Source organism: Antechinus flavipes, chromosome 2 (assembly GCF_016432865.1).
Source record: "Antechinus flavipes isolate AdamAnt ecotype Samford, QLD, Australia chromosome 2, AdamAnt_v2, whole genome shotgun sequence".
Lineage (NCBI taxonomy): Eukaryota > Metazoa > Chordata > Mammalia > Dasyuromorphia > Dasyuridae > Antechinus > Antechinus flavipes.
In genome coordinates, this window is record NC_067399.1 from 641,174,210 (window position 1) to 641,296,105 (window position 121,896).

General features: G+C 42.0%; 3 protein-coding genes across 6 annotated transcripts in view; 2 read left to right on the forward strand and 1 right to left on the reverse strand.

The window, feature by feature from the left end:
• LOC127551979 (cytochrome P450 1A1) overlaps positions 1 to 2,805 on the forward strand; it is a 12,361-nt gene extending 9,556 nt beyond the window's left edge. The window contains exons 4-7 of the mRNA XM_051982241.1: positions 99 to 188; positions 311 to 434; positions 786 to 872; positions 1,188 to 2,805. Coding sequence (XP_051838201.1) covers positions 99 to 188; positions 311 to 434; positions 786 to 872; positions 1,188 to 1,473 — 587 coding nt within the window. The 3' untranslated portion in view covers positions 1,474 to 2,805. The remainder of the gene's footprint in view (positions 1 to 98; positions 189 to 310; positions 435 to 785; positions 873 to 1,187) is intronic.
• Positions 2,806 to 31,595: 28,790 nt separating this feature from the next.
• Positions 31,596 to 94,536, forward strand: EDC3 (enhancer of mRNA decapping 3). 2 transcript variants are annotated; one of them, XM_051982243.1, is made up of 7 exons: positions 31,596 to 31,667; positions 38,566 to 38,747; positions 47,165 to 47,478; positions 62,572 to 62,907; positions 86,025 to 86,178; positions 88,539 to 88,756; positions 91,264 to 94,536. In XM_051982243.1, exons 2-7 carry the CDS (start codon positions 38,584 to 38,586, stop codon positions 91,596 to 91,598), a joined length of 1,521 nt encoding a protein of 506 aa, XP_051838203.1. In that variant the 5' UTR covers positions 31,596 to 31,667; positions 38,566 to 38,583; the 3' UTR covers positions 91,599 to 94,536. The 2 variants fall into 2 exon arrangements, with proteins under 2 accessions (XP_051838203.1, XP_051838202.1); XM_051982242.1 differs by lacking the exon at positions 31,596 to 31,667 and adding an exon at positions 31,943 to 32,245.
• A 925-nt stretch (positions 94,537 to 95,461) lies between these two features.
• CLK3 (CDC like kinase 3) lies at positions 95,462 to 120,950 on the reverse strand. Of its 3 annotated transcripts, XM_051982247.1 has the most exons (14): positions 120,317 to 120,420; positions 114,447 to 114,601; positions 107,960 to 108,173; positions 105,595 to 105,691; positions 105,247 to 105,313; positions 102,310 to 102,426; positions 101,496 to 101,662; positions 100,808 to 100,902; positions 100,568 to 100,697; positions 99,478 to 99,560; positions 97,341 to 97,420; positions 96,200 to 96,290; positions 95,686 to 95,865; positions 95,462 to 95,565 (listed from the first exon to the last, which is right to left on the reverse strand). In XM_051982247.1, exons 2-13 carry the CDS (start codon positions 114,599 to 114,601, stop codon positions 95,689 to 95,691), a joined length of 1,473 nt encoding a protein of 490 aa, XP_051838207.1. In that variant the 5' UTR covers positions 120,317 to 120,420; the 3' UTR covers positions 95,462 to 95,565; positions 95,686 to 95,688. The 3 variants fall into 3 exon arrangements, with proteins under 3 accessions (XP_051838207.1, XP_051838205.1, XP_051838204.1); XM_051982245.1 differs by lacking the exon at positions 120,317 to 120,420 and adding an exon at positions 120,784 to 120,950 and having other exon boundaries at positions 95,462 to 95,865; XM_051982244.1 differs by having other exon boundaries at positions 95,462 to 95,865.
• Between the last annotated feature and the right edge of the window lie 946 nt (positions 120,951 to 121,896).

Consider the following 121,896-nt stretch of genomic DNA (forward strand, 5'->3'; position numbering starts at 1 on the left):
TTGTCTATAAAATGGAGATGATAATAGCACCTCCCTCGTGAGGTTGAAAGCCCTACAAATGGTGGCTATAATTATTGTTTTTATTCTCCTCTCTCCAGGCTTTGACACCATCACCACAGGCATTTCCTGGAGTCTCATGTACCTTGTGGCAAAGCCTGAGATCCAGAAGAAGGTCCACGAGGAGCTGGGTAGGTGGACGGAGTGGCAAGACCCTCCCTGACTCTATCCAGGGTGACAGGGACGGGAAGGGACAGCGTGCGAAGGAGAGGTGGCTTTCTTCTGAATGCTTTGATCCTTCTTTGTCCTGCAGACACAGTGATCGGCAGAGAGCGCTGGCCCATGCTCTCAGACAAACCTCAGCTCCCCTACCTGGAGGCCTTCATCCTGGAAACCTTCAGGCATTCTTCCTTCCTCCCCTTTACCATCCCCCACAGGTGAGACCTTGTAAACAAGAGGACCAGGTGTCCATACCTGAGCGTCACTGTCCCCCTTAGTACCCAGAAGTCATTAGGAACAAGACAAGATGAGGCCATTGTGGGAAGAGGGAAATCAAGGGAAGAGAATCATTCCCCATCCACAAGTCTCTGGGACAGAATGAGGAAGGTCAGAAAAGTGGATTCAGTCCCTCATGACTTTTGTCCCCTTGGTCTCTATTGAGGGAAGAGAGCAGTGGTAACGGGAGCCAGGGGTGTCTGCAAAGAGAGGGAGCAGGGAGCTATGGGGGACATACCCACCTCTGGCCCCCATTCTTCCTGAGCCTGACAGAGGTTTCTTGCCCCACTCAGCACAATCAGAGCCACTACCTTGAACAACTTCTACATTCCCAAGGGACGCTGTGTCTTTGTGAACCAATGGCAGATTAACCATGACCAGTAAGTCAAATCTGGGACCTGGCAGGGATCTTGTTGGGGAGAGCCTTGGATGTGTCTTATAATGCTTGTCAGCCCGGTGGAAGGCTGGGGACCTCCTCTGTGCAGAGCCTTCTGGGCCATCCTCTAGAGGCTAGGCCTTGGCCTGAGGTCTGGGCCAGTCTGAGGACCTTGCAGGGCAGGGTACCCATTCACATGCTACATTGCCCTTGTCCCTAATCCTCAGTTCTCAGTCTGGTTCTAGGGCTCTGACTCCTGTAGGGAAATCCTTGTCAACCTCCCAAACTCCCATCTCATCTGTTGTTCCTCCTGTGACAGGAAAATATGGGGGGACCCATCAGAGTTCCGGCCAGAGCGATTTCTCAGTGCAGATGGAACTATCAACAAGTCCCTGAGTGAGAAGGTGATTATGTTTGGCCTGGGGAAAAGGAAGTGCCTTGGGGAGACAATTGCCCGGTGGGAAGTCTTCCTCTTCCTGGCCATCCTCCTGCATCAGATGGAGTTCAGCGTCCCCTCTGGAGTGAAGGTGGACTTGACCCCAATTTATGGACTGACCATGAAGCATGCCAGCTGTGAGCACTTCCAGGCTAAGCTGCGCTCTTAGAAGAACTAAAGGCTCCAAGATAGGATGCTGCTGTTTTCTCTAGCCTGCTCCAACGGTCTGGAGAGAGGCTTCAGACTGAAGCTGATGAACGCTTGCCCACCTCTAGTGCTCTGACTTCTGACATCCTGAGGTTATCCCCTCAAGAGGGGCTACTTCATCCTCCAACCCTTGACTTTCCTCTTGGCTCCCAGGAGCCTTCCCCTTCTTGGCACGAGGGTTAAAGGGACAAGGCTCCCCACTAAAAGAATGTTTGTATGCTGTTCTTGGGTTTAAGAGGCTTGGCTGGGGAGGAGAGCCCTGGACCTTGGAAAACTTCAGGCAAAGTGTTTGAGAACTCTAAGAAAGAGGACATGGGACCAGCTGTTTATATTGGCCCTTTCCATTAAGGTATGAGATTTGTTCTTCTTTGCAGAAAGGAGCAAGATCAAGATGGATTCAGAGAAGAGAGTTGTTAGGTGGAAAATCAGTAAATAGAGCTTGCCTACACGATTGACATTGGACCAATCTCAGTTTCACAAAAATGCTCCAGATCCCAAGAGTGAGCAAGTCATGGACCAGCACCTTTCGTATAGTAGCATGAGTCCAGCAAGGTCCTATAAGTTCAATATAGGTCTAATTGGTCCAGTGAGCTCCACAGTGAGGACCAACTTCCTTCCACCTTCACCACGAGCCTTTGTGTTCTGATGCCTCTTTTTAGTCATTTTTCTGATGAGCCAGTGACTGAGTGGCATCTAATAAGAGTTTAGAGGAGTAGGAATATAGGGTCCAGGGCCCCATGACCATGCAACAGAGAATGGAATAAATTATACAAGATGCTGCCCTCCTTTCTTCGATCCATCCCTTAAGCTCGTCTGCTTGGAACAAGCCTTTGTATTTAAGTCTTCAGCATATTAGTATTTAGTGTATTATTACACTAGTAATGTGTATACACATACACATACATAATTGTGTATTGTTTGGAAAAGGACTATTGATACAATTGAAGGATTTGGCTTTTCCTGCTTGGCCCCAGAAGGAAAATTACAGGGAGGTGAATTTCAGTTTAATATAAGAAAGAGCTTCCTAATGATCAGGACTATCCCCAAGGAGAATGTCCTGCTTCAGGAAATTAGGTTCACCCCATCACCGATGGTCTTCAAGCAGAGGTTAGGTCACCAACTGTTAGAAATGTTGAGCTGGGGATTCTTGTTCAAGCATGCACTGGACTGGATGACCTCAATGTCTCTTCCAGCCCTGAGAATCTGTGGTGGAGTAAAAAAGTAACTCAAACATTGGAAACATTTATGTTTATGTTTCATTTACTTGTGAAATAATAAACATGTATCCCCCAAACCCTGTGGCTGATGTTTGTGAACTTCAATGTGTAGTCCTTTGTAGTGTCATTGTGTTTCAGTTGCTACATCACCAGTATAGGGTTTGAAATAAGGAAGGAATTCCCAGACCCTGTCCTCAGGGAACTTGCAATCTTTATAATGAACAAAAGACACATGCATGTGAAACAGTAATGAGAATAGTCTGATATTTGGAGCACAGTGCACACAGTCTCATAGAGAGAACAATGCAAGACAATATAATATGTTGCTATCTTATAAACAAGCTATGTTCCTCAAGTTCCAATTCATAATAATAACCAACACTTTATGGTTTGCAAAGCACTCTTCCCACCATCTTCTAAGGTAGGCAATATGAATTCAAAGTGCTCTCTTGCCTGTGATCTTGCAGTGTCTTTGGCAGGATTCAAGCCCAGATTTTCCAATGTCTCATACAATACTGACTTTTGGAAGACATCTTTTCCATATAAACAATCTGAAATATGGTGGTTAGGTGCCCAATCCTCATAAATCCATTTAGCCCATAATATACCAGAAGTAATAAGACCTAGAAAGACCTTTTAGTCTAACTCTGTCATTTTACAGATGTAGAAATAGGCCCAGGAAGGGGCAGGGGCAGGGGAGGCCCTGTCCACAGGTATACAAAGTTAGTCACAGAACCGAGCTCTCTCACTGGTGTTATTTCTATCACATGCAACCAAGTGTATCCAATTTGGGGGAAATGCATTAAATTGCCCAAGCTTATTTGTCACAAGAAAGGGCTCTATTGGGCAGGGGAGTTACTGAAAGTAATACTAACATTACCAAAAAAGATGAAAGTATCAGTAAAGTATATTTTTTAAAAAGGAAATGTGCAGAATTCCAACATGGGCTCCAGGGACCTCTTCATGCTGTTTCTGGTAGTAATCCTGAGGATCAGGAAAGCAAAGGAGCGGGGCAAAGAGAGAGAAGGATGAAGGAAACTGTGGAGGGAAGGACTGAACTACAACGGAGAAAGGACTTGGGAGAGGAGGGCAGAGAGAAACTAATCTTAAACATTTCAAGCCCTTCTTCATTCTCTTCACTCCTGCTACTTTCCCAGTCTTGGAACTGGTTTCACTGGCACCATTGGCACCAATCCCATTCTATCCCATTTCCTCATTGTCCTATCCTTCTCCCACAATTGCAGCTCCTAGAATGGAAGCTCAAATTAGACTCAATGTATTTTCCCTCTTAAATGCTGGTAAATAATATTTCCGTTCTTTGTCTACTTCTAGAGTCAGCATTAAACCCTATTTATAACTTCCCCTTTCCCTTTCCCTTGAGTGTTTGAGTGAAAAGGAAGAGGGCATAGGAGAAAACCCTTTAACTTTTATCCTATTCCTACCATTGCTACTAGCATTGAAAACACTCAGGAAACCTCCAATGGACCACGTGAGTTCTTCAAGGAGGAAAGGGGGTTTGGGGTTTGAAGGGGAGGACACTTCATTTCAACAAAGGGGAAATAAAGCAAAAATCATCAAAACTATTTGGGACTGGCTAAAAAAAATCATACAAGTGAACCACCTAGTTCCCTTTTTGCTGCTACTACCGGTGACTGTTAACCCCACTTTCCATCCTCTCTGTTTTACCACATAAATAGAATAAAACCACATATTTACAAATGTCAGAAGTGAAATTCTTTTATATTTAAGAATGTCTTAAATATAATGTGTTGTATTTAAGAATGTATTTAAGAATGGTGGAGATCTGGGGTTAGTAATAGAGTAAGCAATGGGATGAGATTGGGGATACTGTTGATGAAACCAGTATTGGGCTGGAGAACCAGCATCACTGGAAGTAGGGGTGAGGGTGGCAGGGATGGCAAATTCATGAGATTTAAAGATAGAAGGAATCTTAGGAATCATTTATTTCCAGAGGGTTTGAATCAAATTTGGGTCCTAGACCTCTTGGGAAGTCTGATAAAGCAATTGGGCACCTCAGAATAATGCTTGTTGGTGTGTAACCTAAAATACATAGAAATTACAAAGAAAATTAGCTATATTGAAACATAGTTATCAGTATATTTTAAAAATAAGCATAAATTCCCACATTCATTGAAATCTACTCACAGACCCCATAGCGTTCATGGAGTCCAGGTTAAGAATCTCTGAGTCATTCCCTTTACTTCATAGATTCAAGTTCACAGATTTAGAGATAGAAGGGACATCTAGTCCAATTGCTCTGTTTTATAAGTGAAGAAACTAATGCTCAGATAAAGAAAGTGACTTGCCTGGTATCACCCTAGCTAGTAATTAGCAGAGCCAGGATTTGAAATGAGGCTTTCTGAAACAAGATCTAGTACTCTTTCTACTACTGATGGAATTTTCTTTCCTTCCTTCCTTTTCTTATTACCACTAGATCCCACCCTGGGGTAATGAGAGACACTGATTGGGTTGGAGATGGAGGATGTTATCTTGGGCAAGAACTAAATGAAGCTTGAGAAGAGGATGTCCCCTTCTCCTAAGCCCCTTCTCCCTTCCAGTTCACTCCTTCCCTCCAGAGTTCCCATTCCTCCTTCTCTCCCTTTGCCTCCTTTCTTTTTCCTCCTTCACTTTCCTGAACCACAGAGCTACCACCAGAGAGATAGTGAAGATGGCTTCAGTTCTCCTGCAGTAAAAATAGGAAGAGTCCTGGGAGCCCATATTGGAATTCTGCACAAATTTCCTTTTATACAGTCACCTGTCAATTGGATTGGATGCCCATTCTAGGGAGAAATTCATTGGAAGAAGTGTTCTTAAATTAGAGACTATCTGATTATAATTTTTGACTGGGCTTCTGCAACTAAGGACTACCTTCTCTTTATATAATATTCTTAGAATCCCAGGGTTCAGAGATTTAAAACCAGAAGTGTCTTTTGAGGTCATTGAGTCCAATCCCTTCTTTATAGATGAAACCAGAGAGGTCAAAATTTTTCTTTAAGATAGCCCAGTAGGTAACGTATTTAACATGTATAGGACTCTTTGCCATCTGGGGAGGGGGTGGAGGGGGAAGGGGAAAAATCGGAACAGAAGTGAGTGCAAGGGATAATGTTGTAAAAAATTATCCTGGCATGGGTTCTGTCAATAAAAAGTTATTTTAAAATAAAAATAAAGGTCCACAAAAAAAAACCCAGTAGTAAATTGGTCTTCCTGAATTTAGTTCCAGGGGATTGATTGTATCCCACTTTTAAATCCCCCTTTATCCTACTGACTTTCCCTAAGGGATTCTACTAACTAGGATCCAACCTCTGAATGACATTATATGGCTTACTAGCCATTTTGGATTTTTAGAGGTGAAAGAGACCATGCATATTATCTAGTACAACTTCTCACCAGCACCACTGTAGAGATGAAGAAACCTGAAAGGCCTGAGAGCTTAAGGCTTAGAGTTGCACAATTAAGGGTGAAATAGAAAAGCTGCCAACTCAACTCAAATCCAGGTCTTCTTACCCCACAACTTCTACCATGCTAATGGTAGAGATAAATAGCAAGTCCCCCAGCATTTATAGAGAGTACATATGTTCTCCCCCACCCAAACAACTGACTGAATTGGGAGGGGAGATAATTTGGCCCTATCCTCTGCCTTAGCAAGTAGGTGGCAAAATGGCTAGAGCCCCAGGCCTGAAGTCAGACTCAGACACTTAATAGCCATGTGACCATGGATAAGTCACTTAAATCTTATTTGCCTTGGTATCAGTTGTGGCAATTAAATGGGGACATACTGAAGAAGGAAATAATAAGTCACTCCATTGTCTTTGCTAAGAAAACATCATGGAAAAAAATTCATGGGACACAAAGATTCAGACATGGAGCAATGATTGAATAGCTACAACTGAACATACCTATAGTGATATAAGAAAGACAGTAAGAGCAAGTAGAGCTACTTAACAGTTATTTCATGGCAATTAGGTAGTTTAGTGGAGAGATCCCCAGTCCTGGAATGAAGAGGATCTGATTCAAATCAGGCTTCAGATACTTATTGTAATGCCAGAGAAACTGAAGCAGGAGAGAGATTAGAGAGTTTTAAATATTTCATTAATTAGAGAGCATAATTGACTGGACAGGACTCTCATCTCAAATTATCTAGTCAGACAGAGATAAAGATATACTGGGACCAAGGGATCCATGTTGGTCCCAGGGCTGGAGGAGACTGTCATCTCAAAGAATCCAGCGTCCAGCATTCAGCATCCAGCATCCAGCATCCAGCATCCAGCGTCCAGCAACGAATGGAAGAATCTCAAACCCTTAAATACCTTTTAGAAACAAAGAATAGAGAAAGGGCGTGAAAACTTCTGTCAGGATGGAAGAGGCCATAAATCCTAAAAACCAGAGATAGGAGGTCTGAATACACAGAAATAAAGATGTCAGTGAGGTATCTTGGAATATTTTAGAGAGATATTTTAAATTCTTGAGGACAGAAAAGAATCTGGAAGTCTATTCTCTTGTTTATCTTGTCTGCATTAACAATTTATATCCCCAGAGCAAATGGTCCTCAGTCTTAATGGGCCAGAGGGGGAGTTTTACAGCTTAGGGAATTGAAACAGAACAGTTAAGGAAACTGAGACAAGGGAATCTAATGCACTGAGTCAGGACAGTTAAAGAGAACTGTGGCATAACATTATGAGCTGTGTGGTCCTAAGCAATTCACTTCACTCTGTCTGCCTCAGTTTCCTCATCTATAAAATCAGCTGAAGAAAGAAATGGAAAATCACACGAGTGTCTCTGCCAAGAAAATTCCAAATGGGGTCAAGAAGAGTTATATATGACAACAAAGGGTCAAAACCATGATCTGTAAAATGAGGTTGAATTTGATGACTTCCAATTCTAGCTCTATGATCCTTTTCTGGAACCCTATAATTATTAGATTAAAATTAGTATCTCTGTGATGGTCTACAATGGTCCTGCATGAAGGCAGGAAGTTGGGCAAGATGACTTCTCCAGATACCTTCCAGCCCCTTTAACTGAGGTGAGTTCTAGTCCCAACCCACTGGAAAGATCAAAGTGACCTATTGTAATGGATCTCTTCTGTCTGAACTTGGAAAAGTCCTGGGACCCATTCAATTCAGTCTTCCCCATGTCTAGGAAGCTAATGGTAGAGATAAATAGCAAGTCCCCCAGCATTTATAGAGAGTACATATGTTCTCCCCCACCCAAACAACTGACTGAATTGGGAGGGGAGATAATTTGGCCCTATCCTCTGCCTTAGCAAGTAGGTGGCAAAATGGCTAGAGCCCCAGGCCTGAAGTCAGACTCAGACACTTAATAGCCATGTGACCATGGATAAGTCACTTAAATCTTATTTGCCTTGGTATCAGTTGTGGCAGTTAAATGGGGACATACTGAAGAAGGAAATAATAAGTCACTCCATTGTCTTTGCTAAGAAAACATCATGGAAAAAAATTCATGGGACACAAAGATTCAGACATGGAGCAATGATTGAATAGCTACAACTGAACATACCTATAGTGATATAAGAAAGACAGTAAGAGCAAGTAGAGCTACTTAACAGTTATTTCATGGCAATTAGGTAGTTTAGTGGAGAGATCCCCAGTCCTGGAATGAAGAGGATCTGATTCAAATCAGGCTTCAGATACTTATTGTAATGCCAGAGAAACTGAAGCAGGAGAGAGATTAGAGAGTTTTAAATATTTCATTAATTAGAGAGCATAATTGATTGGACAGGACTCTCATCTCAAATTATCTAGTCAGACAGAGATAAAGATATACTGGGACCAAGGGATCCATGTTGGTCCCAGGGCTGGAGGAGACTGTCATCTCAAAGAATCCAGCGTCCAGCATTCAGCAACCAGCATCCAGCATCCAGCATCCAGCGTCCAGCAACGAATGGAAGAATCTCAAACCCTTAAATACCTTTTAGAAACAAAGAATAGAGAAAGGGCGTGAAAACTTCTGTCAGGATGGAAGAGGCCATAAATCCTAAAAACCAGAGATAGGAGGTCTGAATACACAGAAATAAAGATGTCAGTGAGGTATCTTGGAATATTTTAGAGAGATATTTTAAATTCTTGAGGACAGAAAAGAATCTGGAAGTCTATTCTCTTGTTTATCTTGTCTGCATTAACAATTTATATCCCCAGAGCAAATGGTCCTCAGTCTTAATGGGCCAGAGGGGGAGTTTTACAGCTTAGGGAATTGAAACAGAACAGTTAAGGAAACTGAGACAAGGGAATCTAATGCACTGAGTCAGGACAGTTAAAGAGAACTGTGGCATAACATTATGAGCTGTGTGGTCCTAAGCAATTCACTTCACTCTGTCTGCCTCAGTTTCCTCATCTATAAAATCAGCTGAAGAAAGAAATGGAAAATCACACGAGTGTCTCTGCCAAGAAAATTCCAAATGGGGTCAAGAAGAGTTATATATGACAACAAAGGGTCAAAACCATGATCTGTAAAATGAGGTTGAATTTGATGACTTCCAATTCTAGCTCTATGATCCTTTTCTGGAACCCTATAATTATTAGATTAAAATTAGTATCTCTGTGATGGTCTACAATGGTCCTGCATGAAGGCAGGAAGTTGGGCAAGATAACTTCTCCAGATACCTTCCAGCCCCTTTAACTGAGGTGAGTTCTAGTCCCAACCCACTGGAAAGATCAAAGTGACCTATTGTAATGGATCTCTTCTGTCTGAACTTGGAAAAGTCCTGGGACCCATTCAATTCAGTCTTCCCCATGTCTAGGAAGCTTCAAGTTGGTGAACAGTTGCTGTCATTGTAGAGCAGGAACTACAAAATATGACTTTGATTTTGGCCCTACCCCAGGAACCAATCTGGAGCAAGCCGCCCTTCCCATCAACACCTGGATTGTCTCTTAGGTGGGAACAATAAGCTGCCTACACAGCCACAGGCTCAGACAGCTACGGACACTGGAGCATCATGCACAGGAGCCAGGTTGGCCGGAGATAATTTTACTTCAGGCATTGGTTTACCCAGTTAAATGATAACCATGACCACAGAGATGCAAGTCCCCTCAGTCCCCCACTGCCTGTTTCTCATTATTATACTTTGGACATCTCAATAATATCCCTTATTATATGGCTAAGAAACTAAGAAAGGATAATCTGGGAGTTCAGATTTTTATAAGACTTTTTACAAAATGGTTTCCACCTAACAAGCCCATGAAATAGGCAGTGCAAGTATTGTCTTTGTTTCACAGGAAGGGAAACAAGTTCAAAGAGATTCACTCACAACCAGAGATAGCTATTGGAGGCAGGACTCAAATGAAGTATTTTGACTCTAAGCCTAGTGTTTTCTGCCATCTCCAGCACTAACCACTGATCAACTATCACTAGTGGTCACATAAGCCCAAGAGCCCCAGGAATGCCAATGCATTCCAGCCCATTGCTCTTACTTCCAGCTCAGTGCTCAAAGCCTGACAGCAACTTCATTGGAGATGCAACGTGCAGCTTCAGCATCCATTTCTGCAGCTTCTGAAGAACCCCCAAATAAAGCTCTCACTATCAGAAATCCTTGCCATGATCAGGAAAAGATGTGATTTTTATTCACTGGAAGATAAAGAAGATACACTACCATCTATTTTGCTACAGCACTCTAAGGTCTCTGGGACTTTTCCACTAGACTTGCTGCTGAGACCTAGTGATATTTTCTCCCCATCAGAGGAAAGCTCTTTGAGAATGGAGACCATCTTTCATTTCTTTTTTATATCCCCCCATATAGCCAATACTTAATTGAGTGCTTAATAAAAGCTTTTCCATTCATTTATTCATTCAGTACTTTATCTCATCATTGCCCCCAAAGAGCAGTTGTCCCCTTTCATGCAACCTAGGAGAAAGCTCCCTCATACAGACAACATGAAATGGACATATACAATCTGAAAGATCCTGATTGGAGAGGGAAGGTTGCATGTCAGAACTCTGGAATGAATAATCTGAAATTTAGTCTTCAGGAATCATGTTCCTATATGTCTTAGAACCCAGATGGAAGTGCTGGGTGTGAACTTCTGTCTCACTCTCTGCCCCTAGGCCAGGATAATGTCTTATGTTTATATGGATATGAAGGGCTTTATACATATTATGCCATACAATTCATACAATAACATCCTTAAAACAACACTGTAAAATATGGATAAAGACAAGCTTATTATCTCCATTTTACTGATTAAAAAACTGACCCTCAGAGAAGAAAGATCTGGCCACTACTTGGCTTATTAGCATCTCCTCTCAAGACCTCAATTTTCCTACCACTAAAATGAGGGGGGAATTTTAAATGACCTTTAAAGTCCTTTTGAATGACAATTCAGTTTTCCTTTTCACACTGAGGGGGTTAGGGGCACCATCTCATGAATCTGGAAAATTCACATAAAATTTTTTGGCCATTCTTTCATACCAGAGAAGAGATTTGAATTATTATGGTATTAATGTAATGCTGGAGAAACTGAGGCAGGAGAGAGATTAGAGAGTTTTTAATATTTTATTAATGGGAGAGTAAGATTGACTGGACAGGACTCTCGTCTCAAATTATCCAGTCAGACAGAGATAAAGATATACTGGGACCAAGGGATCCATGTTGGTCCCAGGGCTGGAGGAGATTGTCATCTCAAAGAATCCAATGTCCAGCATCCAGCCTCCAGCTGCCATCCTCCAGCAATGAATGGAGGAACCCCAACTTCTTAAATATCTTTTCTCTGAACAAAGGAAGGGGTGAGAAGCGCGGGAAAACGTCAAGATGGAAGAGGCCATAAGCCCCCAAAACCCCAGAGACAGGATGTCTGAATACACAGAGATAAAGATGTCAGTGAAATATCTTGGAATATTTTAAAGGGATATTGTAAATTCTTGAGGACAGAAAAGAGTCAGGAGGTCTACTCTCTTGTTTATCTTGGTTGGGCTAACAATTTATAACCTTAGAGTAATTGGTCCTCAGTAATGGATCGGGGAGGGGAGGGGTGGGGTGGGGGGGGGGGAGTTACAACTCAGGGGATTGACAAAGAACAGTTAAAAAAACTGAGACAAGGGAAACTATTGCAGGGAAACTGAGTCAGGACAGTTAAAGAGAACTGTGGCATAACATTAAAAGATAAAATATATTGATATTATACAAATACTATACATATATTTTATGCATTTTAGAGTTTCTAAATTTTTTCTGTATCATTTTCAGCTTCCACAAAGCTGCCCCCCAATTTCCCATTTAATTTCTTATGCTGACCTGATATATTGAAATCATGGTGGAAAAACTGCAGTGTGAAAGGGATAACTGTATTCTATGGTTCTATTAATTCAAACCCAACTTTTCTGATAACATATTGAGTGCCCTCTGTATTATATTGTCTTAGAAAAAAATACTAGACATGACATCAGAAAACCTTGATTCAAGCATGATGATACAAAGAGAAAAGAGAAGAAGGCTTAGGAAAGAGTTTTGAGAACAATTGCATGTATTAGTGGGCATGATCTGGATGAAAAACCAGCAAAGGAGAACAGAGAGGAGCAGTTGGAAAGAAATAAGGAAAATCAGGAGAGAGAGATAGAGTTGGGATATAGAAGGAAGGAGGGAAAGAGAAAGAGAAAGAGACAAAGAAAAATGACATGAAATCTTAGGGAAAAGAGAATATCTGAAGGTAATGGTGCTCAACAGTGTCAACAATTGCAGACACGTCAAGAAGGATGATAATTGAGAAAATTATTGAGAAAAGGCCATTAGATTTGGTTAGTTAGTGGTTCAGTTTTGAGAATACAGTTGAAATTTAATATTGAAATCAGAAGGCAGATTGCAGGTGTTTAGAATTGTGTAAGAGAGCAAGTGGAGTCACTGAGTATAAATGGCTTTCTCAAGTACTTCAATTGAGAAAAGAGCTGTAGGATAATAGCACAATAGTGGATCAAGTGAATGTTTGGGGGGTACCTGGGGATGCTTGTAAGCCACAGAGAAAGAGTCAACAGATAAGCAGAAATTAAAGACTAGAAGAGATAAGATAGGTGATTTGTTAGACAATTATGGATGGGATAGGATCAAAGTTGCATTGTTGCAGGGGCTAACTTGCTCAAGGAGATTGGTCATCTCTTCATGTGAGTCACAGGTAAAGAAGATAGTGCAGGAAGATGTCTGAGTGATGTGAGAAGATAAGGGGAGCTCTTGGCAAGTGACCTCAATTTTTTCAGTGAAATATGAACTGAGGTCCTAAGTGAGAGGATGCAGGAAAGGATATTGTGGGAGAGTAGAGGAAGAATGAAAAGGTTTGGAATAATCTCTATAGTTCAGGTCCTAGCTTAGCTATATTTCACTGAAAAAATTTTAACTAATCAAGTATAAGTCAAATACTATATATATATATATACATACATATATATACACACATACATGTCCAAACAGTTATTTTGCTGTACAAAAAGAATCGGACTTTGAAATAGTGTACTATTAACCTGTGAAGGAAATCAAAAATACAGGTGAACAAAAATAGAGGGATTGGGAATTCTATGTAGTGGTTCATAGTCATCTCCCAGAATTCTTTCGCTAGGTGTAGCTGGTTCTCTTCATTATTGAACAAATGGAACTGATTTGGTCCACCTCATTGTTGAAGAGGGTCACATCCATCAGAATTGATCATCAGATAGTATTATTGAAGTATATAATGATCTCCTGGTCCTGCTCATTTCACTCAGCATCAGTTCATGTAAGTCCCTCCAGGCAAAAGATGTGCTTTTGATGAAGATCTTTGCTAAGTCCTTTTCAGGACTAAGACGACTCTCTCTTCCTCATAGTGTCTTCTCTTAAATGACACTTTTCTCCTTACTCTAGCTAACTCTGGTTAGTCTGTTAAATTCTGTGGATTTAACCTGTCAGTCGATGGCAAACTCAGGCCTCATGGCATATTGCTTCAATGGATTCTTCCAAACTTTTTTCCTGGGTAACCCTATCACTTTCCCAAATCTATTTCATATTTTGCACTTCAGGTGCCTATTTTACCTCTTCATTTTATCTGTAACCTAAATAAATGTCCCTTTTGGCAAAAAGAATAGCCATTGTGAATTTGTTACATGTTTATTTCAAATTACTTGGCCTATCAAAGAGAAGGTAACAGAGACAATGGTTGAAGTGGCACCTACATTTCATAAACTGGGTTAGTTTCTATTTAAGGGGTCAGGGAGGCCATCCTGGGGGTTTGGTTGGCCCAGTAGCCTAGGGATTGGTTTATTCATTTGTCTTTTTGCTCTCTGAGGGATAAAATGGCTATTCTATGGAAGTCTTGCAGCCATCTTGACAGATGCTTGATAGAGCAACTTTGATCCTATCCCATCCACAATTGTTTAACAAATCACCTATCTTATCTCTTCTAGAGATCAAGATAGATTCTTGATAGAATCCCAATTGTCCTTTTGGGATAGCTTGCTGATTGCTGTGATAAACAAAGAGTTTTTTTTTTTTTCAAATTTGAATTAGGTATGGTATTCTTTTTAATTGTATCACAAATAAAATTGATTTTTTTTGCATTTTATTGTCCAAGAGTGCATTACATTTTAATCCTGAGCCTGAACATTGAACTGACTTGAATTAGACCTGACCCAGAATAGACATCATCAAGTGTTTAATAAATTCTTCCCCTTTCAGACTTCTGTAAGCAGATTTGAAGGGTGCTGGAAGTGGCCCAATCATACCATTTTTATTTATTTATTTATTTATTTATTTATTTATTTATTTATTTGTTTGTTTGTTTGTTTGTTTGTTTGTTTGTTTGTTTGTTTATTTGTTTGTTTGTTTGTTTGTTTGTTTGTTTATTTGTTTGTTTATTTATTTATTTATTTATTTATTTATTTTTAAAAAATTACTTTTTATTGATAGAACTCATGCCAGGGTAATTTTTTACAACATTATCCCTTGCATTCACTTCTGTTCCGATTTTTCCCCTCCCTCCCTCCACCCCCTCCCCCAGATGGCAAGCAATCCTTTACATGTTGAATAGGTTACAGTATATCCTGGATACAATATATATGTGCAGAACTGAACAGTTTTCTTGTTGCACAGGGAGAATTGAATTCAGAAGGTATAAATAATCTGGGAAGAAAAACAAAAATGCAAGCAGTTTATATTCATCTCCCAGTGTTCTTTCTTTGGGTGTAGCTGCTTCTGCCCATCTTTGATCAATTGAAACTGAATTAGCTCTCTTTAACAAAGAGATCCACTTCCATCAGAATACATCCTCAAACAGTATCATTGTTGAGGTATATAATGATCTCCTGGTTCTGCTCATTTCACTTAGCATCAGTTCATGTAAATCTCTACAAGCCTCTCTGTATTCATCCTGCTGGTCATTCCTTACAGAACAATAATATTCCATAACGCTCGTATACCACAATTTACTCAACCATTCTCCATTGATGGGCATCCATTCATTTTCCAGCTTCTAGCCACTACAAACAGGGCTGCCACAAACATTTTGGCACATACAGGTCCCTTTCTCTTCTTTAGTATCTCTTTGGGGGTATAAGCCCAGTAGAAACACTGCTGGATCAATGGGTATGCACAGTTTGATAACTTTTTGAGCATAGTTCCAAATTGATCTCCAGAATGGCTGGATGTGTTCACAACTCCACCAACAATGTATCAATGTCCTTGTTTTCCCACATCCCCTCCAACATTCCCCATTATCTTTCCCTGTCATTCTAGCCAATCTGACAGGTGTGTAGTGGTAGCTCAGAGTTGTCTTAATTTGCATTTCTCTGATTAATAATGATTTGGAGCATATTTTCATATGTCTATAAATAGTTTCAATTTCTTCGTCTGAGAATTGTCTGTTCATATCCTTTGACCATTTATCAATTGGAGAATGGTTTGATTTCTTATAAATTAGAGTCAACTCTCTATATATTTTGGAAATGAGGCCTTTATCAGAACCTTTGATTGTAAAAATGTTTTCCCAGTTTATTGTTTCCCTGCTAATCTTGTTTGCACGTGTTTTGTTTGTACAAAAACTTTTCAATTTGATATAATCAAAATTTTCTATTTTGTGGTCAATAGTGATCTCTAGTTCTTCTTTGGTCATAAATTCCTTCCTCTTCCACAGGTCTGCGAGGTAAACTATCCTATGCGCTTCCAATTTATTTATAATCCCATTCTTTATGCCCAATTATACCATTTTAGAAGGCAATGTTTTCTTTCCTCCTTTGGGAAAAATGAAGACATCTTTTGATCAACTGCTTGATGGTGTTATGGAGTGACTAACTGAAGGATCAGCCATGTTCATGGTGGTCTCTAAAAGCAAAACATGTTCTCTAAGGAGCCCACTGAGAGGAAAGTCATCTCTCACAGCTGAGGAGAGAGCCAGCCATGGAAGAAGACCCTAGCTCTCAAGGAGCGTTTCACGCTCCTTTTATTTTCCCTCATGCCTTTTGCATTGTACAGTAGAGTAAGGAGGAAGGAGATTCCTCTCTCCTACCTCTCCTCACCCTCCCATTGGTAATGGCAGAGCTACATGGTTAGCAGAACATTGGCACTGAATGTCCAATGGAGCCATGTCCAGCCCAAGTGTGGGGATGCCACAAGAAAGCATTTGGGGACTTGTCATGCCAGAAGTGAGCTTCCTAGGCCATGTCGGTACCCTATGTGTGTGCCTCTCTACTAGTACCTGCCAGCTTTTTCCATTGATACCATTTGTGTTTGTAAAAAAGAACATGCCCCAAGTTTATGGGGAGAATATTTTGTTATGTAGAACCACAGCACCAACCCCTGAGAAAAAACTGGACTTGGGAAACTGGGTTTGAAAAAGACTCTTGTTTTCTTCTCTGTCAGAACCCTTCTTCATGATAATAGCAACTGAAATTCTTTTTAAAAAATATATTTTATTAAAGCTTTTTATTTTCAAAACACATACATGGATAATTTTTCAACATTGAACCTTGCATAGTCTTGTTTCCCAAATTTTTACCTTCTTTCCCTTCCCCATTCTAGATGGCAAGCAATCCAATATGTTATGCATATTAAAATATGTTAAGTCCAATATGTGTAAATATGTTTATACAATTATCTTGCTGCACAAGAAAAATCAGATCAAAAAGGAAAAAAAATGAGAAAGAAAACAATTCAAACAAACAAGAAAAAGAGTGAGAATGTTATGCTGTGATCCACACTCAGTCCCCACAGTCCTCTCACTGGGTGTAGATGTCTCTCTTCATCACAAGATCATCGGAACTGGCATCAGTCATCTCATTGTTGAAAAGAGTCATGTTCATCAGAATTGATCATCTTATACTCTTGTTGTTGCCATGTACAGTGATCTCCTGGTTCTGCTCATTTCACTCAGCATCAGTTCCTGTAAGTCTCTCCAGGTCTCTCCGAAATCATCTTCCTAATCGTTTCTTACAGAACAATAACATTCCATAACATTCATACACCATAACTTATTCAGCCATTCTCCAACTGATGGGCATCCATTCAATTTCCAGTTTTTTGACACTACAAAGAGGACTACCACAAACATTTTTGCACATGTAGGTCCTTTTCCCTCTTTTAAGATCTCTTTGGGATACAGGCCCAGTAGTAACACTTCTAGGTCAAAGGGTATACACAGTTTTATAACTTTTTGAGCATAGTTCCAAATTCCTCTCCAGAATGGCTGGATCCATTCACAATTTTACCAACAATATATCAGTGTCCCAGTTTTCTCACATCTCTTCCAACACTCATCATTATCTTTTCTTGTCATCTTAGCCATATACATCTGACAGGTGCATAGTGATATCTCAGAGTTGTCTTAATTTGCATTTCTCTGATCAATAGTGATTTAGAGCATCTTTTCATATGACAAAGTAGTTTTAATTTCATCTGAGAATTGTCTGTTCATATCCTTTGGCCATTTATCAATTGGAGAATGGCTTGAATTCTTATAAATTTGAGTCAATTCTCTACATATTTTAGAAATGAGGCCTTTATTAGAACCTTTAAATGTAAAAATGTTTTCCCAATTTATTGCTTCCCTTCCATCCTGTCTGCATTAGTTTTATTTGTACAAAAGCTTTTTAACTTAATATAATCAAAATTTTCTATTTTGTGATCAATAATGACCTTTAGTTCTTCTTTGGTCATACATTCCTTCCTTTTCCACAGCTCTGAAAAGTAAACTGTCCTATGTTCTTCTAATAGAAATCTCATGTCTTTCTGCCCTTGTCTTTGATGTATTCCTCTTAACAAACAGTTGCAAATATGTCAGAGAAGGAAGCAGGCTAACCTGTCTGCTGGTTTCTGTCAACCCTATAAAAAGCCCTAGGTCTTTGTGTTCAGGGCCACGGGCTTTGGATATTAATCCCGTGAGGTCAAGTCAACATAATAAATTCTCCAGTTAAAAATTTTTCAACTCATCTCTATATCTTGGCACAACGATCACTATTCATGCCATATGATTTCAGTAAATCCCTGTTGGTTGAGTTTATTCTGTAAACTTTTTAATTTTTAAATTAAAATTTAAAAAAATCCATTTTATTTTTAATATTCATTTTTAAATATCCATTTTATTGATACCTTTAACTTTTACATCACTTTGTTGTTCCAATGTATCCTTTCCTTTTCCTACAGAAAAATTCTTTAGAAGTAATCAGTGTCATAGTCGTAGAGGGCCCACACTCAGGAGGACCAGCATTCAACTCTAGTTTCATATACTTAGTAGCCATGTGATCCCAAGCAAGTTAGTTAACCTTTATTTGCCACCTTCTTAACTGTAAAATGGGAATAACTACAGTATCAACCTCAGAGGATTGTGAAGATCATGTGAGATATTTTTAAAGCATTTAGTAGAGGACCTAGCATATAGTAGGCACTAACATCAAAAGAGCAAAGAGCAAGGAAGATTGTTTCTCTTATTTGCTTATGATAACATGTAAACTTGATTTGTTGTCGTTCCTTACATTGTACACCCATTTTATTGTGTGTTTGTGTGCACACACACATACATATATATTGTTTTATTGTTCTGTTTATTTTGTATCTGTTCAGATAAGGCTTCCTACACTCCTTAGGAACAACTGGGTGATACAAAGGATAGACTATTAAGCTTGGTGTTAAAAAAGACCCAAGTTCAAATTTGACTCCAATACTTAACTTTCTGACCCTGGGCAACTTACTTAAGTTCTGTTTGCCTCAGTTTCCTCATCTGTAAAATGGTGGTAACTACAATACCTATCTCCAAGGGTTATTATGAGGAACAAAGGAGATAACATTTGTAAAAAGTGTTCAGCACAGTGCCTAGCACATAGTGGGTACTATATAAATGCTTATTCCCTTCTTTCACCTTCTCCATATTTATTATATCACTTCTTACAGCAGAATAAGAGTCCACGTGTTCATGTGTTACAAGTTGTTGAGCCATTCCCTAATTATGGGTATCAACTTTATTTTCTAATTGCTCAACTATTAAAAATGAATGCACTATTGAAGGCTCATGAGGCTATAGAAAAATGGTTCTCCAAAAGGAAGTCAAACATGGTGGTTATACTACTGTGGCTATTGGGAAAATAAAGAAATACATATGTTTGTTGTCCTGCTAATTTAGTTCAATTTAATGAACATTTATTAAGCAACTACTATGAAAGACAGTGCTGTACAGTGGGTAGAGAGCTGGCCAATTATAGCTAAGTTCGAGTCCTATTTTTGACTCTGAGGTATATAGGATATTCAGGGAAGACTAGCCCCTCTGATGAAAGGGCTCTTCATCCACGTTTATGGTCTTCCTAATTCACTGAACTCTCATCTGTGGCTTCAAGAAGCAAGCAATAGCCACAGCCTTATAAACTGTTTTGGTAGATGGGCTAAACCAGGCTGAGGGTAACCAATAGGCCTCAAACCTATCAGTGTGTTCAGGAGATGTCTGCCCCATGCATGTAAAGACGTCCTCTGGAGGAATGGACAGATGAGAACAATTTGTCCAAAGGCCATGAAGGCACCTGAAGCAGGCACTATGGAGCACCCACAGCTTGGTCAGATGCTGAAGATGCTAAGGTCATCCACTGCATCCCTGGCCATCATCAGTCACCTTCACTTTTGTCCTGCCACTGGACTTCAATGACTCAGGAAGAGAGGGGGAGACTTTTTGGAAGATTTGTGCAACTCTGTCTCATTTAAATCCAATTCATACACAAGTTAAGCCATCACTGTGATGTCACTGGTTGTCTTTGAAATGAAGGACAAACAACAATACACAACCACCACAATCTCTTGACGCATACTGTCTGGCTGATCGTAGGCAAGATATTTTGGGCTCTTCTCAAACACTATAACTTGTTGACCACTTGCACTGTTTCTTCCATAGGAATTTCCTACATTAATAAAACTAAAGGTCTAGTTAAACACATATAAACATGTGCGGGGAGAGGCAAGTAGGACTTATACAAAGGGATCTTGTAATGTCAGGTGTGAGCAACAGACAGAAGGCTGGTAAGGCTTGATCACAGAGCTGTGGGAGTAATTCAAATAATCTAAGGTAGCTCTTGAAGGAAGTTTTTGATTCTAAGAGGTAGAGATGAGGGGGAAGTAGATTTTAGGCATGCGGGGCAGTCTGTGCAAAGGCAAAAGATACTGGGGGTGGAATGTTGAGTTCAAGGACCTGAATGAGCCAGTTTGGCAAGATAGGGAACATGAAGGGAAGTAATATGAAACAAATCTAGAAAGGTACATGGCCTTTCAAAGTCTATCATGGCCAAAGACTTTGTATTTAATCCTAGGGATGATTAGAGAGCCATTGTCAGGTCTAAAGCATGGGAGTGACATGGTTACTCTTGGAGAAAAAGATTCATGGATCACGAGGCACATGGTCAATTGCACTGTTTCTCTTTTCAAGTGGATATGATGAAAAGGGGAAGTATTTTAGAGAAGAGAATCCCACAATGACACCTCATTCCCATTCCTTTTCCTTTAACCTGGTCCCTGTTTGGTTTTTAATAGTATTTTATTTTTCCTAATTTCACAATAAAACTTGAGTTTCAAATTTTCTCTTTACTTCCTTCTTCCCTAAGCAATTTGATATAGGTTATATGCACAATCATGTAAAATCTAGTTCCATATTAGTTGTACGGTGAAAGAAGAAACAATTTGTAAAACAAATAGTTTATAGGAAAAAAAAACACAAAAAAGGAAAAAGGTAAAAATAGCATGCTTCATTCAATCTGCAACCAACCTCCAGAGTCCTTTACCTGGAAGTGGATAGCATTTTTTTTTGTCATGAGTCTTTTAGAATTGTCTTAGGTCATTGTATTGCCTAGAAGAGCTAAGTCAATCATAGCTGATCATAGCACAATGTTGCTATTACTATGTATAATGTTCTCTTGGTTTTATCTCATTTCATTTTGCATCATTTCATGTTAAGTCTTTCTAGGTTTTTCTGAATTCCACTTGCTCATCATTTCCAAGACCACAATAGTATTCCATTCACATATCAGTTTGTTCAGCCATTCCCCAACTGATGGGCATCCCTTTCATTTTCAACTTTTAGTCACCACAAAAAAGAGGCTTCTATAAACATTTTGTATACATAGGTCCTTCTTATTTTTTTTTTTTTTGATCTCTTTAGGATGAGACTTAGTAGTGCTATCGCTGGATCAAAGGATATGACAATTTGTTATTGGGCATAGTTCCAAATTACTCTCCAGAAAGGTTGAATCAGTTCACAACGCCACCAATGATGCATTAGTGTCTTAATTTTCCTATACCCCCCTCTAACATTTATAATTTTCCTTTTCTGTCATATTAGACAATCTGATAGGTATGAATTAGCACTTCAAGAGTTGTTCTAATTTGCATTTCTCTACTAGAGCATTTTTTCACATGACTATAGATAGCTTTGATTTTTTCCTCTGAAAACTGCCTATTCATATCCTTTGACCATTCATCAATTGAGGAATGACTTACATTTGTATAAATTTGAATTGCTTCTCCATATATTTCAGAAATACCTTTATCAGAGACATTTGCTGAAAAATTGTTTTCCAACTTTTTCTTCTAAATTTGCTTGCATTTGTTTGTGTAAAACTCTTTTAAAAATCAATATTATTCATTTTATATCTTGTAATGACATTTCTTGTTTATTCATAAATGTTTCCCTTCTCTATAAATCTGACAGGTAAACTATTCCTTGCTCTTCTAATTTGCTTATGGTATCACCCTTTATATTTAATTCATGTACCCATTTTGTTTTTCCTTGTTTTTAAAAAGTAAACTATAACTTCACAAGGAACCCATGAAAGCTGATCAGAGGTCAAGTCATCAGGAATGCTTAGATTATAGACAACCAGGCTATTATTTCATCTAGCTGTGGTACTCGGTTAGGGTGAGATCACTGCTGGTACAGGTTTTAGTTTCTAGTTTGTAGGTCACAGGTATGTAAACCAGCAGCAGCAGCATGGGAGATATTTGGTCTGCAACTCTCTTGATCTGCCTGACAACTAGGGACTCAGAATCTTCAGGATTCATGGATCTGTTTAAACCCCAGGACAGGGGCTTTCTGGGAATATTATCTGAAAAGGCCTATTGTCACCTAGTGGTTTAATCTGTCAGGGGAATGGAAATCCCAGGTGGGAAAGGCAGTGGTAAGCTGACCAAAACAGGAATATATCATCACTGCAGGGCAGACATCTAGAATTCCTGGAGATGGGAATCCCAGTCCTGGAAATCAGCCAGCTCAGCTCCTTCCAACTCTCTTGGGAAGTGAATATGGGTCTTAGTGATACATAGATGTTGTCTGAATGCTTCTTGTATGTCTTCAGGGACGGAAACGCCACACCTTTCTGATATTTGCTCAGTCCAGTGTTTGCTCTCTCTCTTGATGAAAACAATCTAACTTCCCCCAGTTTTAAGACACTTTTCTCTTGGTTCAGGCTTCTCTGTATACCAAAAAATGTTCAAAAGACTCCTGAAAATATTAACCAACCAAGTCTTTATTAAGTTCCTTCTGTGTGCCAGGAGAGGCCTCAAAGCCAGAAATAACTGGGTTCAAATTCTAATTCTTATAAATACTAATTGTGTGACCCTGATCTTAAGTAAGTCAGTGCTCTAAGTGGGATCAAACAGGAAAATACTAAACCATACCTGTGGGCTCCATAATTGACTTACTTTTAAATATCATCTACATTTTTATTTTTGTTAACTATTTCTAATTATATTTTAATTTGGTTTGGACCTATTTAAGAGTATGGTGGGCCCTAATGTCGGATAGCTCTACTCTAGGCAATTTTAAGGTGCAGAGAAGGTGCCTTTCTGTTTCACTAAAGGGAGTTTCCTCAGAGAATAAAATAGTGGACTTGGAGTTAGAATAAACTGAGTTCAAATCCAACCTGAAACACTTATTAGCTGTTCAACTTCAGACAAGTCATCTAACCTCTTTGCCTTGTTTTTATCATCTGAAAAATGGGAATAACAGCACCGACCACCCAGGGCCATTGTGAGAATCAAAGGCAGTATTTGTAAAGAATGTTAAACATAGTGTCTGGCACATAGTAGCTGCTTCTATATAAATGTTTCTTCCTCTCACTTCCCTTTACTTCTCCCCATTTCAATTCCTATGTAGCAGGTGCTATTAAGTGATATAGAAACATAAAGGTCATACAGTCCCTGACTTTGAGAAAATTACTTTCTCTTATGAGGAAACACAACATATTACATATTTAGCAATTAACCTAAGAGTATATGGGGAAAGGGAGCACAAAATGCTACATGTAGAATGAGGTGATTGGTCTGAGCTTCGATAGAACTTAGAAATTGTAGAAGGGAGAGGGGCTAGATGTAAGTATATTCATGAAAATAGCTAGGAGACAGGAGATAGGGTGCCCTGTGGGAGGAGCAGCAAGAAGGCAGTTTTTGTTGGACTATGGAGATTGTAAGGAGGAATCATGAGTGACAAGTTTGGAAAAATAGGTTAGAGCCACATTGTGGTTAGGAAGAACTGTGGCTAAGAGGAAGTCATGGGAAAGACAAGAATCTTTCACATGAACATGTCACTTTGTGATTTACATGTTATCTCATCTGCTATAGATGAAAAGTGAAGGAGCCTTAGGTTGTAGGTGAAAGAGTGAATTGAGACCAAAGGGAATACTTTGTTTTGTAATTCTTCAATGCACTTATGTAATGCGATGAATTATGTTTGTATCTCAACACTGTACTAAAAACTAAGTTGTATAAAAGTAGGTACTAAAAGTTATCTAAACTTTGCATCCCAATAAACTGGAAAATCATTTTTACATTTAAGAGTCCTGATAAAGGCTTCATTTCTAAAATATATAGAGAATTGACCAAATTTATAAGAATTCAAGCCATTCTCTAATTGATAAATGGTCAAAGGATATGAACAGACAATTTTCAGAAGAAATTAAAACCAGTTTTAATCATATGAGAAGGTGCTCTAAATCACTATTTGATCAGAAAAATGCAAATTAAGACAATTCTGAGATACCACTATACACCTCTCAGTTTGGCTAAGATGACAGGAAAAGATAATAATGAATGTTGGAGGGAATGTGAGAAAACTAGGACACTGATACATTGTTGGTAGAACTGTGAATGGATCCAGTCATTCCGGAGAGCAATTTGGAACTATGTTCAAAAAATTATCAAACTGTGTATACTCTTTGACCTGGCAGTGTTATTACTGGGCCTGTATCGCAAAGAGATCTTAAAGGAGGGAAAGGGACCTACATGTGCAAAAATGTTTGTGGCAGCCCTCTTTGTAGTGGCCAGAGACTGGAAATTGAATGGCTGCCCATCAATTGGAGAATGGCTGAATAAATTATGGTATATGAATGTCATGGAATATTATTGTCGAAATGATCAGGAGGATAATTTCAAAGAAATAAGCCTGGAGAGACTTACGGGAACTGATGCTGAGTGAAATGAGCAGGACCAGGAGATCATTATACATAGCAATTATATTACATGACAATCAATTCTAATGAATATGACTCTCCAACAATGAGAAGACTGATGTCAGTTCCAATGATCATGTGACAAAGAGAGCTATCTACATCCAGAAAGAGGACTGTGGGAACTGAATATGGATCACAACATAACATTCTCACTCTTTTTCTTATTGTTTGTTTGCATTTTGTTTTCTTTCTCATTTATTTTTTTTATCTGATTTTTTCTTATGCAGCAAGAGAATTATATAAATATGTTTATACCCATTGGATTTAACATATATTGGACCCCTTGCCATCTAGGAGAGGGGATGGGGGAAAGAGGAGAAAATCTGAAACACAAGGCTATGCAAAGGTCAATGCTGTCAAATTATGCATGCATATGTTTTGAAAGGAAAAAACTTTAAAAATTAAGAAAAAACAAACTTTTTATCCTTCCTAGTTCCTGACTAGCTTTGCCCACTTCATAAAGATAGAATAAATGTCGTATTCAGGATGTGATGGGAGAAAGAAGGAGATTGCAGAATGATGAGGCTTCATGTCAAAGCATAGGAGGGATCAAGTAATTTTCATCTCCCTTTCCCTCTGCTTTTCTTTTTAAAAGTTTTATTCTCTTTTCCTTTTTAAAAATGTCATTGCCTCTTCTCAACAACTCCCCATCCATCTAGCCAATAACAAGTAAGTACAACCAAGCAAAGGCAACTAGATAGCTCAATGGGTAGGACACTGGGCCAATCGAGAAGATCTGAGTCCAAATTTGGCCTCACACAATTACTACCTGTGTGGTTCTGGACAAGTCACTTAACCTGTTTATTTCAACTTTCCTTATCTGTAAAACAAGCTGAAGAAGGAATGGCAAATTACTACATTATCTTTGCCAAGAAAACCCCATGGACAGCTGTGAGCTGGTATGATCTTCAGGATCAGACAAAACTGAACCATAACCAACACACTGACCACCACTGAAAATGTAGGTTCTCTTTTGTACCTGTTGTTCCCTTGCTTCTTCTGGAGAGGGGGAACATAGGCTTCACCTCTCAAGATCTGTCCCTGTATCTTCATCACATCCAATATCTTTCTTTTTTTTCCTGAGGCAATTGGGATTAAGTGATTTGCCCAGGGTCATACAGCCAGGAAGTGTTGTGTCTGAGGTCACATTTGAACTCGGGTCCTCCTGACTAAAGGGCTGGTGCTCTATACACTGCACTACCTAGCTGTCCCAGATCCAGTATCTTTTCTTTTATATTATTTTTGATCCCAAAAGAAGGTGTTCTGGTTTGTTGTATGCACTGTTTCTGTTCACATCTCCTTCCTTTTCCAACTTCTTGAATTTGTTGGCTTCTTTCCAGGAACTCAGTCCAACAACCAAGGCACTGCTATTGAAGCTGCTCAACTTTAAGCTTGATGGTGAGCTGATTTCTACCCCCTTATACTCATCCCATCCCAAGGATTCTGCATCTCTTCCTGGCCAAATACTGAAATGACAAACCCAGTTCCTCATCTTCTACTTGCTGCTCCTTTATGGTTATTCACCTCAACCTTGTTTCCCAATATTCTCCTCAGGATCTGCTACCCCTTCCTTCAGAGTTTTCCTGAAATCTTGGCTTCAAAATCATTAAGCTTCTCTTCATTCTAAGCCCTTTGTTCTTCCTTTTACCTTGCTGAAACAAAGTGCTCTTTTGATGACACCATTTTCTTCACTTTCTGTACTGTCTACACTTTCTCTCACACACCTTTCACTCATTGGTGGGGGGAGTTTGTTCGACTACTTCTTGTTAGTCTTTATCATTTCCAGACCTTCCCTTGAAAACTCTCACTAAGCAACCTCTTTTCCTTTCAAATTTATAATATCCAATTGTTACCCAAACCAATTTCTAGTGATTGTTAACTATAGGCCCTCAAGAACACTTTCCTTTATTTGTGAATTCAGAACCTGTTATCTTTCTCTGTTCCTCATCTAGAGGATCTCAACATGTATTTTGACTCTTCCTCTAATTCCCTAATTTTCCAGTTCCTTAGTCTTTCTATTACCATGATCTGCTCCTCTACTCCACCTCAGCTATTCACATAGTCAACCCCTTGAAGCTGCCATCCTCCACAAGAGTTCTACTGCAATGCTCACGAACATGCAAATTCCTTATCTGATTATATTATCATTCCATTTTTCCTCATACTTCACAGCCCTTAACATGTTCTCCATTCTTTCTGCCCTCCAGTTATTTCCAGATAATGAGCTTGAACTCCCCTCATTCATATCTCATTTCCTTAAAGAATCACCTCAATATTACAAATCATCTCTACATTCTTTTCTTGACTCCTTATCCTAACGCTGATTATTGCCTTACCAGGCCTCAGCCCAGGATTATTCCAATTATCTGCCTCCGCAGCTCCTATTTGTTTCCTGCTGAATGGGCTTAAGGAAATCATTGAATCACATTGATTGGGTCTAACACGAAATTTGAATTACTTAATTTCAAATGGGCCTTCATTGCAATAAAATAAATATTCTGTTCCTTAGTGACTGATTGAATATTCCACTTTCCACAATGGTTGCTTCACACCTTCTGGTCTCATCCTCAGCCTCCCACAATTCCCCTTCTTTTACACCTTCAGCTAAATATCTTGCTTCATAATTCAACGAAAAATCCAAGACTGTTGCCGAAAGCTCCCTCTTTTCTGCTTCTCTTTATTTGATATCACTCAAACATTTTCCTCCACTATTTCACCCTTGTTTCAGATAAAAGGGTGATCCTTTTTGCCAAGGAAAACTCTACAAATGTACCTTTGATCCCACCCTCCAGAATTCTCTAAAATATATTATCTATTGATAACCTTCCCTACAACCTGTACAAATACTCTTCAAGTCTCCCACATCCTTAAAAAAATACTGTCATTTGATCCAATCATCCCTGTGAGCTGTCTTATTTCTTCCTTTTCATCCAACAATAGCCGCCTTCCCTTTGCAATCTCTATTTCCACCTCAGCATTCAGCCGAAACTATTACCCATCTCCAAAAGTCAACAATGATTTCTCAACTACCTTTCCTCACTTTTGTCCTTCAGTGGGTGGCCTCTCAGCTTCATGTTCTTGGCTCTTTTTTCACTGGAAGGCAATATAAATTTTTGCTAGCACGAAGACTCTACAGATAGGATCAAGAGAGGTTTCTTCCATCAGAACTTTGGACAAGAAATAAAAAGCTTGGTTTTCCTATTAACCAATTATTTCTTGGACCTCTTGAGTCACACATATTTTAGGCAACTCAAATTCAACATGTTCAAAACAGAACTCATTCTCTTAATTCTACAAAAGTTCACACCTTTTCATCACTTCTAGCTTGGATTACTTTGATAGCTTGCTAACTGGTCTCACTGATTCACTCCTAAGCAACTTCCACCTGACTGCCAATGGAGGGAAGATCACAACATCTTCTTGTTTAATGAGCTCCATTTGCTTCCTGTTCCCTTCAGGATCAAATAAAAAGCCCCTTATTTGCCATTAAAGCTTTTTATAAGCTGGCTGTTTCCTGCCTTCAGATTCCACATTTTCTAGATCCGGCTAAATTGGCCTACTTGCAGGTCTTCAAATTATCTGCTGCCTCGGTGAGTTTGCACTTGTGGCAGGTGAAAGATGAAATGAGGAAACAAAGGTTCAAGCTTTTGAATACACTGATTTATTATGCAAGTGCATAACAAATTAGAACCAGTTGCATTAGATCCTGTGATGGGAAAAGACAGACTTTTATGCATTAAAAACAACTGATCAAATAAGACCAGCTAATTAAAACAATCAGAATTACAAAATTCAGTAATCTGATTTCTAACTGGAGGAAAGATTAGTGAGTTTTCAAGTTGGGAGGGGAAGAGTGAACACATGCATTTTCCAGATATCAGAAAAAGAAGAGTTCCATTCCCACATTATCTCTGTGAACAATCAAGGAAATGTGCAAACAATAACTTATTGAATAGTACTGATTCAGTTTTCAGATAAGATATATGAATTTCTAGAGTTGTATCCCAGGACGTAATAGTGCCTAACATACTCAAGAAATGCTTGCTGAATTGAATTGCAAGTTTTAAATTGCCATGTGAAATTTTAGCAACAGAGACATGTGCACACAAACTTTACAAGAGTATCCCTGTAGCACAAAGCAAGAAGGATGGATGGTGTACATCTAGTCTTTGGAGGAACTAATCAGAGAAGGGTTTGGGGAGCAGCTGTGCTAGGAACATAAGAGTTGTAAGTGACCACAGAGACTTCTCTACTTATACAAAGGAGAACATTTGAGTCTTGGAAAGAGACATGATTTTCCTATGGTCACAAAGGTAGTGTCAGAAAGAGAACTCAAACCCAGGTCCTCTGACTCCAGTCAGAGTTCTTTCTACTACATCAGGATGCTTCCTACGTGGTACAAATTTATATGGTTTTCTTTTTAACAGTGTTTTCCCCCAATTACATCAAGACAATTTTTAGCCTTCATTTTACAAGATTTTGAGTTCCAATTTTTTTTTCCTTCCCTCTCCTGAAAATGGTAAGCAATTTGATAATGCAAGGATAAACATATAGAACATATTTCCCTATCAGTCACACTGGGACTTAGGATCTCCCTCTGGTTTAGTGAGGTGGGGCTTGCTGAGATCCCTACTGTTCTGACCACATTTCCCTTTTATCCAAGACAAAATTTGAAATGTAAGTTTCTTGCTTTCTTTTGTTTTCCCCTCTCTTTTCTGATAAGGCCAATATGGAAAGATTTGCATAATTTCACTCATATAATTGATATCAGTATCTTCTCTTTGGATGGTAAGAGGTAGTAGGAAGGAGACAATTTGGAACTCAAAAAAATTTTTTAAAAGCATATCCAAAACAATTTAAGGAATTTTTTTTAAAGGTTCAAGCCTTAGGAAGATAGATTGAAGTTATTAGGGGTGTTTAGACTCCAGAATACTGGGAGTGAAATAGGGAATGATGGCAATCTTAGAGTACTAGAAGGGGCTATCTCAAGGAATAAGAATTTGACTTTTCTTTTCCCCAGTAATGGATAGAAATTTCAAAGAGGTAAATTAAGGTGAATATATAGAAAAATTTCCTCACCATTGGGGCTATCCAAAAAGGGACAAGGAAGGAAAGAACAGTTTGCTTCACGAGAAAAAGTGTTCCCCCTCACTGGAAATTTTCAAGCTCAAGCTTGAGACTTGTTAGGCCTGATGTAGAGGGAATTCTTGGTCAGGAAGAGATTGGATTAAATGGAACCGGGGACTTCATCTAATCTGAGGTAAAGAGAGACATTAGCAAGGCTTTACCTAAAGGAGAGAAATGGTTTGCTCATTTTTCCTGAAAATGAATGGGGGAGAAATAACTGGGACTTTTTCTTAACTAAGTGGGTAGAAGTTTTAACTAAAAGTGATTCTGGGTAATTTGAATGTGAAACCTCTCAGTGCCTAGGTGGAAATACAAAAAAAAACAAAAAACAAAACAAAACAAAAAAAAAAACATGAATCTCAAACCTCAAGTCTTCATGATTCCCTTTTTAGATTCTCATTGTCCCATTCCTGGAAAAGGAGGAATAGAGAGAATGACCAAAATTACTTCATAATTTTAAAGTTTCTTTGAACTTCAGATTCAGCAGAATTTCTAAGACTGATTCTTCCAACTGCCTAATTGAATGTTCCTTCCTATATCAGCGGTCCTCAAAGTGTAGTACAAAGAATTGTTGGGGTCTCTGAAACCCTTTCAGAGGGTCTACAAACTCAAAATTATTTTTTATTTCTAATATAGTAAATAGCTATAAATATAACCCATGTGAACAAAAACTCTGAATAGATCCTCGATAGTTTTTTAACAACATGAAGATACTGAGAACAAAAGTTTGCGAACCACTGCTGTAGATCAAGATCGTACCCAAATGGCAGGCAAAGGAAACAGAAAGCTTGAAAACTCCAGAGTATAAAGCCACAAATCCCATTACTTTTCACCTGGTTCATTTTGTTGTTTGGTTGTTCTGGTCACAGCCCCCTCTCCATGGCCCTGCTTGAAGTTTTCTTGGCAAAGACACTGTGGAGCAATTTTTCATATTCTTCCCCAGCTCATTTAACAGATGAGAAAACTGACAAGAGACAAGGTTACTTAACTTGCCCAGGGTCACAGTCTGAGGCACGAATTAAATTCATAAAGATGAGTCTCCCTGACTCCAAGCGCCCTACGCACCTTCCCACTCAAATGCACTCTTCTTGCTCATCGAGCTCTTCGGAATTGTCAGTGGCAGGCGCGGAGAGCATGGTACTGGCTGCATAGCCGCCTTCGAGGATCTGTCATGGGGGAGAATCTGGTCTGCCAGGGGCAGTGAGCATGTCTGTATATTCTAAGACATACATGCACACTCTATATTAATTTATATCTATGCATATGTATATTTCTATCTATGATTTAGGATAAAGGAAAAGCCTCGGAGCCGAACACAAGTGGGCCACCTTCACAGGGAAGGGAATCCACCTACCCAGCCTTTCAGCCCCTCCCCCTTCCACACCTCGAAGCTGGATTTGAACGTGGGGCCTTTATTACTGTGGGGCTCCTCGCAGCTGTACGTTTCGGGTCCTGTGACCATCTCGGGACTGGCGGCTCCGGCCGAATACCCTTCTTCCTCCTCTTCCTTTCTCGGAGACGCCGCCCTCATCAGTTCCCTTCCACAAGTCCCGCTTGTACGAGGGAGCGCGGGAATTCCTTCACAAATCGTCTCCCACTTGATTCCCACAGTTATGAAGGGAAGTCCTGGCGCACTTTGAACGGACTAAGAAACTGAGGCAATGGAAGAGTGACTCAGGATAGAGTTGGAAACCACTGCGCCGGGCCCGCCCCCGGCTTCCCACGTGGCTGCCCACCTCCTCCGCTCCCAGGCAGCCGTTGATTCCGGTTGCTCTGGCGACGCGGAGGATGTGACGACATGACGCCGGCGTGTGGACGCCAGGACACTTCCGGCCGGCGGCGGGCGGCGGCGGCGCTGGGGTCTGTAAGTGTGTGGGGCGGCGCGGAGGCAGCGGCCCCCTCCGCTCGCTCTCCCTCCAGCCCTCCCTCCCTCCCTGCCCTGCGGGCTCCCCCCGCCCGGGCCCCAGGCCCGGCCCAGCCCGGCGCCGCGGCTGGACCTGAGGCGCGGGCGGGCCGCGCGGGAGCCACCGACTTACCGACCCAAACCTACCTCCCGCCGAGGCCTCGGGGGCGCGGGCCGGGCTGCGGGGGGAGGGGCGCAGCTCCGGAGTCTTGGGCTCCGACTTGGGTCTAGCTGCGAGATGTGGGGGGCGGCCGCCCTTCTTGGACCGTCAGTGCTCTCTTCTCCCTGTGAGGGAGGGGCTAGGGCTGCTAAGTTTCTCTGTCTCCCTACTTTCCAGGCCAAGCAGCCCGCGCCCCCCGTTGGCTGAGCAGGGTTGCCTGGGTTAAGGGCCCTGGAAAGGGAGCCAGAGAGCCTCCAGGGCCCGGGGCCACGCGGACTTCTCAGAACCCCCTTCCCTCCTACCATGGGCCTCCCCACTGTGAGGATGGGCTGGTCACCGACCTGGAAGGAAAAGTTGGGAAATTAACACCTGTGGAGAGGTGGGGGGGAGGAGCCCCCATTCCCTTCCCTCTTTCTCCCTGATCTCTTAGGGGTGAAACCTCTCCAAAGCGGGGCTCACATCTGGGGGAGAGGGGGTCTTGTGTTTTCTTTCGTGTCCTCTCGGTAGTGAAATAAATCACGAAAGACACATTTCCAGTTTTCTTAGAAAGCTGCTTCTAGGATTAAAATCGTGACTAAACTGGGCGCTGACTCTGGTCGTGCTGGTGATTGATATTCATCAGACCTGGGTTTGGATTTAATTTTCCATTTAGATTTGGTCTTTCCCCCAGCCCCGGACGCTGGCCTGCTGTACTTGTATGCACTTACTCCTAAAGAAAATCAGTAGTGTACATAGCTGTAGCTTGTCATTCTTGTTTTATATGGGATGGCTTTAAGCACTGTTAAAAGTTAGTTCCTTATTTTAGGTTTTCTCAATTTGTAGTGAGAATGAGATTTCCTTTTTTGGGGAAAAAGTTAATTGTGGCCCTCAGAGGGGAGAAATGTGGGACTTCAAATGAGTTCTAAAGTCCCTTGCATTTCTAAAGCATCTCATCAGATATCAGCCCATTGTAAGAAAGGATTTACAAATAATCAGCTGTCTAACCGTGGATTGTGATAACAGTTTTTTAGTTTGTGAATCTATGAAACCTGAAGCAATGAAGTTAACTATGTCATCTTTTTCTTAGCTAGAAAAACACATTCCCAGATGAGTGGAAAATTCATAACTTTTTCCAAACAAGACCACTATATGCTATCTATTATAAATACAGGAGCAAGTCTCTGGTCTCTAATCCTTGGTAATTCAAGATGATGCAGTTAATTATGTTGCTGCTTGTTCAGTTCAATAAACCTGAAGAGTCTAGTATGTTCGAGAAAATGAAACAATCCCTGTCCTCAACAAGTTACTTACTGGATGTGTACACAAATACAGTGGCAAAATGAGGGGGGCAAGAAAATCCCCAGAGGAGAGACATTGTGGAAAGCTTTCTGGAGAAATGGCACATAAATAAAGTCTTGGAGGAAGCCAGATTCTGAGGCAGTAAATTCATTGAAGAAGAGAGGGAGGGTCAAGTGAAGGAAACAATAATGGTCTGGCTAGAATGTAGATTTCTTTTCTTTTCTTTTCTTTTTCTTTTTTGCTGAGGCAGTTGGGGTTAAGTGACTTGCCCAGGGTCAAGAATTGTTAAGTGTCTGGAGTCAAATTTGAACTCAAGTCCTCCTGATTTCAGGGCTGGTGCTCTATTCACTGGGCCACTTAGCTGCCCCAAGAATGTAGATTTCTTGTAGAAATAAAGCTGAGAAGGCAGGTAGAAGCAAGACTGTGGACTGCGTAAATGCCTGGTGAGGAGATTGTGCTTTTCCATTTGGATAATGGGAGCCCCTGAAAGTTCTTGAAAACAAACGTCACATGGTCAAATATTTGTCCTAGTTTTGAGGAAGAAACGAATTGTGACTTGTATGGTCTTTGAATGGACTACACAAGTATTAGGGGCCTCCACCCTTAGGTCTTGTCTTTTTGGGTTTACAGTTTCTGTTACTGTTTGTAACATGTATCTTTTCCAAAATTACTCCTGCCAAAAAATAGGGTTAGGACTCTTGAGTACTTTGTAGCTTTTGAAATTGTGTCTTAGATTAGAAAAGAATGGGACTACTTTAAAATAAACAACAAAGTATTCCATATGCTTTGTTATGTTTCATCAGTGGATACAATAATGGAAGATTTGGGATGTGATTTCTTATATCTAATTTATACTTAGATCCCCTCTATGAGTATTGAGCTTGTCTAGAACTTATCTGTCTCAGGACTAAGACCTTATTCTTTCCCATTCAAGGTTTATGTTAGATTATTGACCTCTATCTTTCCACTTGTATGTCCAACAGGTGAATGCAACTACCCTGTAGAGTCAAGTCCATATCAGTGTAATAATACTTTACCAAGTAACATGGGCCTAGTTTTTCTATTTTCCACCTCTAGCTTTTGCACATGTTTTCTCCCTTCCTTGGAATTTGACCCTCCTTCCAAGTCAACTTAGTTTTCAAATTGAAATTCACCTACTTTTTTGTTCAACGTTTTATGACTCCTGAAAGTTTACAGGAATCTTTCTTTTTGATTCCTGTAGTATTTACAAGTAATGCCATTACTGTGATGCATGGCCTTTAGCAAGTGTGTTAGTGGTTTGTGTCTGTTCTTTCTACCCAATGAAAGCTGGGGTATCACCATCAGCTGAAACTGTACCTGGCAGTAGGTGGCCACAAAAGAAGGCAGGTCTGGGACTGGGGAATAGAGCTCAGAGGTGCTGGCTTAGCATTTGCTGAAGCAATGAAGGTAGTTGCATTTGTCCTCCCTGAGTTTACCTCCAGGTGCTCCTCTTGAACTGCCTGGAGTGACGTATAGATTCCTGTGGAGCCCTTGTTTTTAAGCATGGTAGTGGAGATGAGGGGAGAGAGAGAGAAAGTTCAAAGCCCGACTGACACACTGGAGTGGAGTTGGTGTTGATGGCCTTGGTAAGTGCTAGATTGCTGTCTGACTGATCACAGAGTCTGGTGGAAGCAGTGCTAGCTGGCTGTCAGGGTCCAGGTTCAAACCCCAACTCTTCCCACTTAGTAAGTGACTAGAAACATTTAGTCTCTGTGGATCTCAGTTCTCATCTATAGAGTGAGGGAGTTGGACTAATTGTGGTTCATCATATCTTTCCAAGTTCTGGGATCGAAACAGCCCCTCCTCTCCAAGAATGCACAGACTTTGTATCTCTAGTAGTTAGCATGGTGAGTGGTACATGAAAGGTGCTTCATAAATGCATATTGATGTGACTGAAGCACTGGAAACAGGGATTTGCAGAAAAGAGAATTCTTTAGTAGAGATCATAAAGTCAATATTTGAGAGTATAATTTAAACAATTGGACTAAAATCTGCCTAGACTGATCAGATTTTGAGGTGGTTTGTTTTTTCTTCCTTTTTTAAAAAAAGTAATTGTTTATTTTTACTTATTTCATTGAATACTTGCCAATTATATCTTTAAATAACATTCATTTGTTTAAAATTTGAGCCCCAAATTCTCTCCCATCTATTCCTTTCCCCCAGAAGGCAAGTGATGATATCAGTTATTAAAAATGTGAAGTCATGGAAAATATATTTCACTATTACAACAGAAAACACAAAAAAGCAAGAAAAAGAAAGTGAAAAAAGTGTACTTCAATCTACTGTTACAGTTTATCATAAATAGAGGTGGCTTTTTCTTAAAAGAAATTAGAGAATTAGAAACAAGAAAAAAAAAAAAAAGCTGAATACCAGGATAAAATAAGGTATTGGTTTTCATATTTAGAGGAAAATAGGAAGGGAAGAAAAGCTTTTTCCTTCCCATAATAAGAATTTCTCAATGTTAGTGTTACTATCACTCCACATAAAATCAATTTTCATTGTGTAAATGATAAAAACATTTAACACTCTAAAAGGCTATAAAACAGATTTTCTTTTAAAAAAGAAATGATGGGTCTCAGATACTTAACATTTCCTAGCTATGTGACCCTGGGCAAGTCACTTAACCCCAATTGCCTCAGCAAAAAATAAAAATAAAAAAGAAATGAATACCTTACATTTTTGAATTTCCCAATTGTTATTCTTTATATTTTACTATGTTATGTCTTAGTTTTGCCTATAGAAGTGTCAAAATAAGCTTGTCAAGAAAGTGTTGTGGGTAAGAGGGGAAAAAGTATAATAGACTACAAATATGAACAGGAAATCTTAGTTTTGTGTCTTCAAAACAAAGAAAAATGAATAGGGAATGATATAAGCCTAGTATGTATTCCTTCCACTTTCTGCCAAAATATCTTAGACTATCAGTTCTATTTTGGTAACTCCATTTGTAGCATTTGCTGGCCTGTCCAAGAACTGCCATATGCTCAAAGTATATAATCAGGAGTATTGAGAGTTTGGACTCCAATGGAAACTGACCATTTTCTCCTTTCTTCTAGAGCTATTTCCTCACCTTCAAATAAGGGGCTTGGATCAGATTATTTTTAAGAACCTTTTATTTTTCTTCCTTCCCTCCTAGTTCTTGGGACTTGCTTAGTTTGAGAAGCTGCTGAATAATATTGTTCTCTTCATCCTTAGAGTTCTCTCTATCAAAGTGAAAATCTCTTATGCTCCTAAGCAAAGATTGAGAAGCTCTCTAGTGTTTTTGTTAACATTAAAATTTTCAAAAAGTTTTAATGTCTTTTGTTTTCCTATCGTAGTTATTTCCTGATATGCTTCTCTCTCTCTCTCTCTCTCTCTCTCTCTCTCTCTCTCTCTTTCTCTCTCTCTCTCTCTCTCTCGACAGAACCCATGCCAGGGTAATTTTTTACACCATTATCCCTTGCACTCACTTCTGTTCCGATTTTTCCCCTCCCTCCCTCTACCCCCTCTCCCAGCTGGCAAGCAGTCCTTTACATGTTAAATAGGTTACAGTATATCCTAGATACAATATATGTGTGCAGAACAGAACAGTTCTCTTGTTGCACAGGGAGAATTGGATTCAGAAGGTATAAATAACCCGAGAAGAAAAACAGAAATGCAAGCAGTTTATATTCATTTCCCAGTGTTCTTTCTTTGAGTGTAGCTGCTTCTGTCCATCCTTGATCAATTGAAACTGAATTAGCTCTCTTTATCGAAGAGATCCACTTCCATCAGAATACATCCTCAAACAGTATCGTTGTTGAGGTATGTAATGATCTCCTGGTTCTGCTCATTTCATTTAGCATCAGTTCATTTAAGTCTCGCCAGTCCTCTCTGTATTCATCCTGCTGGTCATTTCTTACAGAACAATAATATTCCATAACATTCATATACCACAATTTACTCAACCATTCTCCAGTTGATGAGCATCCATTCATTTTCCAGCTTCTATATGCTTTCATTTATAATCAGAATAGATAAACAAAACCAGTTGACAAAGTGACCAACTTTGGCAACATCTTCCACTTCTGGTTTCCCACCCCAATTGAAAGAAAAAATGCCGCCTTCATCTCTTCTCCAAGGTCAAGAATGGAGGTTATAATTACTTAGTTTGTGACTAGTTCAAGTCAATGGATTTCTGGCTTTGACTAGAGAGAGGCTTTTTCACTTGCTTTATGGTATTTGTGTCACAGGAGGTTTTTAGAGTTCTTGGACTCATTTTCTTACCACTTTTCCTATATTTTCTTTATATAGACTCCTCCAAAATAATGATGTAAACAGTGAGATTATCTTTCACCCCATTTGTGTTTCCATGTGTTGCCCATTGTGTGGGAAATGCCAAACCAATCTTTAAGTTCCTGACATTTTTCTTGTTACCATTTAACAAACTTTGAATATCTATCAAATGCATTGTTCTTGTGTTTAATAATTTTCATAAAAAATAAACAAAAATATAGAGATTGCATTAAATAGCAGTATAAAAACTTACCAAAGAAGATCTAAAATACTTTTGGACTTGTGGAAAATTTATGTTTTGACAAAGGATGTTTCTTAATTGAAAAACCTTTTTTGGGGAGATTGTAACCTTTTCTTTAAGATAAACTTGATCCCAAGTTGATCATTCTCATGGAGTTGTAAAAGATAGGTTTTTCTTTATGAATTGTCTTTGAATTAGACTTGTGACAGTTATATTAGCTATATTAGAATTGCTTGGCTATAACCTGGTACACAAATAAACTTTATCTAATGAGCTCTCCTCTGAATAATGACTTATAATTTGTTTACTATTCTGTTGTTGATTTGATTTAAGATTATAGAGGAAGATTCTATTGCTTTCTGGAAGGTACTTGAGCGACGATCTAGCCTAATGGTTTAAAACTAAGTAGAAGTGGGGATTGCTAAGAATCTATGCAGTTGCATGTGAATTTATTTTTAAAATTGAATATTATCTCTGTTGTATTTTTGATATTTTCTAGTTACAATGTAATATGGTTTGAATCTTACTTCTGAGTATAGTAGACTACATGTAGTCCATGAGCCATGTGTTTTGATACCTCTGATCTAGGCCACCTCCTTCATTTTATAAATGAGAAAGTGAAGCCCCAAAAGATAAAATGATTTGCCTGGAGTTATTTATCAAAGTTAGTTACAGCCCTGGTGAAAACCAAGCTCTCTTCCTGATTTTTAAGTTCAAGTTTCTTTCAACTATTTATAGGTGTCATTTGAAAAAAAACCAACCCAAATGTTTTCAATGATGACTTACCCATTAGCTCCCTTTAAGGATGGAGGGGCCCATTTATTAAAAGTTAATATTTGCCCAGTGTGCAGCCTTCTGGAATACTTATTGAATTTCTTTAAAAATTCTTTGTCTCTTCTTTGTTATAGTGATCCCATATCAGAAACATGGCTTCCGATTGGCTGGGCAGCATTGTATCTATCAACTGTGGGGACAGCCTGGGAGTCTATCAGGGAAGAGTATCAGCCGTGGACCAGGTCAGCCAGACCATCTCCTTGACCCGACCTTTCCACAATGGAGTGAAATGTTTAGTGCCAGAAGTCACCTTCAGGTAAGTGTCTTTACAAGAACACTTTTCTGCCTCCTTTTCTTGGTCACCACAGTGTAACACAGAACGTGAACCTAGATCTTATTTTTATTTGGTATTCTGTAATATGATTTGTGCCTTTGGATTGCTTCTGTGCCAAAGGCCATTCAGTTCAACAAATACTTAATAAGGTCCTTCTAGAGACAAGAGCTTTCAGTGTGTTTTCTTCTTATAATGTATATAGGATTTGCCTCTTTTTTGGTTTCCTACAAAATTGAAATGTTTACTGGCAGTGCATTATTTGACTTTTGGTAATACAAGTAGAATAAGAGGTTATTCCAATATATTTGTTTCAAAATAATCTTTATTTCTTGTCTTTAGAATTTTTCTTTCCATCTCTTGTATATATTATATATGTCCACCTTTCCTTTTCTTTCCCAGATGTGGTTCTTGTTGATTTTTGAGTGAAATTACTTCTTCTATTTGCACAGTTTAGTGTATTTTAAATATGTGAACTATTGCTGCAGTTTATCCCCAAAGACCAGTGTGTTAAAGCTGTGAATTGTCATTCTACTTGAGAATTATACATCTCATAAAAGGAACTACACTACTACTTATTAACAAAAGACAAATGGCATAGTTAAAATATATTTACCTAGTAGACTGTTTTGATTGGTACAGTTAAAATGAGTATATTTCAGATGTTTTCTTTCCTATTTTCAGTCTACCATTTTTTTCTCATTTTTCAACTTTTTCAAGTTGAGTAAAATGTGGACAAAAGATTATTTAACTTGGATTTGTTCCCTGACTTCACTACTTGCTAGCTTTGTGACTGTGAGCAAATCTCTTAAGCTCTCTGAGCCTGTCCTCATCTATAAATTGTGGTGCCTTACTCTCTGAGTATTGCAACTTAGCAAGTATTTATAAAATATCTGCTACATTCCAGATACTATGCTGTTTGAGGGATACCAAGATAGAAAGTTGTAAATAAAAAAAAAAAATCTCAGAGACAATGCACTAGGGTAAGGAGTTTGCTTGGTAGGAAAAGTTGTTTGCAGAAGCTGAGATTTGAACTGAGTCTTTTTTTTTTTTTTTAATAATAGCTTTTTAGTTTTTCAAAATACATACAAATATGGTTTTCAACATTCACCTTTGCAAAACTTTGTGTTCTATATTTTTCTTCCTCCTTTCCCCCTTCCTCCTCCTCTGGCTAGAAAGCAATCCAATATAGGTTAAACATGTGCAGTTCTTCTAAACATATTTCCACATTTATCACTGAGTTGAGTCTTAAAAGAATCCAGGAAAACCAGAAAGCAGAAGTGAGACAGAAGAGCCCTGTAGTTGGGAAGGATAACCTTTGTAAAGACCTAGAGTTTGGAGAAAAGTACTGTGTGTGAGGAACAAACCAGAAAGCCATTGTGGCTGAATCACAGAATACTTAGAAGAGAATAATTGTAAGAAGAGTGGAAAGGTAGAAAGGGGCCACTGAAAGGCAGGCTGAATTTTATATTTGACCAGAGGTAATAAGAAGCTCTAGAGTTTGTTGAATTGGAGGCAGGAAGACATGATTGGTTTAGCACTTTAGGAAAATCACTTTGGTAGGTAAGCAGGGATTGGATTGGATTGGAGTAGGGAAAGGCTTGAGTCAAAGAGACCAACTAGAAGGCTATTGTACAGTAGGCCAAATGTGAGGTGGTAAAGGCTGTGCTATGATGGTGGCTGTTCTTGTAGAGAAGGGAGATACATATGAGGATGCCATAAAGGTTGACAGGCCAAGATTTGAAAATAAATTGGATATATGGGGCAATATGATTATTAAGATGATGCTAAGGTTGTGAGCCTCGGTTACTGAGGGAGTGTGATGCCCTCTGTAGAAAGAGGAAAATTGGAAAGTGTAGAATCTGGAAGGAAAAAACTCTGAAGCAGATCTCTCAGATAATAGCACTTTATTAAATGATGATCCCTTCCAATGAAATGGACCTCAGATCTTCCTCACAATTTGAGATATCTACTTCCTCCAGGGCCATAGTTTTATAGTGCTTGATGCCTGGGCAATACAGGTGGAGCAAGCCAAAAATACAGAGTTCATCAGGGAAATGGAACTCTTGTGAGTAAAAGCCCTCCTTATGTGTAGCAGAGGAGGGAGCAGCATCTTCATGGATGCTGAAGTCTTTTAGTAAAAGGGCAGAAACTGGGAAGGAAAGGAAAATGATGTACTAGATGAAGAATTTCCTGAGGAAAGAGGGAAAACCACCTGGGATCTGGAATATAATTGCCACCAAAATCTTAATTGAGTTCACAGTTTTGATAAAGGGCTATAGCCCCTTATATACAATTTGTTGTAATTTTTCATTTTTGAACCTTCTAAATTGGTCAGGAATTCTTATTCAGTTGATTGGCATCTGTCTTTCAGTATATCTCTGAACTAGATGTTGCCACCCCACATACCTCTTTGCCTAAGCATGGCTGGCAACACGAACTGTGGTTGTGACCATTAGCTTCTTTGCTCTGATGAGTCATCTCAAGGTATTTGTTTTATTTAGTTTGGATAATCCTCCAGGCAAAGGGATAGAACTGTTTAGTACATAAACATTTCAATTCCATATATTTTATTTTAAGAAGAAAAGGAATTTGAGCCAGAATACAGAAGAAGACAATTCAGAACTCTGATTCAGTCAAGTTACTGAGAACCTTTTTACACTAATTTTGTTGTTGTTGTTACTGTTTTTAATAATTTGCATACATTTTTATGGTAGGGACCTCCCAAACTCACAATATACAGTTTTTATATTCATTTCAGTCCATGGATATAGTTTTACTTAAAGAAAAAAGATACATTAAACTCTTTGTCCTTAGTAATATGTATTAAGGTATGATCAATAAACTAATAAATTTTCTTTTTTATATTGTCACCCTTAAAATAGCATATGGCATTGATGCCTAAACCAGGAAGAGCCAAAACAGAGAAAGAAATTACAGACCAATCTCCCAAAAGAATATTGATGCAAAAAGTTAAAATGAATTATTAGCAAAGAGACTACAGCAATTTATCAACAGGGTAATACACTATGACAAAGTGGGATTTATACCAGGAATGCAGGACTGGTTCAATATTAGGAAAATTATTACCATAATCAACCATATCAATAACAAAACCAATGATAGGATAATCTCAATATATACAGAAAAAACTTTTGACAAAATACAGCATCCATTCCTATTAACACTAGAGAGCATGGGGATAAAGGGACTTTTCCTTAAAATAATAATCAGTATCTATCTAAAACCTACAGGAATCATTCTTTGTAATGGAGAGAAGCTGGAGGCATTCCCAGTAAGATCAGGAATGAAACAAGGATGCCCATTATCATCACTGTTATTCAACATTGTACTAGAAATACTGGCTTTAATGATAAGAAAAGAAAAAAGAAATGAAAGGAATTAGAATAGGCAAAGAGGAAATAAAACTATCACTTTATGAATGATATGGTGATGTACTTAAGAGAATTCTAGAAAATCATTAAAAACCTACTGGAAACAATTCACAGCTTTAGTAAAGTTGCAGGACATAAAATAAATTCACACAAATCATTAACATTTCTATATATTATTGACAAAGCCCATCAGCAGGAAATAGAGAAATTCCATTAGAATTATGGTAGACAAAATAAATACTTGGGAGTCTACCTGCCAAGACAAACCCAAGAACTATATGAACACAATTACAAAACATTTCTCACACAAAGTCAGATCTAAACAGTTGGAAAAATATCAATTCTTTATGGCTAAGCCAAGCTAATAGAATAAAAATGACAATTTTGCCTAAAAGATGATGGCTTAGCAGTACCATACCTAAAACTGGATTATAAAACAGCAGTCATCAGAACCATTTCATACTGGTTAAGAAATAGAATGATGGGTCAGTGGAGTGAATTAAATACACATGAGACAATAAGACCTGTAACAATCTAGTATTTGATAAACCCACAAACTTTAGCTTCTGGAAGAAGAACTTAGTATTTGACAAAAATTAAGAAAACTAAAAAATAATATGTCAGAAACTTGGCATAGACCTACATCTCACACCCATACCAAAATAAGGTCAAAATGGATACATGACTTGGGCATAAAGGATGATACCATAAACAAATTATGAGAACGAAGGATAATTTACCTATTAGATCTCTGGAGGAATTTATGAACAAAGAACTGGAGAACATTATGAAAGATAAAATGAACTCAGAGTTGTTTTGTACAAACAAAACCAACAGAAACAAGATTTAAAAGGAAGTACAAAACTGGGAAAAATCTTTATAACCAGTATTTCTGGTAAAGGTCTGATTTCTGAAATTTATAATACAGGTCTGATTTCTGAAATTTATAATACAGGTCATTCCTCAATTGATAAATGGCCAAAAGATATGAACAATTTTCAGATGCTGAAATTGCTCTTATTTATTTATTTATTTATTTATTTATTTATTTATTGGCTGAGGCAATTGAGGTTAAGTGACTTGCCCGGGGTCACACAGCTAGGAAGTGTGAAGTGTTTGAGACCAGATTTGAACTCAGATCCTCCTGACTTCAAGGCTGGTACTCTATCTACTCAGATGATGAAATAAAAGCCATCTATAGTTATATGAAAAAAATACTCTAAATCACTATTGATTAGAGAAATGCAAATTAAAACAATTCAGAGATACTACTTCATACCTCTTAGACTGGCTAAGATGACAGGAAAAGATAATGATAAATGTTGGAGGGAATGTGAGAAAACTGAGACTCTAATACTTTGTTGATGAAATTGTAAAATGATCCAACCATTCTGGAGAGCAGTATGGAACTGTACTCAAACTGTATATCATAACATATATCATATATATCAAACAATGCATATCTTTTGACCCAGAAGTGCTACTACTGGGTCTGTATCCCAAGGAGATCATAGAGGAGGGGAAAGGACCCACATGTGAAAACTGTTTGTAGCAGCTTTTTTTGTGGTAGCAAAGAATTGGAAAATGACTAATGCCCATCAATTGGGGAATGGCTGAACAAGTTGTGGTATATGAAGGTAATGGAATATTATTGTTCTACAAAAAATAATTAACAAGCTGATTTTAGAAAGGCCTGGAAAGATTTACATGAACAGATGCTGAGAGAAATAAGCAGAACCAAGAATTCATTGTACACAATAACAGCAAGAATGTGTGATGATCAACTATGAAAGAATTGGTTCTTTTCAATGATTCAGTGATCCAAAGCAATCCCAATAGATTTTGGATGGGAAATGCTATCTGCAAGCAAAAAAAGAATGTACAAAATTGAATGTAAATCAATATGTGCTATGTTCACTTATTGTTTTCTGTTTTTTAAATCTCTCCCATGGTTTTTCCCATTTGCTCTGATTTTTCTCTCCCAACATGATTCATAAAGCAATGAGTGCCAAAAAATTAATCATTAAAAAAAAGTTTATATTAGCTTTTGAAAAGTTAGAATTGTTTTCATCTCCAATAGCATAACCAGCTTTATCCTCCATTAGCCAGACTCTCCTAGGGTTTCAATATATGTCTTTTCTCTATGTGTATCCCTGGCTACTTAAAATTAGATTTTGTGTGATAGTAAAAATCCTTGTATGTGATTAAAAGTATGCTAGAACATCTACCAGTGATGCCATTACAGAGGTATATTACAACAGCTGTGCTCCTCTTGCTTCCAAGATTTATGTGTATAGAAAAAAGTAGAACTCTGAAGGAAGAATGGATGCAGTCTGTAGCTTCCGAATGAACTTAATTTTTTTTCCTTTGGTCATTATGCCTGCCTTTCTTATTGGTCCAAAGTTTCCAGAAACTTTTTCAGTGTTCTGAAAGGGAAGAGTTCACCTTCTTCCCACCTACTCTGAGCTGCTCAATGCCCATTTTGTTCTCATGTTGTCAGCTTGTCCCCATGAGCCTAAAACATGATTCTTTTGCTCTTCTAGTAGAGACTGCCATGTGAAGAAAATGGAGAGCCGGAGAAGCTCCAAGCTAACTCATGATTCTATAGAGTAATTCTAGCACAAGGCTATACACATAGCAAATTTTCAGTAATTTTTTGTTTACTGAATCTGAGAATTTTTAAATGTAGCTTGTAGCATTTTACTTAGCTTTTTCCCCTACTCTGCTTTTAAGATAGCTGCAAATCAGCAAATGAGCTTTCTCCTTCCAACAGGGTACAGCATTCAGCTGAATATTATATTTGCAGGGTGAGTCCTATTTCTTTTTTTTTTTTAATTTAATTTTATTTAATAATAACTTTATATTGACAGAATCCATGCCAGGGTAATTTTTTTTACAACATTATCCCTTGCACTCGCTTCTGTTCCGATTTTTCCCCTCCCTCCCTCCACCCCCTCCCCTAGATGGCAAGCAGTCCTATATATGTTAGATATGTTGCAGTATATCCTAGATACAATATATGTTTGCAGAACTGAACAGTTCTCTTGTTGCGCAGGGAGAATTGGATTCAGAAGGTAAAAATAACCCGGGAAGAAAATCAAAAATGCAAATAGTTCATATTCGTTTCCCAGTGTTCTTTCTTTGGGTGTAGCTGCTTCTGTCCATCATTTATCAATTAAAACTCAGTTAGGTCTCTTTGTCAAAGAAATCCACTTCCATCAGAATACATCCTCATACAATATCGTTGTCGAAGTATATAATGATCTTCTGGTTCTGCTCATTTCACTTAGCATCAGTTCATGTAAGTCTTGCCAAGCCTCTCTGTATTCATCCTGCTGGTCATTCCTTACAGAACAATAATATTCCATAACATTCATATACCACAATTTACCCAGCCATTCTCCAACTGATGGGCATCCATTCATTTTCAGCTTCTAGCCACTACAAACAGGGCTGCCACAAACATTTTGGCACATACAGGTCCCTTTCCCTTCTTTAGTATCTCTTTGGGATATAAGCCCAATAGAAACACTGCTGGATCAAAGGGTATGCACATTTTGATAACTTTTTGGGCATAATTCCAGATTGCTCTCCAGAATGGTTGGATTCATTCACAACTCCACCAACAATGCATCAGTGTCCCAATTTTCCCGCATCCCCTCCAACATTCATCATTATTTTTTCCTGTCATCTTCAGGTGTGTAGTGGTATCTCAGAGTTGTCTTAATTTGCATTTCTCTGATCAATAGTGATTTGGAACACTCTTTCATATGAGTGGTAATAGTTTCAATTTCATCCTCTGAAAATTGTCTGTTCATATCCTTTGACCATTTATCAATTGGAGAATGGCTTGATTTCTTATAAATTAGGGTCAGTTCTCTATATATTTTGGAAATGAGGCCTTTATCAGAACCTTTAACTGTAAAGATGTTTTCCCAGTTTGTTGCTTCCCTTCTAATCTTGTCTGCATTTGTTTTGTTTGTACAAAGGCTTTTTAATTTGATATAATCAAAATTTTCTATTTTGTGATCAGTAATGGTCTCTAGTTCATCTTTGGTCACAAATTTCTTTCTCCTCCACAAGTCTGAGAGATAAACTATCCTATGTTCTTCTAATTTATTTATAATCTCATTCTTTATACCTAGGTCATGGACCCATTTTGATCTTATCTTGGTATATGGTGTTAAGTGTGGGTCCATGCCTAATTTCTGCCATACTAATTTCCAGTTATCCCAGCAGTTTTTATCAAATAATGAATTCTTATCCCAAAAGTTAGGATCTTTGGGTTTGTCAAACACTAGATTGCTATAGTTGATATTCTGTCTTGTGAACCTAACCTTTTCCATTGATCAACTAATCTATTTTTTAGCCAATACCAAATGGTTTTGGTGACTGCTGCTTTATAATATAATTTTACATCAGGTACAGCTAGACCACCTTCATTTGATTTTTTTTTTCATTAATTCCCTTTATTATATTCGCTCGGCCTATCCAAGAGCACTTAATATTTTTCCAATTATTTAAGTCTGACTTTATTTGTGTGGAAACTTTTTTGTAATTTGCTCATATAATTCCTGACTTTTCTTTGGTAGGTAGATTCCCAAATATTTTATGCTATCAACAGTTATTTTGAATGGAATTTCTCTTTGTATCTCTTGCTGTTGGATTTTGTTGGTGTGTATAAAAATGCTGAGGATTTATTGGGATTTATTTTGTATCCTTCTACTTTGCTAAAATTATGAATTATTTCTAATACTTTTTAGTAGAATCTCTGGGGTTCTCTAGGTATACCATCATATCATCCGCAAAGAGTGATAGTTTGGTTTCCTCATTGCCTACTCTAATTCCTTTAATCTCTTTCTTGGTGAGTCCTATTTCTTAAGGGCCCTAGTTCTTTTGCTCCTGAGCTTCAGTGAGATCAGTGGGTGCTTTTGTCTGATCCTAGCTTTTCATTGCTATTTATCAGGATTTTGGTTTTGAGATTGGGATTCCTTTTTTCTGTTTCAGGGCAGGTGACATTACAGAGTTGAAAATTCTGGAGATACCAGGTTCTGGGGACAATCAGCAATGTGGAGACTCACAGCAGACAGAATTAGGCCTACCTGGTGGTGGCTGTCAGGTGGGAATCAGTCAGAATGGCACAGGCAAACTGCTCAAGAAGTCCACATCCTCCAGTGCCCCCCAGAATATCCCCAAGAGAGCAGAGATGAAGACTCAGGATGTTGCCATTTCACCACAGCAGCCGTGCTCAAAAAGCTATGTGGACAGGCATATGGAATCTTTGAGTCAGTCCAGAAGTTTTCGTCGGCGACACAACTCTTGTAAGTGTTATCCTGTTGGCATTTTCTTTTTAACTTGATGACCCTGGGCTGTGAAGTCTTAGCCACCCCTTCCCTAAAAGAAGACTTTTATCACAGCTAACAGAAAGAACTTCACACAACTTAGAAGGATTCTTTTGTTTCGGCTCTCCTTCCTATTTCCTCACCTTTTTTCAAGATCTTAAGGGGAAAGGAAACAGCTATTATATATACATCCCCATCCCTGCATCACTTCAATTGTTCCCTCCAATCCTCCCTGGATTTTTAACCCAATGTTAAAAGTTGGAATACACCTTAGTGATAATCTAGTTTGATTCACTTGTTTTTTAGATGAGGATGCGGACTCTTGGGCTCAAAGTAGCATGGCAGTGAGCTGGTCTGCAGCCTAAGACTTCAGATGTGTTCCATTACACACTTCTTCTGATCTTCCCATTTACCCATAGTCACACTTACCTTCTGCCCAAGAAATCTAACTTTCTGGAAATTTAAGTATTTTGTGTCTTATACATTGAAGACCAGTTGGAAATAAATGGTCACAGAAACTTGCCATGACTTTTTGGATGTTGATTAATGGAGCTTCAGGGATTACTTTTGTTCCAGCAGCTACACTGATGTATTCTTCAGCTAGTTTAGGGACAGGATGGGGATTGTGTGTAAAATATCATCTTATTAATGAGTAAACCTCCTGGGTGAGGAAAATCACTCCACCAACCAAGGCAGAGCATCACCTTGTGTGCAGTGGATAGTCTTTACAATATTGCCTGCAACCTTAGGAGATTGTGACTCACCCTGTGTCATCCAGCCAGTTGGGATCAAAGGCCATCCTGTGTCGACCTAGAACAACACAGCAGAGAAGAGACAGCACAACGAAGTGGGAATGGGAATAGTACTAACTACTATATGAAAAGTAAGGCAAAGGTGGTATGGGTCAGTGGGTAGGGTGCTTGACTTGGAGTCAGAAAGACTCCTCTGATACTTTCTGTGTGATCTGTGGTAAGTCAGTCACTTAAACCTCTCTGAGACTTAATTTCCTCATCTGGAAAATTATGATAATAATAGAGCTTAGGTCACAGGGTTGTGAGAATCAAATGAAGTAATGTGTTTTATAAACTTCAAAAATCTCTGTAAATGTCAGCTGTGAAGTCCTGTTTAAATGTGAGTTAGTAATAGATACAAGTAAATGCTTATTTGTTGTGCTATTAAACTTCCAATTTACTATATCCCTGAAAGAATAGCAATACATGTATTGGGAGGGGTATATTTTAGGTATTCAGCTTGTCATGACTGACCCAATGTGATACATTTTGGATTTTCTTAGAAAAGATAATGGAGTTTCCTTCTCCAGCTCATTTTACAGATGAAGAAATTGAGGCAGACGATAAAGTAACCGACCCAGGATCAAACAGCTAATGTCTGAAGCCAGATTTAAACTTAGAAGGTTGTGTTTTTGTGGTTCCAAGCCCTGCACTCTATCCACTGGGCCACCTAGCTGCCTGTTATCCAATTTGGCTAATCCATTTACAGATTGCTTTTCTTCTACTGGTTGTAAAAAACATTTTAGAGACATCCTTTATTTCTTATGGGCATTCTTCACTTTTTCTTATAGGACAAGTCATTTTATTTTGGTCCTTGTTTTGTACTCCGGGACCATACTAGAGAATTTTCTACTAATTTTAAGTAATATTGTGCAACAGAGTAACAGAACCAAAATAAGGTATTCTCTGCTAAAATGAAGAATTTCATCTAAGTTGGGTTCTTATTGGACACTGTCATACTAAGTAAATAGTGCCAGAGATTTGTTCTTGTAATTGCTGTAATCTATCATCTTTAATGACTTATTAAATTGGAGTGTAGTAGAAAAAACCCAGAATTATCCTGGCGAGATTTGAACTGAGATTCAGCCTCTCTGAAGCTAGCTTTATGACCACAGGCAGGCCACTTATCTATTTCTATTGCTCCTATTACTCATTAGCCGTTATGTGGAACAGAGCCTGATCTGCCTTCCATATTGGCTGTTGGTAATACAGGAAAGAGGAGTTGAGTGCTACAAAACCAGATGAGGGAGAGGTCATGGAAGTCAGTTGAACTAGTGCTCTAGATCAGTGGTGTCAAACTCAAATAGAAACAGAGGCCATTCTCCTATCAATGAGAATCCATGAAGGCTACTTGTTGACTTAGAAAACCAAACAGGTTTATATATGTCTTTTTAAAAATTGATTCAATTTATTTTCTTAAATATTTCCTAATTACAGTTAAATCTGATTTGGGTCATACAGTAATGTTGTGGGCTCCATGTTTGATACCTTTGTTCTGGATAATGACAGATATAATCAGGGCAGAGTTTGAGAGAGTAAAATGTTCTTTTCAGGGAGCTCTATTTTCTTTTTACCACTTGTGATTATAAATGTTGGTGGAAAATATTTGGGATCTGATGGATTAGTTGGTAAAGGGATATAAATTTTGTAACTTCTAAATTATCCCCTGACCCAAGCTGCTGTCATGATTCTCTGTAATGACCAATGAGTAGCAAAGCCAGGCAAGCCATCATTATATTGGGAATAACAAAGTGTATTCACTATTTTAGAATCTTAATGGTGCTCCAAAAGGTTATTTTCTTCTCATTTCAATAGTTAAGAGATGTTGTTTTCATGATGGACCGGTTTCTCTGTATAAATGTACCTCTACATTTATGTATGTAGATATGTGTTGTGTGTGTTATACACACGTTTATTTCACATGTCAGTTCCTGTGTTTATATATCTACACATAAATCTATATAGGTATGTATAGATATATACAGTGGGTAGATGTAAAATTTTCCATGGTCCCATCTGCAGGTTAGCCTAGGACCTAGGAGGAACTATGAAACGGAGGGATTGAGGTGATAGTGATTCATTTATAATGGTCCTACATAGAAGCATAGGATCTTAGAGCTGGAATAGTCCTTGGAATCTTTTTTTTCTTTTCCCCTAACCCCTTCATTTTACAGACAGCAATTTCAGCCTCAGGGATCTGAAGTGAGTTGCCCATCAGTAATTGAGCCAAGCCTTGAACCAAGGCAGTCTAACTTCCTTATCAGGTGCTGTTTTTCCTATCCTGTGCAGCCTACTCACAAGGAAGTCTTCCTTATACAGTTTTGAGCCTCTTTGCTAGAGGGTTGGAACTGAAAAGTACTAAGAGCCCAGGTACTGAACCAATTTCATCTATTGTTTCTTATCTAATTGAAGACAATTACCCAGTGCATTTAATTAAATAAAGGTGAAATATAGGGCACTTTTATATCTATGGAGTTTGACAAAGGGAAGTCTAGCCTTAGACTGCCTAATGGGCAGGAGTCTAAGATTAGGTGATCTCAGAGACTTTGTATTATTTATATTTGCTTTATTCTTTGGTTCTCTTTCACCCAATTAACAAATATGGAAAGAATTTATATTCTCATAAATTGAAGAGGTACTGGTCATTTTCCTGTTTCAATGTGATTTGACTTTCTATGTAACAATTTAACCTTCCTGGGTCTGGGATTGATTTTTGCAAATCTTATGGGCTTCCCTTAAGAACTTCTTTCCTAATCTTATGAACTTACCTCCTTTGGATTTGCTTCAGGTAAATAGAGCTAGGATCTGAGCAGCAGAGATCTAAGAAGCTGGCAGATTATAGGAGATGGAGTGAGGCAGCTTATTAAGTAATATCCCAAATGTTATCAAGCATTTTCAAATGAAAACCATTGCAGCTGGAATTAAGACAGTAACCACTTGACTTTCTAGCTTGCTAAAACCTAGAACAGAGTGTGACAGAAATCAATAAACAGCTAACAACAATGGGTTATCTATATCTCTGGCAGAGTGGTCATTGGTGCCAATGGCTGGCAAGGAGATCTTGGTAAGGAATGGGCCAGAAAAGCTAGTCCTCCACAGTTTTACAGATGCTTAACTCGTGTAATTTAAAGGTGCACTGGAAAGCATTGAATACTCTTTCTTATCCTGTGGCACTCAGCCAAATTGGTGCAGAGCCAGGCTTCATTCTGCTAAATTAGCTAAAAACAGGAACATCAGCTGAGCCAGGACTGTCCTGTGTTTTGCTAAATTGAGAAGAGGTGAAGAAAGAGATGAAAATTTTTGCTACCATCTTTTTTATTCCACTGATCCTTCTCTTAGTGATCTCTTGACTCCTTATCTTTCTCTTACCCTCCAATTTTGTCTTTTGTTTTCAGCAAAATTTCTTAGATGTCTGTCTTCCTTAAGAGTATAGAGCCTGTTTTTTTTTCCTCTCCATAGTATTTTATTTTTAAAATACATGTTAAGATAGTTTTTAGTTTCATCTTTGTAAAACTTTTGTGTTCAAAATTTTCTCCCTCCTTCACCTCTCCCTTCTCCAGTACAGTAAGCAATCTGATATGTTAAATATGCACTATCCTTTTAAACATATTTCCATATTTATCATGTTATGCTTTGCAAAATTGTGTCAAAAAGAAAAAAACAAACAAACAGAAAAGTGAAAACACTGTGCTTCAATCCATTTTCAGTCTCCTTAGTTCTCCGTATGCAGGTGGCATTTACCATCCAAGTCATCCCTTTGTTTAAAAGAGTCATGTCCATCGCATTTGATCATCACATAATCTTAATGTTACTATGTGCAGTGTACACCTGTTTCTTTAGAGCCTATCTTCTGAGAGAGATTGCAATGGCTGAGAATCTATGGCACCATGCTCACATGATGAGCATCTATGGTACCATGACCACAACATAGGCAAGTTTTGTTTGCTAAGCCCTACATCAAAACCACTTCTGGCCTGGCTGTCTTTGGAGGCCCATTTTAAAGGGCTCTCATTCAAACCTCAGGTTTGGTTGTTTTTTGGGGGTTTTTTATTTTATTTTATTTAATAATAACTTTATATTGACAGAATCCATGCCAGGATAATTTTTTTACAACATTATCCCTTGCACTCGTTTCTGTTCTGATTTTTCCCCTCCCTCCCTCCACCCCCTCCCCTAGATGGCAAGCAGTCCTATATATGTTAGATATGTTGCAGTATATCCTAGATACAATATATGTTTGCAGAACCGAACAGTTCTCTTGTTGCACAGGGAGAATTGGATTCAGAAGGTAAAAAATTGGGTTTTTTTTTTAAACCATTGCTGGGACAAAGATTTGGCTCTGGGAAGGATGCTTTCCAGATGTGATTCTTTTGCTTTTCTATACTGCCGGCAATTATTTTCATAGGTGTTCTGTCCTGAAAAAAGTCCTCAGGGAGGCAGGACACCTGATTGTCCAGGATCTGTTTTTCTGAACCCATTAATCATCTTCTTCCATGGTTTTGAAAACCTTTATCTGATTTGAAGAATAGCTTGATAATTGTTTATGTTAAAAAGAGTAATATTTATTGAATTTGTTAATTATAGACTAGTCTTGGGACCAGTGAAACTGGGATTTCTACTTTATCACTTGGAGTTTTCTCATAGTTTTGGGTAGCCCTGAGGATCTACAGAGAATTCATGTGGTTTTCATTTTTATCTCCTCTTGTATTTGATTTGCTTCCACTTGTTCTTTACGATCTTCATCCTTTTCTTGTTGTACCATTTCCTTAGGAGGGTAATTGCTTATTCTCATACTCTCATAGTTTCAATTTTCATTTATATGTTGGCAGCTTCCTAGATTACCTTCCCACTTGTGTCCTTTTTTTCAGTTCAGTTCAATTCCAACATTTATTGAAACTTTTTACCTGCTAGGCACTGTGTTATGCATTGAAGCACCTCTTCATTCTCCAACATATTCACAAGATGTCCTTGTTTCTAGTTCATGCTTTCATTTCATCATTTCTCAAGCCTTTACTTTACATCTTCTCTTCAGTTAATGGTCATAACTCTTACCTGTCATATCATCTCTTAATTAAGCATAATTTTTGACTTGCCCCACTAAGGAATATTTACTTTTTCTTCCTTTAAACTTCTTCAGGCTTTTAAGCTTTAGTCTTTCCTTTCTTTTTCCACATTTGACTTCATTCATTTCCATATATGTTTATTGAATGTACTGTGAGGAGCTCTAAAAGTATATATGACATGGTTCTTACTCAGCTTACATTGCAGTAGTAAAGATAAAGCATATATATGAAAAACTACAATATGAAGCAGTATATTAGTACCAGATGAGTGATCTAAATGATTGGATCCTTCTCTACTTTCTTCTTCAGATTAGCTGGAAACCTTCATTTCCCGTGCTGTCTATCCTCAGCAGTGTCATTCACAGGATTATTATGAGCATCACAACATATTTGTAAAGCACTTATCTCAGTGCCTGATATATTATAGGCAATTAATAAATAACTTATTTTCTTCTGTTAATCAGAGGCAGGATCTGGGAGCTCATGATTTCAGGAGAAACCATTTGATTTCACAAATATTTATTAGGTAGTTTCTATGTGCTGGGGGAGTATGTGGACTTTAGATGAGTCAAGGTTCCTAGAGAGCTCAGCTCAATTTCAGGAATTGTGGGAAGTTTTATTAGATAAACTTATAGACAGTTTTTTATCCATTACTTTTTTTAATCCTTTGACTCTTAGTGAAGTCCAGTAATTATTGGTTTTTTTTTTCCTTCTGTCATTGTGGTCAGGCTTATTCTTTCTAGGAGCATAAACCTGATCTCTGTCTTTTTTTTCCTGTACCATTTTTCTGTAGGAGCCAAACGTCTTTGAATGTTGTTAATTTGTTCACTTTTTTTTCACACTTTGTGATTTATAAATCCCTTTCACTTGCATTATTTGATTTGCTTTCCTAAAACCCTAAGGTTGGCAGGCAGACATGATTATCTCCTTTTACAAATACTGATGGAATATTGCTTTTGGTTTCTTGAGGTAAAGGGGGGAATGACTCTTTGTGGCTTTCTGACTCTCTCATTCTTTCAGAAATTCCCAGTTTCCTCTATTGTTGCTTGTAACAGAAAAGCAAATTCCGAACTTCCTGAAAGTTGGGTGAGTGTTGGTAACTTCTCCAGGATTGTTTTGTGCTGCAGTAATGGTGGGAAGTTCTTTCAGATCAGTGTAAGGAGAGGTGTGGTCAATTCAGAAATTTATCTGCAAGTTATGAAGTGAATAAGCTTGGGAAGCATTGGTATGTAAGGCTTTGAAATACCTCAGATTATTCTAAAACTTGTTTATGCTGCCTGGATCACAATGAGGAATTTCAGAATGGAAGGATAAGGAGACTGCTTAGAGTGACTTTATCCTTTCTTGTCATTGTGAACTAAGTCAAAGAGACTGATTTCAGGTGTTTAGATTTGTCAGGTGGCAAGTTTCATGTAGTAATGGGAACCTACCCACCCAAATATGTCTTTGTAATAGAATGCTTTGGGAGGTGTGGGTTTTGCTTCCCAGAAATAAACTTTTAACACAATTGTTGTTGATTTGTTTTGGTCTTGTCCAACTCTTCATGACCCCATTTAGGATTTTTTTGGCAAAGATACTGGTTTGCCATTTCCTTCTCCAACTCATTTTACAGATGAGGAGACTGAGGAAAACAGGGTTAAGTGAGTTACCTAAGGTGATGGAACAAGTTTCTGAGGCCCATTTTGAATTTAGACTCCATACTGGTGCATCTTCTGTGCCTAATTGCCCCATTTTTAACACTACTATGTGTGTTATTTCAAAATTAATAATGACTTAATAAGATATTGTACCTTCTATGAGAAATACATTGGGTAATTTAAGATCATTTACAGTACATTTTGATGATTACATAAGCATAAGTCAAGACTGGTTAAAAAAAAAGGTCCAGAAAAGATGTAGCACTTGAGTCAGAGATAGATCTCAAACTAAATATCCCATGGCCTTTTTTTTCCCCCCAAAAAATGGATTCTATATATTTATTTTTATAAAGCTTTTTACTTTTAAAACATATGCATAGATAGTTTTCAATAATCACTCTTGCAAAACCTTGTGTTCCAAATTTTTTTTCCCTCCCCTAGAGGACAAGTAATCTGATATGTGTTAAATATGTGCAATTCTGCTATACATATTTCCACAATTATCATGCTGCACAAGAAAAATCAGATCAAAAAGGAAAAAAATGAGAAAGAAAACAAAAAGCAGGCAAACAAAAAACAACAAAAGTGAAAATACTATGTTGTGGTTCACACTCAGTCCCCACAATCCTCTCTCTGGATGCAGATGGCTATCTCCATCAAAAGATCGTTGGAACTTGTCCCCTTATCTTAAAGTCAGCACATTCCAAACTAAGCTTTTATCTTCCCTTCTAATCTCTTTTCCTCTTCCTATTCCTTTTATTATCGAGGACATTGCCACTTCCAAGTCACCTAGGATTACAACCTATGTGTTATCTGCAACTCCCCACTCTATCATCTTTTCCCTCCAATCCTCTATATTGCCATAGCTTATCCACTGTCAAATTCTGTCATTTATTTATAATAATTCTGTGTTCACTACTTCTCTGCTCTGACAGAGACAACCCCTGGTGCAGTCCCACTTCTCTTCACACTTGGATTGTAGCAGCTTTTGGGAGGCTGTGTGTGTGTGTGTGGGGGGGGGGGGTCTGCCTGCCTCAGGTGCTTTCTTTGTTCCAGTCAGCTCTCTACCTCTATCCTGCTGTCATATCGATCTTCCTGAAGGGAAGGTCTGACTCTATAACACCCCACATTCAGTCAGCTCCAGTGGCTCTATTGTTTGTTGTCAACGTTCTTTATAACCTGACTCCCTCCCTCTGTCCAGTTATGCACTACAATCCAGTGACACAGACCACCTAGCTGTTTCATACACAGGACACTCAGTATCCTGGCTCCCAGGCATTTGTACTGGCTTATATTCTAAATCTAGAATTCTCTATTTCCTCATCTTTACCTTGTGGCCCAGCCAAAATTCTGCCTTCTATAGGAAGACTTTTCTGTTTCCCTTAATGCACTTAATACACTATTTTTTGTTGATTATCTTCAATTTCTTCTGTTTATATCTTGTTTTCATGTTGTTGTTTCCATAGACTGTGAGCTCTGAGAGAACGGGCACTGTTTTAGTGTAGTGACTGGCACATAATGGTGCTTAATCAGGCTTATGGACTTGACTTGCTATAGGATAAAAAAAGATGAAGATTTTGCTATTTTAGGTTGTGATTCCATTGAACTTTCTAGACAGTGAACCTGTGACCTGATAGGATTGGAGAGTTCATTGAATCCTCAAGACGTTAAAAATGGCAGAAATGGGAGGGAACCCTGCATATTTCCAACTCCATGATCTTCCTTCCTCTCTCTCCTTCCCTTCTCCCATTTCTTTCCCTTCTTTCTCTCTCTCTCTTTTCTCTGTCTCTCTCTCCCTTTTCGTTTCCCTCCTATTTTAGAATTGGAAGGGATTCTCAAAGTATCTAATCTGACACTCCCACCTGATATAGGTCTCACATTTATGATAAGTCACCATTTCTATTATGGAACCTCTTTTTTTTTTTTTTTAATAACTTTTTATTGACAGAACCCATGCCTGGGTAATTTTTTACAGCATTATCCCTTGCACTCACTTCTGTTCCGATTTTTCCCCTCCCTCCCTCCACCCCCTCCCTCAGATGGCAAGCAGTCCTTTACATGTTAAATAGGTTACAGTATATCCTAGATACGATATATGTGTGCGGAACTGAACAGTTCTCTTGTTGCACAGGGAGAATTGGATTCAGAAGGTAAAAATAACCTGGGAAGAAAAACAAAAATGCATGCAGTTTATATTCATTTCCCAGTGTTCTTTCTTTGGGTGTAGCTGCTTCTGTCCATCCTTGATCAATTGAAACTGAATTAGCTCTCTTTATCGAAGAGATCCACTTCCATCAGAATACATCCTCACACAGTATCGTTGTTGAGGTATATAATGATCTCCTGGTTCTGCTCATTTCACTTAGCATCAGTTCATGTAAGTCTCGCCAGTCCTCTCTGTATTCATCCTGTTGGTCATTCCTTACAGAACAATAATATTCCATAACGTTCATCTACCACAGTTTACTCAACCATTCTCCAATTGATGGGCATCCATTCATTTTCCAGCTTCTAGCCACTACAAACAGGGCTGCCACAAACATTTTGGCACATATAGGTCCCTTTCCCTTCTTTAGTATTTCTTTGGGGTATAAGCCAAAGGCTGGATCAAAGGGTATGCATAGTTTGATAACTTTTTGAGCATAGTTCCAAATTGCTCTCCAGAATGGCTGGATGTGTTCACAACTCCACCAGCAATGTATCAGTGTCCCTGTTTTCCCACATCCCCTCCAACATTCCGCATTATCTTTCCCTGTCATTCTAGCCAATCTGACAAGTATGTAGTGATATCTTGGAGTTGTCTTAATTTGCATTTCTCTGATTAATAATGATTTGGAGCATATTTTCATATGTCTATAAATAGTTTTAATTTCTTCATCTGAGAATTGTCTGTTCATAGTCTTTGACCATTTATCAATTGGAGAATGGCTTGATTTCTTATAAATTAGAGTCAATTCTCTATATATTTTGGAAATGAGGCCTTTATCAGAACCTTTGACTGTAAAAATGTTTTCCCAGTTTATTGTTTCCCTTCTAATCTTGTCTGCGTTTGTTTTGTTTGTACAAAAACTTTTCAATTTGATATAATCAAAATTTTCTATTTTGTGGTCAATAGTGATTTCTAGTTCTTCTTTGGTCATAAATTCCTCTCTCTTCCACAGGTCTGCGAGGTAAACTATCCTATGCTCTTCCAATTTATTTATAATCTCATTCTTTATGCCTAGGTCATGAACCCATTTTGACCTTATCTTGGTGTACGGTGTTAAGTGTGGGTCAATGCCTAGTTTCTGCCATACTAATTTCCAATTTTCCCAGCAATTTTTGTCAAATAATGTGTTCTTATCCCAAAAATTGGGGTATGGAACCTCTTTATTTCATAAGGTTTATATTTCCATTGTCTATCAGTCCTAATAGAAAGTACCTCCTTATGGTAAGCTAAAATCAGATTGTTATTTCTAGTCATTGTTCCTATTTGGTTTTTGGCAGGGACAGAGTGGAGAGTAAGTAAGAATTGGTTACTACATAGGATAAATCTATTTTTTCGTCCACATAGCAGCTCTTCAAATGATGGTTCCCTTAGGTCTTCTTTTCTGGTCAGACATTCCTAATTTCTCCAACTATTCAAAATAAAACATAAGTTAATCCTCTATCAGAAGCCTCAGTCACTCTACTCTGGACATATTTTGATAAAATTTGCTTCAAATGTGGCACACATGACTGAATACCATGTTCTGACATGTGATGTAACAAGCACAATACAGTGAAATTATTATTACCTTGCTATTTCTGTGTGCTATAACTTCTTTGAATTCAACCCCAAATTGTTACCATATCTCCTTAAGGACATACTGACCAGACCAGCTATTCCTTTGGTTAGGAAATGCCTTAATGAAATTTTTTTCTGGCCCTGTTGGCTTATCACCAGTTTTGTACTGTTATTTATGATAGGGCTCTAGATGTAGGTAGTCTTTAGCTTACTACCAATGTGTTTTAAAATGGTCTTTATAAATTGACAAATATAGTTTCCCGTAAAAACTGCATTACAAAGAGTATTTAGGACTCAGATCAGTACAAAAACCCATTTAACACATTTTGTATAAGCAGAATGGTACTTATAGTTTTGTTTAGTAAAACATGATAGTCACATTTATACCACATTTGCTGAATAAAATATTTTTTCAGTTATATCAAAGCACTGGTCTTTCTCCTCTACCTTTGCAGTAGTAAGAAAGGAGAAGTGGGTCTTCTGAGTCATAGGGAGGAGTTTTGGCAGAAAGAAGTAGATACTTAGATTCTTCTATTCAGATCTGGGATATCTCTCAGAGATCACTTAGTCCAATATTCTCATTTTACAGAAAAAAAAATTGAGACCTAGGAAGAAGAGACTTGTGCACAATCATCAGGATGACAAATAAGCTGGGCCAGCCTTGGAACCCAGCAGTACTGACTCCAATGAAGCACATTTACTTACCATACTGAGAGAATATACTGCTATGTCAGTCATTTGTCAAGTATATTGGTTTTAGGAACAGATGACCTTTGGTTTCATTTGTATTTAGAGGAATGTTGGATGTTAGTAAGTTGGAAATGTTGTGCATGATTGTATTTTATAATTTCTGAGGTATCTCACACATTTACATAGATAATGATTAGAAAAAATTTTAAAGCATTGAATTTGTGGACATTATTATTTGGTGACATATATTATACTTTACAAATCAGGAAACTGAGGCTTACCTTAGGGGAATTGCTTAGGGTCAAACAGGTAGTAAATTGCAGAGTTGAAATCTGAACTCAGATATTCTAGTTCCAACTTCAATGACCTCTGTAATATCCCAGTAGTCTCTGAGTGAATTTCCAGAGTACAGAGATGATGGCTATAGTATAAACATTTGGAATCCTTTCATTGGAAGTATGACAAACAAATCACTTCAATTCTCAAGTAGCTGAAAAGGATAATTAGTTATCCAAGAGGAAGCTGCCATCTTGACAGGAGAAGTTTTGAGATTCATATTTAATTTGAAGTCAGAAAACTGCCACCAAATCTGTTGAATTTTAAGCATATGGCATTTAGTACTAGACACATCTGAAATCATGTGGACTTGTTGGAATTGTACAATTTATTGTTTCATTGTTTTCCTCTTCATTTCTTCTTCTCTTCCACATTGGAAGAATTTGGAAATGAAGAGTATGTTGAACTTGGTGACCCATTGAGAGCTTTTCTCTGGTCCTGTTTTAATGGACTCCTCAAGCTTCAATGCTTTTGTGTTGCCAAGACTAGATGGTAAAACATAAACAAGAAAACCAAACAGAAACAGGAAAGTCAGAGCAGAAGGTCAATTGCAGTTGAGTTACAGGAGAGTGAGCTCAAAACCCAGAGTTTTAAGCCCAGGTGGTCCCCTGCTGTGCTTATTTAGACTAGAACTAAGGGACTCACCTTAGCCCCTGATTCTTCTTTGTAATGAAAAGGCAATTATCCTGTAAAATGTAAAATGTAAAAATGATCTTTGTTTCTATTGAGAGGAAACCATCTAGATGCCATCACCATTATTCCTTCAGGCACCTCTTCCATTCTTCTCCACCTTGTGACTTCGGTCAGGCCTTCCCCACCTCTCCCCAAGAAGACTATGAGAGCCTGGTCTCCCTGCAGGTTACCTTCCACAAAGCTGCCACATTGATGTTCTGAAAGCACAGGCATAACCATGGCAGCTCCCTGCCCAAGCTTCAGTGGCTACCTCTGATCTTTAGGGTAAATCACCAGCTCTTCTGTTTGACATTTAAAGCCCTTCACAATTTTGTCCTTGCCTGTCTTTCCAGGCTTATTTACTCATTGCACTCTCTTCTTCTGCATCCCAGTCAAACTGGCCCACCTGCTGTTCCCCATTCACTGTGTTCCATCTCCTAGTTCCATTCCTTTGCCCAGGCTGATTCCTGGACCTAGAATATACTGCCTTCCTCATGTCTGCCTCATAAAATGCCTGGACTCCTTCAAAGCTCAGCTGAAACTCTACTTCCTATAAGAAGCCAAGTTAAGTTCTCCCCATCATGTCCCTCATTATCTAGTTCTCCCTTTTTAGGGCCCCCTAGGAATGCTTTGTATCTACTTTTCATATATTTTCTACATAATTTCCTTATCTATTCCCGTGGGTTTTTTCCCCCTCAATAGAATGTTTTTGAGAACTGGTTTTGTTTTGTCCTTGTATCTGCAGTGTCTAACACAGGGCCTGGCATTTAGTCAGCACTTCATAAATGCTTGTTGAATGAATGAACGAAGATAATGTGTAATAGGGATAACTCTACAGTCTGACACTGCGGTTCAAAAAGTCAGTTTTCAAAGGACCAGATGGGGAAGGTGAGGCTGGACAGTGCTATTGCTGCTCTGAGCAAGATCTAGTGTATGAGTGATTGTTTTGTGTGATATGGCAGTCTAAGGCTACTGGGCTCTGCACCTTCAATAGAAGAAGCTAAGGCAGGGGATAAGGGGGGTGGGGGAGATGTGTCCATCAATTGGAGAAACAGTGAATGTTTTTAGCCTGAAAGGAGAACACTTGAGGGAAGAATGGAGTGGGATAGTTGCCTTTTAAGTTTTTGAAGGACAGTCATCAGGTAGCTGAACTGCTTGGCTCCCGAGGGCAGAACCCAGAGCAGTAACAATGAAAGAAAGTTCCTCTTGTTTCACATTTTGTTACTCAGTTACTGTTGTCCTAGCCTCTTCTACTCCATACTCCATACAGGTTCTCTGCTAGGTAGAAACCTGCATTGGAAAGTTAACATAACACTTGGCTATCTAGATAGTTCTTACTTTTAAGTAAGTGGACCATTCTGCAGATTTCTATTTAAAAATTTTTTTATGTAATGTGAATTAGCCCACATTCATGAGGAAGAGAAGGAGGTGGCAAGGGGCACCCTGTGCCCTGTGGAGGGGGATTCCAAGGATGCAGACAGAGAACTGAGAGCTGGAGGAGGAATAAGAGGGGACAGGGCTGGGGCTAGCCATATGGGGTTTTGTCCAGAACTAAGAGGAAGAACATATCAGAGAAGACATATTGGGGTGTAACCCAGACACAGATAAGAGAGGATAGGTGACGTGGGAGAGAGGGATAGACTTCTAATACCGAAACTCTAATACATGTTGGGGGGAGCAAAGCAAAGGTCTCTTAGCACATGAGGTCTCAAGCCAAGTTGAGGGGTGGGGAGTCTATCAGCCATGCTAGTCTCTCCCATGTCCATTCTTCTGCTTTTACTGGAAGGTTGTTGTTTGGGGTTTTGGTGGTGGTGGTGGAGGTGGTGGCAGTGTTGAGAGGCCATGAATTGCTGAACTAAGAAACAGGACTGGGGAAAGAAAGTACAATACTGTACAGTAAAGATAATGTAAGTGGGTTTTTTTTTTTTTTATGTAGATTTCTTTCCGAATTCCTTAAGTAAGTTTGCATAATATGAATTTTATATAAAGTGAAAATTGTTTGTTTTGATTAGTTGTTTCTTGGGTTCCATTTGTGGTCAAATTTAAGGGCTAGGCTAGAAGACTATTTGGCCAATTAACCAACCACATGGATTTGATGGTTTTTGTTTTTACTTTAGGGTCATCTAGCAGTCGACATCCAAATCAAGCAACTCCAAAGAAAAGTGGCATAAAGAATGGCCAGATGAAGAATAAAGATGATGAATGTTTTGGGGATGATATTGAAGAGATCCCAGACACAGATTTTGACTTTGAAGGGAACCTGGCCCTTTTTGATAAAGCAGCTGTATTTGAAGAGATTGATACTTATGAGAGAAGGAGTGGTACCCGTTCCCGTGGCACCCCAAATGAAAGACCCACTCGATACCGTCATGATGAAAACATATTAGAATCTGAACCAATCGTCTACCGACGGATTATGGTGCCCCAGAACACAAGCAAAGAATTCTGTACTGGTGAGTCAATCACTTCCTCTACTATTCAGTTCTGAGTCTCTAATTTCCTGGATTTTGTTGAGTAACTTTCCTTTCTTGGTATATATGAAATAGTAAACTGTTTATTTGAAATTTTTTACGTGAAGGCTAAAGGATTGACCGGATCCTTCAAAAATAGCTTGTTCCTGCAAGGTAGTTTATTTAGGAAGAGATTTTGTGGTATATTTATTTATTCTTTCCAAATAATCAGAGTATTGTTGCATTATGTAAAAATTAAAATGACTGATATCTTTAGTTTACACATACTTCACTTCTATATAGGATCTTAGCATTTAGAATTAGAAAAAGAACCATAGTGACCTTTTAATTTCCGTATTTTACAGGTGAGGAAATTAATCTTTTATAATTTCATCTGGTCATCAGAATGACCCTATGTAATATTTTATGCAAACATTATTTTCCTGTTGTGTATGAGGAGATGGAACTCCTTCATAATAGCTCCCTGAGGTGTTTATTACAAATTGATTTCCTCAGGATCATTCAGGTAATCAGTAGCAGAGCTAGGACTCTAATCTAGACCCTCTAACTGAATCCATTTTTCTTTCCACTATTCCATGACTGCCATGTGCTGATTTCAAGGAGTTAATTCCTTTTATACACCTGGAATAGGTTGCCTAACAGCCTTTGGCTCCCTCTTTATTGTAGTCATTATAAATTCCCTTCATTAAAATCAGACTCCACTGCCATGTCACGGAATGAAGGCTTCTCTGGATTCCTGAAAGGAAAGTCATGTGAATGACAGCTCAAGACTGCTCTAAGTTTGGCCAGTGCTGGAAAGATTTGTGCTAAGGCCCCAGGGCTGCATTAGTTGTCTAGCTCTAGGCTTTACTTGCTCAGTGAGGAGGGGCTTACCCTCACACTACTTGCACACAGATAAATTTTTAGGCCATTGCAACTCTGGACCATTGTGTAATGGGAAGTTCATCTATTTTGTTTGAGGGAGAATTTATATTGATGAGATCACATCCTTTAAGTATTGGAGTAACTTGAATTTAGCATCAGCACTGGAAGGAAGAAAACAAGCATTTATTAAGCACCTGTTATCTGCCAGACTCTGTGTTAAACACTTTACAAACATTGCAATAACCTTGGGGGATAGGTGCTATAAATATCTGCATTTTTACAGTTGAGGAATCTGAGGCAAACAGGTTAAGTAATTTGCCCAGAGTCATCTAGCTAATAAATGTCTGAGTGGCTGGATTTGAATTCAGGACTTTCTAACTCTAGGTCCAGTGCTTTATCTGCTGTGCTGCCTCACTATCTCTGAATTTAAGCAAGTCATGCAAAGACATTTATCCAGACCTGGTTTTCTCATTTCTCCCTCTTCTAATATCAGATCACCATTGTGTATTCACAGAGCATACTTATATTCTGATTTGCTTTGTATTCTGTATTCTACCTATATAGGATTATAAGCTGGAGCCTTGAAGGAATACAAGGATTTTATGAGGCAGAGGTGAGGAAGGCGGTGCATTCCCTCCATAGGGATCAGTCTGGGCAAAGGAGTGGAGATCGGAAATGGAACACAGTGAAGGGGGAGCAACAAATGGGCCAGTTTGGCTGAGATATAGAATAAGAGAGTGTAATAACTAATTAAGCCTGGAAAGATAGACTACCACCAAATTGTACAGGGCTTTAAATGCCAAGCCAGAGGCAGCTAGCAAAGCTTCTTGAGCTTATGATTATGCCTGTGCTTTCAGAGCATCAGTATGGCTGTTTTGTGGAAGGTGGCCCAGAAAGGGAGAGAGTGGATGTTGGAAGACCAGGTTTTTATGGTCATCTGGAGGAGAAGTGGGAAGGGTAGTGGTCCTATGAGGAAGGAGATGGAAGCAAGTATGAAAAAGATGATGAAATAAGCTCACTGAATATGGGCTGCATGAAAATGATAGAGTTGAGGTTTTGAGCTTGCAGAGCTGAGTGACTGAAAGGATGGTAGGCCCTCAACAGGGAAACTGAGCAGGAGAGTTGGGTTTGAGGGAAGGATTATGAGTTCTTTTGAATTTGAGATGCCTGGGGGATTATCACCATGAAAAGTGCAGCATCTGACAGAGTCACCACTTATAAATACTTGTTGCAATGAATGAGTAATTGCCTGACCTTTGCTTGTTTTATCAAAAGAGAGACCTAGGATATCAGGCTCATCATTCTGTTTTGTTAGTTATTTAGTAGCTCAGGCAAAAACATTTTGCCTAGGATTACAGTTTGGGATTGTTAATACATTGTTTATTTTTGTTGATGTGCATTTTACTAGTGTTAATAAACATAATACAAATTAACACAATAGAAGTATTTATGATAAATTATGCTTCAAGAGCTACTTAATTGTTGTCATCTATGGAATTAGCCTGGGTTATTCTTGTGCTAGAAAAGGAAGAACGCAATTATTTCTTTAAGGGGCTCAGCATATGGCTTGCTATGTGTTCCCCTGAAGTCTTTGATCCTGAATAAAATCCCATACCACAGCTTAAAGTTAATAGGTGAGAAACAGGAAAAGGAACAAGCATTTATATGGCATCAGCTATGTGCCAGGCCCTGGTGCTGGGCACTTCACAGATATCTCATTTGATGCCACAACAGTTCTGCAAGGGAGATGCTCCTATTGTCCCCGTTTTATAGTCTGGGGCAGACAGAGATTAAGTGATTTAACCAGAGTCACTCAGCTTGTCAGGGTCTGCACTGGATTTGAGCTCCTGACTCTGGGCCCAGCTTTCTGTGCCCTGAGCCACCAACTGTACCTTTGTTTTTCTCAGACTTTAGTGTGATACCTTAGTTTTAACATCTTAGAAGTCCTCTCTTCTCTAGTCATAGATTCCCAGAACTTCAAGAACTGGAGACGGGGCCTCCTTTGGTAATTCTAGTCACCTTTGCTGAGAATCTCTGGAGCCCATGGCAGAGGCCCTGGTTCTTGACTTTGTGCTTCCCTTATGTTGGTGGGGCAGCTTTGTTGCCCTTTTTCACTCATTGAAATTGTGGCCCATTAAAAATACCTATAGCTTTCCTTGCATAAACTGCTATTTTCTGTTTTTCTTCACTCCTGTATTTTTGAGTTGATTTTTAAAATACAAGTGTGTGTAGCTTTTCTTCCCTCCCTCTGTTTCAAGATAAAGTACTTTGAGCAGTAACTAAAAATTCATGTTTGTGGTATGGTAGAGGATATGGTTTTTCAAGAAAGTGTCAGGAATATTTTCCGCATGTGAAGAAGACAGCCTTGACATGGAATGAGTGGTTTAGTGAGTGAGAACTGTTTTGAGGAGGTAGGGGAGGGATTTTGCCATCAAATAGCATGTGCTATTTGATATTTTCTCCTGAAAAGAGGAGAGGTGGGCAAATTCTAGTTGTCTTTCTCCATATTTTCCTGCCCTTTTCATTTGTCTAATTAAAAAAAAAAAATCTGTTGACAGGGTTTTCAGTCCTCTCTTCTCCCATGAAGCTCATTAGCCAGAGTTGCTATCAACAAACATATTAAAATACAGATATATTGGACACCATCCAGGATCTGTCTGAAGAGCTGGGGGAAAGAGGGAGGACAGTGTTGGTGTTTGCACTGAGCCAACTGTGAATATGTATCATGAGAACAATATCTATAGGCTTGAGTTAGCTTCCCATGAATACTTGTGCCTAGTAGGCACAAAATGATGCAAATAACATATTTACTTACTTAGCTACTATGGTTTTCTGCTTGATTGTCAGCAGAGCTGGAAGGAAATACTATTTGATAGTCAGAACCTCTGGTAGCAGTGTTTGATGTCAGGAAGCAAATATCTTGCTTGCATGCTACTTCTAAGAAAAATGTCTTCTCTGCTCAGAGCCCAAAGATATATTTGGTTTTTATTGTTGAGTCACCTGATGGCACAATGAATTCCCATTCTGAGGGGAAAATGAACAAAGGTCAGAGCCTGGAGATAAAAACATCCTGATAGGATTTCATATCCAACTTGATTCGGAGCTATTGAAATGGTTAAAAATCAGCCTGTCAAATGGAATGGTTAAAGAACCGATACAGACTCAGAAAATGTCTAAACTGGAGAGAGCCTCTTTCTTTTAAGAATCCCAGAAAAGTGAAAAGATTGTCTTGAATTCTTCCTAGAGGATGGGTGGTAGAAAAGAGCCTTAGGTGATAATCTTCTAACTCCATATTTCTCTTTCTACTGGGTCAGTTCTGCCTCAGCTTCTAAGAAAGAAAGAGCATGTCTAAATCAATGCTGTTCCTTATTCCTTTGCTCTAAATGATTTATTTGGAATTAACTTTTTGTAAAAAGAGAAATCAGATTGAATGAACTCTAAACTCCATAGTTCAGAAAGTGTAGTAGGAAACCAGGGCTATCAGCGAAGCCAAAAGCAGAGTTTTTAAAAAGGTGGTCATTATTGTCACAGAGAAATCCTAATATAGTGGGAAGGAAACTAGAGGGGCAAGTCTGGGTTGAAATTCTACTTTCTGGGGCAGCTAGTTGGTGTAGTGAAACCAGTCCTGAAGTCAGGAGGACCTGACTTCAAATGTGGCCCCAAGACACTTAATACTGCCTAGCTGTGTGACCCCAATCATCTCAGCCAAAAAAAAAAAGAATCATATAATGCTAGCAGTGCAATAAGCCTGAGAACCTTTCCCTTTGTTTTTATGAATGAAGAAACAGTAACTCCTCTAAAGCCACACATCAAGATGTGGGCAGAAAGTAGAATTTCTTTCTTTCTTTTTTTTTTAGCTGAGGCAATTGGGGTTAAGTGACTTGCCCAGGGTCACACAGTCAGGAAGTGTTAAGTGTCTGAGGTCACATTTGAACTCAGGTCCTCCTGACTTCAGGACTGGTGCTTTAGCCACTGCGCCACCTAGCGGTCCTGCAGTTTGTGATTTTTAAAGAAGGATTAAGAAAAGGCCATTGCTTGTGATGACCAAGAAGTCATTGACAATCCTCAAGAATACAGCTTCATGAAGATGGAAGAAGCAGATACCAGTTTGCGGGAAGTTATCGAAACCTAAAGAAATGGATCTCAGCATCTAATCTACTTTCCTCATTTTATATATGAAAGAAACTGAGACTCAAGAAGGAACCCAAGGCTACATAGGAATGAGCTTCATAGATGAGATTTGAGCCCAGATCCTCTGTCTCTGGAGCCTGGTTAAAGAATCAGGAAATAGAAACAATTGATTTAAATTAATTGTTGGAATGGTTTGGCAGTGGGAGAAAGGAAAGGGAGAAGCCAGAGAGTAATTAGAGGGGACAGTAGTCTCAATAAAGATTTTGGAGGAGGAATGTAGGGGGGGAATTGGGGTTAATTGACTTGCCCAAGGTCACACATCTAGGAAGTGTTAAATATCTGAGGTTGGATTTGAACTCAGGTCTTTCCAACTCCAGGGCTGGTCCTCTATCCACTGCACCATAAAGCTAGCCCAAGATTTTTTTAAAAGAAGGAAGACTGACTTCCCATCAAGATGGCTAACCTTCATTGACTGTAGTAAAACCCAGAAGTTTGCCCTGGATCAAACAATAAATAATAAGCCCAGTGAGAAACTACAGTGACATCTTCTTCCCAGATTTGTAGGGGAAGGAAGGGGCAGGGAACTCAAGCAAAGTTAGTCAACACAATCAGAGACAAGACCTGTTATTGCACAATAAGCAAAGTGGGAAGACTTTTGTGAGCTGATGACAGTGAAAGGAGCAGAACCAGAACAATTTATGTACTAACAACATTATAAAGAAAAAAAACACTTTGAAAGACTTTATAATTTTCATTAGGGGAGTGACAGCATGATTGCTTAGGATTGAAGATGAAGCATGCTACCCACTTTCTGAAAGAGCTGATAAAATGAGACATGGCCAAATTTATTTTGCTTGACTATGTATATTTGTTGTGAGGGTTTTTCCGTTGTTATTGTTCAGTTGGGAGAAGGGGAAGTGGGAAGAAGAGAAAAACACTTGTGAAAAATTAAATAAAGATAATTCCTTCCACCTTTTGAAATAATAATCACAGGCTCATCTTGAGAAGAAAAAATCATGGATATTATATTTCTAGAAATCATAAATGTAAACTGACCGGAATCATTAGAGACAGAGAGCAAAGTTAGAAAGAATCTATCATTCACCTCCTAAAAGGAACCCAGAAAGGAGATTCCCAAGAATGTCAAGGCCAAAATTCAGAGACTCAACATAAAAAAATTCAAGCAACCAAAAGAATGCAAATCAAGTACCAAGGAACTACAACCAGGCTCACATAAGCCCTGCAGCATCTACTAAAAATGAAAGGAGATCTTGGGAATATATTGCAAAAGACAAAAAAAAATAGCCTTAAAATCAAGAATAGCTTACACTGCAAAACTGAATGAAATTTTACAGAGAGGAAAATTGACCTTTAAAGGAGCAGAAATTTTCATGTATTTTGAATGAAAAGACCAAAAGTGAGTAGAATTTTTTTTAAATTATCTTCAAAATACATGCAAAGATAGTTTTCAGCATTCACCTTTGTAAAACTTTGTGTTTCAAATTTTTCCCTCTGCCTTTCTCCATCTCCTCCCCCAAATAGCAAGTAATCCAATATGGGTTTTAAACACATGCAATTCTTCTAAACATATTTTCACATCATGCTGCACAAGAAAAATCAGATCAAAAAGGGGGCGGGAAGAGGAGAAGCAAGCAAACAACAACAAAAAACATGAAAATACTATGTTGTGGTCCACATTCAGTCCCCATAGTCCTCTTTCTGGATGCAGATGGCTCTGTCCATCACAAGTCTATTGGACTTGGCCTGAGTCATCCCATTTTTTGAAGAGTCAATTTCATCACAGTTGATTACCACATAATCCGGTTGTTGCTGTGTATAATGTTCTCTTGGTTCTATTCACTTCACTTAGCATCACTTCATGTAAGTCTCTCTAGGTCTTTCTGAAATCATCCTGCTGATCATTTCTTATAGAATAGTAATATCCCATATTCATGTACCATAACTTGTTCAGCGATTCCCCAATTGATGAGCATCTGCCAAGTGAAATTTTGAAATAAACATGGGAGTCCAGAGAAACTTAGATAAATTTATTTGTATTTGATAATCAGAGGAGCTGATAATGGTATATTATAATAGGGTATTTCTTAAAACAAGTGTCTTTTCAGAACCCTAATCTTTAAAGAGTATTCAGGGAATCAAATAAAAACAGAGGATAGAATGTCTGAATTGGTTCTATTCTGAAGATTTGAAGAGAGGAAAGAGAAGAGAAAATAAAAGCTGGAATATGCTAAGGTAGAAAGGAAGAAGGAGCAGATTACAACTTTTTACTTCTCATTGTTGGGGTGCTACAATCTTAAGAGGAAGAGATGGAAGGAATGGGCTTCTGATAAACCCCAATTCATATCTGAAAGATGCAAAGGAAGGTTCAGTACATACACATAAATACACAGAGTTTGGTATACAAATGCATTAAATTCAAAAGAGAAATCTATAGGGATGGAGGAGAGGTGGGAAGTAATAGTGTAAGAGAGAGGATAACTAGGGAGGGAATAGTTACCAGCAAAATAAGCTTCCTAATCCTAAAGTGGGTGTAAGAAAAGAACTAGAATCTAAGCTGATGCAAATTTTTTTGTGTGCTTTCTAAAAAGCTTTCTTCCTTTTTTGTTGTTGTTCTGTGGTTTTGGCAATGTTATTTTTTGAGTGTTTAAATTAAAAATATAAGAGGGGAAATTAGTGCTGTAACATTTTTTTTTCCAAATACATTTTAATATGGCTTTTTTTTTTTTTTACATTCCCCATATTCCCTAATCTATCCCTCCTTTCCAGAGAGCCACATCCTGTAACAAAGAATTAAAAAAGGAAGGGAAAAATGTTTAGCAAAGGAAGGAGAAAGGTGCCTTCCCATATTGCTTTAGAATTTTGACGTAATGTCACACCATTCAGTTTTGATTGTTTTATTTTGTCCCTTCCATTTGTAAATTTATTTGGATATTTTCTTGGTTTTGCTTATTTCAATTTTGCATTAATTTATATAAGACTTCATATGCTTCTTTATATCAATCATATTTTTCTTTACAGAATAATTGTATTCCACTAATAATAGTGATAATACTTAATGTTTATATTGAGTTTGAAGAGTCGCAAAGTGCTTGACTTCTTTTATATCATTTGATTACATTCATGTGACACACCTTGACTAACTATTCCCTAGATGATGGGCATCTACTTGGTTCTTTGCTACTATAAGAAGTGATGCTGTAACTCTTTTAGTGTAGGAACTTTTCTATCACTGACCTCCTTGGAGTGGGTTTAACCAAATATTCCAATGGAATATTTGAGTGAAAGGGCATGGGTACTTTTAAGTACTTAATATAATCCGAATGATTAGCGCAATTCACAGCTCTTCTACAAGTGTATAAATGTGCTCTTCTTTCTATAGTACCTCCAGCATTTTTTTTGTTATCTTTGCCAGTTTGGTGAGTGTTAGCTGAAACTTCAACATTATCTGTGATTTGTAATGATTACTAATAATTTATAATTCTAAGTTTTATTTGTTCATATCCTTTGAATTATTCATTCTTGATCTGTTATATACTGTGCATTTTTCCTATGAGGGAAATTGAAGACATTGGGAACAGAAGGGAGATGTGGCTTGCTATAGAGTAGGGTAGGGCTTCTTAAACTTTTTCCACTCGAGACCCTTTTTCACCCAAATATGGAAAATAAGCATGCAAATCAAACAGTTATTGATAATGCATAATCTGACAGGTGTATAGTGGTATATCAGAATTGTCTTAATTTGCATTTCTCTGATCAATAATGATTTGGAGCACCTTTTCATTTGACCAGAAATAGTTTCAGTTTCTTCACCCAAAAATTATCTGTTCATATCCTTTGACCATTTCCACTGATCTTTTTTCTAACTAACTTGCCAGGTATTCCAACTCTACTACAGAGAGCACAATTGCCAAATGTATGCCAGCCAAAAAAGATTATTTCTTGAAGAATACAGACAGGTGAAGCTCTCACAAGGTGGTCAAAAAAAAGCGATACAAGGACACCCCCAAGGTCTCTCTTAAGAATTTTAGAATTGATGAGAGATGCTGATACAGGACACCACCACCTCACCCCACCCCCCCGCATGGCATGTCCTCATCAGGAAGGTGGTGTGCTCTATTGAGCAAAACTGAATTGATTTAGCCCAAAAGAAACTTGAGATGCGAAAAGTTAGAGAAGCCCCCCCCCCAAAAAAAAAATGTTCATATCATAGGATCTGTTTCTATCTGACCTATGACAGAGCATCCCCTAGCTCATATTGATCTGATCAGCCATAGCTGGACATACTGTTACTTGACTCTAACATAGTGATGTCATTTCCAACCACTTCTAGGGAATAGACTAGGGATAGACTAGGGAAGAAACACTTCTTTCTTAGCTTCAGTCTTCTTAGCCAGAATGGAAGTTGGGAAGAGGTAGGGATTCTGTAATCTTTCCCTGAAGTCCTGATTCTAAATTCTCTTATTTCATTAAGAATTGAAACATCAGATGTCTGAGGAGCTTTTTTGGTAATTGGTGGTAATTTAGACTTGGCCCTGGCCGTCTTTATAAAGAAATGAGGAATATATTTCAAGAGAGTAACAGTGTTGTAGTAGCAAAATAGCCATGAGGGGTCCCTTAGAAGATCGGAGCAAATGTTAGTACTTCCAGTGGGGGTAAAGCTGGAAAAGCTGTAAGTTTGGAGCTGTTCCAAAGTGAAAAGAAGGCTAAAGCTGTTGCTCTTGAGGTACTTGAAAGTTACTTGAATTTCCTAACTAGGCTTTTCATATGAATTGTTTTCATGAGTATGTAATTATTCTTCACTCCTTTTGGCAGGCTTCTGTTTATCTTCCTCCTTTTGTTCTCCACTGTATAATATAGGATACTTGTCTTTTAATAGTGTAGGTGGCCAAGTTTACAGAATCATTGTGTCCCTTTACTCTGACTTTTGACAGCTCTTTCCTCTTTGTGCCAAGATGGGAGGGAGTCAGCAATTTTTCCTTCCCTATTCTTACCTTTCTGCTCTAGTCTCCTAGCAAGATCTAGAGTGAACTTTCCCAAGCAGCCCTTTAGTTATATTTAAGACCAGTAGGTACTTTATTTCTAGAACAGGTATTCAGAGACTTAGTAGTGCCTTTAAAACCTTCTTTTTTCTTTTCTTGTATTTATATATATATATATATATATATATATATATTTGCACAGGGTCATTTTTAGAAGAAATTTTAGAAGAAAACCTTTTAGCTTGAAAATGACTATTGAAGAATTTTACTTTTTTGTCAGAAAGGTTTTATTCGGTAAGAACTTATTACATGCTTCTCAGTTAGATTCTTCTCATTCAGAAAAACGATTTGCTAATACAGTGGGATTTTTCAGAATCCAGATCATTTTTTTAAGCCTCAGGACAATCACTTTTTTGCCTAATATCTTTTAAGGTACCATTTCAAGAAGTATGTCACTTTTTCTTTTGAATTGATTCTCCTCCCACAGGCATGACTAAAGTATTGCTTCTGGAAGAAATAGATTGTCTGTTATTCTTTATCAATTACATTATTTGGGGGAAGATGGGAAAACACAATTGTTTGAGACTTGGAAGTCAGGGAGATTAGATGAACAAAATTCAGGGTTTGGCCAGAACACCTGTGTTAATCCACACCCTTCTCTTGCATGAAAATTCTTGTAAATTTTAATGCCGCCAATTTTGAAAGTTTGCCTTTATGGACAACTTCTTGTTGGTAGATCATCTTGTACATCTGACCAGCAGAAGAGTAGTCTTCTGGATACAGTCTTGTGAGGGAGAGAGGTTGAAGGAGATGCAGCAGTATCAAACACTAGAAAAAGAAATAACTATTAAAGTTGTAAAGAAAACCAATTTTGAAATACTTGAGGAAGAACTATCAGTTCAGTGACCAACCAAAGAGGCCTGAGGACAGTGCAAGCTGATCACCATCAATTAACAGAGAAGTGATGCACAGTGAGACACACATTTTTGGACACAGCCAATGTTAGGGTTTGTTTTGCTTTCTTTAAAATAGTGGGGACATGGGCAGAATAGGATAGCAAAATAAAAGGGGAAGAGGGCTCATTGAAGAGTATTTTTAAATACAAAGAACAGAATGAAAGTAAGAAAGAAGGACAATCAAATTGATAGATATGGATTTTGAAGCTGAGACAGCCACAACAGCTCTCAGAGTATTTAGAAGAAACGCTCAGTCACTTGTTCATGTTGGAAAAATCTTGCTCCTGACTAACAAATACCATCTGAAGATTCTTCTTCAACTTCATTAACAAAATCTTCTTCAGATTCTGTTACTTTTAGAGCCTCAACAGATGAAAATATGGAAACAGAGGCGCTCTTCTAGAACATGGATTATCTTGACTGAATTCTAGAAGATAAAGCACTGCTTATTGCTGAATACTTATCCTATTTAGAGAATATAAAAATCAACAAACCAGGAAAAGTAGATGACAGATTGAACTAAGCCCTTTAATTTTGTACTTATGAATTCTATCAGTGCTTCTTTTTTTTTTTTCTTGCTCCCTATTGCTTACTTTAACTACTTGAATCATCATTCCCAGGCTAGGGGACAGAAAGATAAAGGATTATAAAGTCAGGGACCAAGGGAGCCTCTGAAATGTTTAATAGGTGGGGGTTGGGGGAAGAGGACATGAAAAAGTGGGTTGCTCTGTCTTCTTCTTGTCTTCTTGCTGTTTCCTGTCTTCATTCAAGTTTGGCCTCCTCACTTTGACCTCCCTGGCCTTCTTTTCCCTGTAGGTAAAATTGGGCTACACTTAAGTTTGCAAGGTGGCCCCGATACTAGAGAGGGCTCTTTAGAATAAAAAGAAAAAAACAGGGTTTCCCCATGCTTTAGTACAGTCTCTGGCTTTGTAGTTTGGAGTTTGACCCTTCTTCCTATAAAACTGAGCTCTGGATTCTTTTTCTTCACATAGTGCCTGTCCTTGCTTCCTAGTACTTATAACTTCCTGTATCAGTTTGACTGCTACTGTCACGAAAATTATTTTTTTAAATTTCTATTCCATGTTTGAAAAAAGCAGGTGAGTGGGCTGCATGTACAGAATAAAATAATGGTAAATTCCTGGAGCTTTTAAATACCTTGATTATATAATAAAAATGTGCATTTGAAATTCAGGTCAGGACTTTTTACACATTCAGCAATTTCCCCCCCACAAATTTTATTCATTTATTAAATGGAAAGCAAAGCAATTTTTAAAAATCATTTTATGATGGATTTTTTGTATACTTATATATCAAAGAGTTTATTTCTAAGGACATATAGTTAATTATGTTTAGTGGAATGAATACATCATTTTCATAACCCAAAAAAGGGACAGGTAGGTGGTACAGTGGATAGAGTATCACCCCTGTAGTCAGGAGGACCTGATTTCAAATCCGGTATCAGACATTTGACACTTACTTGCTGTGTGACCTTAGGCAAATCACTAAGCCCTGATTACCTTGAAGAAATAAATATTTTTAAAATACAGAAAGCTGAAAGTCCTGACTACATCATTAAATTTCATTACATTTTTTGGATAAAAGGAGAGCTATTAAAGCAAGTATCTTGGTTTAGAGTCTAGTTCCAGTAATTGCATTCTTTCTACATTTTTTCCATAATTTTTAACTAAAAAAGTCTTTGTGATGTTGTTGACAAAATTATTGATATATTTTCCATTCAGTAAGTCAGTCCTAAAATGTAAGATGTCTGGTGTCTCGCATTCTATGAATGTTCCTTAATAAAGGGGAGGAATGGTTTCTGCTGATGATAACTGCTCCAGTAATTCGTGACCCTCTTCAGTTTTGTGTTTGTCCTTCTTTCTCAAAGAGGACCAATGATATTAGGAGGGTGAGGTCTTGCCTAGCAAGTGAATTGGATTTAAGTTGAGGCAGAGCTGGACAAAGTCACCAGCTCACTCTGTCCTCCAGTCATCAGAGTCCAGTGACAGGACATAGGTCAAGATGAGTGGTGATGTATGTAACTAGGCAATGCAGAAGTGCAGGAACTAGCCAGAGAGAATAGAAAAGGAATTTGATTTAATTGTTGTCTATCACTAAACTCAATTGAGCCTCATTGTCATCTTAGTTTTCCTTAACAGCCCTAAATACTTCTCCTCCTCAACTACTCTTTTTTTCTCAATGGTTCCAATTAGTAGTAACTATGCTTAGGATATACTTCCTGGTCATGATACTGCTCCTGTGCCTCCGGCTTACAGTCTTAAAACCTTTAATACTTTTCATTTATCTTATATAATTGGCTTACCAAATCCTTTTCTGTTTCTTCCTTCAAAAGTCATCATGGTTCTTTATTCTTTTTTCCTCTTTATATCTGACCCTGATTACTTTACTTCTGAGTAATTTCAGTATTGTATTAGCTGCTTTTTCTTCCTTGATAATTTTCTTTCCAATCCATCCTTTTTACCATTTTGAGACTTTTCTGTCTCACATTCAAGCCTCCATAATGTACCTCAATCCTATCTGTAGCACACTACCTGTTTAAGTAGAACTCTCTGAATTTAGTAGAGGTTTAGTTTAGTTAATATAATTACAGAAAGGAGAATGTCATAGCTATACTTTCAATACTTCATCTTTGTTAATTCCATTGTTGAATGAGTGAATGAAAAAAACATTTATTAATTGGTTACTATGTACCAAGCACTGGGGGATGCAAATAGCAAAATAATTCCTGCTGCCATTCTAATGGAGGAGGCAACACATCTGGAAGCTTTTCAGCTATATCAGATGAGGGCCAATGACCCTTATGGTGTAGTAGCAAAGCAAATATTCCATGATAAGATCATATCATTTCCTAATGTTGAACCTATTTGACAGTGCAGAGGAATTTGGTGGCAAGAACTTTCCTTTCTGGCTCTTCAGGAGCTGTGGCTATTGCCAGGCTACATGTTCATAAGGTTGCCTCCCAGCATGATGGGTAAGGGAGCTGGCCAGAAGAAATGCTACTCCCAGTCTTGGGCTCAGGTTCCTAGGCTGTTCTCCTTCGGATCTGAGGGGAGATAATGATCAAGTTGGTGGTTAGACTGGCCTGGCACATGCTGCCTCCTATCTGTCCGTCAGGGAGCTACAGCTTCAGCTAGGTTGGTTGTTGGTATGCCGTCTCTTAATCTCATTGCAGAATAGAAAAACTCTAGGGCTTTGATATGTTGTCTACAGAACCCTTGGCATTCCAGCCATGTCCTTTTGTGGTTTTTTGGAGTTAAATATCCTCAAATGCAACTTAGGACTGACCCTCCTTCTGTTACTGTACTATGGGGAGAGTGGGCTGAGCTGACTTGGTAGTGGTGGAGTCTGAGCAGGCACTTTGTGGTGGGCAGCTTGATGAATGATACTGGGTAGGATGAAGAGGACATTGTAGTCACTCGTGTTCCAAAGGAGCAGGAGAAGAAGCTGAAGAGTGAGGATGTAAAATAGAAGAGTGTGAGAAGGTGCAGGCTCCTTCTGGGATGGAGGAAAAGGCGTGAGAAAAGTTTCATGAAGAATTGTATGTGGCAGGAAATGATGTTTGGGCACGTGTAGTGGCAGAGGTGATGGTTTGTCATGAATCAATAAGATCCTTGATTCACATTATGGGAATGACCTGCACATTTATTTATAAATTCTATTCGTGCTGAAGAGCTTTTAGGAAATGTTTGTGATATCTGCGGTTAATCAGATCTCCAAAAATGCTGTGCAAGTCTGAAATGATTGTAACTGTTGCCTTTGTTTCTCAGGCAGCGGCAAAATATGTGTTAATATTAACAAAAGGCATGGGATCTACTCTGATTTCCAGACAATAAAGTGAAGATCCACTGGAATTCCAGCCCCAACATAATTAGGCTTGGTTAGTCTTAAGCTCTTTTTTGTTTTGGTGCCATTATTGTTGGTAAGTTGTACCTCTTAGGCCTTGATTGCTGGCACTGTTGGAGTAGATCTCACTCCCTTGGCCTGATTGGGATAAGCCCGTCTGACTGGTTGGGCCTTGCGTGTGGGATTGGAAGAGAAGCATTTTGCTACATTCCTGGCATAGAACACTTAGGGTTAGGTCAGTATGGGCCTGGAGTTTGCATGCTATGAGACTGTGGGGGGGGTATTTGTCTTATCTTTCTCTAGGCTATGAAAACATGCCCTGTGTGTTAGCACCCCCTCCCTGAGTTCGTTGAAATTAGGACCCTTTTAAGCAAACACAGAAGAATGAATTGGTGACAAGTGTGCAACTTGAATCTGTAGGATCCCACAATGAGCAGTACCATCTTCTTCCCTGGGTTAGAGGAAGGAGCTGTGACATACCAAGTACACCTAACAGCAAGTGTAAGGATCAGCCTTGAATTCTTCCTCTTTGAGATCTTTGGGAGTGAAAAGAGCACTTGAGTTTTGGCCAGCAGAAGGGGCAGGAAGTCTTAGGGGGATGATGCAAATTCCAGAGCTGTGGAAATCTAGACTGCCCCAGTCAGAGAACTTGGACCCCCACCTACTTCCCACTAAAAGAGGGAAAAAATGAATGGAACAGAGTGAAAGCTGAACCTTGCGTGACTTCCCAGGAAGAGACCAGCAGGTGCGTGACTTGTCTGGCAGGTTTAGAGGTCGCCTTGTGACTGGAAGCATTCATTCAGCTTTTTCACACACCATTCAACAGTTACTAATTAGTCCTGATAATGTGTTACATGTGTGCACATATAGGGCCTGCTATAAAAAGATGATTTTAATCAGCTGTTAACATGCAAGGCTACACCTGCCTTTATGGCAGCTTCAGCAGAGAGGCTAAAATATTTGGCTGTCCTGGAAATTAAAGGTGAAAATTATAATCTAGGTCTTCTCAGAGTTGTCTTTTTCTATCCCATTGTCAGTTGAAATTGAAGATTTTCCCTATCACTTTGCACACCATGGCTGTCCAGTAAATATTGAGGAGCGAAGAAAATTGTATGCTAAAGTTCACTCTGAGCAGGAATACCTCCAAAAAGAGCCCCCTTTATGAATCAGTTCCCAGATATTTATGGACCATACACTGTGTATTCTACCCTTTGTTAGAGTACCAGTAGATAAGGAGGAAAGCAATGGAAAAGGGTAATACTTTCACCTCCTGTTTAGTCCTACATCTTCTGTGTTTTGTGTGCAGGTCTTTGTGTGAATTTTCCACGGAGGAATCAGTCTGATAGGTAAAACCTCAGAATTGTTTAAATTTGTGTCTCTCTAATTATTATTTGGAGCACTTTTATATGCCTATTGATATTTTGAATTTCTTGCTTTGAGGACAACCTATTTATTTCCTATTCGGGAGTGGCTGTGTTTTTTATAAGTGTATGTATGAAGGCAATGGAAAAGAGGTCATACTTTTACCTCCCGTTTGTCCTATATTTTGTGTGTTTTGTGTGTAGGTTTTTGTGTCAATCTTCCATGGAGGAGCTACCTAATAGATTGAAGACATTCTTTGTTTCATCCAATATTCGGTCTATAACAGTGCTCTATTCCAAAGCTTCTTACACTGTCGCTACCCCCATGGGATCATGTAACCGAATCTGGTAGTCACAAAATTATGATTTATTATCGGTAAATATTTGATTTGTATACCTATTTTATATACTGATATACCTGAGGTCATATAAAAATTTCTTCGGTAAAAAAGGGGTTCTGAGTGGAAAAAATTTAAGAACTCTGTTCTATTCAAACTGTCCATGTGTTCTTTCTCATTTGCACTATCATATGACTAGATCACCTTTTTTTTTTTTTTTTTTTATTAGTTTTTTATTTACAAAACACATCCATGGGTAATTTTTCAACATTGACTCTTACAAAATCTTCTGTTCCAAATTATCCCCTCCATCTCCTCACTCCCTCTCCTAGATAGCAAGTAGTCCAAAACACATCAAGATATGTATGCATATTATTTATATAGTTATCTTGCTACACAAGAAAAATCAGATTGAAAAAGAAAACAAAATGCAAGCAAACAACAACAGAAAGAATGCTATGTTGGGTCTTCTCCTTTTCTAGTCATATATATATATGATGATATCTTATCAGTTTTTTTAGCTTTATTTTATTTTGAATTTAACTCCACATCAAATCCAAACATTTCCATTTACATAATAGAATAGAAAAGAAGATATATGTGAAGCTCTGGATGTCCTACTGCATATAGCTTTTTTTAAAAATAAAAGTATAATAAATTAAATATATATTATTCTCAAAGCTGAAAGCTGTCTTGTCTGATTCCTTCTGAACTTCTCTTCAGTAATTTTTTTTTTTTTTTGCTGAGGCAGTTGGGATTAAGTAACTTGATCAGGATCACACAGTTAGGAAGTGTTAAGTGGTCTGAGATCAGATTTGAACTCAAGTCCTCCTGACTTCAGGGTGCTCTATCTACTGTGCCACTTAGCTGCTCCCTTCAATAATTTAAAAAAAAAAAAAAAGATGTTTCATGTTACTTAACCCTGATTGTCTCAACAATAACAAAAAAGATATTTTATGACTTTAAAAAAAATTTTCACTCCCTCCTCTTTTTAGGTAACATTATGACTTGGTTTCCTTCTCTCCTCAAATATTCTTATCCACTGAATAAAAGAAAAACAGTCCTTGTAAACAAATAAACATTCATGCCTTAGCTATGCCTAAAAATGTGTCTTGTTCTGCCTCTTAAATCCATCACTTTTCTGTTGGGAGGTAGCTTCATTGTTAGCCCTCTGAAGTGAGGAATTCAGTAGCTGTCCTTGAAGATTGGGGGCAGCAACTGACTGTAGTCAATAAAGTGCTGAACTTGGAGTCAAGGAGGAACTGAGTTTCAGGGTTTTACTAGCTGAGTGACTAGGGTAAGCCACTTAACCTCTTTCTGCATCAGTTTCCTCATTTGTAAAATGGTAATAATAATGTTACCTATTTCCCAATATTGTTCTGAATTGCTTTATTAACCTCAAAATGCTGTATCAATTTTCGTTATTGTTATTTCAAAGTTGTTTTTTCTTACATTTTTGTTTTTACCATATAAATTGTTCTCCTGGTTCTGCTCATTTCATTCTACAGGAGTTAATCCAAATTTTTTTTAACTTTCTTTGAAGTCCATTTTCTTTGGCATTTCCCACATAGTCTGTTACATACCATCATTTGTTCAGCTATTTTCTAATTGATGGATATCCCCCTTTGTTTCCAGTTCTTCAGTACTACCAAAAAAAATGGTTATGTGTATGTGGAGATGTATTCCTTTTTTTTTTTTTTTTTAATCTCTTTGGAGTATTGCCTACTAATGATATCACTAGGTCAAAGTGATATGATAGTTTACTAACTTTTGGGATGTAGTTTTAGCTTGCTTTCCATAATGGCTGGACCAATCATAGCTCCACCAACAATGTACCAGTTTGTTTTTCTTCCCCCAGCTCTTTTAACAATTCTCATTTTCCTTTTTTATTATCTTTGCCAATCTGATAAGTATGAAGTAAAACCTCAGAGTTATTTTAATTTATGTTTAATTATTATTTGGAGCATTTTATATACCTATTGATATCGAATTTCTTCCTTTGAGGACAATCTATTTATTTCCTCTGCTCATTTATCTTTTAGGGAATGACTGTCATTTTTTATAAATGTATGTATGAGAGGTTTTGTGTGTGTGTGTGTGTGTGTGTGTGAGAGAGAGAGAGAGAATGAATCAGATCTTTATCAGACAAAATTATTGCAAAGAATTCTGCTAGTTAATTGTTTCATTCCAATTTTAGCTATTTTAATTTTGTTGGTGCAGAAGCTTTTCAGTCTCGCATAATCACAGTTGTCCTTGGCAACGTCTTCCTTTGTGCCCTTTTGCACACACACATTGCTCCTGGTGAAAAGATGCATTTGGTTCTCTTAGATGCCTCAGAGATGGTAGCCATGCTTTCATTGCTTTTTGCATCACCTTTGTAACATTTCTGCACCCACAGTATTCTATTGTTGCAGTCATATTATATCACAGGAATTAATATTGGTGTTAAAAATTCAGTTACTTAAAATTACAGAAAGTTATGTATAGTTTTCCTAATATGATACAACTTCCTATTCAGTTGTGGACCCAAAAATATATCTTTATTGACAGATTGCCAATAGGTTGTCTGTTCAACTCATTTACATAATTTGCATAATATGTGTTCTCATTCATTTGTTTCTTTTGTGCATTTCTTTTGAATTTCCAATTTCATTGGGATGTCCTACTGTTCCCACACCCAATATAGTCAGCAAAATGACTTCTACTAATAAGACCACCTGTACCACCTCTCTCTAAATAGAGACTCCTTCTTCTATACAAACTTGGGGCAGGGCATCTTTGTTATATTGTTGAAGATTTCTGATGATCATTGCTGGATGTCAAGATTGAGCCACTGAACAAGGTTTTCTCTGTAGGTTTGTCATAAAATAGCGTATGATGATGTATGCTAGGAGGTGACTTATTCTAGCAGAGCCTTGCATTTTATTTTGTTTTATAGCCTCAGTTGCTTCTTTGTAATCGGCAAATGAGATACAGAGATGGTGAGCTGTTCTCCTGTTTACGTCTTTCATTAAAGATGTGGTATGCTGTAGAAAATTGTGTTTTCATCAAGAATGTGTCATATTTACAGACTATCTTTAAGAGAATTTTATCCAGATGAGAGTAGAGAGATGATTTGTTTGATTGTCTCAGTCTGCTTTTTGGGGGTAATAGTACCATCTGTGATTTTTTTTTTTCAGATTCTTTTTGAATCTGCTTCTCTTTGAGATTTCTTGAAAATTGATTCCTGGGAAGTCTTAACATCTACATTAATACACTTTTGGTTAGTCCACTACTTTGTAAACAATTTGTAAATATGCAAGAAAAGAAACCAGTGCTGCTTCTGTTGGGCATGTATTTTTCTCTTAAGGAGATTAAAGACAGAAACAAAGTTCTACTAATGCAAACAGTAGCAAATAATTGGAAACAAGATGAATGTTGATTGCCTGGAACATGACATAAATAAGTATTAGGGAATATGTGGAATTCAGAGAAGCATGAGAAGATTTCTAGAAAAAATGCTGTGAGAGAAATCGAATCAGAACAACAATTAAGTATTCATACACAACATCCAAAACAATTTAAATGGAAAAAATCCCTAAAAAGTAGGTTGAACTTAGAATAATTTAACAAAGAGAGAATGAAATGCCTCTCTCAAGAGAAATCAGGGACTGTAAAGACAGAATATTGCATATATTGTTAGACATATTCACTGTAGTGATTATTTTCTTTTGTTATAAAGGAAGGTTCAGTTTAGAAGTTGGGGGCTAAAATCTAAAATCTAAATGATATCTATATCTATCTAAATGACAGCTATATAAAAAAATTTAATTTTGTAAATCATGTTGCTTTGAGCTTAGATTTCTCTCTATCTGTTTATGTCTAGCTTCTTTTGCCACCTTCATCATAAGGGCTAATGCAACTGATAAATAAGTGATGTCTAACTATGGAGGTTCCCTTGTCACCATTGATGAGAATAGCTCCCCATAAAAATTCCTGTTGATCTGGTCGATTTCATGTTTGTTGTTGTCCTTCTAGTTTCATTTGCAAATGAATGCCATATCAATGTGATCCTACATCCAGTGAAGTCCCTCTTGCTTTTATCAGTCTATATTGTATTGATTATTTTGACTGTTAACTCTGCTGACCACCAGGCATGCTCTAATATTTTTAAAGTGGTATTGGCCTCTAATAGGATATAGAGGACTTCAGATGACCAAGCAATTAAAGTTACTTACAGAACCTGACATACATCTGCTAATTTCTTTCTTCTCTTGATCGCTCAGGATCCAGTTCTAGTAATTGGAAACTACTATATGACACATCTAGAATTCAGACCATATACTTTTAATGTTATCATTCTTACCTTTGGTATCTTGGAAAGTCTGGGTCTTCAATTTTTTTGATGGTTCAAAATAAAAGGAAGTAAAGGAATATTAAATTTCCTATCATCTCTCTCATTATTCTTCCCTTTTATTCTATATTCCAGCCATCTAGGAAGTGATGATTTACTTTCCCTTCCCCCACATTGTTTCAGTTCCATGGCTTTATTTAAAGTATTCATTTGTTCACCTCTCAATCTCAAATCTCCCTGTTGACTTTTTACTTTCCAATTATGCCCCTAAAATCAGGAAGACAGATTCAAATTCTGCCTCAGACACATCCTAGTTGTGTAATTGTGGGCAAGTCATTTAACTTCTTTGGGTCTTAGTTTCCTCCTCTGTAAAACAGAGATAATAATAATACCTGCTTCTCAGAGTTATTGTGAGGATCATATAAGATAATATTTAAATGCTTACTATGTATCAAATTCTGGGAATAAGTAGAAAGGCAAAGATGTCGTCCTTGCTCTCAAGAAACTCATTCAAGTAAGGAACACAAAATGCAGATATCTAAGTACACACTACACACAAGATAGTAGTGTAAATGAGACATAATCTGAGATGGAAGATATTAATTAGGAGTGGAGGTGGGACAGACTAGCAAAGACTTGAGAGAGCTTTTTAAAATTAATTCTTTTTCCTCTTCACATTGTCTCCTACAGCCTTTTCCTGTCTTTGAAAGAAAGAAAATCTTTGTAGCAAATATGTATAATAAAATCAAATAATTATCATCTTGACCATGTCCAGTTGTTTTTATATACTCATCCTTTAAAGGCCAGTTCTCCTTCATGAAGTCTTTTCTAATTCCCATGGCTGGAAATTTTTTTCACCCTCATCATTCATCGTTTTAAAGTCTTATAGATTTATTATATTTTACTCTTATGTATTTGTGTGTATGGAGTACCCTTCTCCCCACCCTTCTCTCCTGGAAGGTTGTGGGTATCATATATCATATATATATATTTTTTTTTTTTTGAAGAGCTATGTTAAATTCTGAATCTAATCTGCACTACCTTAGAAGAAGCAAACTTGAAAAACTATTTGAAAAATTTTCTTCTAGCTCAGTTTCTTATTAGGAAAAGAAAATTCATAGAGTAGAAAATGGAAGAATGAGAGAAAGATGAACAAATGATCTAGCATTGCCATTAAGTGGCAAAGGAATGGGATATTTAAATATGGCAATTGGGGTTAAGTGACTTGCCCAGGGTCACACAGCTAGGAAGGGTTAAGTGTCTGAGGCCAGATTTGAATTCAGGTTTCCTGACTTCAGGTATGGTTCTCTTTCTACTAGACCATCTAGCTGTCCCCTTTTAACAATTTAAGATAAGGTTTCTGGAAAAGGAGGCCTCAAAAATGGAGAAGGACCAGTGTTTAGAAAAATAACACTGATAAGGTAGACAGCTTAATTTCTCAGTAGAAAAGTCTCTCTACTTCTGACTATCAGACATGTAACCCTAGAAGTTGTTAATTGTGAGAAGTTGACAATCTCAGCAGTGAATTTGAGTATGAAGTGGACCTCCACATTCACTGATATCTTCCTAATAGCTTATGTTTTTTTAGTCTTTGGTTTGTGCATTGTGGAAAACTATTTGGCTTGGAGTCCTTGTGTCTCCACTTATCTATAATATGAGATTGGTTGCACTTTTACCAACACAGAGTTACCGTGAGGAAAAAACCTTGTAAACCATCAGTCACTGTGCAAATATGTATTGTTATTCCTCATCATCCTCTTTTGGTACAAGTAGACTGAACTTCTTTTCTAAAGCAGGCTTGTCTAAAACTTATGTGTTCACACTTGTTATTGAAGTGCTATAGAAATGAGCACAAATGATGAAAGTGAAAAAATATCCATGATAAGTTGGAGTAAATGTTAAAAAGAGAGTCTTTCACACATGTATATTTACATAGCACTTTGGTATAATTTTTCAGAAGCTATCTCTCTGTGTATAATTTATAACTATATCTCAACTTTATAAGAGATCTTAATCAGGGAAGGGGAGTATGTATTTTTTACCTCTAAATTATCATTCTCAATTATATTCACTTTAACAGCCAAAGATGAAAGTCAATTCTACTTTAGTTTCTTGAGCTTTCAGAAAATATGAAAACATAACTTATTCCAAAGTTCAGAAGAAAAGATTGTACCTGAATATTCAAGACCTATTTTGGACCCTTTGTCCTTATTCATTTCTTTCTCCTTCCTCTCCACTTTCTTTCTGAGTCACAGACTCTGGGCTGGTTGTCCCGAGTGTCTCCTATGAGCTGCACAAGAAACTATTATCAGTAGCCGAGAAGCATGGTCTCACACTGGAACGGAGGCTGGAGATGACTGGAGTTTGTGCCAGCCAAATGGCCCTGACACTGCTGGGAGGACCTAACAGGTGAGTCACTAGATGTTGAACCTGGGGGGCTAGGGTAAGGTTGGGCCTTGAGGTTTGGATGCAGATCAGCATCTTTAATGTTAGTGCCTTACACAGGAGAGACACTCCTGCTTAATAGCAGCCCGTTGAATGATTAGAATAAATAGCTACCCACTTTGCAGCTGGAGAATTAGTTTGTTTCCTCCTTGTGTTCCATGATCAAAGTTATGTTTCTTTTACAGTATTGCCAAGGCCCTTCCTCCCGTCTGTTCTCATCTTGCCTCTCCGTGACCCAGCTTTCATTCCTTCAATTTGTGCTTTCATGACTGAAATCTGCAACCCCAAGGTCTCTCTTTAAAACATAGTGAAGTTCTGTTTGTGATCTTGTCCCAAGTTAGTCACTCAGGATTCCCTAAAATCATGCCCACCAGGCTTGGGTACCTCCTCCCTCCCTGTTCTAAGTGAAAGATAATATCAGGTGGCCATGAACTGCTTTCTTTTCCTTGTCCTGTCATAAGCAACACACCGATTCTGAGGATTCATGAAGGACATCACTGACTTTGAAGGAGAAGAAGGATGCCCACTTCCTCAGAGAAAGCCCATAAGCTCAGAGACTTAACATAAAAATGGTTCCATTCCCTCAGAGTCCAAAAGGCACCTGCTGAGCCACTTGGAAAGACCTCACTCAGAGACCTTCTTTCACTGAAGGCAGGCTCTAGATGGGCCTGGAAGCCTTCCTTCCTTGATGACCCAGGAGGTCTCCTTTACTCGTGTCCCCTAGTGTTTCCAGATCTTCCCACCATTATCAGGGACCTACTGAGGCTTGATTTAATCAAAAGAAGCATCAGCATCCTGAAGAAGTAAAGAATGATGGCTGGGTGACTCAAGATCTCTTTTGAGTGTAATTGTGTAGGACACGAGAGTTAGAAGAGCACTTAAAGGGGCCTCAGAGATTAAGACTCAAAAAACTGAGGTCTCGCAGCCCTTTCTCATAGAATGTGTATGGCTGTGCCCAGTAATTCCTCTGCCTAAATGTGCCAACCCTGATATGGTACAATCACTGCTTCAGGTCTGTCAGGCCACCTGGGAACAGTTCACCCCTGAACCTTTAGTGATGCTCTGGGGTCAGTAAGCTCCTGAGAAAGGGGGTAGGACCATCCGAGAAACTTCTGTCCTCCTGCTAACCATGAATTTCTCCCTCCGTCCCACAAGGAGAGCATCCTTGGAGAGGTTTTGAGGTTAAGTATCTTCTTAGAACTCATGTAGAACTCTTTACCTAGAGCATCTTCCTGGGGAGAGTCTAACACATTATTCCTGAGACGCTCCCACCATCTACCCCCATCTCTGGTGCCCCCTTCTTGTTTGTCTCTAACTGGTGTCTGCTGTGGTCTCTGTCTTTGTCGTCCTCATTCCTGCATCTCCCAAGAACCACTGCCCTCAGCCTGCTGAGGAGCTAGCTTTAGTCTAGTTTGGATTAGGAAACTCTTCTGGTGCTGGGTCTTGGGGAAAGCATTGGATGTGGAGCTAGAAAACATGGCTGGAGTCTCAGCTTTGACACTTGGTGGTCTCAGACAGGCTCTTCCTCCCCTTGGCTTTCATTTCTCTTCATCTGGGAAATGAAGGGATTGGACTGCATTGTCTCTTGAGGTTCCTTCCAGCTCTTAAGGCTGGGATCCCATGACAATATGAATGTTTTGTGATCCAAAGGCCCAAAAAGGCATTTGCTGAATAACCCCAGCCTTAAGCGCTTCTCAATTTTCAAGTAAATTGTAGAAATGTCTAGGTTGCCTCCTCCTCCCTCTCAAGGTTATGCTTTTTATTGAAGTGAGAAAATACACGTGAAACAAATGCTAAATGGAATGACATTGACTGCAAAAGAGCAATTATGATGGCTGGAAAGAGCTCCTGAAGAAGGCAGGGCTTGAGCAGGGCCTTGCCGAAAGGGCAGGTCTTAGGTAGAGGCTTGGCAAGAACAAGGTCAGGATTCAGTGGGGCATGGGCAGGGATAATGAGGAGGTGACCTCGCTGGAGACCTGTTATGCCGAGGATGGGGGAGGCCAAGAAGTAAGTGGGGACCGGAAATGGGAAGCAAGGCAGAGCCTTTGGATTTGCTACCATAAACAATTAGAAAATCATGGAGGATTCTTGGGTTATATGAGGTGTTAGTCTGGATGGCACAGCATTGAGGCAGGGGTGAATGGGCATGTAGCCTTTTGGTCTAGAGGTGTTTGGTAGCATAAACGTGGCCAGCTGCCGCTATGTGGAGGAGCAGCCTAAGGAGAAGGGGGTGGGAGACAGTTATTTCTCAGGATGCTTGACTCGTGCTGGGTGGCTTAGTCTGAAAAAGTAGGAACTTATGTGTTACTCTCCCTCCTTTGCAGGTTGAATCCCAAGAATGTCCACCAAAGGCCCACAGTAGCCCTACTTTGTGGTCCCCATGTGAAGGGGGCTCAGGGTATAAGTTGTGGGCGACACCTTGCCAACCACGATGTCCACGTCATCCTCTTCCTGCCTAACTTTGTCAAGATGTTAGAGTCTATCACCAATGAACTGTCCCTTTTTAGCAAGACACAGGGCCAGCAGGTATCTAGTCTCAAAGGTGAGTGAGATCGTGGGGCAGCACGGAAGTGGGTGAGGTTCCCATTCCCCTCCCCTCTCCTGTCACTCTGCTGCAGATTGATGGCCCGTGGTCCCAGCTCTGCTTCTTGTTCCCTGTGTGGCCTCGCAAGAGCCATTCCCAGCCAGGAGAATGAGCCTTTGCCAGAAAGGGAATTTCAGGGTATTTAGTCTCCTCGAAGCTGACGTCTGCAGTCGATTTCTGCCATCTAGTGGCAGCAAAAGGAACAGTGGTACTAGAAAGCAAGCAGCATAGGCAGGATGGCCACTTCTATATAGATGTGCCCTTTTCTCCCTCATTCCCCTCCCTCCCCCCCCCCCCCCCACATATATATACAACTATAGCATGTTACTGGTGAGCTCCTTCATTTTACACTGGAGGAAACTGAGGCTCCAAGGGAAGCCTCTGCCCAGCAAATCAGGAGCTGACTTAGGGACTGTCATCAACAACCACAGGTACTTCAGCAACCCTGGATGTTCAGAGATGTATGAAGTTCAGCCCATGTGGGAAGGCAGGCTCATGTTCTAACAAGAGAATGCTTGCCCCTATAGAGAAGAGCATCTGCAGGGCCTGAGATGAGGGATGCGTCAAAGGAGGCTGGCCTTCCTCCCAAGACCAGCACATCCCTGACATCTGGGAAGCTGAGGACATTCGGAAGGTGTCTCCATGAGCCCCATTCCCTGGAGCAATGCAACTGAGAACAGACACCCCCTCCCAGGAGGTTTTAGCAGGCAAAGCAGAGAGCAGGGAGCTTGCAGTCAGGAGACTTGGGCTTCAGTTATTGTTTTGATATGTATTCTGGGTGACTTGAAGCATTTGATAAATGCTGACTCCTCAGCCTCAGTTTTCTCTCTCTCTTCTGGAATCTGAAGGGTCTGGTCTAGGTGTCCATGAACTGTGAACTTCTAAAAAATATTTTGATAACTTTATTTCAATAGAATTGATTTCTTGTGTAATCCTGTGTATTTTGTTTTATGCCTTTAAAAACACTATTCTAAGAAAGGGTCTGAAGGCTTCACCAATCACTGCCAGCAGTGTCCACTACACAAAAATGGGTAAAAATCCTCAATTAAGAGTGTTCCTGAGGTTCTTTCAAGTCCTAGATCTAGGACCCGAGTTTAAATTGTAGCACCAGCATTTGCTAAAAACATCACTGAGCCTCCTTGAGCCTGTTTTCTCAATTGCAAAAAAGGAACAATAACCTGCTTCACCATGTGATTTAGAAAATGCTTTCTAAACCTGTAGCCCTTTTATCAGTCTGGTTTAGGTTGCTAGTAGATATTGGGTAGAGGAACAGAATTGGGAACTTTGGCAAAGAACAGAGCCACAAAGATCAACTCTGATCTCAGACACAACCATATGTGTGGCCCCGGGCAGGGACCTACCTCTGTGTCTGCCACCATTTTCTTATCTGTAAAATGGGGAGGATGGTAGCACCTCTTCCCAAAATTGTTATGACAAAATTAGGTGTTTGTGAAGAACTTTGGAAACCTCAAAACACTATAAAAATGTAATGACAGTGATGCTGCTGGTGATGAAGATGATGGTGGAGGTGGTAACAGTGTACCCTTAGCCAAGCCACCTCTCGCTCTGTGTATTCCCCTGGTTGGTGGCATGGGCCCTGCTGGGTGGAGATTCAATCTGAACAGCTGTGCTGGGGGAGAATCCAGCCTCCTTTTGTGTTCAGAATGGTGACTTGGAGGGGAGAATGAGCCCAGCTTTTTAAAGCGTGGATTGTGGTACCCAGAATGCCAGCTCACATTCAGAGAGCATCTTAAAGTCTACACTTCACACAGAGCTTTTACAGCAGAACAAAGTCTAGTTTAGTGAGGTGGGGGTGGAGGGTGAGATTGTAAGACCTCAGATTGTAAAATCTAAAATATGGAAATATGTTTAAAAAGGTGGTACATGTATAATCTCTATCAGCTTGCTTGCCATCTCAGGGAAAGGGGAGGTAAGAGAGGGAAGGAGAAAATATTTGGAGCATAAAGTCTTAAAGAAATGAATGCTGAAAACTATCTTTACATGTGTTTGGAAATATAAAATACTGTTGAGAAAAAAAAAGAAAGAGGGTCTGGCCCATTTAGTTAATACTTGCCCGTATCACATTATGTCATTAATCCTCGGCACTCTACGAGAGCTCAGAGCTGAGCTCTCACTCCCTCTCCTATAGACCCAAGACCCGGTGCTGCCCGGCTCAGGGGCCCACAGCTGCTCTTAGCAGAGGCCTCTTTTGTGGGGGGGTGGGGAAGGGGGGGGACCTTCTGGAAGTAAAGGTTACCTTCCAGAGGCAGAGCCCTGGGCTGTTGCTCGTTCTGGGTGAATGCAGTTCTTCACGATGGAAGTAGGGATGGCAAGCCAGGAAGCCTCTGGCTGGGGAGGGCACACACAGAGGCTGGCACAAGAAAGGCTGAAGGCAGGGGGTGGCAAGGGCCCCGCTTAGGGTGGTCTTTGCAGCCAGAATGAGACTCGCTCATTTTCACTTGCAGATCTTCCCACCAGCCCCGTGGACCTGGTGATCAATTGCCTGGATTGTCACGAGAACGCCTTCCTCCGCGACCAGCCCTGGTACAAAGCGGCCGTGGACTGGGCCAATCAGAACCGGGCACCCGTCCTCAGCATCGACCCACCCATGGGTGAGGCTGAGCTGGGCATCGATGCCAAGTGGTCCCTGGCCCTAGGCCTGCCCCTGCCCCTCGGTGAGCGTGCGGGACGCGTTTACCTGTGCGACATTGGCATCCCTCAGCAGGTGTTCCAGGAGGTGGGCATCAACTACCGCTCGCCCTTTGGCTGCAAATTTGTCATCCCGCTGCACTCCACGTAGAGGCCCCGAGGCTGACACGTGACTTAAGAGAACGCCTTAAGGATGTGAAGCTCCACGGACAGTGTCTGTTGTGTTTTGTTTCTTTTGTTTCCTTTGAGGTTTGTTTCTTCTGTGAGAAACAACGTATTTAAAACTGAAAAGTAACTGCCCTTTGAAAGGGAGAAGCCCCTCTGTCAGGCTGTCCCTCCGGCTGAGGGGAGCAGGGGCAGGGGCAGCTTGGGGGGCCCGGCTACCCCCTTTGGCCAGCTGGCTCGCCTCTCGGTGGAGGGTTTTTGTTTACAGACACAGGCAGCTGTCGGACTGGGTTTGAGGTTTACAGCCACGGCCCCTTGGGGAGCAGGGGCCCTTTCCTTTCTCGGCTTTCCTCTTTGTCCTCAGACTCTCCCTTTGCTCCCCTTCCCACCCCAGCCCTTTCTTCTTTTTAAATAAGCGGTCCCTCCCTTAATCATGTCAGATACGCTGGGACCCAGTTGTCCTTGTTGGGGACCGGTCTCATTTCCTGTTGCTTGGATGCTCATGATGGTGACCAGAGTTGATTTTTCTTTCTGCCTCCCTCATCCTGAGCCACACGGCCCATGCAGAAAGCGGGCGTGCAGGAGGAGCCCGGCCAGCTCCTGCCTGTCTGTCTGCCGGAGCAGCGGCCGGCACCCACCTCTGTTGTTCTTTTGCTGTAACGTTTTCATTTTCTCTTGATGTGACCCGGGCACCCAGCAGACTTTCTTTCCTTAAGGGATCGGCTCCAGCTTTCATTTTCCCCTTCCCAAGCCACCTCTTGGGGAAGGGGCTGTTATGTGTCCCTGTCAGACCCATGTTTCCTATTTGGTTTGACCCCTTTGATTCTCAGCCCAAGTAGCTTTGGAACGTTCCACTGTAGAGCCGCAGCGCCCGCCCTGCCAGCATAGCCCCTCTAGCCCCCAAGTGCCCATGGGTTCCGTCGACGGTGCCATCATCGTTCCCCGGGACAAAAGGCTGAAGCGAGCTGGTCCTCTGCTGCCATGTCACTGGGGTCCCTTCTCCTCCCGCCCTGTGGCTGTAGTGCTGTGGTGGTGGGTGGATGAGGCCTTCACACCCCTCCAAGCCCCCAGAGGACTTTACACAGGCAGAGAAGGGGCCCAGTTCTTGCTCAGTATTGGGACTTTCCTAGTGAGAAATGTGGGGCTGAGCCTCTGACGAGGTCCCCATCTTGACTCCAGTATAGGAAGGTATGTTCAGAGGGACCTAAGGACAGTCGAGGCTTTTGGTGAAAGCCCCGTTCCTGATCCCAGTATTGGGGGTTTCTCCGCCCTCCATTTCCCAGTTGCCCGCCCTTCAGCGCGTGCCTCTCTAAGTCCTCTCCTGGGATGAAGCCAGCAGCTGTTTTATTTGGGAGAAGGGGGAGCCCCAAAAAGTCGGGGGGCTTCCGGGGCCAGCCTGGAGCCGCCCCAACTTTCACCTTTGCCAAGTGGCCTGGCTGTCTGGTAGACTGCGATACTTGGTGTGAGAGGATGCCCTCGGTGTCCCTGGCCCTTTAGGGCCTGCCAGTTGTCTCAGAGGTGCCAAAGGAAGAAGTATTGGTCTACTAGAGGAAATCTTCAGGGGCCTCTTGCCTGGCAGGGCTTACCAAGGATTCCATGGATATTCTAGCAAGAGCTCTCCCAGCTTTGGCACGTGCTTCTGAGGGAGCCTTGAGGCACCGGGTCCGTCTTAATCTCCTCTAATGGCAGCCTGTGAGCTCTTCCAGCCCCTTGTGTCCCGTCCCAGCATCTGGGGGGAAGTCCCAAAGAGCTTGATCCTTGGTGCCTTTGGAGGAGAGTGAGACGTCACAGAGCCAGACATTCGGTTGTCGTTTTGGTCTAAACTCCACTTTTCGGTCTTCAGGGTAGGCCGTGCCTCTCTGGCTCTTGGTTTTGGTTTTGGTTTTTCCAGTCCCTGGCCCATACTATGGGCAGAGTGGGGGCCTTAGTAAATGCTTATCTCTTTCCTGGAAGACCCAAGAGATAGCGATACTCTGACAGGGAGAGAGGCTCTCTCCCTGGCAAACGGCACTAATGGAGACAGGACTGTGCACTGTCAGCCTGGTCTCTCCCTTCCCTTCCTGCTCAGGGTTCCAGAGTTCCTCCCCCTGCCCTAAGCTCCTACTTTATGGCATAGCAAACCTAGCTTCCACATGGCCTGTTCTCATCCCGTGTGGAGAAGGGGGCCTGCACAGAAGCTTCAGGACTGATGCAGACCCCTTAGGAGACGACAGTCCCTCCCAGGAAGTGCTTTTAACTGGTCTGTGCGTGAGAAGTGAAAGTCTGGGTTTCTTTTGCATTTTTCTAGGATGGTGTTGAAGTCTGAGGATGGGCAGCCCTTTGAAGCATCTAGAACAGACAGTGAGATAAAGGAAGGGTTGGGAAGGAACCCAGGCAAGGAAGCGTTGAGTCTGAGAAGGATGGGGGAGCATCTCCTAACTGCCTGCTCTTCCTCCTGAGGAAAAGTGGGGGGTCTGGCCTCCTCTTGGTGCTCAGAAAGCTGAAGTGGAGATCCACAGTACCAGCATGGCTTCTTGGGGGTGGAGGTGGAGGTGGGGGGACAGCCTTGTTTTCTTAGCATTTTTTACTTCATCCTTGGCAGCTTGAGGAATATAATCCTTTCCTGTTCCTCCTCAGTCCTGCTTAGGTTGTCACCTGTCATAATTTGTTCAAAGATAGGTGGCCCTTGATTTCTCCTTTTGCCCCAAGGGAATTTGACTATTAAAAACAAATAGTCGCTCTTCAGAGGCCTTTCTTCCTCTCCCCTGGCAGCCGAAGGCCCTCGCTTCTGCCACCCGGCCCTGGCTGTGTCGTTAGCCCCGCACTGTGGAGCTCCTGGGAGAGGAGACCCTTGTAAAACTGTTGAGACTATCACTAGTGCAGCTGTTGAGATGGGGCAGGGGATGACAGAAAACCAGCACTAAAATAAAGCGGAATTGACTGAGTCTGGGGGCTGCTGTGTGTGGTGTACTGCTGTGGGCCAGGCCCCGGAGGAGCTTCACAGAAGCCCCGACCGCCGGCCAGAGCCCCCTCTGACCTTGACCAGACATTTCCCAGGTTTTCTGGACACAGATGGGAATGAGAAAGCAAACTCTGCTGCACTCAGTGGGCGGTGAGACAAATGGTTAAGCAAACTCTGGGAATACTTACATATTTCTTCAAGGCCTGATCCATTCTCAAGAGCCTCCAGTCAAGCCCCACGTGTATGACATGAACAGCCTTTACCTGCTGCAGAGCCATCTGACCGAGCTCTCAGTACCACTTCCCCCCCTCTGCCCTTCCTCATCTAACTCCTGCGTGGAGAAGGATCCCCCCCTCATAGTCATTGCCTGCCACAATGGCAGCTCTCATCATTAGGGAGTTATTCCTAATTTAAGAAATGGGTACAAATTTCAGCTTAATTCTGCCAGAGCCAAGGCAGGAACACATAGGGCAGCCAAGGATACTCCAAGCAAACAGGGGGCTTCCCATTAGGAAGAAATGTGTACCCCATATATTCCTTCCTGACTCCAAGATGGAAGGAATCTTAGGAGGGAAGATTCCAGTTCTCTCCTAGTTTGCTAGAAAACTATTACTAAGACCTGAAAGTCACCCTGATTTTTAGATTAGAAAGTGGTAGAACTACCATGACTATGTTAGTACCAATGGCTGCCCCAGAAGAACTTCCGCTAGAATGGACACAGTGCAGGAGGTGATCTCTGTGGCACAAAGAACTCGGGGTGCCAGCGCACCTTCGGCCTCCATGACTTGGGGAGAGCCGGCTGGCCTATGAAAGGAAGGGATGGGGAGTGGAGCCTCTGAGGCTCCCTCCTAGTTCTGAGAAGTAGACAGGGCCCAGAGCCCCAGAAAACAGACACATGCACCAGGAAGTTATCAAACAGTAAGAAACACTTTATTTAACTTTACAACATATAAATATCTTGGGTCAAATCTGTGCTTTCTGGTAAGCTCTGCTCTTCCTCCCCTCTGGGGCTCTGCAAGCACAAGGAAGCCCTGATGACAAAGGATGGAGGGGAGGTACAGACATCCCCATGGGCCCCGGGCCCCCTCCCTTCGTTGCCCTCCCCCCATCCCTAGGCCGAGGGGCCGGACACCTGTCATCTGCTCAGGTTTCGGCTACATCGAAAGGTCCTCTCCTCGGGTGTCAGGCCGGCGAAGAACGGGTGGAGCAGGGCTTCAGCCAATGTGATCCTCTGTGCGGGATCAAACTCTAGCATCCTCCTCATCAAGTCAAACAGCTGGACGTGCTCCAGGGAGTCATGGAGCATGTAACTCTGAGAGGAGGCAAAGGAGGACCGGCCCCTGGTCAGCACCCGAACAGCACCCCCAGCCAGCTGTCCTCCCTGTCAGCCCCTTTGGGGGGGAGGTCCTTCCAGAAACTTGACCTTTTTAATAGATAAATCCCTTTCCTGACCACCCACCTCCTGGTCAAACCACTCATATCTAACAAACAAATGAGGACATGGACCAGAGAGAGGTTTGCCCCAAGTCAGACAGCGAGCTCCAGAACTGGCTCTAACCTGGAGGCTGCCGTCCCTGCCTGCCCACTGCTGGCACACAACCTCTGCCCCGACTTCTCTGGGCCTTAGCTGGGACAAGGCCACTCACCCTCAGAGGTTTGCAGTTCTCCTTCACGTATCTGCCATCAGAGGTGTTCTCATCCCAAACCAAGCCTCCCTTATAGAAGTACTTTTGTTTCCTGGAACGTAATGATAACGTGTGTCAGCCCTCTTGCTGATAAGGCCGCGTGTGTACAGATTCACATGAAAGATTCAGCCCCAGTCTCCCCGATTCTCGGCATGGTTCCCCCTGCACCAACTTGCTCTCCTGGGAACTCCCCGAGGAGCCTGGGCCAAGGTGGCTTGCTGAGAACCTTACTGCCCCCTATCGGGATCAGCAGCACCTCGCAGTGTCGGGCACTGGCACTGAAGGGAAAATGGGGGTGGGCAGAGGGCGCCCCTGAGCACCAGTTCAGACACTATGAACCAGGTATGACTCAAGGGAGCTGGGGCAGGAGCAGAGGGTCCATTGGGGAGCCTAGTCTGGAAGTGCAGGGGATCAGGGTGTTCTCCGCTGTCCACCTCCTCTCCAACTGCTGGTAGAGGGTAAGGCTCTGCCCAGTAGTGTCCAGTCTACAGGGTCAGTATATTTCAATGGCTCTGCACGTGGATAAGACAGCAGGAAGTCAGTCTGTGGGGGCCGCCCTGCATTGGGGGAGGGGGGTCTGCCCTGATCACACCACTACATGTGCATTTCTGGGTACCCCACTTGAAAGAGGCCATTGGTGAGGTGAAAAGTGTCCAGAGGAAGACGCTCAGGATGGGCAAAGGTCTTATGGGAGGACCTTATTGTGCTCGGCCTGGCAAAGGCTTGGAGGGTATCACGGGGAAGAGAGATGAGGCTTGTTCTGGGGGGCTTGATACCAGGCAGAGGCGTCAAGTGACACATAAACAGCAACACTGAGGAAGTTTCCCATTCGTATTTTGTGGACGAGAGGACAAGGCTGCTGAGGTCTCTTCCAACCCTCAGCAAAAATTCTTATTCCATCTTCAATCAAAAAGCCCCGAGCCAAACCTCTATCCTCACCCTTGTGACCCCTGGTTCCCTGGGAGGGGGGAGTGAAGGGTGAAGAAGCCTGAGAGGGGGTGCCCCGGTCACACGGCCTGTATCCGAACCGGGATTCAAACCCCAATCTCTCCGTTCGTTCAGCGCGCCCCTCTCCCTGCAGACTAGCAATGGGAATTCTCACCTGGTCCGATGGATCATGTGAGAGGGGATGGGCCCCAGAATCTTCTCCATCATCACAAGGTGCTCCCGGTTTTCGTGGGTCTGGAAAAAGAGGGGGCGTCAGAGCAGAAGAGCCAGGTTAGCTTCTTCCCCCCCAGGCAGTGGAAGAGATGGAGTGCTGACAGCCCCTTTCCCTGTTAGGAAGGGCATCCCACCCGACAGATGGCACGAGGGCTTTCTCCATTTCCAAATGCCCGGCCGGCCCCACTGGTTTCCAAGGGGAGCGGTACACAGACCCAGACGAGACCCCCTGATGATCCATTAGTGACCCAAGAGAAGGGACAGCGGGAAGACCTGCCTAATGAGGCACTGCCAGCACTGCTAGTTGCTAGCAAGATGGCCTCAAACCCGAGTCAAATCCTTTCCTCAGACTTCCCCATTTCTGTCCCAGCATCCTCCAGCAGCCGAGTCCAACACACCCCAAACTCCTCCCCAGTGCTCTCAGCGGCCAATCTGGTGGCAAGTGCTGACATTCTTCAGGGTATCAGGTTCTGAAATACCAGCTCCGCTCCCATCCCGCCACCTTCCCCTCTCCTTCCCTAACAGGGTCACTTAAGCGACAAACCAAGGAAATGCCATGACATTACGCCTAGCTCTCAGCCAAATGTCTGACATTCTCCTGACAGACCGAACGGCCGCACCCAAAGAACACTGAGGGGCTTTGAAGGGCACACCGAAGGCCCGTCCTGTCCTGCGTTTTGTCAGCATCTTGGATGACGACAGAAGGGCCTTTCAAAATCATCTCATCCAAGATGCTTGTTTTGCACTTAAGGATAATGAAGTCTAGAGGTTAGATGGCTAAAACTGGATCCCAAGACCCCAAACCCAGCACTCCCCGCTGTATCCCCCCAGCCTCCTCCCTTTGCGCATGTGGGTTTGAGCCATGGGAAGGCTCGGCTACAATAATGAATGGCAGATTCACAAAGATCCCGAGAGATGGGGCTGATGAGCCAAAAACCAACCACATGAAATCCAAAAAAAGATCAAATATAAAAATCCTGCACTTTGGTTAAAAATAAACGAAGCGTAGGCATTCATATAAATTGGGGGGAGGGGGCGGGGAAGAGTTCTGAAACCAACAGTGTGAGAGCGGCTCAGAAAACTAGTGGCGCCCCACCCAGGAGGGAGAGCAGGACAATGGGACTATTCTGTAGCCCTCAGGCCACTTCTGGGCCCGGAAGAGGGCTCTCCAAGAAGGGACCCACAGGACTCAAGGTCATAGGAATGATGAGCAAAGGAACTGGTGATCTTTAGTGTGAAGCCGAGAGACCGGACTGTCAGCAGCAGGAAAAGCGGGGAGCTGGGACTTAACCCTAACCCATGAGACCGGCCGGGTGCTCACCTGGACAAGCCCCTCCCTCTTCTTTCTCCAAGCTCTCCCTGCACACATCGCCCCACCAGATTAATCTTCCCTAAGTACCACTTTCATCAAATCACTCATTTCCTTGGAAAGCTTCAAAGGATCCTCCTCCACCTCAAAACCAAGTTCAAACTCCTCAGCTACCATGGCACTCAAGGCCCCTACCAGCCGGCCCTCAGACCTTTTAGTTTGGTCAGGACCCTCCGTGGCCCCCAGGGCCGAGTTCGCCCTTGGGCAGGGCCTGCCTGGGCCAGCGGCATGGAGCACATGCTCCGCTCCTCAATGTTTCAAACCTTTTGCTGACTCCACCCATGACTTCCTTAAAACTCCCTGAGACTCAGCAGGGCTTGGGGGCTGTGTGGGACCCCTCCAATGTGAGAACAGGCCAGAGCTATCACCAAGTTTGCTCTCTCCTCCTGTATCAAAATGCTGCTTCTCCACAGCCTCAGAGGAAGGGGGGCATCCGCACTCGGCCCGACAGTCCAACCCTCTCTGCGCTGTCCTGACTCCAGAAAGCCCCCTGGACCACTGTCCCCCTTTGGTCCCCCTCCTATCTGCCCTCAGCCATGAGTCTCTTCCAATTTCCTACAGCCCTTTGCGGTCTGAATCAGTCTAATCTCGCCGACCAGAGGGAGGGACAAGGGTCTCCCCTGGTTCCCCTCAGTCCCTTGGCGGCGGCCTGGGTCTGGTGGCTGACAGGCCGGGTGGGCCGGGGGAGGTCGGCAGGGGCGGGCAGTACCTGGAAGAGGGTGAAGCCCCGATAGTACTCGAAGAGGATGCAGCCGATGCTCCAGACGTCGCACGGCTGTGCCCAACCCAGCTCTGAAATGACAAAGCAGAGAGGCTGTGAGACCCTCCGCGGCTCCCCAGAGGCTGTCCCACGTGGTCCACATGGAGTCTCAAACTGCCACCTCGGAGGTCAGAGGAGTCAGCCTCCTGTGTGACAAAGCGGCAGAGGGGGCCGGGGGATCGGGCCTTGCCCCAGGTCCCACGTGGTGGAGCCCTCTGGCTCCGGGGCCGGGCTCTCCGCACCTGTCCTATCCCCAGGAGCTGAGACACTGTCTCTGCCTCTTCCTCGGCGCCCAGCAGGAGCCTCCCCCCCAAGTGCTCAGTAGGTGGCGGCACAATGTGCGCATTTGTGCCCCACACTCCCTCACCCGCCCTCTTCCTGCCCAGGCCCCCCAAGAAGCCCCAATCCTGTCCGGAGCACCTGCGAACTCTGCAGTCCTAGAACACCACAAGAAATTTGCCCACAAAATGCCCCTATAGTGGCCCTGATGACCAAGCTGGGGGGGTCTGGCACCCCCAGAAGCCCCTGCCTGGCCCAAGAGTCCCCTTCACAGGGGGGCTCTGACAGCCGCTCCCAGCTGTGCCGGAGCCTCAGACCTAACTCCTTTGGGACATGTTGTTCTTGGGGTCAGGGGCCTTCGGGCCCACGCTGCTGGGCGCTCCACTGCCCCGGCCATCTTCTTAACAAAAGGCGCGTCCGGAAAGGTACTTGCTTTTCAGAAACGAGCCTGCTCGGCGGCAGCGGGCCGCCACTAAACACCTGGCTGGGGCCCATTTTGGCTTTTGCGTGATAGTCCACAAGCCCGCTGCCAGAATGACCTAAGTGGACGGCCTTCCGGGGCCGGGGACGAGGGCGGCTCTCTGGGGGCTGCTCGTGGGGGTCAGTGCTAAGTCGAGCGCCTCTCGCTGGGGCATCCACCCCGACGCTGGGCGGCCGAGTGACCCACGGCGCATGCGCACGCCTCCTGCCAGTCTCCACCCCCCTGCATCTCCCACAACGCCAGGGTGGCCAGGGAAGTGGGAATCCTAGGGCCACTCACCCAGGATCACCTCGGGCGGGCGATAATGGCGGGTGGCCACGATGGTGGTGTGGTGTTCGTGGTCAAAGGTGGCGCTACCAAAGTCAGCGACGCGGATGCTGGTATTCTTCACCGACTTCTCCTCACAGCTCTGGGAGGCACAGACCCCACCGTCAGGGGCCTCCTTCGGCCCCTGGAGCATGTCACCCGTCCTCGCCACCCTGCCCTGGTCTCTGAGGGTTTCTTGTTCCCCTACTGTACCTTGTTCTCGTTGTACAGGGTATCAAAGTCAGAATTCACAAACAAGATGTTCTCGGGCTTGAGGTCAGTGTGGGTCAGCTGGTTCTCATGCAGAACTGAGGAGGGGAAGCGTGGAGAGGGCGCGATGAGGAAAGGGGAGAGTGGGGGGCGGAGAGGAGGTGCCCGGTGCCCGATTCTGACTCCAGCCCCGCTCCCACCCTAGCGCATCCCCCACCACGGGCTGCCTGGGACAAGCCGCCATCGAGGGACCTGCAGCCACACGCTTCTTAATCCACAGGAGTCAAATCTCCGGGGCCCTGAAGTCAGGGTTTCAGGGACGTGCCACCATCTCTTGGAGGCGGCCCAATCCACGTCCTGCCTCCAAGGCCTCCCAGACTCGCCCCAAGTCTGCAGCCCGGCTCTCTCCCTGAGGGTTCTGCCCCTCGGACACTGTGATACTTAAACTGGCCAGGAGCAAGGACGGCAAGAAGAGCGTTAGGTAAGCCACGTCTAACTGCTTTCTGGGCAGCTTCTGGGGCTCCCAAAGTTTGGGAAACGCCGGCTTCTTCTCACCATTATTAGCAAGAAATGCTAAAACACCTTAAAAGCCCCTTCTGGCCCATCAACTCAACAACAAACGGCCGAGGCCGGGCCACTCCTTGGGATTCCAAAGCTGGACACGGGGCCCCCGAGGCAGGCGCCAACTTACATCGTAAGGCATGACAGAGCTGGTACGCCATGTGCCGCACGTGAGGCAGAGGATAGGGCTGGAAGTTGTTCTCCTTCAGGAACTCAAAAGTATTCTTGCCCAGGAGCTCAAAGGCAATGCACATGTGGCCGTGGAAGTTGAACCAGTCGGACATCAGAACACACAGGCTGGGGGAGAGAGGGGAGAGAACGTTCGTCCGGGCCCTCCCTGGCTCAACCTCCTTCCCTTATGGGCCCGTGGAACAAAGAGAGCCGGGACCTCCATTTGTGACACCAAAATCCACCAGCTCAACGACTCCCAAACAAGCTAAATGACTATTCTCTGACCACGGGGGTTTCCCGATATCCCGAGCTTCAAAGCATTTTCACACTGCCATTTGGTCTCCTCTCTATGGCCAGTGGGTGGAGGGCTGATGGGGATTCTCCCCTTCCTGGGGCCAAGAAGACCCGGGGGCAATGGTGAAGTCTGGAGGAGAACCCCAAGACAGAACGCATTCTACGCAACCTCTGACCCAATGCTTAGGAACACCCCTTGGGTCAGTATGTGCATGGGAGCACTAAGGGAGCTCTTCAGTGAGCCCCCAGACTTCATTTCTACCAACATTTCCCACAAAGAGAATTCTCTGGCAGCAACTGGAAGAAGGGAAAGACTCATCTCTTGGGGTTCCCGTTTGGGTTAAGGCTCTATGGGGGTGGGGACAGGGCAGCCCGGCCCCACGTGCACGTCCCTGAGGTCCGGCATGGGCCCAGAGATCGGCCCGAAGCGGGGCTGCCCATCACTGCCTCTCCTTCCCTGGGTTTTGGGGGACACTCACAATTTGTTCTCTTTGTCCTTCTCCTTGATTTTCTTGAGCACATTGATTTCTAGCCGGGCCGCCTCCCGGTACTTGCCAACATTTCGGATGATCTTCAGGGCAACCTGTGACTTGCCTCTGTGGGCACAGGAAGAGGTCAGGCTCTAGGGCGTGCCCTGCCCTCCCTTCCCCCCCGCCCCCTCCCAGCTCCAGGACTCTGGGGTCCTACCCAGCTATCGCTTGACCCTCTCTAGGTTCTTGTGAGATGCCAATTTGATGGCCATGAGTTTCCACAGCACCCCCACTCCAGCCTCGGCCACACCCTGCTCTTTATGGGCAGGGATGCCCTAAAGCGTTTGATCTTTCTTCACCTGCCCAGCCTAAAGTCGAATTATTAAGAAATGACAATCAGAAGGGGCGGCTAAACCAGCTTCTCCTTTAGAAGGCTCACCTATGGCTCTTAGGCACTGGCTAATCCAGCCTTGCAAACAATTATCCCGGCCTGGTCCTCCACCCTTAGGCCCAAAGCCAAGAGCATTAGCAAAGACCTAAGCTTTGCTGGAAAGGCTCAGTTCCAGCTGAGAATCACTGGCGCAGCATTTATCACTGAACACTTTCTTTTCTATCTGTCCCAAGCCAGAGGAAACAGAATCTGGAACACTAAGAGGATTCAAAGGAAGGCCAGGGTTCCAGTCCCGGCTTCAGCCCTTCAGAGCCCCTCTCTGCGGGTTTCAGTTCCCTCCACAATAAGACCCTGAGATTCTTCCTCCCCACCAGCCCACTCAGCTCAGATAAGACAGTGCAGGTGTGAGGCCTCTTCCGGCTCTGATTTGGGGCTGGAAAAGTGAACTAATTCCACTTTGCAAAAATAAATAATAACAACAAAGGTCACAGAGTTAAATCAGACTGTCATTCAAGCCACACTTGGTGAATAAAGGGATGAGGCCTGAGCTGAGGCGCACCCCAGAGCACCCTGACCACCCTTTCCACCCTACTGGGCTGTCAAAAAAAGAAAAAGATGGTGGGAAGAGTTCTGGGTCTGGAGTCAGATCCCGAGTTCCATCTTGGCATCTCCTCTTAAATGGGACGTTTGACATCCACGTCCTCACCTGTCACGTGAGCCGACATGAACGAGAGAGGTCATTGGTGGCTGGGGAGTCAGGACACCCAGGTCGGAGACTTACTAAAGGAGAGACTTTGGCTACCACGGGCACTCCCCTGTGCCCCCAAAAGAGGGACACGCACTCCAATGAGATCGAGGACAGGCCCTTCTGGCTCTAGACCGAGCACTCTCTACCTCACAAGGCTGCTCTACCCACAGCCGGGGGTTCTTGTCCAACAAGCCACTAAGCCCCGACCAGGTGCCACGAGCCATGGGGGAGGCTTAGGGCCTTTAAGCAACCATGGTCAGTGCCAAAGGATAGTGGGAATCACCAAGGGGAGCCAGGCCCTGGGCTTTGAGCCTCCATACGGAGCAGAGGCCCTGAGGCTGGGCTATGAACCGAGGGATGAGGCCCCTGGAGAGGACGAGTGAAGGTCTGACACAGCCACAGCCATTTAGCCGGGGTCCTCATGCTCGTCACTGCCCTTCCCCAAGCTGGAAGGAGGCAGGGCCCGGGCTGGAGGCCAGGCTCCACCATACAAAATGCGTGTGCTTCAAGGCACATCACGGAAGCCCCTGGCGCTGGGCTCCCTCATCTGGAGAACAAGGCAGATGGGCCGGACCACGGCCTCCAAGGCCGCCATCAGCTCTAAAGTGATGATGTTAAAAGGCTCCTCTAGACAACGCCTCCCTCCCGGGGCAGAGATGCCTTCTCTCTGTGATCACGTGTTTGCTCACCTTTGGTACCAGATGTGCTCTAGAACCTGCTCTAGCATACAGAGTGAGAGGCTCTGAGTCAGACCTGGGGGCAGCCGGGCCTGTGCCTGGACAAGCAGTAACTGGCTTGGACCTTGGCCTCCTCCCCTGGGACACTGGGTGCCCTAACAGAACTAAGTCAAAGGACAGTCATTATTGCCAGTGTCCGAGATCAGGAGATGGCTGAGGCCGGCTTCCCTGATTTGAAGGCTGCCCTCCCCCCCCATTCTCTCACTCTGGGCCTTTCTCAGGGAATGGTAGCAGAGGCTTCCCCCTCCCAGTCACTACTGACTCGTCGGTATTAAGACCTTGGCTCCAGAAATCCACATTCCTCCAGATGACCCCCGCTCTGGGAGCCTGTGCCTCAGTTTCCCAAAGGGAAGCTCCCCTGACAGCCATTAAGGAACAGGAGGAGGAAGGAAGAGGCAGGGGCCTGACGGAGGGGCTGGGGAGGTAAGGAGAGCCCTTGGGGCCAGGGGCAGAAGACGGCCTCGTCTGTACTCTCCACCACCATGAGGCTCACTAGCAGCGTGGGGAGGAGGCGCTCCCCCATCAGGGAGGATGCAGCTAGTCCGAGACTGCCGGTGATTAATAAGACCCCAGAGACAACACACATCGTGGCCCAACTTGCAGGACTTGCGCCTACCCTAGCCTGGCCATTGGGCGTTTCCTTAGACACAGAGCGGAAGAAGTCGTTTGCCTTTTGTGGCCCTGGTTCCCGGGAATCCAAGAGTAAGTAAAGCGCGTGGCCCTGACAGCAGACAGGTAATCCTTAAAGAACCAGCCACGGGCAAAGATACTTTCAGGAAGAAGTAAGAAGGTAACCCAGGGTCCCGGCTGTGCACTTCTTCAGGCTCTGGGCAGGGCTTTTACCCTCTGGCTTTCCCAGAGCTTGCTACTGGAGTGAGAGGGGTCTGCGGCAGCGCCCCAGGGACAACTAAGCTCTCCTGTGTACGCCTGCGCCGCGGCAGGGCCGGAAGCGCCCTGTGCCCCGGCCTGGCAGGTGGCAGCCCGCGGGCAGAGCCGTCAGTCTATGGCCCGTCTCTGAGCGCCTCCCCCCCGGGGCCAGCCCCAAGGTCCGGCCCTGCCCACTCGCTCACCTGGCATGGTCCAGGCACTCCACCACCTTGCCAAAGGTGCCTTCCCCGAGGCTTCCCACGATCTCATCTAGGAGAGAAAAGAAGCCGAGCATGAGGACCCTGAGTGCGAGGGGCTGGCAGCTCCTGCAAGATCACAGCATTCAATTCTCAAAAACAAAAAAGGTTTCTCTCTCACTGCTACACTCTTTAAAAACAGAAGTTGCTAGTGTCTGCTTCATTCAGGCAATTACTGGTCGGCCCGCTAGCGAGCCACAAGCACTAGCGGCCCCTCCGGGACAACAAGAGAGGCCTCGTCTAACGGGGGGGTAAGAAAGTAGAGAGGTAAAGTTTTACGAAAGGTGGCTGTACATCGCTCTTGGAGCCAATCGCCGATCCGGCACACCAGGTGGCCCTCCTTGTCATCTTCCACACTCCTGCTGCTGCGCTTACTGCTCTGTTGGCTTCTCTGTGAGCACCGCCCCCCGAAACGAAACGCCATCCGACCAATTGCATGGCGGGCGGTTCCGAGTGGCAGTTGGAGGCGTCGGTCAGAGGCAGAGGCGGGCCGAGGCGATGAGGAGACGGCGGCCGGTGGTTGGTTGGTTGGTTGGATTTTCCAGATCCCAGCATTTCATAAGGCACACAGCATATATAACGATAGGGATATTGCAAGGGACACGTCAAGACACAAACTGACTTCAAAAACAGAAAAGTAAAAAACAGCTACAGGTATGTAAAGAAAACTGGCATTATCTATAAGTGGGACGTCGCAGCCGAATGGAAGGAAAAACCGGCCTCTGCTCCTGACGGGGCCAGAGCGTGGAAGGTCCACGGCCCCAGGGTTCCCACCACCACGCTTCCTCCCACCGTGCCCCACCAGCTTGGCCCCTGGGGGGCCAGGCGGCAGCTTAGCCTCCTCCAGACCATCACCCCGGGGTGATGCCACGCCTGGAGAGCGACGCAGGAAAGGAGCTCGGCCTCGCTGGCTGCCCTGGGCGTGGAGCCCCGTCCGGCTCCTCAAAAGCAGAGGGCCACCCGCCTGCCCGCCGCGGGGGCGGGAGAGGGGGAGTCTTCGCTACTGATGTGCTCCCCGGGGTTCCCGTCCTGCCCCTCACCTGCTTTGGCTCTGCCCTTCCTGCCTCGCTCGCTCCCGATCGAGAGCTCTTCAAGCCCAGACTATCAACCACGGCCGGCACAGGCCCTTCCTCCCTGAGCTGCTCTCTGAGCCTGAGCGTCCAAAACTACAGCGGGACGATTTCCAACACGGGAGCTCCTTCTGCCACGCTCTACCTCTGCTATCAAGAGACCACGGTTCAAAAGCAACCCTAATCTTCCTGGTATCCAGTGGGCCCTCCGGCCTAACCAGAAGGCCTTCCAATGCCAAGCTGACCCACGCTGGTCCTGCTCCAGCTGCTGCCCTTCCCAAGTTCAAAAGAAGCCACGGGACTCACGTGAGGTCCAAGAAACAGTCACGGGGCACTCAGTTCCCATGCTGGCTGTGGGCCAGAAGGTACAGGAGTGCCGTCCCTGATCCCCTCCCCCCACAACGCAAGGAAGGGAGAGGGAGGCATATGTGCCATGGGAACGTCAGAAATGAAGTCGCAGACCCTAGAAACTGTCCTACAGAAGAATACCAGACAGGTTGCAAGACCACGCTATGGATTTCACAATCCTCATTTAATGTTTTACACACACATGCACACATACAACACACATACACACACACACACACACACGTGCACACATATGGTTATTCAATAGTTCCTACATTTACACACGAGTCAGACAAGGGACTTCATCCCCTCCATCGAAATAATCACTTCTCAAAGGTACTTACAGACTGAGGTAGGGAGAAGTGGATTAGCAAGGAGAAGGGGAGGAGGAAGAAGAGGAGGAAAGGAGCCAACCCTGAAGCCATTTCACTCATGATTTTTGACTTGCTGGGGTTATGTGTTGCCACCAGCAGAGATAATGAAAAAACTATTCTGGTAATTCCTGATAGTCTTTGCTATCAAATCATTCATTTTTGCAAATTATTTCCAAACTGTGTGATTTGCCCCTTCCCTATCATTTCCACTTTAAAACCCCAGCATGATACAAATAACTCCTACCTCTTGCTCACTGAAAAGAAGCAAGAACAGAAAAAAAATCTCCTGGGGTTTAAGGTCAGAGGGAATGATTCCCAATTGGGATGGCTGTGGAGACAGCCAAATCCTTGTCCACACACAGACAAAGTCCCTGTCTCTCAGGTACAAACATTCTCCATCTTCAAGGATTGGGGCTTAGGAAAAGGGAGTGATTTTGTGGAGTGGAGGCAAAATCAGACCCAAGGACAGATGAGGTATAAACCACACAGATCCCGTTCAACACCTGGGAGCACAGGAAAAGAGAAACCAACTCCAGATACTCGGTCTGGTGATGCCGACCCAGATCGCAAAAAGCCTCCCTGGTTTGATTTCACTGGGCACCCCCAATGCCCAGATCAGAACTCGGATACAGACACAGGCCCGGGTGCCAAACCGGGTGCCGGAGCCAGAGGTCGCGACAGGTGCTGCTGCTGCCCCTCGAGAGGGCCGGAGTGTCAGGCTGACGCCTGCTATGTCGGCGAAGGACCGAACAAACAAGACACACAGGAGGGTTCAGAGGTACTCACCCAGGTCAAATACACCTGAAAGGAGGCTAAAGAAAGGTGAGGGCACCAAACAATGGCCAGCTCGCTCTGGCCACTACTCACCGAGGAGGCGCTGCTACAAGACCTGGTGCGGCGTTTGCGGCAGTGATGGGGATGCTTGCGGGTACGATGCTGGTCCCTCTCCCGTGACCTCCTGCGATGGTGTGAGCGGGCTGAGTAATAATCCTCTCCAAAGGAAGGGCTTCGCTCCTCAAACCTGTAGTTGTCACTGTCCCGACGCTCCCGGTATCTCCTTTGGTAGGGCAGGCGGTCATGGCTGCATGATGGGGAAAGGTCAGGGTGAGCAAAGGAGGACCACTGCTGAGTTCCCCTCTATGCCAAAGGCCCAGGAAAACAGTCTGAAACCTGGCTAGCTTGATGTGGCCCTTGCTGTCCACTGCCGTGAAATGGGGTCACTGCCAAATCAAAGGCGAGCCAATCAGGAAGCCTAAATCCTCCTTAGCAGGGAGACAGCTACATCAGCTTCCTCAAGGGCCTTCCAAAGAGAGGGAAGTCTCTCTGCTTAACCATAAGTATGTCCTGCCCACTGCAGAGGCCAAAAGTTTCCAGGCTTTCCTCTGTAACTCACAGCTACTGCCTAGGAAATGTCATTCTCCTGCAAAACACAGGGAGGACAGCACGATGTATCCTTGGGACAAAGGACAAAGACCTGGAAGGATGACTCCATCACCATCCATCTCTCAGAGAATGGGTGACCAGGATGTCCTAGCTAAAACTGGCTGAACAACACCGGGCCTACAGAGCAAGAAAGGACCTGAGCGTTCTCCTAAGTTGGATGGTTAATAAGAACCAGAGAGGGAAGAGAGCCAAAGGATGGGAGAAGTGATCTGGCAAGTGAGGAAGGATGTTACCCGAGAGGAGAAAGAAGAGCTAAATGGTCAAGGAATAAGAAAAGAGTTTCTAAAAGAAACATGAACTATCATTAACCATGTGGAAGGCAGCTCAGATCACCCACAACAACAACTTCAGCCCCAAATGGGAGGTACCCAAGAGCAAGAGGAAAGATGAGATAGGTGACGGAAGACTGAATGTGGTAAGACGAGCACACCGGCGTACTGTCAGCACCCTTGTGGGGCTTGTGGGCTGCTCCAACCATTCTAGAAAATAATCTGGAAACACATAAGAAAAACTGCTGGCCAAGATGGAAGAGCAGCTGGAAGCTATGAGCTCCTCTCACAACTCCTCCAGAGATCCAGACCAGGCCAAAATACAGATTGGAAAACCCAAGACAAAATTCAAAGAGGGTCCTTTGTCCAGCACAAGGATCCAAAAAGAGAGGCCTGTGGATACAGGGAAGGCTGGGGGCCCAAAGCCAGCAGAAAGAGGCCTGAATCAGGGTAGGCCGAGGTAGTCCTGAGCTCACTGCTCAGTCACAGATCACAGTGGGATGCAAGGGGGTGGGAGAGGGCTATAAGGAGTGGCCACAAACTCTGCTCAAAAAGCTATCAAACTATCCATACCCTTTGACCCAGTAGTGCTACTACTGAGATTATATCCCAAAGAGATACTAAAGAAGGGAAAGGGACCCACATGTGCAGAAATGTCTGTGGCAGCTCTTTCTGTAGTGGCCAGAAACTGGAAACTGAGTGGATGCCCATCAGCTGGAGAATGGCTGAATAAATTGAGGTACATGAATGTTATGGAATATTATTGTTCTGTAAGAAACGACCAGCAGGAGGATTTCAGAAAGGCCTGGCGAGACTTACAGGAACTGATGCTGAGTGAAATGAGCAGGACCAGGGGATCATTATATACCTCAACAACAATACTGTATGAGGATGTATTCTGATGAACGTGGCCCTCTTCAACAATGAGATGAACCAAATCAGTTCCAATGATCTTGTGACAAAGAGATCCATCTACAGCCAGTGAAAGCACTGTGGGGACTGAGGGTGGATCACAACACGGCATTCTCACTCTTTTTCTTGTTGTTCGCTTGCGTTTTGTTTTCTTACTCATTTAGTTTTCTTTCTGATTTGATTTTTCTTATGCAAGAGAATTGTATAAATATGTTTACACATAAAAAAAAATTTGCCTACTGAATTAAAACAAAAAGAGTGGCTACAGGCCCTGGGAGAGTGAGGAAAAAGTGAAAAGAATCTCAGAAGCAAATGGAAGCTGTGAATCTGGGAACTCATAAGCAGAGTGGGCAGCTCAGTCTGAAGAGGACAGGAATGTGAGACCAGAAGGGTACCTTTAATTCTGTGTCTCAGAACAAGCAGAGCTCTCCAGCTCTCTGATACGGAGGACTCCCGCAGCAATCTAATAGACCTCTAGATGTAGCAAGTCCAAACACGGGGCAAGAGGTCAGAAATCAGGCTTTGCCCTGGATCAGACCACTCTGGGCTTACTGAAACCTTACAGGTCCCCAACATGAGATGTTTCTGTACTGGAATAATACAACACTCAATACCCCCAAGAAAGCAATAACAGAACTGACCCAGGCATTTCCTCTAAAAAAAAAAAAAAGCACCAAGTATAGTCCTATAGAGTACAAAATCAAGAAGATGGAAGAATAAACAAATAAACAGACAAAAGAAAAAAGAAAGAATTCCACCATAAAAAGCTATTATAGTGATAGAGACACTCAAAATACAGACCCAGAAGAAAAGCATGACTCCCAATATATCTAAAAGCAAAACCTCAAAACAAACAAACAAAAAATCTAAACTACAGCTTTTACAAGGTTCAATTAAAATTCCTGGGAGAGAAGAAGCAGGGTGTTGTTGTTTTTTTTTAAGAGTTAAATTTGTTTCTATAGATGAATTGAGAGGAAAAAAATTAGAAAAGAAATGAGGTACACAATTTTGCCCCATCAATAAACTCTGAGAAAATCAGAATGAACTAAACAGAAGCTAATACCTCCACCAAACAGCAAGAAATATAAAAACAAAGTCAAAAGATTGAAAATATAGAAGAAAATATAAAGTATTAAATAACAAAAATAAATGAACTGAATAAAGATCAAGAAGAGAACAATGAAAGAATTATTGGTGTACCTGAAAGTCATGACCAAAAAACAAAGCTAGACATAATATCTTTTAAAATCATTAATTACTGCCCACATCTTTTAGAACCAGAAGGCAATGCAGAAAAGGAAAGGATCCATCAGAAACCTCCTAAAACTCTCCCTAAAATTCAGTTTCCATATTAAAGAAAAAAATACTGCAATAGCCAGAAAGAAAAGATTAAAGTATCAAGGAATCAAAGTCAGGACCAAAATTCAGTTTCCAGATCAAAGAAAAAATTTTGCAAGTAGCCAGAAAGAAAGAATTAAAAGATCAAGGAGCCACAGTCAGGACCACACAAGATTCAGCAGCTGTCACTATAAAGAAGTAGATGGCTTAGAATAAAAGGCAAAGCATATGATCAAGAACAATAGCAAAAAAAATCTAATGCTCGCAGGGAAAAGAGAGAACTTTAATGAAAGAGGATTTCTAAACATCCCTAGTAAAATGACCAGAGCTGCGATACAGAAGTCAAGAGAAATCCAAGAGCAGACAAAAGCGAACAATTCAAAAGAACAAAGGTAAACTGTTTACATTCTAATATGCAGAGATGACACATGCATCCCCTCCAAACCCTATCATTATCACGTCATAATAGGAAGTCTAATTAGAGAGCTTAGGAGTAGTTCTGTTGTTTTGAAGATCTTCAAAGAAGCATGGAAAGGGAGAAGAAGACGAACACCTTAGAGAGGGAAAGGGAGAGGAAAGATGGGGAAAATTATTTCATGGGGTACACAACTAAAAGTCAAATAAGGAGGAAGAGGTAGGGGAGAATGACACTTGAACTTAGTTATCTTCTGAATTGTTCAAAGAAATGATGAATACACATGCACAATATTGGGTGTAGAAATACATTTCACTAAACAGAAAAAGAAGAACTATAGAGAAAAAAGAGAAAGAAGGTGAGGGAATAAAAGGAATGATACATTAAATGAGGGATGAGCCCTAAGCAAAATAAACTCTAACTTGGGGATGTGAAAACTCCAGATGCTCTTTTTGTGGTGGCAAAGAACTAGAAACTGAGAGGCTTCCCATTCAATCTGGAATGGTTAAGCAAGCTGTGGTATGTAAAGGTGATAGAGTGCTATAGTTATAAGGAATGACAAAGGAGAAGTTTTGATAATCTGCTAAAACTTGTAGGAACTGATACAGAGTGAAACAAGCAGAGTCAGGAGAGCAATTTATGACAAGCAACTGTGAAAGACTTATGACTGATCAGCAAAATGACCCAATGTGATTTCTAGGTGTAAAGGATTCAAGAGTGAAGAGTGTGTTTATTTGGGGGGTGGGGAGGGTATGTTTAATGCAGGAATTTACTTATTTGCTTATTTATATTATACATATATCTGTAAGAGGAGATTTGTTCTCTCCCCCCCCACCCATGTGATGGTGGTGGTGGTGGTGGTGGTGGGGAAGTTGGAGAGAGAGAAGACAAATTTTTTGCTAACTGAAAAAAAAATAAAAATTAAATGTTTTAAAAATAAGAAGGGAGATAGAAGGAAAGTAAAATAGACTTCCGTTAATTAAAAAAAGTTCAATCGACTTTTGTTCTACTTTTGCTGGCAATATACCCCAAAGATGTTAAAAACATAAAAAAGGCCCCAAAACATAGGAATATCTTCATGGCAGCATTTGTGTGTATGTGTGGCAGCAAAAAACTATAAACAAATAAAAATAACAAGAACAAAGCATCCATAGGTTGAGAAAAGGCTGAACAAATTATGGGAACATAAAAGAATATACATTAACACATCAATAGATTGGAGCATTACGCAGTAAAAAGCATAAAAATGCAGAATTCAGAGAAGACTTGTCTGAACTGACACAAAATAAAGCAAGCAAGCCAGGAACCAATATTGACAAGACCTACCAAGACCAGTAAAACAAAAGTGATAATCATTCTTGGATCACTAAGGGAGAAATGAAAAAATGCACTTCCCCTTTTGTTTGGAGGTGAGGGACTATGCAGAATTCAATGTTAGCAATTGATTGTGTTTAATTGTTTCTTTTATAAAGGTAGTCAAAGGTAGGGTGAGGATCATCCTAAAACAACTATGATGCAAAAACAAAAGGTAACACTTGAAAAAATGTACAAAACAAGTAACAGTGGCTTGTAATAAGGAGCATGTCACAGAAAGAGATGGATTTTAAAATATCGCTATCTTGTTTTTGTATCTTGCTCATTTCCAAATGTATCCCTGCTCCTTCAGCCTGCCAAATCACTTCTTACAGCACAACTAAGAGAGAGGCGCACAAAGGGCAGCCCAACAGCGCTCCACCTCCACATCTGGCAGCACCTGGGACCCCTGGGGCTCTGACCCTCCCCACTCCGGCGCAGCCTGTGCTGTGGGCCGAGCTTCACGCTAACGATGACCACAGAGTTCCAGCTCTCTAGCTTGTTCTTTCCACTTACGTGGTCACCTCCGCCATGTGCCCTGCTTTCCTGGCTCTGCTCATCTCTCTACATCAGTCCAAAATCTCTGCTTGCTTCTCTGAACTCTCTGCATTCACCATTCCTAAGGCAGAGCAATGCTCCAGTCTATTAATGCATTATAGTGTGTCCAAAGGGGCCATGGCCCTTTTGACTCTGTTCCCAGTTCTCCTGGCACAGAAGGAGTTGCTAGGACTATTTGGGTGAATAGAGATTCCCTCTTTCTGTTTTTTTTTTTTACCTCCTTGGGGTATGGGCCTAGCAGAGGAATCTCTGAACCAAAGGACCAGGCTTTTTCTCACTTCCAGAACAGCTGCACCCACTGACAGCTGCACCCACAGAGCGTATTGGTACTCCTATATTTTTGAAATTCCTCCAACAGAGATTATTTCAATCCTTTGTTATTCTGGTCAATTTGTTGAGTGTGAGATGTAAGTGGTTTTGATTTGCATTTCCTCTTATCAGTGAAATAAAGAAATCTTTCACTTCTTTTTATAATGTGCAATTCTTCTTTTGGCAATTAGGAATGGCTCTTGGGTCTTATATATTTTTGTTAATTCCCACATAAATATGTGAGGATCTCAAATATTAGTAAGAACTGATACAAATATTTTTTCCCAATCAACAACTTACCTTCTCATCTAACTACACTGAACTAATTTATACAATTTTTTTTCAAGTTCAAGTAATCAGAATTTTATTCTTTTTTAAAATTTTATCTTTTGTGATTTTCTCTATTCTTTATCTAATTAAGAACTCTCCTCTAGCCATAATGGGTAGACAAAGACGTGACATAAAATAATTTAGCAAAGGAAAAAAAGGAAAGGAAAGGAAGTGGGAACAGAATGGAGTCATGGCAATAAGCCTGGCCCTCCAAGGTAATCAAAGAACGGTAAAACAAGATCTGGAAACTAAGGATGAGGCACTTAAATTCTCCACAGAAAGAAAGGAAGGGCCAGTGGAGGAGCTGAACAAGAGTGGACATAACCAGGCCATCCTCCTGGGATCATCTTCTATTTCGCTGTTAAGAATCACAACAAAATGCTGCCCATTACTCTACCTACCCTTCTTATTTTTGATTAGCTCTCACCTTCTGGATCGAGATCTTCTGGGGGGAAGTGGTTCTCTTCGAGACGGGTATCGAAGTCTCCCCTCATGTTCCCGGCTGTAAGACCTCCTCCTCTTCCATCTGTGACTTAGGTAAGAGTCCTGCTCGGGGGAGCGGTATCTTTTGCAGTGGTGCATCTAGGACACAAGAGAAAGACTTGATAGAAATGTCAGCAGGTTCCATCTGGGACACAGGCAGCTGGCTCCAGGGACTGGGTTCCCAATCTATCCAATGTGGAGCCTGGGAAACTTGTCATGTCAGGGGGAATACTAAAGAGGGGCCCATTGTTCTAGCTTTGAGAACAAGTTCCCTTCTCCCCAAGCATAGCTATTAATCAAGAAAAAAACTGAGGTTGTTCCTAACAAACAGGACAAACCTCCTGTGTGCCGCAGTTAATGAGTAACACTTTCCTAATAAAGAACAACAGACTTCTTCCATTAAAAGGCTGGTTGCAGATACCAACAACCTAGGCCTGAAGACCTCCTGGTCTGACTTGGAAAAGTCTTTAGCAGGGTAAACAGATTCTGCAGCTCTGGCTCCACTCCAGGAATAGGGGGCATGTCCTAAGTAGCCCAGTCTGAAGAGGTATGAAAGATACCTCAATAGGTATCATCTAAGTGAGATCCAAAGAGAACAGGGAGATGGGGATACATCAGCATCACTGATGATGGCAAGGAAACAAAAAGTCATTCATTTCCCTGCATTAATTCTCTGCTGTCCCAAACCTAGACTCCATTACTTCTTCTAAAGCAAAAGTTTATGTATAGAAAAAGGACATGGAGGAGCAATGAATGGTGACAAACCTTGAGTAAATTATGAAGAAAGAAGAAGGCAAACACCACCTAGTCTGGGCACCTCAGTACACAAAAGGTTAACTTAGCCAGTCAGGTTAGACATCGGATAGGAATCTGGATAGGAATCCAGAAAACTGGTCCTACTGACCTTTGCGTGGTCCTGATCCTAATGACCTCTCCCAGTGTCCTTTCTGTATCAGGTATCTGCAGACATTGATCTGGAAAGCCAATTTAGTTTGGCCTGGCCATAGCAGCTGCCTTCAGCACCTCACCCTGCCTTCACAGCTTGGAAACATCAGTGTCCCAAAGTGTGCCAACTAGAAGGGCTCTTTAGGCCCAAACTGGACTTCAGAGCTCTGGTCCCATCCACCTGCTAACCTTGTCTAGGAGAGGAAGTCCCCAATCTCTCTCTCCTAGGTGAAGGAGCAGCAGGATGGGATGATCCTCAGTGAGATTTCTACTATTCTGATGACATCACCACACGATTCCCCTGATCCTCCCAAACAAGATGGACTCCGGGCTCCCTACTCCACCAACTCCAAAGCACTGGATGTGGAGGGCCCCCCATGGAACATGCCTTTTTGTTAGCTTGATTCACTCCATCTACACCGTCCCTTAACTCTCACTCCCTCATGTCACCACTTAGGTAGAATGATTCTCCACTTGGCTGGTCAATTCCGGACTTACTGCATTGCTTACTAAATAGGGCAGTGAATAAATGAAATTCTGGCCTGGGTGACTGCTCAGACTTCCCATATGACTGGCAATTTCCCATCCCCTTCACAACTCCTACCTTATAAGGCTGAAGAGGCATCTACAAAATAAAGCTCCAGAGGGGTAAATATTCCATAGCATAGAGGCACAGCTAACCATTTCAGATTGAATTTGGATTAATGCTTTATGTTTAAAAAAGCCTTTTAAGATCAGCTGACTAATGTTACATTAGTTTCCTGTAATTATCCTCAAGGCTAAGCACCCAAGCTGGGGGTGCTTATTCCAAGCTGGGGAATAAAAATAAGTATCTAATAGCCACCAAAAATGTTTCACTGTGGCTGAAGTAGGGGGCCAGGCCTGATTCAACTAGACATTTCAATGCAGGTTTTCATCCTCAATCACAGGGTTTATTAAATGATTCAGGATCTTTAAGACAAAGATTACTTTCTGAGTCCCTAACATCATCTACATGTAAACATCCAGGTAAACTTTACATGATTTCTTCAGTGCTTTTAAAAATCTGGTTTTACTAGAGACAACTAGGTGGCGCAGTGGATAGAGCACTAGTCCTGAAGTCAGGAAGATCTGAGTTCAAATCCAGCCTCAGACACTTAACCCTTCCTAGCTGTGTGACCCTGGGCACTTAATTCCAACTGCCTCAGGAAAAAAAAGAAAAGAAAAGAAAAACCTCTTACTTCATTGATATGAGTGATCCCAATTACCATACTGATCATAACCTCTCTTAGCAAGGTACTGTGGGTCCCTCTCACCCATTGTCAAAGAACATTTTTCACCCTATGGCAACCCTGATGACAAGTCTCTTCACATTTAAACAGGCTAGTCTTCCAACATAAATCCTGTGTCTGGCCTTGTCCTTGAAGGCCCTCCAACTTAGGAAGACCTTGCCAGAGTTTGGATTTCATGTGCACAGCTTTGAAGGACCTGAATCAGCTCCAGGCCACAGCAAGATATCAGCAGAGTTCTTAAATTATGATGATGATATAATTTGCATTTTTATATCACTTTAAGGTTTGTAAGGTGATTTACAAATTTTATTTAATTTTATCCTCAATCCTGGGAAGTTACTGATGAGGAAACTGAGGATGAAATGTATTGCCCAGAATCCCACATATAGTGACTGAAGCAGAATTGAATTCTGGTCTTGACTCTAAATGTAGCATTCTATCAACTGAGCTACCTAGCAGTGTCCAAGATGGTGCTTTCACAGAAATATGTCTCACCGATTCCAAGATGACACTCTGTGCAGTCTATCAGATCAATGGCCAACTTTATGCCTAACTACATGATTTTCAATAATACTGCTGGGTTATGTGAAACTAACCAAGGGTATCATATTGCTTCAAATCTAAACCATATTCCCCCCAAATCTAGTTTATATCAAACTTATGTGGCTTGTAATAATAGTCTTTGTTCCATACAGATAGTTTAAACCTTTCCAGATGGCATTAAGAGCTAAAGGAATCTCAATGGATGTTCCTGAAACTGGAAGGGCAGCAGAATCCCTTGAAAGTTTTCATTTGCATTTGCAGACCAGCCCTGACTCCTTAAAAAGTGAGATTCTCACTGCAAAGTCCAATGACTTTCTTGTCCTTCTTTCCACCAGGCTGGACAGGACCACTGAGAGGGAAGGTGAGTCAGGTGGGAGAAGAGATTCCACCTCCCCCAAAATACATCAATTTGTCCCACAAGTGCCCACCTGTAGGCAACTAAAACCCATTCTGCTGCTTTCAACTCAAAGTGGCTCCGTGGAATTCAATGTCACAGAACCGAGAAGCGGACAGGGCAGAAACCATATGGCCAGTATATAAAACCTGTCAGCTTCCCGTTGGCAACAGATACACAGAAGCCTGCTGAAATCTTAGGGTTCAAGTACTGTTTCCAAAAGAGAATAATGGAAAATAATTACACATACACAATACCTATTCCTACACACATATGTGTACATGTATATACATATGCATAAAACACACACAGAGAATGTGTTTTTCCACGGATGTATATTCCTATCAAGAAGATTTCGTTTTAGAGATGCAATCTACATTTAGGGGCAGCCTCATTCATACCAATATAGAATTTTAAAACTCACTTGGGTGAAAAGCTGCCCATGGCCCAACTTAACATCAAATATTATTTCCAGGTTCACCTCCTTCCAAGTCCTAAGAGCCATTTCCCAGACTCACTGACACCCCAGGAGGGCCCAACACATCCAGACACCAAGTTTCTGAGGTGAGACATAGAACAGAACAGTTTTTAAAAACAGTTTTCCAAACCTGCTCTAGTTTTCCTGCCGCACGCTGAGGAATGGGACAAATCAAACCAAGTCCAGATGCCACGCTGCTAAGCTGCCAGCTGTCTGCCCAGAGGTACTAAGGGCACAGCCTCCTTGTCAGTTTTTCACATGTTGCTGGCATGAGGAAAACTGGGCTAACAAGAACATCAAGCCCAGCCATGGCTGGCACCTGCTCTCTCCCTGGACCCTGACCAACTGAGTACCCCATAGTTATTCTGAACTGCTGCTGCTGCCACCACTGCTGCAACTTCATCCCCTACCACCTCTCAAACCGACACCACAGAGGTTGAAAATTTTTCTTTTCAAGGGCACTGGAATCGGGGCCAGAGGAAGGAAGGTGGAAGGCAGCCAACTGTGCCTTGCCAGAGGGGTTGTCTCTGTAAAGTCCTACCCGGGCAGAATGAGGGGGAGGTCAAACCACACATCCAAAGGTGAGAAAACCCACAAAGGAAAAGATCTAGGGTGTTCATAAATCAACTAAGAAAACACAGGCCCCACTGCGGCTGGGCTCAAGTATCTCTCTCATTTTCAGGACTGGAATTATCACAACAAAACACTGGTCTTTTCCTCAGCCCAGGGCACAGCTGGGGCACAGCTGTGAATACTTATCGCACTTTGGGGACTCCCCACCCTTGCTTTCCTGGAATAGCCGAGGTACCTTCACTGGGGTTCTGCAGCTCATCTTCCTGTCCTTCACCCCCTCCCTCAAACCAGTCTCAGTTTCCAAGGGGTGCCATATGGTACCCAGCCAGAGCTGGGGGGAGGAGGGGGGAAGGGAGACAGTAAGGAGGGACCAGCCCCACCTGACAATGGGCTGGGCAGTGCTGACTACTTTTGGGGAGGAGAGGAGGGGAGGAAAGGCATTTGTGGAGCGCTAATCTTTCCAACATGGAGATTTCAGGAGTGCAAAGAAGAAGTCTATTTCAAGGGTGAAATCTACCAGTGGAGGGGATTTCGGGAGCAGTGATGCTGGCAAAAGGGGGAAGGGCAGGTGAACGATGCTAAAGTCTGAGTCAGAGAGGATTTTATGGACAGTAACATCTTAGCAAGAGTCGCTTGGGAGGGGTTTTCGGGGTGTGGGGGGGTTATGGAGGCGAGGAATCCGACACTTTGGGAAGAAACTCATTGGGCCCAGGTTCAGGGCAGCGATGAGGGGCTTCAGAAGTAGGAACCTCTTCATTTAACGGGGAGGTTTAAGGGGGATGGAAAGGAAGAGGCCAGGAGAATTTGGGGACGGGAGGCTCTAAGAGTCGGCAGGGATTTGGAGAGAAGAATTTTTCAGGGCGGGGAGAGAATGGAAATTTTAGGGGGAAATGGAGATTTTAAAGAAAAGTGGATGGGGATTTTAAGGACATCCATCCTGGGGGAGGGGAACTGTACAGCCAGGGACACCGTGGGCATGTCATCTTGGGGAGCTGGGAGATTTGGGGAGAATTTTAGCACGGAGGGTGTGGGGAGGAGTAACTTAAAGGAAAATTTTGCCTTTAAGAGAAAGTGAGCTTTTAAAAGCATGAGGTGATTGAAGGGGGAGGAAGGAATGAGAGGTTAACGGCAGAGTTGGGAGGGGGGAGGATTTGGGGGGGTTAAGAGCACGGGGGAGGACTGAAGGGAGAAGCCCGAAGGGTTAAGGGCAGGGGTCAATTTTAAGAGCAGGGTGGATCTAGGGGGAGAAGGGAATGGGGGATAAGAGCAGCGCGGGGAGGATTTTAAGAACTGGGGGCTATTTTAAGAGGGTGGGATTTTCGAGGAGGGGAGGGGGAAGCGCTTTAGGGGCAGCCGAGGGCCGAGACCTCCCACCGCCCTCAGGCCCGAGCCAAGGATCCCGGGAGGGTCGGGTCGGGGTGGGGCTGAAGGGCCCAATGGGGGTTGGCGGGGTCAGGGGTGAGAGGTCAGCGCGGAGTGAGGGAGGGCGCCCGGAGGGGGAGGAGCAGCCTCCGCGGCCATCCGCAGTCCCAGCCCGCACCCCACGCACCCAGCCGGAGAGAAGGGCAAGGCAGGGGAGGGGGCTGACAATGACGGCGGGGGGGTCTCACCGTCTCCCGGGCGCTCCAGCTCCAGCTAGGCCCCGCTCCCAGCTCCTGGCGCCTCTTCCGCTTCCGGCTCCGGGCTGCGGCCTCCGCCCGCGGCGGCCCCGCCCCTCCCCTGCCCTGGGCTCCCCTCCCCCCTCCGCAGCTGCGGCCCCGCCCCGCCTGGCCCTACGTGCCGCCGCCGCGGCCCCGCCCCCTCCGTCCCTTCGTGCGGCCCCCGCGGCCCCGCCCCCTCCCTTTCCTGCCCCGCCCTGCGTGCCGACGCCGCGGCCCGGTACACACCCCTTCTCGGTTCCTCCCCGCCCCTGACCCTAGAGCGGCTCCCCAGCACTTCCTCGGTGCCGCTCTATCCTGGCACTCTGTGTCCCTGGAGGACTGGCCGGTCCTCTGGCGGGCAGGCTACTCTACCCAAACGTCCGCTGCCGGACCCGCCTCCGTGGCCCTCCCCCTCTCGGCGCCACGTGGCGACATACCTGGACGGGGCCGTGCGACTTCCGCTCTGCAGTAGCTCTGTCGTGACATGCCCAGCCTCAGACCGCCTAGGAATCCACTATGCGGGCTCTGTCGCGATAGCCCCAGCCTCCGTTAGCCCAGCCCCTCTTTGGGTGGGGTTATGCGCGGCTCTTGTCGCGATAGGAGCCCTTCCCCGTTCCGCTAGGTCACCAAATCTCAGAACATGAAGACCCCCGGGAGAATTCCTAGCCACTTCCTTCCTAGTTTAACAGGAGTCAGTCCTTTCACCCTGCGAGTGGTCATCCATCTAATGGCTGAATACTTGCAGGGATGCGGAGCTCATTATCTGTCAGGGAGCTGGCGCCACCCACCGAGACAGTTCTGGAGGCTGAAATTTGGGAGCCCTGCACGCCTGTGTCTGCCGAGCCCGCCGGCTCGTGCTTGGTCGGGGCCGGCTGGTTAAGCCTGCGGGGCAGCCATTCGGGCCCCTCCTGCGTGGCCAGAGCGGCGGCCGCAGCCAGCGCTGCCCAATGCCCAACGGACGCTGTAGACTCGGGGGAACAAGCGGCCTCCCTAATTAAAGGCTCCCTCCGAGCCCCGAGCAGGCGGCTGGAAACCAAGCCCTTGCGGAGGCGGAAACAGACCCCTCGGTCCTGCCTCCGAGCCCCGAGCCTCTTGCCCCTCTCTCCAGAAGCGGGAGGCACGTGAGCGGATCTCGGGCTGCAGCTGAGGGGTTTCTGGCCGAGCTGACCGCCCTCCCGCGCCGGCCCGCTCCACCCACTGCTTACTTCCCCCGGGGGCGCTACCCGCCGCTAATAGCCCTTCCCATGCCGGGGCAGGCCAGGAAGCCCCAGCACCTTGTACACACTGGGGGACGGGCATAAGGAAGGACAGAAAACACCGACCTTGTCGGTGCCCCATCGGGAGGAGGGATTTCCCCTGGGTCAGAAGAGGAGGTGAAAGGAGAAAAAGGTTACAACAACAACGACTCGGGCCAGCCCCAAGAAGCTAAGCCCCTCTCCCCGCCCCCCCCCAATGTCCTCTCACCACTGCCAAAGCAGCTCGCTGTGTGCCAGCGGGAGCCAGCCACCCCTTCGTGGGGCCTCAGCTGCTGTCTGAGAAATGGGTTTTCC

What these genes read in the sequence shown, in the direction of transcription:
- EDC3 (XM_051982243.1), top strand. Translation starts at nt 38,584, where the DNA reads ATGGCTTCCGATTGGCTGGGCAGCATTGTATCTATCAACTGTGGGGAC. An exon ending in GTGCCAGAAGTCACCTTCAG is followed by an intron (nt 38,748 to 47,164) that starts GTAAGTGTCTTT and finishes TTTCTGTTTCAG; the next exon opens with GGCAGGTGACATTACAGAGT. An exon ending in CTGCTGGGAGGACCTAACAG is followed by an intron (nt 86,179 to 88,538) that starts GTGAGTCACTAG and finishes CCTCCTTTGCAG; the next exon opens with GTTGAATCCCAAGAATGTCC.
- CLK3 (XM_051982245.1), bottom strand. Translation starts at nt 114,601, where the DNA reads ATGCACCACTGCAAAAGATACCGCTCCCCCGAGCAGGACTCTTACCTA. An exon ending in AAGGACAAAGAGAACAAATT is followed by an intron (nt 101,663 to 102,309) that starts GTGAGTGTCCCC and finishes TCTCTCCCCCAG; the next exon opens with CCTGTGTGTTCTGATGTCCG. An exon ending in CCCTGTACAACGAGAACAAG is followed by an intron (nt 100,698 to 100,807) that starts GTACAGTAGGGG and finishes TGTGCCTCCCAG; the next exon opens with AGCTGTGAGGAGAAGTCGGT.